The sequence below is a fragment of the Artemia sp. Qi Xiang Cuo genome, chromosome 6 (genome assembly GCF_049724085.1).
Source record: "Artemia sp. Qi Xiang Cuo chromosome 6, ASM4972408v1, whole genome shotgun sequence".
NCBI classification, from domain to species: Eukaryota; Metazoa; Arthropoda; class Branchiopoda; order Anostraca; family Artemiidae; genus Artemia; species Artemia sp. Qi Xiang Cuo.
The window spans coordinates 62,948,064-63,075,386 of record NC_142799.1 but is presented as its reverse complement, the minus strand read 5'-3'; the positions used below and the strand labels follow the sequence as shown (position 1 = coordinate 63,075,386).

The 127,323-nt window shown below is 35.1% G+C and overlaps 1 protein-coding gene across 1 annotated transcript; it reads right to left on the bottom strand.

Annotated features, from left to right (window-relative positions):
- Positions 1-24,656: 24,656 nt before the first annotated feature.
- LOC148951490 (uncharacterized) lies at positions 24,657-98,360 on the bottom strand. Its single transcript, XM_089091126.1, has 10 exons — positions 98,206-98,360; positions 71,119-71,390; positions 60,088-60,261; positions 47,620-47,802; positions 44,893-44,991; positions 40,233-40,381; positions 38,760-38,986; positions 36,363-36,812; positions 34,968-35,089; positions 24,657-24,938 (listed from the first exon to the last, which is right to left on the bottom strand). Exons 1-10 carry the CDS (start codon positions 98,342-98,344, stop codon positions 24,657-24,659), a joined length of 2,097 nt encoding a protein of 698 aa, XP_088947252.1. The 5' UTR covers positions 98,345-98,360.
- Positions 98,361-127,323: the final 28,963 nt, after the last annotated feature.

The window sequence follows — 127,323 nt, the reverse complement described above, 5'->3', positions numbered from 1 at the left end:
ACTGAATGCGCCGATGGGTCGGGGAGTGCTGTGGGGGCAAGGTTAGGGAAGCGCCGGGGGGATGCGCCACGGGTCAGAGAGTTGCCGGGGGATGCGCCCCGAGTCAGGGAAGTGCCACAGGGATGCGCCACGGGCCCGAGAAGCATCGGGGGAAGCGATGCGGGGCCCGAGAAGCTCCACAGGGATGCGCTGTGGCTCCGAAAAGCGCCGAAAAAAAAAAAAATTTTAGGGGGGGGGTTAGCACTTTTAATAGTGACAAAATAGAAATGAAAAGATAATTGTTTCTTACTTCAGTATCTAACCATTTCTCTTCGAAATTTAGCGATTTTAGCTATAACAATTTTCCTAAATTTAGGGGAGGGGGCGTGAATCCATGATTTTTGTTGGGGGGGGGGTTAGCACTTTTAATAGTGACAAAATAGAAATGAAATTTAATTTAAAAACTTTTTTTTTTTCAGATATAATAATGTTTTGTGTGATTGACACAGAATATATTGGTCTGAAATATTCCGCAACTGGAATTATATTCGAAGCAGATTTCTTACTCCTAGACAATCAACGACGTGAAATTCATTGCTATAAATGGAACATCAGATACAATATGTATAAGTACGAGAAAAACAGATGGAGTCCAACACTAAATTTTATAAATCGAAATGTCTTTTACGCTAAAACCATACGACCACATCATGAAAATGGCTATGAAATAAAACATGTACAAGAGGAAATTCGGGAAATATGCAGTTTTTTCGGTGTGCAAGCTGTTTATGTTAAGGGACACGTGCCAACTGATAAACTCTTACTAGAAAAATGTGATAAAAACATAGCATTATTCAATTTAGAAGACTTCAAATGTGAGAAATACCTGCATTCAGTCCATGACCCAGAAGATGAAGTTAGATATTTCGCTAAATGGATACCGGAAAAGATACCTGACATGGAAAATGCATCAGATATCCAAAGTCCTAAACTTGCTCCTCCTAATATCAAATTGATTAAGCTTATTTTTTTTTAAATATGTAATTATTTTTTTTCAAATGTTTTAAATATGTTTAAGCAATAAATATCTTAAGCCTCAACCGTTTTTATTATTTAGAATAGTCCATAACAATGAAAATTATACTTTAAGATTCAAACTGCCAGGGAACACACTTTCAAGTTCAGCGTGTTGGAGAACCCTAAATAGTCACCCCTAAAAAAGGTAAGTTAACACTAAAAGGTTAAAGAATTTTTCTGAAATTATCTTAAGCCTGAGACGTTTTTATTCTTTAGAATAGTCCGTCACCATGAAAATTATACTTTCAGATTAAACATGCCAGGGAACACACTTTCAAGTTCAGCATGTTGGAGAACCCTAAATAGTCACCCCTAAAAAGGTAAGTTAACTCTAAAAGGTTAAAGAATTTTTCTGAAATTATCTTAAGCCTGAGACGTTTTTATTCTTTAGAATAGTCCTTCGCCACGAAAATTAGACTTTCAAATTCAACATGCCAGGGAACACACTTTTAAGTTCAGCATGTTGTAGAACCCTAAATAGTAATCCATAAAAAGGTAAGTTAACACTGAAAGGTTAAAGAATTTTTCTGAAATTATCTTAAGCATGAGACGTTTTTATTGTTTAGAATAGTCCTTCGCCAAGAAAATTATAATTTCAGATTAAACATGCCAGGGAACACACGTTCAAGTTCAGCATGTTGGAGAACCCTAAATAGTCACCCCTAAAAAGGTAAGTTAACTCTAAAATGTTATAGAATTTTTCTGAAATTATCTTAAGCCTGAGGCTGTTTTTATTCTTTAGAATAGTCCATCGCCACGAAAATTAGACTTTCAGATTCAACATGCCAGGGAACACACTTTCAAGTTCAGCATGTTGGAGAACCATAAATAGTTATCCATAAAAAGGTAAGTTAACTCTAAAAGGTTAAAGAATTTTTCTGATATTATCTTAAGCCTGAGACGTGTTCATTCTTTATAATAGTCCATCGCCACGCAAATTATACTTTCAAATTAAACATGCCAGGGAACACACTTTTAAGTTCAACATGTTGGAGAACCCTAAATAGTCATCCGTAAAAAGGTAAGTTAACCCTAAAAGGTTAAAGAATTTTTCTGAAATTACACTTTCAGATCCAGTATGTCAGGGAACACACTTTCAGGTTCAGCATGTAGGAGAACCCTAAATGCTCATCCCTAAAAAGGTAAGTTAACCCTAAATGGTTAAAGAATTTCTCTATTTATGTAGAGTTTCAACTAGCTATGACTAAGTTTGCTAAAGACAAGCTATTTTCTTGTGAAAACACACAAAATCAGAAAAAATGTTCAATGTTCCTTTAGTAAATACGCAACTAGGCTAAAAATGAAGATATCTATTCAGAGTTTCAACTAACTATGGCTAAGTTTGGTAAAGAAAAGCTATTTTCTTGCGAAAACACACAAAATCTGAAAAAATGTTCAATGTTCCTTTAGTACCTACGCAATTAGTCTAAAAATGAAGATATTTAAGCAGAGTTTCAACTAGCTATGGCTAAGTTTGCTAAAGACAAGCTATTTTCTTGCGAAAACACACAAACTCAGAAAAAATGTTCAATGTTCCTCTAGTACCCTCACAATTAGACTAAAAATGAAGATAATTATGAAGAGTTTCAACTAGCTATGGCTAAGTTTGATAAAGACAATCTATTTTCTTGCGAAAACACACAAAATCAGAAAAAATGTTCAATGTTCCTTTAGTACAAACGCAACTAGACTAAAAATGAAGATATCTATTCAGAGTTTCAACTATCTATGGCTAAGTTTGGTAAAGACAAGCTATTTTTTTGCGAAAACACACAAAATAAGAAAAAATGTTCAATGTTCCTTTAGTACCCTCACAATTAGATTAAAAATGAAGATATTTATGCATAGTTTCAACTAGCTATGGCTAAGTTTGCTAAATACAAGCTATTTTCTTGCGAAAACAAACAAAATCAGAAAAAATGTTCAATGTTCCTTTAGTACCCTCACAATTAGACTAAAAATGAAGATATTTATGCAGAGTTTCAACTAGATATGGCTAAGTTTGCTAAAGACAAGCTATTTTCTTGCGAAAACACACAAAATCAGAAAAAATGTTCAATTTTCCTTTAGTACCCTCACAATTAGACTAAAAATGAAGATATTTATGCAGAGTTTCAACTAGCTATGGCTAAGTTTGATAAAGACAAGCTATTTTATTGCGAAAACACACAAAATCAGAAAAAAATGTTCAATATTCATTTATTACCCTCACAATTAGACTAAAAATGAAGATATTTATGCAGAGTTTCAAATAGCTATGGCCAAGATTGCTAACTAAAATCAATTTTCGGTTTAAAACACACAAAATCTGAAAAAATTATTTCTGGTAACATAGGACCTATGAAAGTAGTATAAAGAGTAATATATTTCTTAAGATTTATATACCGAGCTGTATAAGTTTACTCGTTACAAGCTCTATTAATGTATGAACAAGAAAACTAAGAAAAATGTTCAATTGTCCTTTATTACTTAATTACTAAGACTAAATATTAAATTTTTAATGAAGAGTTTAAAATATCTATGGATAAGTTTGATAAACACAAGCTATTTACTTGAGAAAACACAAAAAATAAGAAAAAATGTTCAAGGCTCCTTTAGTACCCTCGCACTTAGACTAAAAATGAAGTTATTTATATAGAGTTTCAACTAGCAATGGCTATGATTTCTACACACAAGGTATTTTCTAGCGAAAACACACAAACTCAGAAAAAATTTTCAATGGTCCTTTAGTACCCTCACTAAAATGCTAAAAATTAAGATATCTCTGAAGAGTTTCAAATATCTATGTATATGTTTGATAAAGACAAGATATATTCTTGCGAAAACAAACAAAAAAAGAAAAAAATGTTCAATGTTCCTTTAGTACCCTCACAATTAGACTAAAAATGAAGATATTTATGCAGAGTTTCAACTAGCTATGGCTAAATTTGATAAAGACAAGCTATTTTCTTGTGAAAGCACACAAAATCAGAAAAAATGTTAAATATTCCTTTAGTACCTACGCAATTAGACTAAAAATGAAGATATCTATGCAGAGTTTCAACTAGCTATGGCTATGTTTGCTAAAGACAAACTATTTTATTGAGAAAACCCACAAAATCAGAAAAATGTTCAATGTTCCTTTAGTACCTACGCAATTAGACTAAAAATGAAGATATTTATGCAGAGTTTCAACTATCTATGGCTAAGTTTTCTAAATACAAGCTATTTTATTGCGAAAACAAACAAAATCAGAAAAAATGTTAAATTTTCCTTTAGGACCAGCACAATTAGTCTAAAATTTAAGTAATTTATTCAGAGTTTATACTATCTATGGATATGTTTTATAAAGACAAGCTATTTTCTTGCGAAAACACACAAAATCAGAAAAAATGTTCAATGTTCCTTTAGTAACTACACAATTAGACTAAAAATGAAGATATCTATGCAGAGTTTCAACTATCTATGGCTAAGTTTGCTAAAGACAAGCTATTTTCTTGCGAAAACACACAAAATCAGAAAAAATGTTCAATGTTCCTTTAGTACCTCACAATTAGACTAAAAATGAAGATATTTATGCAGAGTTTCAACTAGCTATGGCTAAGTTTGCTAAAGACTAGCTATTTTCGTGCGAAAACATACAAAATCTGAAGAATGTTCAATGTTCCTTTAGTACCTACATATTAAGGCTGAAATGAAGATATTAATGCAGAGTTTCAACAATCTATGGCTAAGATTTCTAAATACAAGCTATTTTCTTGCAAAAACACACACAAACAGAAAAAAAATTTTCAATGTTCCTCTAGTACCTATGCAATTAGGCTGAAATGAAGATATTTATGCAGAGTTTCAACTAGCTATGGCTAAGTTTGATAAAGACAAGCTATTTTCTTGCAAAAACACACAAAATCAGAAAAAATATTGTTAGGTTAGGTTAAGTTAGATTAGGTTAGGTTAGCCTACGTACGCGCGCATATAGGTTAGGTTAGGTTAGGTTGGATTAAGTTAGGTTAGGGTAATTTAGGTTATGTTAGATTAAGTTATGTTAGGTTAAGTTAGGTTAGGATAGGTTAGATTACGTTAGGTTAGGCTAAGTTAGGTTAGGCTAGGTTAGCCTACGTACGCGCGCGTACGTAGGCTAACCTAGCCTAACCTAACTTAGCCTAACCTAACTTAATCTAACCTATCCTAACCTAACCTAACCTAACTTAATCTAACCTAACCTAACTTAACCTAACCTAACTTAATCCAACCTAACCTAACCTAACCTATATGCGCGCGTACGTAGGCTAACCTAACCTAATCTAATTTAACCTAACCTAACAATATTTTTTCTGATTTTGTTTATTTTCGCAAGAAAATAGCTTGTCTTTAGCAAACTTAGCCATAGCTAGTTGAAACACTGCATAAATATCTTCATTTCAGCCTAATTGCGTATGTAATAGAGTAACATTGATAATTTTTTTTCTGATTTTGTGTGTTTTCACAAGAAAATAGCTTTTCTTTAGCAAAATTAGCCATAGATAGTTGAAAATCTGCATAAATACCTTCATTTCAGCCTAATTGTGAAGTTACTACAGGAACATTGAACATTTTTTCTGATTTTGTGTGTTTTAGCACGAAAATAGCTTGTCTGTAGCAAACTTAACCATAGCTAGATGAAACTCTGCATAAATATCTTCATTTTTAGACTAATTGTGAGGTTCTAAAGGAAAATTGAACATTTTTTTCTGATTTTGTGTGTTTTCGCAAGAAAATAGCTTGTCTTTAGCAAACTTAGCCATAGATAGTTGAAACTCTGCATCGATATCTTCATTTTTAGTCTAATTGCGTAGGTACTAAAGGAACACTGATCATTTTTTATGAGTTTTTGGTTTTTCTCAAGAAAATAGCTTGTCTTTATAAAACATAGCGATAGATACTTGAAACTCTTTATAGAAAATTTCAATTTTAGCCTATTTAGGAGGGTACTAAAGGAAAATTGAAAATTTTTTTCTGAGTTTGTGTGTTTTTGAAAGTAAATAGTTTGTGTTAAGATAAAATAGACCAAGATAGTTGAAACTATATATATATATCTTAATTTTTATCCTAATTGCGTAGGTACTCAAGGAAAATTGAACATTTTTATGATTTTGTGGGTTTTCACAAGAAAATAGCTTGTCTTTATCAAACATAGCCATAGCTAGTTGAAACTCTGCATAGATATCTTCATTTTTAGTCTAATTGCGTAGGTACTAAGGGAACATTGAACATTTTTTCTGATTTTGTGTGTTTTCACAAGAAAATAGCTTGTCTTTAGCAAACATAGCCATAGCTAGTTGAAACTCTGCATAAATATCTTCATTTTTAGTCTAATTGTGAGGGTACTAAAGGAACATTGAACATTTTTTTCTGATTTTGTGTGTTTTCGCAAGAAAATAGCTTGTCTTTATCAAACATAGCCATAGATAGTTGAAACTCTGCATAGATATATTAAATTTTAGTCTATTTGTGAGGGTACTATTTTAACATTTATCATTTTTTCTGAGTTTGTGTGTTTTTTCAAGAAAAATTCTTGTCTTTATCAAACTTGGCTATTGATCGTTTAAACTATGCATAGAAAACTTCAATTCTAGCCTATTTGTGAGGGCACTAAAGGAAAATTGAAAATTTTTTTCTGAGGATGTTTGTTTTCGCAAGAAAATACCTTGTCTTTAGAAAACAAATCCATAGATATTTGAAACTCTGTATACATATATTAATTTTTATTCTAATTGCGTAGGTACTAAAGTAACATTGAACATTTTTCTGATTTTGTGGGTTTTCACAAGAAAATAGCTTGTCTTTAGCAAACATAGCCATAGCTAGTTGAAACTCTGCATAGATATCTTCATTTTTAGTCTAATTGCGTAGGTACTAAAGGAACATTGAAAATTTTTTTGATTTTGTGGGTTTTCACAAGAAAATAGCTTGTCTTTAGCAAGCATAGCCATAGCTAGTTGAAACTCTGCATAGATATCTTCATTTTTAGTCTAATTGTGAGGGTACTAAAGGAACATTGAACATTTTTTTCTGATTTTGTATGTTTTCACAAGAAAATAGCTTGTCTTTATCAAACTTAGCCATAGCTAGTTGAAACTCTGCATAAATATCTTCATTTTTAGTCTAATTGCGAGGGTACTAAAGGAACATTGAACATTTTTTCTGATTTTGTGTGTTTTCGCAAGAAAATAGCTTGTCTTTAGCAAACTTAGCCATAGCTAGTTGAAACTCTGCATAAATATCTTCATTTTTAGTCTAATTGTGAGGGTACTAAAGGAAAATTGAACATTTTTTTCTGATTTTGTGGATTTTCTCAAGAAAATAGCTTGTCTTTAGCAAACATAGCCATAGATAGTTGAAACTCTGCATAAATATCTTCATTTTTAGTCTAATTGTGAGGGTACTAAAGGAACATTGAACATTTTTTCTGATTTTGTGTGTTTTCGCAAGAAAATAGCTTGTCTTTAGCAAACTTAGCCATAGCTAGTTGAAACTCTGCATAGATATCTTCATTTTTAGTCTAATTGCGTAGGTACTAAAGGAACATTGAACATTTTTTCTGATTTTGTGTGTTTTCGCAAGAAAATAGCTTGTCTTTATCAAACTTAGCCATAGCTAGTTGAAACTCTGCATAAATATCTTCATTTTTAGTCTAATTGTGAGGGTACTAAAGTAAGTTTGAAAATTTTTTCTGATTGTTCGTATTTTTGCAATAACAGAGATTTTCTTCATCAACCTAAGCAACAGCTATTTAAAACGCTGCATAAATAACTTCATTTTTAGGCTATATAAGGGGGTACTAAAGGCCAATTAACCATTTTTTCTGATTTTGTGTGTTTTCGCAAGTAAATAGCTTGTCAGCTTAGCCATAGCTAGTTGAAACTCTGCATAATACTTCATTTTAGTCTAATTGCGTAGGTACTAAAGGAACATTGAACATTTTTTCTAGTGTGTTTTCACGAAAATAGCTTCTTTAGCAAACTTAGTCATAGCTAGTTGAAACTCTACATAAATAGAGAAATTCTTTAACCATTTAGGGTTAACTTACCTTTTTAGGGATGAGCATTTAGGGTTCTCTTACATGCTGAACCTGAAAGTGTGTTCCCTGACATACTGGATCTGAAAGTGTAATTTCAGAAAAATTCTTTAACCTTTTAGGGTTAACTTACCTTTTATGGATGACTATTTAGGGTTCTCCAACATGATGAACTTAAAAGTGTGTTCCCTGGCATGTTTAATTTTAAATTCTAATTTTCGTGGCGATGTAATATTCTAAATAATAAAAACGTCTCAGTCTTAAGATAATTTCAGAAAAATTCTTTAACCTTTTAGTGTTAACTTACCTTTTTATGGTTAACTATTTCGGGTTCTCCAACATGCTGAACTTGAAAGTGTGTTCCCTGGCATGTTGAATCTGAAAGTCTAATTTTCGTGGCGAAGGACTATTCTAAAGAATAAAAACGTCTCAGGCTTAAGATAATTTCAGAAAAATTCTATAACCTTTTACAGTTAACTTACTTTTTTTGGGTTTAATTTTTAGGTTTATCGACCTTGCTTAACTGTAATGTGTGTGCCCTGGATTTTTTAATCTTAAATTATAATTTTCGTGGATAAGTAATATTATAAAGAATAAAAACGTATCAGGCTTAACATAATTTCAGAAAAATTCTTTAACCTTTTAGAGTTAACTTACCTTTTTATGGATAACTATTTAGGGTTCTCCAACAAGCTTAACTTAAATATATGTTCCCTGGCTTTCTTAATCTGAAATTATAATTTTCGTGGCGAAGGAATATTCTAAAGAATAAAAACGTCTCAGGCTTAAGATAATTTCAGAAAAATTCTTTAACCTTTTAGTGTTAACTTACATATTTAGGGTTGACTATTTAGGGTTCTCCAACATGCTGAACTTGAAAGTGTGTTCCCTGGCATTTTTAATCTTAAATTATAATTTTCATGGCGAAGGACTATTCTAAATAATAAAAACGTCTCAGGCTTAAGATAATTTCAGAAAAATTCTTTAACCTTTTAGTGTTAACTTACCTTTTTAGGGTTGACTATTTAGGGTTCTCCAACATGCTGAACTTGAAAGTGTGTTCCCTGGCATGTTGAATCTTAAAGTATAATTTTCATGGTGATGGACTATTCTAAAGAATAAAAACGGTTGAGGCTTAAGATATTCATTGCTTAAACATATTTAAAACATTTGAAAAAAAATAATGATATATTAAAAAAAAAATAAGATTAATCCATTTTATATGAGGAGGAGCAAGTTTTGGACTTTGTATATCTGATGCATTTTTCCATGTCAGGTATCTTTTCCGGTATTCATTTAGCGAAATATCTAACTTCATCTTCTAGGTCATGGACTGAATGCAGGTATTTCTCACATTTGAAGTCTTCTAAATTGAATAATGCTATGTTTTTATCACATTTTTCTAGTAAGAGTTTATCAGTTGGCACGTTTCCCTTAACATAAACAGCTTGCACACCGAAAAAACTGCATATATCCTGAATTTCCTCTTGTACATGTTTTATTTCATAGCCATTTTCATTATGTGGTCGTATGGTTTTAGCGTAAAAGCCTTTTCGATTTATAAAATTTAGTGTTGGACTCCATCTGTTTTTCTCGTACTTATACATATTATATCTGATGTTCCATTTATAGCAATGAATTTCACGTCGTTGATTGTCTAGGAGTAAGAAAGCTGCTTCGAATATAATGCCAGTTGCGGAATATTTCAGACCAATATATTCTGTGTCAATCACACCAAACATTATTATATCTGAAAAAAAAAGTATTTAAATTAAATTTCATTTCTATTTTGTCACTATTAAAAGTGCTAACCCCCCCCCCCAACAAAAATCATGGATTCACGCCCCCTCCCCTAAATTTAGGAAAATTGTTATAGCTAAAATCGCTAAATTTCGAAGAGAAATGGTTAGATACTGAAGTAAGAAACAATTATCTTTTCATTTCTATTTTGTCACTATTAAAAGTGCTAACTCCCCCCCCTAAATTTTTTTTTTTTAGGCACTTTTAGGGGCCACAGTGCCTCCCTGTGGCGCGTTTCGGGCCCCACCTCGCATCCCGTGCTGCTTTTCGGGCCCGGGGCGCATCCCAGTGGCACTCCCCTGACCCGTGGCGCATCCCCCGGCACTTCCCTGACCCGTGGCGCATCCCCCGGCACTTCCCTAACCTTGCCCCCACAGCACTCCCCGGACCCATCGGCACATTCCGGGCTCCGCGGCTCCCAGCCGTTTACCTAATGCCCCAAAAACCGTATTGGTAGGCGGCATAAGTCGTTTCGCCTACTTCCCATACAGGTTGTCTATGACTCCAAATGAGTCTAGATTATTTTTAATCGCGTGTCTGTTCTGTTTCCAAGCGTATTCTCTGGGAAACAGTACAATTAAATTCGAGAACCGTTAATTCTTATTCAACAATGTTTCCACATCACTAAAATATTGGCAAGGCTTTGTAAGATTGAAAGTTATTTTAAAATATCCTTGCGCAAATTACGGGATTCATATGTGACAAATAGATAAATGTGAATAATCTCACTCAGTTCATTCTCTTGAAACTTTGTGGTAATCAATTGTGAAAAATAGGGGATTTTGAGTTTCAAATGGTGAGCATTAATTGAAATTACCCATGAAAAATATTCGCTTATGTGATAACGGCGAAGAAATAGCAACAGAGAAAATAGCAAAGATTAGAAAAAATAGCATTTTGAGTTTCAAAGGCAGTGATTATTAATAGAAATTACCTAAAAATATTCGCTTATGAGATATCGAAGCGATAGCAAAGATTAGAAAAGAGCGGTTTCTATGCAAAAAATTACATTTAGATATCTCCGAGGAAGGGGGGGAGCAGAGAAAAGAGTGGTTTCATTTTAAAAAATAACATTTAGATATCTCCGAGGGAGATAAATTTAAAACATTGGTTGAGGGTGAGGGGTTAATATCTCACAGAGATAAGTTTATATTGGGATTGAAAAGGACTGAAAAATGAATAAATAGAAAGGTAGGAAAAAACGCTTACATTTGAATATCCCGGCTGCACTTGGGCACCCGAAGGACCAGGTAGTGCATGCTAGAGGGTGGACGGGGCGACGTCGCTATGTTCTTGTGCGACTGGGCCGGCTATTTCACGATCATGCATAGCTTCGGCAGGGTTCACCATATTATAAGAAGCCGTCCACTCTCTCTTTAACTTAAACCCAGGCTGCATTGGGGCTGGCACTGAGTATGAGAAAATTAAAATAGCAGAAACAAATTTATTGTATGATTATGGTATAAAACTTATCAAGCATATCAAAAATGGGATTTATAGTAAAATGGTATATGAGAACACTTCCACCATGGTTTCCGTTGTTTAAAATCCGTTTCGTAGAATGACCTCTTATGATGTCTCTTGAAGGGCCGCTTTCTCTTCTCTTGGAGCATAATCATCATAATAATCCGAGTTATATCTTGCACTATACACATTTTTCTTTGGGTTTTCACTTCTGTCTTTTACGTTATAGAAAAAGCACTCTTTTACCAGTCTCTTCTTTTGATCTTCCTTTTCTATCATATCAATCCTTCTTTTATCTGAGCTTACTTGCAATCGGTCTAAATTTCTCTCCATGTCACATATAATTTTTCTTCTTGTTTCCTCCAGATTCTTCTCATCTGTCTCTGCCTCTATGCTGTCTAAACATTCAGTAGGTTCATGTGAATACTCAAAATCATGAAAATGTCCTTTACAAATAGAACAGTTGCAATAAAAGGATATTTCTAACTCAACTTGTTCACTCATGTTATTACTCTGCTAACTAAAAACTTAGTGAATTCTATTCACAGACTAATAGAACTATAGCAAAAATCCGTTCCATATATTCCCTCCGCCGCTAATATGTAAGCAAGCCCTCTGATTGGCTGAGAAGGAGGATGTAACCGACTCGCTGATTGGCTGAGAAGGAGGATGTATCCGACTCTCTGATTGGCTGAGAAGGAAACACGTGATCTAACTGTTTCCTATTCCAGGACACCTTGACATTCACCCCTAGCATGCACTTTTCCAAAAACAACAATAATAAATAAATCCCTCAGGCATAAAGATTAAAGAAGCCTTAATGTTTCTTAATTCCCTCTTCGTGAATCAACAATTTCCCCGCCGATTATGTAAATCAATTTCTCAGGTTAAGCTAACCAAACAACAATGAAGCCATGTTTGTTTCATAATTCTAACTGTTTCCTATTCCAGGACACCTTGACATTCACCCCTAGCATGCACTTGTCCAAAAACAACAATAATAAATAAATCCCTCAGGCCTAAAGATTAAAGAAGCCTTAATGTTTCTTAATTCCCTCTTCGTGAATCAACAATTTCCCCGCCGATTATGTAAATCAATTTCTCAGGTTAAGCTAACCAAACAACAATGAAGCCATGTTTGTTTCATAATTCCCCCATCGTGAATCAATAATTTCCCCTAGCGATTATGTAAATCACAGATTAAAGAAGCCTTAATGTTTCTTAATTCCCCCTTCGTGAATCAATAATTTCCACTAGCGATTATGTAAATAAATTTCATAGGTTAGGCTAACCGAACAAAAATGAAGCTATATTTGTTTCTTAATTCCCCCCTTCATGAATCAATCATTTCCCCTAGTGCTGATGTAACTCCCCGTAACTTCACTTCCCCTTCGAGTACGCAATCAAGTTCTCGGACATTCACTTCCCCCTCGAGTCCTAGATCAATAACATTGTCCCCGTTAGAATTCAATGCGCATGTGCAACCTTCGCCCCGGAGCTATTACAAATAGAAACATCAAATAAATCGACCTTGGAAAAAGAGGTCATTGACCCATTACGCAATCTTTCTCCCTAGGGAGGCCATGCCCTTATTTGGGGTGCAAAAAAAGTTGTAGGTGGCAGCAGGGGTGAGCAATGGGAGTCAATAAGGCCCTTCTACTATAACTATGTATTTGGATATAACATGACCCCCCCCCCCCACAGCCACAGGGGAAAGGTCTTTAACTTGTAGAATTTGCCCATTGTTGACGCATAGCATTTGTTATTGTCAACTATGCATACATTTCCGGGTGGAAGGACGAATTTTCAGCTGAGGGTTTTTGCACGAGGGAATTTTCCATGGGGAGGGAAGTTTTCAGGGGGTGAACTTGTCAGGGGAAATTTTAGACAGGGGAATTTGCCAGAATTCCAATACAAAGTTCTTTTTATATGCCTTGCTTTCTCTTTACCATCTCAATTTTACGTGTAGAGTTGTTAAGGGTAATTGTCCAGGGTAAATTTTCACATGAATTGAATTTTCTAGAGGATATTTCCGAGGGGAGTGGATTTCTCCATGGAAGTGGGGCCGGATAACCTAACATTATTTAAAGAACGATTTGAAATTAAATAAAAAAACAAGTTTTTTCAACTGAAAGTAAGGAGCAAAATTAAAACTTAAAACGAACAGAAATTATTACGTATACGAGGGGGTTTCCACCTCCTCATCACCTCGCTCTTTGCGCTAAAGTTTGAACTGCGTCCCAATTCTTTAAGAGCGACTCCTGAATCACAAGGGTCGTCTAATTAGAACAATAAGAAGCTTTTTTAAAAATGCTAAAAAAAAATTAGCGTAGAGAGCGAGGCGCTGAGGAGGGGGCAACCCTCTTCATATACTTAATGATTTCTGTTCGTTTTAGTATTGCTCCTTACTTTCAGTTGAAAAAACTCCTTTTTTTTTATCTTGAGAAGGCATGGGATTCTCAGAAATACTCTTGTTAATTTTGACTCGTATTAAGTTTGACTCGGTTATTTATGGTAATTTCTGTTCGTTTTGTGGATCATTTATTCATTGATGTTAATTTGTGGTAGTTTTACGCTTGGTAGGTTATTTGATTTAATATCTGTTCATTTTTGGTTTAATGAAGCTCTTTACTTTTCTTCGAAAAAGTTACTTTGGGGAAAAAGCTATTTAGAAGCAGAGTCAAATTTTGAGAGAAAAAATCTGTAGAAATTAAACTGGCAAAAATAAAGAAAAGCAAGCTTCAAAAGCAACTGTTTGGAAGAAATGTCGATTTATGATCAAACTAATTGTCATTTATGTTGTAGTAGTTACACTTGTGAACAAAACCAAAATCGCGCAGGGCTACAGCGCTGATAGCGTATCTCGTTCGTAATCTATTAAGTTGATTAAAAAAAATTACAACGAAAACGACAAGAAATAATATTCCTTGCGACGCACGGGAATGAACCAGGGAAACTTCAATTGGGAACCTTAGCTTCATCCACTACGCTGTCACAAGGTGATTTATTATTTGATGTTTCTAAGAAGTTGTTCACATTCTTTTGTAACAACATTTTTTGGGGAGGGGAGGGGGGATGATGAAGGGACTGCAAAGCAATGGCTTAATTTTCAATTGAGAATTTGATCATTAGATTTCGTGTTTTACATAGTTATACTTATCTTCTTAAAATGTTTCTTTCGTTCTTCAAAATGCACGCTATTTTGCGTAATGATTTTATTCTGCTTTGTTTATTCTACTCTAAATGCTTTGTTCCGGATGTTTTGTTCAAGGGGGGTTACACAAAAACCTCACAAAATGTATCAAAAACTTATTTATTTGCAGTTGTGTGGCTTTTTTTACGGGTATAATTTAACCATTGGGTGATCGGAGGGGGGGCTGAAAACCGGTAAATCCTTCAGTTTGGATACAGCCCTGAGTTGTTATTGTACAAAATATCCATTTTTTTATTTTGATTTCGCTTTGTAATCGCTTAAAATATACATTGCTTTCACATAAATTGCGAATGACATTCACGCTATAATTGGAGGGCAAGAGGGACCACTTCCCAGCTCAGATATCTAGTAATTTCTGTTCGATTTGAGTTTGAGTTGAATTTCAGCTTGATTTCTGGTACATTATAAGTTCATTATTGGTCTCATTTTTTATCAAGTCTAATTTCTGTTTCTTTTAAGTTTAACATCTGTCTCTTCTAAAGTATAATTGGGATACAACGGAGAGGACTTCCCATTTCATATATCTAGTAATTTCTGTTCGTCTTGAGTTTCAGTTGAATATCAGTTCTATTTTTGGTATATTTTAAGTTCATCATTGCTTTATATTTTTTATTAAATCTAATATATGTTCCTTTCAACTTTTAGTTCATTGTTCATTATTCATTATAATTTCTGGTAGTTTTCTTTTTATTTATTTTATTTATTTATTTATTGAAAAACCCGTCAAATCAACATACAACAAGACGGAGCACTTAAAAAAAAGAAGACACAAACTACAACAAACTGAACCAACAAAGAAAACGAATCACTGATTCACTGAATGAGCAGATGGGACCATTCGTGTAGATTCTGGCGTATTTTTCTATTATGCTTCGTTATTCGTCTAGCGACGGTGACGTCAGCGTCTGCGACTTTAAATTTTTTAATTACATTATAATTCCTACACCACGGAGGTAGACGAAGCAAATACTTCGCAAAACGAAAATACATATCTGATTATATTCTGGTCAGTTTTAATGAGAAGTTTCCAGAAGGGCGTGGCATATAAAATGTGAGGAAGAGTGATGGCGTTATAGAAGCTTGCTAGAAGCGGCCGGTTGAATTGGAGTTTGCACGATACAACTGAAGCGTAAGACGCTGAAATTCGTCGTTTAAGCTGTTCGAGGAGAAGTTTTCGTGTGTGACGGATAGACGAACCTATGGGTAAACCTAGATAAATGAGGTGATCCACTGGCTGGACAAAGCTAGAACCAAGGGCAATAGTAGGAACTCAAAAATCAGTTTTCCAATTGAATAGGACGATTTCCGATTTTGAAGAGTTGAGCTGAAGTCCAACTTTAAGATATTAGGCTTCAAGGATTTCAAAAATGTCAATTGTCCGCTGAAGGGTTCGGCTAAGATTCAGGATGTCGTCCACGTAACATACCAAAGACAAGTTAGTAGATGACAGAATCAGCGAAGATGGACATTGATCTTGTGCATCAAGGACACAATTATTGAAAAGGTCGGGAGAGGTGACTGCTCCTTGACGCGCTTCTTTCTTGACTGGAATTAGTTGGGTGCGCGGAATGGGGGTCAAATCCTTGTCAAGAGGTAGTTTCAGTCGGATCCGTAATCTAGAATACAGATTCCTGAGAGAACGAATGACTGCTAGATTCAACCCACGTTTGCCGGCCTTCAAAAACATCGCAGCATGGATTAGAGAGTCAAATGCACGTATAATGTCGTGTCCTGCCAAAGAACGGCACTCTCCAGAAGATTCGGCATCTATCAAGACATTAGCAACGACTGTTAAGGCATCAGCACATCCAGTTCCTCGCTTGAAGCCGAACTGATGCAGAGGAGTGTAGCATACTTTTCAAGTTCCTGTACAAACAGTAACTCGAAGAGCTTGCACAGTGACGTAGCTACAGTTATCGGACGGAATGCTTTACATTGAGTTTCAGATTTTCCCTTTTTAGAAATGGGAGTCAGATATCCGATACAGAAAGAGGCAGGAACAATCCCTTGCGCGAAAATCATCTGCATAAGCAGAGAGAGATGTGCCCCGAGAAGTTTACCTCCGTGTTTCAAGTGGATCGCGCTGACTTCGTCAATGCCCGATGAGCCTTTCCATTTGAGCCTACAGATGGCATCTTCAACATAGTGGGTTTTGACGATAAAATCTTCATCGGGATGAGAAGATAGATACTGATATAAGGCAGCCTCGTAATATTGTTCGATGGAGGGGTCAGGAGCTGAGAACTCCGATTCGTAATGGGCATACCACTCATCTTCAGGGATGTCGGCTGGGGATGGTGACGAAATTTTTTTGCAGAACAAGAGACAACTTGAAGATCATATTTCTATCTTGTTTGGCACGGGCAGTATAACGATTGACTAGATTTTTCCGATGCCTAGCCAGGGCCTTAGAAAGCTTTCGCTTCGTGAAAATCCGTAGGCTGTTCACAAGACCCATATTCGGACGTCCACACTCTTTCCATACTGAAAACCAAAATTTTGCTTGACTACATGAAATAACGAGATCGGGCTTTGACAACCCCCCGGGAATAAGTCTTTTTCGAATTCGTTGCAAAGGAACAGCTTTTTTTTCTGCGAAGCAGAGAGCATGGCAAATTTCTGCGCAATATATATCTAGACAAATCAAAACCTCTTTTTGAGGTAACTGGAGTGACTTCTGAAGGAGATGAAATGGGACGCTGATTTTATTCAGGACTGAATCTACCGACTCGATGAATAGGGCTTGATCAATTTTCGACCAGTTACGACGGTGTCGAGGTGCTGAAGGAGCAAGAGGTATGGTTTGGTGACCAGAAGATGGCATACCGACAGAGCAAGTTATGGAAAGATGATCGGACAACTGATAATCAAACACAACCTTTACTATATCCGCTCGCAAATCTGACGATACTACAACGTGGTCCAGGTTGGAAGTTCGCGAGGACGTTTGAACATACGTAAAATCGGACGATTTATCTAAAACACACAAGAAATCACTAAATAAGCCCTTAACTAGGGTTGTACGCGGTGAAGCTTGAGAATTCGGCTCGGACAGATTACAATTAAAGTCACCGGCTATAATACAAGGTAAACCTAAGTGCCGAATTTTGTCTATACATGAACCTGGTTTTTCACAAGATAGCGCAAATTTACGTTCAGACTGGCCATTATTGTAGTCTGAGGGAAGATACACACTAATACACACAGACCAATCCACTCTCACAGCTAGATAATAATCATTTGCTTCGAAAATACTAGAACGGAGAGCTGATTTCACAAACGTATTAAGTCCACCCGAGGGCCGGCCTCTATTGTTCAGCTGTCTAGCGGGTACACAATAAGTTTACATATCCTAAATCTCAAGCATGTTCACATCAAGTTTAGTAAAAAAAAATTTTCTTGGAGACAAATCACACTAAATTCAGAAAGAAGGCTCTTCAGAAATGGTAGTTTATTGATAAAAGAGCCGTTTATATTACACGATAAAATATTTAGTGATGAGGTTATTAGTTAGAGGGTTTAAGGTTTTAGGGCACTTCACACTATAGCAAGTATGACCCTGGTTTTTGCAACCAACGCAAAAGGCTGCCTTCTGACACGGGGTATCGGACGTAGATTTGTGATCGGTGGAGCCTCATTTAGAACTTAATGAACCATTCTTACAATATGCGGCTAGGTGACCGATTGCGTGGCAATTAAAGCAGTGCCTAGGCAAGAACACGAACTCTTCAACTTGGAGGCGTTTATATCCGATTTTCACTGAAACTTTGAGAAAGCTATCGTCTTCGTTTCGTGTCGGAAAGTAGACTGTAAATGTTCGAAACCTGCCACACTGAAGGGTTTTATTGCACTTGGGGATTAGTTGTTTAAGAGAATGTTCGTCTAGATCCTCCGGCAATCGCTTGATCGCAGCTAAAAAAGCAGGTTCCTTGTGGGAGATGTTGAGCAACGGGTTCGCACGTTTAGCTGCATCCACTATCTGGCTCGCGGTTTGTTTGGAACGAACCACGAGTTTCCACACGGTATTAGAGCGACTCTGCTCAAGAGATAGCTTCGTTCTTTACTTCTGGTAAGAAAAACTTGTTTTTATTTTATTTATTCTCTGTTCGCTTGTAATTCATTTTAAAAGAGAGAGATGAAGAAGTAAAATAAATGTCTTATGATTCTGTTCGAAGGCCCTAATTGAATGAGCAATTAATATTGAGCTTTCGCTGACGGTCCAAATGTAAAAAAAAAAATAATCGAAATCTGAATCTATGCAAAGACCAAGTTTCTGAAAGTGTTTTTTTTACTGCTTTTGCTTTTTTAGTAGTGGTAATAGCAGGAGCAGTAGTATCAGTAGTAGTATGCACATACTGCCTCTTCGCCAGTTGAACATCCCCTCATTGTGCCATGGAAGTTTCAGCTCGTTACGGCGAGCCGCTCCAAATATATTGCTTATACACCCCTTTTACAATCTGTATGCACATGGTACGTTTTGATTTAGTTCAACTTCCCCTCAATATTTCCTCAAATTCTCACTTCAATACCCTAAGCCTTAGTAGTGCTCACTATCGAAGGAGTAATTGTAGTTACAGTGGTGATATTAGTTTTAGTAGTTGGAGTAGTAGTAGCGGCAGCACTAGTAGCATCGTTCAAATATTACCTTTTTGGTCAATTGATGATCCCCCTTACCATTTCCTGAAAGTTCCAAGTTAATATACTTAGTCTTTCCTGAGTTATGGCCTTTTGACAAACCATATGCACATAACGTGTTTTGGTTTAATTCAACACTCTCCTCAATATTCTATGAAAGGTTCACTTGAATGCCCTTCGTCTTTTTGGACAGTAAAGGCCAAACATGCCGACCTTTCTCAATAGCAAATACTATACGTAAGCAAGGGGCGAATTGAATAATTTCGAACCCTTGCACCGAGGGCTGTGGGGGTGGATAGCCCAAAACATAGTTACTGGACTGTTCAACAATGCTAAAATCTCAAAATTTCAATTGGATGTGTTTGGGTAATTGATTGGCATAGGAGGAGTGGGAGTTGTTACCCTCTAACCAGTTTTGACTCTTAAAAAGCTGGCCCTCCTCAATACCCCACTCTTTACCTGAAAGTTCAACCTTTTGTTTCAATTCCTTAAGAACGATTCCTGAAACACAAGGGCCGTACAATTAAATCAGAACATTTTTAAAAGTCCTTAAAGAACTTAAGCGTGATTGTGAGCCAATATGCTATAATAAAAGGGAAGCTTCCAGTTTTACTTCAAAACTCTTAGAGGCCTTTTGTGAGGTGCTGTCTTCTCGTGATCTAGGGCAATACTGAAAACTATCGTCTATAGAATTGTTCCAATAAAGTGTACTCTTTACTCAAAATTTTAATTATTATATATTTATGTTTGTTATCAAACTCAGATAGCTTATTCTCAATGGAAAAATTTATGACAAATTCATCCACAGCATAAGCGGTTTTTCTATTTGACACTAGATCACTTAAAAAAAATGAATTAATCTATACGAGAGTCCTTACATTTCTGTGACAGAATCTTATGGATCATAAAACACATTTTTTTGACTCATCATATTTAAAAAGAGATTTTCCACTGGAGCTCGAAAACTTATTGGCAAAAGGGAAAAATCCGGTTTCATTTTAACTGTTTCCAGAAAATCTGCTTTCATTTTATCTGATTCTTGAGGGGGGAAACTGGATGATTTACTTATAGGTATATTTCGACAATATCCACTTTTACTTTTTTTTTGTTTTTTGTTTGCTCCTTTAAATTGTATAATCTTGAGATCGCTAATTGGAAAATGACGACTGCGATAAATAGTATTTTCAAGGGGAACACCGAGATAAGCGATTCGGTCAGACGAGCGGATCTTTGAATTTCCATGTATGACTTCACCAGAAATTGGGCCTTTCCAGTTAAAATGGCCAATGTCGGATTTTTCAGCGGTGAAATGAGGACCGGATTTTAAGTGTTCTGTTTGCACTTTTTGCAAGGTTTCAGAAATTGTGTCTAAAGTTCGGCTGAGGTAAAGAATGTCATGAGCGTATAGTCCGGGCGCCGAGTGAAGCTATCTTGCTTATTTCCGAAAGTACATGTTGTGTCATGTACAAATTTTCTGAGTGCATAGGTTTATAGAATCAATATCAGTGATTCTGATTTCCTCGTGTCCAGCTTTCCAGAGGGGCGGCATCATAGAAAAAAACATGCTAAGAAATATACGGTTTTTTCGAAGTTTTCAAAAGAATCGAAACATGGCCAATAACTTTGGGGCAAGGCAGCAATCCTACAGCAAGAAAAGTCGGGTATTTACACAAGAAATAAAAAAAAGATCTAAATTTAGACTTTTTTGATATTTTCCAAAGTAAAGCTTTGTTAAATACTTCTGACAGAAATTAATATTATGCCTATATTGATTCCAAATTGAATTCTAGTTCTAAAGATAAGTTTATCTCTTAGTTAGCTATTTCAATTGTACATGAATAGGAAAATTTTTAGGCTGGAATTAAAACTTAGTTTCAGTTTAGCTTTCAGCTCATTTGGGGTCTAGGCTAGTCAGGAACGCGGTATTTTTTCCACCTTTGAAAAGACAGAGGAGTATAGCCTAGGCTACTTTAATGTGAGGGTAGGCTAATTCAAACTGAATTGCTGCTAATTCAACCGAGACTACAATATTCATTCCTATTGAGCAAAATTCTGCTGTCTTTATGAAGATAGAAAAATACCTTGTTCCTTACTGGTTTAGGCCACAACTCCACGGCCTGTCCCTGAATCTCTTCTTTGGTGTAGCTGCAGATTAGCTGCCCATGATAACAATATCTTATTGTTACTAAAGCTTTATTCATAGAATCTAGAGTTAAAAATAAATAAAAAATATTTTTTACTAAAGCTTGATTTATGGAACCTAGAAGATGTACAGAATCCTGTTAATGACAATTTATTTTTTATTTTTGGGAGGAGTTTCTGCAAGTAATGGTTGTAATATTTGGATTCAGTATTGATTCTGAATCAAATGGGTATTTTTGTTCCTTAGTTATCTTGTTATGTTAGTATATTCTGAATTAACCAATAAATTGGTAAAGTTTTTCAAAAAGTATGGCAGTCCTGAGCTGGTCCTTCATGGAAGTTATCCAGTTACTGATTCAGGAAAGAAAAGAAATTTCATGAATTAGGTGTTTTTTTTTTTAAATAAAATATTGACAATTAAAAAACATAAGCAAGCATTAGCAAGGCTGACAAACTAGAGCAATTTTAGGTATTGTTTTTATTGCTTTATAGAGGACTATGTATGGTATATTATTGACAGGCATCTAATTACAGACAGTACAACTTCATTTTTTTATAACTCTAAAGGACCAGTGGCAGTATTTCTGCCTTTTGTGCAACCTCTTTACTGACTGGCTAAAAGGCCCTGAGGATAATGAAAGCTCCAATTTTACTATCTTTTGAAACTAAAACTTCTACCTTTCTTCTAGCCTATTTGCTGGGATTGCTTTCCAATTCAGAGGAAGGGTAGCTTTAACAATGCCATATCAACAAATTACTATATTGTAAGTTTTCTAAGAGAAGCATAATCACATCCAAGGGGATACCATATAAACATACAATGACAAGAATGTCACTTTTTTACTTTTCTCAAAGCTTCCATCAATCATTTGCTAAAATTTCCCATTAGAATTTAGTAAGGTTTTCCTTAAATTCTTTAAAGTTTAAATGATTAGCAAAACCTGGATCCTTTTGGTCAATTTTGACACCTTTTAGTCTCTTAAAAGGTATGGCAGTCCTGTTCTGGTCCTGCAAGAAAGTCATTTAGTTACTGATTCAAGAGGGAAAAGAGTTTCATGCGTTTGGTGACTTAGTTTAAAAAAAAAAAAAATCAAAAATTGAAAGAAAACAACCAATTATTAGCCCAGTCAACATGAAAAGTTGACAAACCATAACAATTTTTGGTACTGTTTTTATTGCTTCACAGAGTGCTGCGTCTGTGTATGGCATATTATTGAAAGGCATCTGATTACCGGCAGTAGGCATACAACTTCAATTTTGTAACTCTAAAGGGTCAGTGGCAGCATTTCTGCCTTTTCTGCAGCTATTTTGCTGAGTGGCTAAAAGGCCTTAAGGATAATCAAAACTCCAAATTTACTATCTATTGAAAGTAAAGCTTCTAGCTTTGTTCTAGCCTGTTTGCTAGGATTGCTTCCCTATTCAGAGGAATGGTAGCTTTAACATGTTATTATTCTAATCCACTATTTCAAAGAGTTGGCCTCTTTTAGCACAGTTGAAGGGCCAGAATTTTATCTGTACATGGCAGAAAAGCTGATACCAGTACATCTTATCATGAGAAACATGGAGTCAGTATTAGTAAATTCTATAGGATTGATCTACTACATTAGTAGTTCTGATACAGTGAGCTTTTTTCTATTTGAAAGGGAATAAAACATGAGTTGGTGCTGCAGAAAAATCTGTAATGACAGAGCTCATGGTAAATATTTATTCCATTGTTGAATGTAACATCTCAAATCTGCCAAAATACGAGGAGGACATTACCAAAATATGTCAAAAAATGGTGCTTGGATGTGTGGTAGAAAAACCAGTGAATCCCTGACATTGAACAATCTGCAAGTGCATTTCTTCCACCAAAAGAAAGACGTGAAGTGTTTGCCTCCAATGGAAAACTCCTTTAAATATCACATAAAATGTGCCCCTCTACAGTAGTCTGTCATTGTACAAGGCAATATTTTAAAGCTATTTGTGCATAATTCACCGGATTTTGGCTAAGCCTTTAGTGAGTCTGATGGAGTGGTTGTTCCTGTAATTACCACTTTGCTACAATAGGAGGCAAACTTACGATTTTTAGCTACTTTATGGTGGAAAATTTTGAAATCAGTCTCTAAAAATGTATTTTCTTACATTTGCCTCTTAGTAACAAATTTTAGCCAGCAAATAATCTTAAAAAGTAACATTATGCCATGAAGTAGCTAAGTTTTTTTAGTTTAGCCTCAGTCATTACCCTGAGAGGGTACAAAGGTCATAGGTATAAAGGTAAACTTCACAAATAATTTTTGTTTAATTTTAATTACACATATAAAAAGTTGAGCTCAAAGTAAGCTCAGAGATCCAGGACCCTGGTAGATTTGTGATCAGTATCTTTAGTGAGTCATGAAATATTATCATCATCTCACCTATTGTTATGCTTTGTTGGGTGGCATTTTTTTTTGTCTGCTAAAGTCAGTGATTAGATGAGTTCTATTTGCATCCAGTTATTTCTATTCTGGCATGCTTTGGCACTCTGATTGCCATATTGGCTTAGAAAAAATTAATCAAACATTAGCTTTGCTAATTTTTCATCAGTTAAAGCATAAAGTTAAGAATTTACTCCTATTACATCACCAAAAAGTTAAACATTTGAAATTTGAGGGTCATGCCAGTGCTGGCGGTCGCAGGTCCTGACAGATTCGTGATAAGCAGGGTCAAAATGACCAGAATCCGTTCGCCAATAAATTGTACTTTTTACAACATGGGGGGGGGGTCAAGATTTTTGCACTTAGCATCTGGACTAGTAAGTGACTAAGGAGATATTGAGGTCAGAAAGAACGCAAGACATCTAACACTGGTCTTGAACTTCGAGGACATGATTATTGAAATAACAAAGTGAGGAAATGCCACCTTGCCTGAGTTCTTCCTTAACTGGTACAATTCTATTCAGTGGTCTTGCCATTTCATCTTTCTTAGGAGGCATTTTCTACATGTCACGTGTACAAACCAAGTTCAATGTGAGTGCATCAGCCTGATTATACAACGCACCAAACTTGTGAATGTAACTCTCAAAAAGTGTATAATATATTCTTTGACAATGAGGCTATAAACTGTGACAATGCACACTGTAAGTCTGAAATCACTGATCTAGATTATATTTTATCCATTTAAGCATTGCTCCTGGCAAATTCGCTACAGATCTAGTGTCAAATTTGTATTTTACTCCCTGTGTGTCAACATAATAACATAATACTATTGTTAGAATTCACATTAAACTAGGCTAGCTTTGTATTCATATCAGTTGCCACAGCACAACGGTGATGGTACCCTTCTAAGAAATTAAGGATTGAACTTCAAGCAAAGCTGTGGCAATGAGAAGACAAAACCTGTGGCAATGATCGCAAGCTGTGGCAATGATAAGTGATTAAGAAATTCCTCAGCATCTTCCCTCGTTTTCATACTTTTCAAACAGTTCTGAACCGCAGTGGTTACTTTCCTTCGTATAGAAGGAAGTCTGAAAGTTCCCACTGGAGAAAAATCGTATTCAAGCAAATTAGTTTTTCCTGATTTGACATTTGTAGACAAAGATTCTGTGAAATGAATTTCTGTACGTGTTTTGTTCTTAATTGACACGAATTGAAAATCAACGGATATATCCAAACTATATTTAGTTATCCGTTCGTTCTGAAGTGTTTCAACGTATTTTTGAACTGTTTCAATGTTTTGTGTATTAAATCGATGTGCCACAAATTTAAATGACAACCACAGTCACTGACCACCACGGTCACCATTACCCCGGTAACTCTGGTCAAAGTTGTTTCCAACAGAATTTAAAATTGTACACATTTACTGCTAACTAAAAATCTTGTCACTTTGGTAGTTTTAACAATTTTGTTATTAAAGCATTGTATTACTATCATATTTTGTTTTATTTCATTAGCATTCACCAAACTTCACTTCTCGAGTGTGTTTTATATAATAGACAAGAACCGATAACATTTTTGGATGTAGTATACTCAAAGTCTAAATAAGCAAATATAGTGGAATTATAGGGGAAATAAAGGAAACTATATTAAAACATTAAGACTTTGAAATTGTTTGGGAGGACATGGAGCCAAAAGGCCTAGCGCACATACTTATTGTCCAAATTGTATTCAAGAATTCATCTCCCTAAACCATATGCGCAGACACTACAGTTAATCTTTCACGTAAAACAAGCACGACTGAAATTAAATCTCAATTAATCTGAAATTAAATTAATCTGAAATTAGTTTCTGATTGTTGAACCCACTTAATAAAGTTGCAGTTCAGTTAATTCTCAATTTATTTTTCCTATCGCCCTAAAATTGACAAATACATGTTAAACATGTATGAATTTAATAAGATAATTCGTTATATCGCAAATATAACGACGATTTTTGGATTTTGGCTTTGCAGATAAAAAACTGTTTGTATTGTTTATGAAAGTTTTGGCACTAGATTGTATACTTCTAAGTAAGTTAAAATCAGATTCTAAAACCAACCATTCTAACTTTGGCGGGAAATCACACATTTTTGCCAGGAAGTTAATTGAATTAAAACAACAGAAAGGCAGCATCTATAAGCATATGTCAATACGCAATAAGGCCTTCCCATCATCATATAAAGTTGCATATAGAGTTGCCAAGTGTAAAAGGTCCCGTACCATCACAGAGAAATTCAATCTCCCAGCTACTTTAGTTTTAGTGAACATTTTTGTCTAATAATACCCTCAATCGAAGGAATCAGTAAATTGGGGGAGGATCTAAATGTGCAAGTAACAGAAATATTAAAAGGAAATGAATTTGGATTGCAATTCGATGAGGCCATAGACAACAATAAGGATACACACTTGATTTTTTAGGTACGACTATTCAGTTTTAATCCAATTATTCACAGAGATGTACTAATCTTAATTCGATAATCTTAAGACTAATCTTAAGATAAGGCCCAATCTTAATTGGCGTAACAGCGGTTATAAGGTTTCTATGTCTTAGGAAGAGGCCCCACCCTCAAGGCCACATCCAAGGGGGGGGTTATTATTTACGCATGTTCCCAAGAATTATAACATTGCACGTAGCATGAACTTACAGGGTTAATCTTTAGTAACTTCAAGCTTATTTTTTGCATCCCCCCCAATACTTTTTTTTATCCTCGTATGTTTCTCGTTTTTATAAAGAACATATAATAATAATAATAATTTATTTTTACCCTCTTTACAAACATTAAAACTGCTAAAAGTAGTAAATAAAGGAAAAAAAGAAACAACAAAACAAAAAATAAAAGATAAGCAATAAGCAACACCAAAAATAAAACAGCAACTAGGGAACTAAAATTTGAAAAAAACCTGCTGAGTACCTTCTTAAACACGAATACCTACTTAAAGGCTATAAATTAATTAAAGTTTGAATGCCATTAATAAGAGTCAAAGTGACTGGATTGAAGTAAGCCTCAGATGTTCAAAAATACATCTTTTTGGTATTTATTAGGTATTATTACCTATATAACGTTATGGCATCGTGCGAAATTTGTGCTAAAAACCATGGCTCACTCTTTACAGGATTTTAGAGTTATGCCAAGAAAACATTAATGCACGAAGTTCAGCAATCAGGTTGGATTTTGTTCCAATTTCTTAAGAACGAGCAAATAATTATAATATAAAACTCTAGCATACTAGGGGGAGGCCGCTTCTCGAGGAGGCAACCACCAAACGACGAACAATTTTAAAGGGGGTTTAAAAATAAAACTTCTAATTCCTTGCCAATGGCAATAGTGTTTGAGCAACAGTTCTTAAGGAACTGAGACAGAATATTGAACTACAGCGTTAGAAGTTGTACTTAGAACGGAGCAGCCTGCTTTGTATATCGTAAAGCTACTGGTCATTTTATGTTTTAAGTGTTAAAGATAACCTAATTGTTACATTTTCAAATTATAACAGACACGATTTACGAAGATCGAGGTAATTATATCAAAAAGAAGTTACGAGTATTTTTTGCAATGACTTCATAATTTCATTCAAAATAAGTTCTGACGTCATTAAAAACTATCCTTATTTCGAGCTTAATGTTCCTATTTTTCTTAATACAAAAAAGGAAAAAGAAACCCATAACCAAGATGATAAGGAATTATAGGTTATGAAGTAGGGTAAGATTATAAGAGTTTATAAGGATTGTGTGTGTGTGTGTGTGGGGGGGGGGGGGGTTGACATACCAAAAAACAGATTTAATGGCCTTTTCAAATGTGCTGACTAAATTTTTTTTTTATAAATTTTGACTGGACGTGTTTGGCGAATTAATGGGCGAGAGAGGGTGGCTGGTTGCCGTCCAATCACTTTTGACTCTTAAAAAGGGCACTAGAGCTTTCAATATATAATCCAATCAATTTCAATTTTCTAGAAATTGCTTATACGCCCTTTTGACAACCTGTATGCACATACTAATTTCTGATGTAATTCAATTCCCCCCCCCCCAGTATTTCCTCAAATTTTCTCTGTAATATAATCAGCCTTGGTAGTAATCGCTACTGAAGCGGTAATTGTAGTAGTAGTAGCGGCGTGCAAATATTGTCTTTTGTTCAATTGATCTTACTCTCTAAGCATTCCTTGAAAGTTCCAACTTAATACGCTTATCAATATCGGAGATATGCCCTTCCGACAATCTGCATGCACACAGGGTCTTTTGATTTAATTCAAATTTCCCTCCAATATTTTCTCAAATTTTCACCTTCATGCCCTTAGTCTTAACAGCATTATTATAATAGTAGTAGCGGTAGTAGCACGAATAGTAGTAGCAATAGCAGTATGTGCATTTTTCCTTTAGGCCAGTTGAACATCCCCTCATTATACCTTGGAAGTTTCAGCTCGTTACGGTAAACCATTTCAAAGATATTACTGATACGCCCCTATGACAATGCACATGGTACGTTTTGATTTAGTTCAAATTTCCCTTCAACTTTTCCTCAAATTTTCACTTCTATATCCTCAGCCTTGGTAGTACTCCAGTGCACAAAAGCAGTAATTGTACTAGTAGCAGTAGCAGCATCGCGCAGATATTGCCTTTTTGGTGAATTGATCATCCCCCTTACCGTTTTCTGAAAATTAATACACTCAGTCATTCTCGAGTTGCGCCCTTTTGACAACCCATATGTATATAACGTGTTTTTATTTAGTTCATCAATACCCTCAATATTCTCTGAAAGGTTCACCAGAATACTCTTCATCTTTTTGGACACTTAAGGTCAAACAAGCCGACCTTCCTCAATAGAAAATACTATTTGTAAACAAGGGGCGAATTGCATAGCTTATGGCCCTTGCCCCGAGCGCCATGGGGGGGGGATAGCCCAAAACACATAGTTACTGAACTTCTCAACTCAGATTATCTCAATATTTCGATTGGTTGTGTTTGGGGAATTGATTGGCGTGAGAGGGAGGGTGGTTGCCCTCCATTTACTTTTGACTCTTAAAAAGGGAACTAATGAAATTTCAATTTCCAATCAAACGAGCCCCCCAGCAAAGTCCATTCGACCGACCCCTTAGTTAGAAGATGGCTGTGTATTTTCGTTGGCAATATTTTCAGCGATGAAGTATGCCACCAGGCATGTGCGCTATTTTGTGACATTTATTTATGTAAGTGCAGTAAATAAAAGTATTCTACTCTATCCTCCATACAAACCTTCCAATATTCTGATTTGTTAACCCCTGGGGCATAGTTATTTGACTTTCGATTTTGAACAAAATGGCTATCTCAAAATTTTATTCGGATGCATTTGAGGAAAAACAGGCGGGAGGAGAGCTGGCTACCATCTGATTGCTTTTTACTCTTAAAATGGTCACTAGAACTTTCAGTATCCAATCGAATGAGCCCCCTCCAAAGTTTACGACTACAATTTCCATAAAAACTTTATATATTAAAAATGGGCAACTAGCACAACTTATAGGCCTCGTCCTGAGGGCGGGGGGGGGGGGGTGAATTATCAAACCTTGAATCATAGTTATTTGACCTTCAGACTGTTTTGAACAAAATGGCAATTTTAAAATTTTGATCGGAAGCATTTTAGGAAAAAGTGCGACGAGGGGAGGGGCTGTTTACCCCATGATCACTTTTGACTCAAAAAAGGGAACTAGACCTTTCGATTTCAATTCGAATGAGCATCCTCCGAAGTTTATATGACCACCCCTTCCATCAAAACCTTATATATTAACAATGAGCAACATACATAACTTACAGCCCTTGCCATGGGGACAGTGGGGGGGGGGTAGGGTTTTCCAACTCAGGAGACATAGCTATTTGGCTTTTGGACTATCATGAACCAAATGGCTATCTCAAAATTTTGATCAGATGCATTTGTGAAAAATAGGGCATGGGGGGGGGGGGGCTATTTGCACTCTGATCGCTTTTGAAAATTAAAAAGGACACTAGAACTTTTTATTTCAAATCGAGGGAACTTCCTCCGCAGTCTATACGACCACCCATTCCATAACAACCTTATATGCCCCCGGGGTATAACTTACAGCGCTGGGCTTAAGGGGATTGTGTTAAACCTAGAGACATTGTTATATGATCTTTGGACTATTTTGAACAAAATGGCTATCTTCAAATTTTGGTCGAACTTATTTGGGGGAAAGAAGGCGTGGGGGGGAGGTAGCTACCATCCAATCTCTTTTAACTCTTAGAAGGTAACTAGAAATTTTAGTTTCCAATCCAATGAGCCTCCTCTAAAGCTTATCCGACCACCCCTTCCGTAAAAACTTTATACCCCCGGGGCATAGCTTACAACCCTTGCCCTTAGACTCTTGAGGGTTGTGTCAAACCTGAAGACCTTGCTAGATGATCTTTAGATTATTTTGAACAAAATCGCTATATCCAAATTTCGATAGGATGAATTTATCAGCATTGCTGATACGCTTGTATCAGCAATCTGTATGCATATATTATGTTTTGATTTAGTTCAAATTTCTCCTCAACGTTTCCTCAGTTGTTCGTTTCAATAACCTCAGCCTTTTTGGTACTCGCTACAGAAGCAGTAGTTTCAGTGGTTGTAGTAGTAGTAGTAGTGCTAACAGTAGTGGTAGTGATGGTTGTTGTAGTAGTAGTAGTAGCAGCGTGCAAATATTGCCTTTTTGGTCAATTAATCATCTCCCTTATCATTTCCCGAAAGATCCAAATTAATATACTCAGTCATTCCTGAGTTGCGCCCTTTTGACAGCCCGTATGCACACACCGCGTTTTGATTTAGTTCAACACTTCCCCGAACATTCTCTAAAAGGCTCACCTGACTGCCCTTAGTCTGTTTGGAAAATAAAGGTCAATCATGCCCACCTTTCTCAATGACGTATACTATATTTAAATGATGGACACGTTGCCTAACTTACAGCCCTTGCCCTGAGGGATGTAGGGGGGATGACATCCCCAAAGACATAATTAATGGACCTTTCAACTATACTGAAAAAATAACTGTATCAAATTTTTTCCAAAATTTCTCAATTTTTTTGGGAAATAATTGGCGTGGGGGACCGGTTGCCCTCCAATCACTTTTGACTCTTGAAAACGGCACTATAACTTTCAATTCGAATAAAAACCTTACGTACCCCCGACATTTTTATATGTTCCTTGGACTATTTTGCACAAAATGGCTATCACAATTTCGATCAGATGCGAACGGGGAAAAGAGGGCGCATGAGAGAAGGGGGGTTTTTGCCCTCCTATGATTTATGACTCTTAAAAGGGAACTAGAACTTTCAATTTCCAATCAAATGAGCCTCTTCTAAAGTTTACACGACCATGCACTTGGGGCATAATTTACGTCCCTAGTCCCCAGTTTCTGGGGGCCTGTGTCAAGTCCGAAGGCCTTGTTATATGATTTTGGACTATTTTGAACAAAACGGCTATCTCAAATTTCTATCGGATGCATGTCGAGAAAAGAGGACGTGGGGGGGGGGGGCTAGTTACACTCCGATCACTTTGATCCTTTTATTCAAAACAGTCCAAATATCATATAACAAGGCTTTTGAAAGTTGATACAAACCACCAGAGCTGAGGACGAGGGTTTTAAGTTTTGCCGTTGGGGCATTAAAGGTTCTTATGGAAGGGATAGTTGTATAAACTTTAGAGGTGACTCATTTGGTTTAAATTTGGAAGTTACAGTTCGCTTTTAAGAGTCAACAATGATGGAGGTCAAGTGGGGCACTAGAACTTCAGATTTCTAGTCGAATCAACCCCCTCCGAGGTTTATACGGCCACCACTTCCATAGAAACTTTACAAGTTAATAATGAACAACTAGTATTGCCCATTAACTTATAGCCCTTGCCCTGAAGGCTCTGGGCAAGGGGTGGGCATCACTAAAGACATAATTACTGACCTTTTCAAGTATCAAAAAGCCTATCTCAAAATTTTGATTGGATGTGTTTGGAAAAATGATGGGCCTGGGGGGGGGGGGCTGGGTGCCCTCCAATCACTTTTGCCTCTTAAAGAAAGAACTTCCAATTTTTAGTCCAATGAGCTCCTTTCGAAGTTTCTAGGACAACTCCTTCTATACAAAGTGCCTTAGTGAGAAAAAATATAATAAATTGTGCCCAGAATCGGAAAAACTGACAGCGTTTCTATTTTTAAATCTAACAAAGTGTCAATGTTTTTATCTGCCATCGGAAAAAAATTCATTCATTTTTGGCAATTGAACTGATGGCCAATAACGTTTTTGGATGCGTCCAATGGCAAATTCCAAAGCTAAACTGTTGTTGTCCAAAGCGTAAGTCTAAAGCTGTACTTCAGGACTTTATCTCCTTGTCCTTAGACTAACTTGACTTGCTTACAAAGCGATTTTGCTTTGGAATTCAAAGGCCTAAATCGAAGGGGTCAGGGATTGAAAAATAAACTAAAACACCTTGTTAGGCCTAGCTCCCTCAAGCTCAGACCCAGGTCCGCAGCTATGCAAAAACGCAACTATTGTTCAATCTTCCACTGAGAAGTCCAATGGCTTAGAGACGAAAAGGAAAGGATTGGGCAAAATCTCGGAGCCAGCCTGTACCCTTGAACAATGATGATCAAGTCAGTAATCTTGTTCACATGATCTGACATTTTAAATTTTTACTTCTCAAACGGCCAATTCCTTCAAAACCGACGAGCAACTAGAGCTTTTGTCTAGAACAAAATAGCCAATCGCTTCGAAAAAACCTGTTTTTTTTTTATCGCCGAATAGTTGATTTTCGACGAATAATCGGTTCATCTAAACGCAATATAAGGGTTGAAAATTTCCAAATTTAACATTAAAAGGTGTTTTTTTCTTTCTTCAATGGTATGTGATTAAGACGGCTCTCGAACACAAAGGGGGATGAGATCCAGTTATACACTACCCTAATATGACCCTGCGATTGTATGGTCTAACTAATAGTTTAAAATTTTGACTAATAGTTTAAAAAAACACTTTGAGAAGAAGGTACTCTCGCAGTGATTTTCCATAACACACATGTAATACGTTAAATCAGTTCCATTTACGTTGTCGCAAGTGTTTAAGTCGAGAAAAGCTGGAAAGTTCACACAAAAAGTGTGAACTTTTCATGGTAGTTGCATGGTAGTGCATGGTAGTTCACACTACCATGCACTACCATAGCACTACCATTAATTAGCAAACTCGATACAATTTTTTAATGCTGTGATTTTTCGCTTTGTACCCCTATAAGAATACTTTCTAATCAGTAAATTTTTCAATGAAACTCTTGGAAATTTTCTATGAAATTTTTCATATTTTGTCAATAAACCCTTAAAGACCTTCTCCCTCTCTTCTCTGAATTGAATTTAAATTATATATTCTGAATTGAATTTGACCTGAATTGAATTTCAATTATTATATATTCTTCTCCGGATTTAAATTATATTTTTATGGTTATGGTATGAATTTTGAGTAGCCAAATGGGTATTAAAAAATAGTAGTTTATTGGTGGGTTTTTTTAAAGGAGGATTATAATGGAGTGTCCAAAGATATTGTAAGGGCACAACATTCTACTCCTCTTAGGTTTGATAAGGGTTTTAAAGAAGGATTAGGAGGATGGAGAATAATGTACAGTCGATTGAGAACAAGGTTTCAAGATAAATATTTGTGTATGCCTTATTAAAGTAACTTCACGGTAGAAGGGGTGCCCTATGGCAGAAGGGCACCCTGCAAAACCAGGAATGGTATTTTTGTGATTTGGTAATTTATAGTAGTATATCTTGTTTTCATCAATTATCCTTGGCTACCCAAAATACAAAATAAATAAAAATAAAATAAAAGATGTTTTTAAATTAGTGTAGGTGACATTAAAGGTTGAAATTTTAATTGAAAAGGATTATTATGTCACCGAGAGGAGAGGAGGTTGAAATTTCTTTAGGTAACCACATATTTATGCTTATGACAGTAATATAGAATCAAACGTTTAGCAAAAATGTGCAGTAATGTGCAGTAAAGGACTTCCATATGCGGAAATTTTAATTGAAAAGGATTATTATGTCACCAAGAGGAGACGAGGTTGAAATTTCTTTAGGTAACCACATATTTATGCTTATGACAGTAATATAGAATCAAACGTTTAGCAAAAATGTGCAGTAATGTGCAGTAAAGGACTTCCATATGCGGAAATTTTAATTGAAAAGGATTATTATGTCACCAAGAGGAGACGAGGTTGAAATTTCTTTAGGTAACCACATATTTATGCTTATGACAGTAATATAGAATCAAACGTTTAGCAAAAATGTGCAGTAATGTGCAGTAAAGGACTTCCATATGCGGAAATTTTAATTGAAAAGGATTATTATGTCACCAAGAGGAGACGAGGTGGTATTTAATAATAAAAAAAACAACTTGTCTCTCTCTCTCTGAGCCTTGGACTTTGGCTTGTGAATCCACAAGTGAAAACGCCTTGTAAGTGAGTCAAGTCAGTCTAAGAAACCAGCAGATGAAGTCCTCAAGAACAGCTTTAGCCTTGGCTTTGTAATTTGGTATTGGCGCAAGAGCCTGAGTGAATATATATGAAAACGCTTTATAAGCTAGTCTGTCACTCGCAAGGTGGGGGGGGAGGGTTTTAGACGAATGCTAAAACCTCACTAATGACCATCAGTTCAGTGGCAGAAATCAATGAAGTTTTGTCTAATGATTGATAAAACAATGACACTTTGTCAGATGACAAATAAAACCGACGTCGTTTTTTTGGATGATAATAAAAAGAAATGACCATTTTAAAAATAAATTATTATTATTAATGACAAAAGTAAACAAAGGCAATTTTTCCAATGACAAGAAAAAACAGTGACAGAACATCTGATGACAAGAAAAACAATGACAGTTTGTTTGATGGAAGAAAAAACAGGATGACACCAAGACCTATGAAGGTCTTGGTAATGACAACAAAATCTATGGCAAAAAAATGACGACCAAGTTATTTTATGGCAAAGTGTTGTAGGGCCTTTATCAACAGGTGTAACTATCCTGCGGCTTGAGCATAGTTAGAAATCTGTCTTTAGCAGAGAAAATGTTTTAGTAGTGAATGGCCAACCAAATCGACACAATTAGATTTAATTGATCTATGGTTTCATTACGAGAAAAAAAATAATAAAAAAAATAGAAAAAATAAAAGGTATATAACAGAAGAGGGTTTAACTTACTTTGGTTATTCCCGAGTATCTTGTGTTGTAATTGACTATAGGAAGACTCGGCTTTACAAGTGAGTGGTAGAAAACTTTCAATTCTTCGTCAACTACAGCAACACGTGCAAGCCCATTAACATCTAAAATAATGAAAATAATAAGTCCCACAAAAATTAACATTAGAAATCACAAAACGCAAGATTATACACCAAACTATGCAGAGAATTTTTTTTCAGTCCTGAATACTTAATCATGTTTTTATAGACAGATTCGACTGTCTATTCTAAATAGGACTTTAAAACCCTCGATCCTTAAGCGCAGAAGAAGAAGCAAAAATAGTGAGGTTTTTCAACCAGGTGATTAATGCATTAAAATAAAAACTAACAACAAACCTCCTTTCTAAAACGTTTGCGGGGCTTGTTTCAGTGAATTGACCTCATATTAGCTATCACCCAACCATAAATACAAGACTATAGTCATAAACCATGGTGAGAATGTTTTTTTTACAAATTCTCAAATTAAAACCTATCAATGACCCTTCTCTTGAAAATGGCTTTCAATGATTGTTTTAGCGAATTAAACATAGTATTGGAAACCAAAAATCCCAAATACAAGGCTATAATCAGAACTAATGCATGGAAAAAAATGTAAATAGTTTTTTTAGAGACAAATTTGACTGTCTATTTTAAAATTGGCTTACAAATTCTCCATCCTTAAGCACACACAAAAACGCAAAAAAATTGAGTTATTTTTTCAATCAGATGGTTGGTCCAATAGAACTAGCAATAAAAAGTCTTTCTAATTTTTTTCAACCACAAAATAGAAGATTTTAATCAAAACCATTTTAAATAACACAAATTTTGGGGCCCTCCAACTAAATATTTAAAATACTAATGAAATATTTTATATTAAATTTTAATTTTTACATTAATAAATATTATTCAATATCTGTATATTAAACATTTATTTTTTGCTCCTTTAAAATATTAAAATATTCTAAATATTTTTTAGCCCTATATTCTAAATATTTTTTAGCCCTTTAACATATTCTATTTTAAAATATTTTTCACACCATTCTGACTGTTCTCTAAGATCAATAAAAAAAACTAATTATTTTTAAATACACAAGACGAAGAAACAAAAAAAAAAAACTAGAATATTTTTACACCATTCTGACTGTTCTCTAAGATCAATAAAAAAAACTAATTATTTTTAAGTACACAAGACGAAAAAAAAAAAAAAAAAAAAAAAAAAAAAAAAAAAAAAAAAAAACTGCCTTTATTCCGGATATTCGTTAGGGATGTTGGCCAAGTTGACTTGTGTATGGTCCAATGGTATTTCATTTTTTTATGAATTTATTCTATTTAACGATTAATGTAGAATTCTGAAGTAAAATGTAATAAATAAACTTACTTCCAACACATGTGACCCATTCACAATCCACACTGTACATAGGAGAATTGGGTGTTACGGGAGCATACAAGTCCTTAGTCATTTTATATTCAGCATATTTTTGAATCCCTGGCAACGGGTAACGCTCACCAACCAAAAGTTCTGCACTTAATAGTAGTTTTAATCGGCTAAATTTATCTTTCACTGGGGGTCTCTCAGGGACTTTTTCATGGGATATAGGGAATGAAGCCAAACTTTCTGCATCTATTCCATTTGTCACTTCTTCGGTTTGAACTATTCTTTCCTCAACCTTCACTGCACATTCAGTACCATCTACTTTTATATTCAGTTCTTCTTTTTCAGAGATAGCACTCACTGACATTATTTTTTCGTTATTTGGTTCTTCTTTTGAATCAGGTAATACTTGATAAATTACACCTTTCTTCAATGCATTGGTAAACGACTTGTGACCTACAATTAAAACATAGAAACATGACAGCCTATACCCGGAAAGATTTTTTCTACCAGAAAAGATAAATTCTGTTTCTCCTAATAAAAAAAGACAGAGAGAGGGCATTTCGGGTCTTACCAAAGTAATATGCTAACTCGAGGACGTAATTATATGTACATGTCACCAGCTTTTGGCTTATGGCTAGCCTAAATCTAAAACTTCAGCGAATCTAAAATTGAGCTGGTGGTAAAAAAATTTCACTCTGTGGGTAGTGCAATTTTAAAAGCGACCACATTCACCAATGTAATATGATAATATCAAAGCACAATTATTTTTAGTTATTAAAATGTTCCCAAATAAGTTACTTCAATAAACCCTGTGCATGTAAGTACATACACATTGTACAATAATATATCACATCATAGTAAAATTCATCCCAGCTTTCTTAGCCAAGTGGTTAGCCACTCAACTTAATATCCAATGTCCTTAATGTTGGGGTTCGAATGCTGGTGTGGCAGATAATGAGGTTTGGAGGAGGATCAGAGGCATGACCCTATAAGCTCAGCCAGGGTCGATCCAGCTTTAAATGGATATCTGAAGCAATCTGAGAAAGGTAAACAAGATGAGTGTGCGCATGCATAGGATGACTGGCTCTTAAACCCCCATAAACACTTACTGAACACTTCATGCCTTAAGTGCCATGAAAGGGAGTTCAGCACCGCTGGTTAAAACTATGAAAACAAGTGCCGTTTCTTTTTTTAAGTAAAGAGTAAACAGCTGCTAGTGACCAACGAAAAATATTATAGTAGGAATTTTTTGAGGAATCATTAAACATATACAAAGACCTACCGTAAAACTTACTCAAATATATAAAAAAGCAGCCTAGTAAAAATTTGACTAAATTCTTTGACTGCTTTATTTTTTTTTTTTTTCACTTGGATGCATTAGTTAAAAAATTATTTAAAACAATTAGTAGAAAAAAAGTACAGAATGAAAGATTGTCAGGTGGCCTGTTTTTCAGAGCAATTGGCAAGGGTTCCTAAGGTTCCTCTGTTGCTGTACGTTGCTTCGAGGGAGTATACCTGCTGCACAGATGCAAGCTCGCCAGCTTCACAGTGGCAGTCTAACTGCTCCTTTATTGCAATAATGTTTCATTTATTTCTTATCTATTTAAGTACTAAATCTTTGACAAAAATAAACTTGACAGATAAAAGGATAATATCAAAGCTTCTAAAAGGCTAAAATATCGGCAACGGTCGTAGTATAAGTACAAAATTAACCATTACCTTTTTTGTTAGCGCAACCGCAGTACCGCACTAAGCCCGTACACAAGACATTTTTTCGGGAAATACCACATATTTTTGGAGGAGGATGTATATTTGGCAAAATCCTCTAAAACGGTGTGTTTTACACTGGAAACATGGGCGCATCTTTAAAATTAATGCTTATGGACTAATTAAAGAACAAATTAAAACACAAAATAAAACCATCCTAGAAATATTTATATAAAGCTTAGAAGACAAAATAAAGTACATGCTAAGCATTAGTGCGGTCAAAAGAACTAGTGAAAACTAATTTTTCATATATTGTGAGAAAACCGCTTTCTAGTTGACATTCCACTTTTTAAACTGTGTGTTTTATGGAAGGGGGTTGCATTATTTGCAATGAAATATTAGAATCTTATGATCCATACCGAAAAGTATGAGGTACTGATGAAGAGGGAAACTCAAACTAGTCTCCGAGAGAAAAAAAAATACATAAAAACAACTCCATCTAACTCCAGTTAAAATAATAATTTTATAAAGTTTTTTAATTTATCAAGTTCTTTTTGATTTTTTTTTTTTTTATTGAGCCAAAACCAGGGAGGGGCTAAAAGCTCCCCTCCTTTATAATACTTGAGCCACACTAGTTATTTTTAGGCCAAAGATTATTTTTTTCTACCAAGACTTTGAAAATATATTACTTACGATTTTTTATCCTTTCCATATGGCCTTTCGTCAACGAAACATAGCTCAGGTCTTCTGCAAGCGACAAATCATCAGATGCGGGAGTAGCCATCTCAACACCGTGTGTAAAAATATCCTTTGAAGATTTGAAACACTCTAAATTATTTTCATAATCCTCCACGGTTAGTCCTTCAAAAACCAAACACACAACATGGCTAAGGTGGTTCCATTTTTGCAGCGTACACCACCTAAGGAATTTTTTTGTTAATGCACTGAATCAAAAATCCCAGTATATGAACATATACTAAGGTGGTTCCTTAATTTGATGCAAGGATGATCTCATAGGATTTTTTTTTTTTTTAATTGTTGCAGTGATTTAATATTGCAGAAGATATGGATGTAAATTTGTTTTTTTTTTATTCTGAAAAATCTAAATTTATAATAATTTAAATAAACTAACTAAATTATATTACAAACTAACTAATTATTTGCAAGTTTGTAAACTAAATTAAGAACTTATAAACTAAATTATTTATAAACTTGGTAAAATAATTATTAAATTTAATTTAAAAGGAAGTATTTTCTAAGATATTTTTTTTTTTTTGGGGGGGGGGGTAAAAATAAGGTCCCAAATTGGACGAGCCGTGCATTCACAAACCCCCCCCCCACCCCCTTCCCCCGCGGTAAAGATCGAATTCTGTGTTGTACAATAGAAGATTGTCCAACAATTCTTGCGAGTCATGTTCAGCTAAAGAGCCTGAACCTCGTCTAAACCGTAAAAAAATTCAAAGATTTAATCCGTGAGCAACTTTTATTCTGAAAACAAGTTCTCATGATATTTTCGTAACTGCTTGTCATTCTGCCTGGAATACTTCACCTCAGTACCTCAGAGTTTTTTATTGTTTAACAAAAATAGAGTTGTGAGAAAAAGTCAAACTTTAGCGTAAAGAGCGAGGCGTTGAGGAGGGGACAGCCCCTTTCATACACGGAATAATTTCTGTTCGTTTTAAGTTTTAATGTCGCTCCTTACTTTCAGTTTAAAAAACTTGTTATATTTTATTTAATTTCTGATCGTTTTTTAGTTAATGCAGCTTTTATTTTGCCTTACCGTCATTGAATAAGTAAACAAAATTTGCATAAAAATTTTACTTTTCTTTTGCTAAATGGCTGTCTCTAAATTTGGTTCTGACGTAATTTACAAATTAACTTACGTAACGAACTTCTATATTCGTATATTTTCTTCTGGCAAAAAATACAAAGTTGCAGATTTTTGCAGATATGAGCTTGAAACCTATGTAATAGGGTTTTCTGATACACTGAATCTGACGGTGCGATTTTCATTAAGATTCAGCGTATCTGAAAACCCTACTGTAGATATTTCAAGCTCCTATTTTTCTGAAACGACTTCTCTGTTTTAAACCCATCGTCAAGTACGTAAATACTTAATCGTGGTAATACTTGGCCTACATTTCGAGTTAACATTATATACTTTACCGATATGGCTGATAAGTTGCTTTATCACCAGCAGCAGCATATAGAAGAAGAGTCTGGACATCTGTGGCTATTATTGGCTGTCTTGATGAAGATGGATTTCCAAGACTAGCAGCGGTTCCAAGGCTACTAAATTTGAACAGAGGAATTGTCTGCAATAAAGATAAAAATAAACTGCAGATAAAGGTTATAAAGCTAAGTTATGACACAGCGTGGTAAATCTTGTCAAGGTAAAATGGCCCACATCTTTATTTACGTCTCAGTCAGCACGTCTGATTGAAAGCAACATTTCCTAGAGTTCTTTTAGAAAATTCGTCCAAAAAAACACCAAAACGAATATGAATAGTGCATTTTTTCGGTTTACAAATAGAAACCTCCTGCTTAACTAAAACATAAATTTACCCATCCGCCAAAGAAGCGAATTTAAAATCTTAATCCGAAGCAGAAGCGAATAAATTGTTCACCCACATGAAGTTATTTTTTCTTGGGCGACCTGAAATCTGACTTTCAATGCAATATTTGACTGCTATCAGAAACTAGTTACAGTGAGTTTAATTTCAAGCTACGTTACAAACACTGCTTTCTAAGAAATGAGCAACAGCCATATATACGTTCCAGCCGGCAAGACAGCCGGTGAAAGTAAGATTCCTAAAGTCTTTTTGGTAAATTTGTCAAAAAAAAGACCACTGAATATTTTTCTAAAAAGGGATATGAATAGTGCATTTTTTTCAAGCTACGTTACAAAGACTGCTTTCTAGGAAATGAGCAACGGCTCTATATACATTCCAGCCAGTAAGAAAGCCGGTTAAAGTAAGATTTCCTATAGTTTTTTTGGTAAATTTGTCAAAAAAAGACCATTGAATATTTTTACGTACTACATATTAAGCTAATCCATGTCGCTGCATAATAATTCGCCCCAGCCATATTTTTTACCCCATATTAAAGAACCTAGCCAATTTTTGAAATATCTTTTTTTTTCTTTACTTATTTTTCATTATTTTTTTATTCGTTATTATTTTTTTTAATTATTTTTTTTTGGAAACATAATGTACTATATATTAAGCTAGCCCATGTCACTGGATAATAATTCACCCCAGCAATATTTGTGACCCAATATTAAAGACCCCTGCCATATTTTGATCTTTTTTTTTTAAATATACTGTACTACATATTAAACTAGTCCATGTCGCTGCATAATAATTCACCCCAGCTGTATTTTTGACCCCATATTAAAGACCCCAGCCACATTTTTGAACTTTTTTATTTTAAACATAATGTACTACATATTAAACTAGTCCATGTAACTGCATAATAATTCGCCCTGGTTCGAGCCAATTAGGCATGTAATTTATATACAATTTTTTTGATAAAACTAACATTATTTAAGTTCATAAGATCAAAATCGATAAAAATTAACGGAATGAACCATGAAAATAAGAAGTAAAAAAGGAAGTTCTTTCCTTAGCATGGTTCGTTGCAAATGCTTCTAAATTCACATCTTTTCCTTTTAAAAATCTTATTTTCCAATTACTTCTGTTAGATATAGAAACCACTCATTTACAAAAAAAAAAAAAAAAAAAAATCACCGAACCTATTTCTGTTAAAAAAATGGTGATTTTAGGAATTTATGTTCCTGTATTAGTTGAAAGCCTAATTCAGAACTTTACTTTCTAATAAGTTTGAACAGTATTCCTCGAACATTATAATTCTAGAGAAGGTTTCTTTTGTCCATCTACCTTGTATAGTGGCAGTTTTTATTATTTTTTAAGGCTGACTTTTAATAATAATGGTGTTTTCTCGAACATTTAAAATGAGCATTAATCCAGAAAGAATTCCCAGTTTGAAAGCTGGTGTAAATATTGGTGGTATTGAATACTATATAAAACTAAAGCAGTACTTCCATCAGCAGAAGATCTAAGAAACGAAAAACAAAATTTGCCTCCTTTTCTTAGGGGGGGAATTTAGTGTAGAATGAGATTACATATCTATTAGATGGAGATGGGAGTAAAATAATTCGTTAAAAAGTTACGCTCACTATAGAGAGATTACAGGACACTATAAAAAGAATATAGATTTCAATGGGTCCCAGGTTAGAAGCCAGCTCCCCCTCCTCCTCCCTGAATACATGCATCCTATTAGGATGGTGTAGCAAATTTGCCTTGCAATGCTACCATCCTACTAAACTTACACCCCCCTAACCACCTCCATGCTACTAAAGGAAGACGTAGGATGGTAATTCCCTGGAAGCCAAAAGCAGCTTATAGTCATGAGAATTTGGAAAACCTTACTTAGCTGAATAAGCCCAACCGTACTTCTTCCCATGGATCCTACTTTCCAAAGTTAGATCCCCCAACTTTGAATTTATAATCTATTTCTCTATATTTTTCCTTTCTATGTTTAATAAAATAGAAGAGTTTTTCTAAACATTGGTGCTGCTTATGTGTTTAGGAAATCTGGTCTGCAGCAGACAAATCTGCTTTTTGCTGCTATATAAAACCTACTTCAATCTAGATTGGATTATTTGAGAGTTTCAGTTTTTATGGGGCACAAGTTGACCTTTATCGCAGATCTAATCTATTATCCTTAATCGACTAATTAGGTTTCCTGAAATAGCTAACCCGTCAAGTATAGAAGCCTTATGGGTGAAAAACTACCCAAAGAAATTTCACCTATGATTTTTTACACCATTAATTCTCTACCCCAGACCAGATTTAAAGGGTAGTTGGCCAGATTAAAGGGAAGTATCTACAACTTTAAGCTGAAGAACTTCTCTGTCTCGACCAGATCACAACCATTACAATTTATGGAAATTTAAATGAGTTAGGTCAGAAATAGATCAGTGCTACCCTAACCCTTAAAGTAGTAAATGTTTTGTCCAGAGGGCGAAAAAGAATCGATTAAAATTCATGGATTGCAGTAAGATTTATGCATCCCCCTAAATTCCCCCCCCCCTGAGCTTAAGTGACCATAACTACATAGTCCTCTATCCTAGTTAATGTACCCCTCAACGAACAGTTAAATATGATTTAAATTTTAAATATTTATTATTATTTTGATAATGTATTTTATATAATAACATATACTTAATAGTATTTTATATGACATACAATATAATAAAAATGTAGATAATAATTTTATATAGCATTTCATAATAATATTTTACATAATAATATACTTAGTCGTAATAATATCTTTATTAAACAGTTATTAATTAAAAAAAATTTTTCCACAAAATAAGTTTTTCAAAAGAAAAGTAAAGAACTCCATTAAACAAAAAATTAGCAAAAATAAAATCAAATATCAAATAATCTACCAAGCATGAAACTACCACAAATCAGCATCGATAAATAAATGAAACCCAAATCGAACAGAAATTACAATAAATAACCGAGTCAAACTCAAAACGAGCAGAAATTAACATAAGTTGGGGCAAAACCCCTATGCCTTCCCAAGGCCAGAACAAAATTTGCGCTTTACAGAAAAATATAAATGTTTTTACTTTTATAACTTTAATAAATCAAATAATATTAACATTTTGATTACTAAATATCAGTATATGTATATTAAACTGACAATGCACAGTAGACCAGTAGACTCCTTGGCTCTGAGCCAAAGAAATTACGCAAAACGGCACAAAAACGGTAGACAATGACTTTTCTTATGCATTCAAAATAATTAAATTGCAAGCGTTTCGCTAAAATTCGCTTCTCAACTAGAGATTTAGCATTCCGAATATGTTCAACCCTTCCTTGATTAGGCCTATCCCGCTTGGCATGTCAGTAGACTTTTAATTCAAAAGAACATAACTTCAACAAGAGAAAGACACCCAATATCTTTCGTGCAGAATTTTATTTTGTCACTGTAGCCGTTGATTTTATGGCTTGGCCTTGGATTTCTGGGACTTGAGCCACTCTATAACCGCCGCCAAAATCTTATAATCAAATCTGGACAATATGTTCTAAGAAACTCAAACAAAGGTGTATCATCCCCTTGAACATACTCACCAGAAGACAGAACAAGTTGTAACCATTTTACTGCTGCACAATGCGGTATCAGCGTTTTTTTTTGTTCCCGTTCTCACGGGTCTGTTTAACAGTATCGAGTAATTATACTTTGCCTTTGTGCAATTTTTTATTTACCTTGTAAATAGCTCAGTTTCAGCACTTCTTAGTGCTACGTCGAGTGTGTCAATTAATATGTCAATTTTATATCTTGTTGTCTTGGCCATGAGATAGTACTTGTTACTTTCTTTCATGGTTGCCATTTTTAGTAACTCCTTCCAATGTTTAATTTTTTTTTTACATGTTCACATTATTTTAAAGCCATTGTAGCGAAAACAGACTCTATTCCATATACTTCAGTCGATAATTCATTGGGGGAGGGGGGAGGTGGAGGGATGTTTCTCCCTCCTCCTCTAGATTTAAAAAATGTAATTTTTTTGTATTTTCGATGTGAAATAGGCTTTTGTATGCGATGAGAACATAAATCCGAAACCAACAATTTGTCTATTAAGAAGTTCTGGTCATCAAAATTATAACTGTAACAAGAATAACAATAAAAAGAAAAGTCCAACAAAGCGCTTGTGACGATTAGCCTACATAAAGTATAAATTCGTATATGCAAAAAATTAACCAAACAAAATGTCATTGCCAAATTTTCTTACCGTAAGAATCTTTTTCCTAGCATGTAATTTCTTTTTTAACTCTTCAAATTCTTCCAAAGAAAGACGCTCCTTTTTAGGTGGTGGACCCTCTTCTACTTCCTATAAATATAAAAATAGATAATATTGTTTTTATCAACTGTTTTATCAACCTAACGGTTTTTATCATCTTGTACCACTCTTCTTGTCAATTGTCCAAGATATTTTGTTTTGGAATGTCTCTACGACCCAAACAAACCGAAGGCCCTTGTGAGGACCAAAGGCCTGTGCTTCCAACCGTACAAATAGAGTAGCAAAGCCAGATCTCATTTACAAGAACCAATGGCCCATATATATATATATATATATATATATATATATATATATATATATATATATATATATATATATATATATATATATATATATATATATATATATATATATATATATATATATATATATATATATATATATATATATATATATATACATATATACATACATATATATATATCGATTATTGAACGAAATCTAGTTAATGTAGATATTCACCGGTGAATGTTCGAAATTCCTTTTCCTCTGCTTCGATTCAATTAGCTTTGCGAGTCAGCTTTTTCAGTCTTATGCAACCTATGATGGTAAAAGTTAAAGTTAGATTATGTTAGTTTAGATTAGATAAGTTAGATTAGATTATGATTAAAAACCTAACTTAAGCTAACCTAACCTCGTCTAACCAAACCTAATCTAACCAAACCTCCTATCATCAAACCTGTCATTAAATTGAAAAAATTGACTGACAACGCTGACTAAATCCAAGGAGAAAAAAAGGTATTTCGGACATTCACCGGTGAATGTCGACATTAACCAATTTGTGGACATTCACCGTAGCATATACATATATACATGTATATATATATATATATATATATATATATATATATATATATATATATATATATATATATATATATATATGTATATATATATATTTATCCACTACTTCATACCACCACACACAGAGCAAGACTGGAGGGCCTATCCCTCAGATTTGACCTAACCAGTAACTTTATATATACTCAAGAACCGCCTTAATCTTAAAAGCCGTGCATCAAGACATCTTCTCTCATAGGGGATATCCCAATAATAACATAGGAGAAGTAACCCTCATAAAACAAAAGATAGTATCGAAAGTTCCAAAACCTGAAAGCTAGGCTAGGATACAAATATTCGCATTCCTCTGAGAATGCACAACTGAACTAACTACGTAAAGACAAAAACATCTTCGCATATCTACAAGAGATGTCCAATTGGGGACGCCGGTGGCCTTGCGCGAAATTACCCCGCCAACCCAATGAAAAAGTATCCACCTTTCTCACCCTGCAGCGTCATACGGTCAAAATTCGTTGTCTAGCCAACCAGATGACTCATCTTTAAATGTGGATTTTCAGACACAAGCTAATTAGTAAATCTTCAAAGACCAAAAGAATTCTTAGATGAAGAAGGAAAAATGAGGTTAAAGGAAGCTGGAAAAAAGGAGATTTAGCTAATATTTAGATGCAGGGGTCAAACAATGAACTCAGAGAGGAAGTAACAATAAGTGACAGGGACCAGTTGCAATGGGCCAGGGGCTCAACAGCATTTTAATACACTTGACTTGACTTATTGACTTAAGACTCCTGCTGAAGCTTATCCGAGAAAAAAAAATTGCGTTTTCCAAAATCTGTAAAAACATGATCTTGCGTATTTGTCATTCAACAAAGAATTTGGTGTAAAAAATTTACATTAAGTAAATGCAATAAAAACTTGAAATTTTGCTAAACCGATAATTCATTTTGACTTTTCATAGAGAGATAGTTAGAAGTTATGAACTTTCACTTAGAAATACACACTTGCTCGACTAATACGACTTGAAGATCTTCTTTTTATTAAACATTTAAAATATGTACAAATAAATACTACAAAAAGTAATCTTCGTCCCCAAAAATTTGTGGGGTCTTGCCCTTCAGATTGGATGTCTAGGAATGTCCCTGCATTCAGGCAAACTAAATTAGTCAAGATCCAGCAATAGAGCTGTAATGATCAGTTCTTCAACCCCTTTCAGGAGAGAGGGGAGGGGGGGATGGACTGGCCAGTTAGAGCTTGAGGTTCTAAAATATTTTTTGTCCAACAAATGTATGACATTTCGTTTGATCATGACTGGTCTTCCCTTCATCCACCCAGTCCATCTAGCTTTTAATGGCCAACAGATTTTTATAGCCTAAATAAATTTTGAAATTCCTAAAGAAATTCCTTAAGGATTGTTCTGGGTACCCGGCTGACTGACCGTATTTCAAACAATAAGCTATACGAAAAATGTGGTTCAATACCGCTCTCTAGGGTTATAATGAAAGAAAGGTTGAGGTGGCTAGGGCACGTTGTGCAAATGAAAAATGACAGATTGCCGAAGATTGTTCTTTTCGGCCAACCGCCTAGGGCTAAACGAAAAGCAGGTCCTCCTCGTCTGGGGTGGGAGGACGTCATAAAGAAAGATTTAAAGGAAATAGGAACTTCGTGGGCGGGTGTAAAAAGGGAGGCTTTGAATAGATTGGATGGAGGAGGAGCGTGCGTAGCTGTGTTGGCCTCAGACGGCTTGGTGCTGAGGTGAGTTGTTAGTAATAGTAGTAGCAGTAGAATGTCAGTGTCAGTAAACTCCAGTCGTGAACTGGCCTTTATTAAAGCTTTCATCAGTAAAAATAACATCCTCTATACCATTGATATTTCATGTTTATTACTTCCTTCAGCTGTATCTTCACTACTGGTTGTGATGTAACCAAGCAGACTTTCCACTTTTTTCCTCTTTCTTTCCAATCGTTCAGCCTTTTTGGTAGGTACTGTAATTTCTGCTAGAATATTATCATTCTCAGGTTCCGACTCCAATGGAAGCATTGTTGCCTGAAAAGATACAAAGGGTTAAAATAACAAATTAATTAATGCAGAAAATTCTTGTGTGGTATAACGCTGAGCCTGTTTACATATCAGTGTATTTTAAAAGCCAGGGGCCATATACACAAAATGTGTACTGAAAAACAAGTAAGCCACTAGCAAAACAAATTACAAACGCAAAAAAAAAAAAAAAAAAAACAAACAAAAAAGCGAAAAATACATAACGTAGAAAGAAAAGGATTAAAGTATTATAGAAAACAAATGCCTAGATAGGGTTTAATCTGATGTTAGGAAGCGCAGGTATGGGAGTAAAAACAAGAAAAAATTACTTTAAACAAAATGCGTTCCATATTTGACATCGATGTACTGGCCTTACTTTTCTATTGGAGAATATTCAGCCAAATAATCAGATCGAAAATGTATCAAACTAAATCGAATTACTATTGACAAGTTTCTTTTTGAAGAATGTCAGGGGGGAGCAACTCAATCCTGTTTGAACATTTTCCCCGAAATAAGAAATATTTTCCCTGAAATGGTCCCTGAAAGGACCATTTTCTACTCCCGTAGAAAATGGCCCAATCCTCTTCCTCCTCTTAACAGAAGAGACAAGAATGAGGGGTGAGGGGCTCAAAGCCCTAACCCCAGGGGCGTATGCAGCTTCTTGTCTAGGGGGGGCAGCTGATTCTGTGATGAAGGGCGGGGGGAAGCTGAAGTTATATTGTCAGGTCACAAAACCTTACATTGCCAGCAAGTTCTAACATACCTATGAAATCTTTATTAACAACTAATCACCAAAAATCATCAATGAGCTTCAGCATTAATCTTCTTGGATTAGAGCTAAATCTTTCCAAAACATTATGGATTGTTTGACTTTTATTCGGTCATTTCGGCTTTTTCAACCATCGACGTTTTATCAACTGCTTTTTTAGCCATATACCTTTTTTCAACTGCTTTTCCAACCTTCTGCTTTTTCAACCATATCAGAGACAACGCTGTAGCGTTGCCTATAGTAAAGACCATACGGGTCCAATGTTTTATTATTTATTATTATTTATTTTTTTTCCCAGGGGCACTTCATATGGAAGGGGTCGTCGTAAAAACTTCAAAGGGGGCTCATTCGATTGGAAATCGGGAGTTTTAGTGCCCGTTTTAATAGTCAAAATGATTGGAGGGCAACTAGTCCCCCCACGCCCATCATTCCCCCAAATATATCCAATCCAAAATGTGAGATAGCCATTTTGTTCAGAATAGTTAATTTCCAGATAGAAAATGCATTTTTGATGAGGTTATTTCTCCACATCCCACTGAGTAAGGCTTTGAAGTTATGCCCTGGGGGCATATAAGGTTTTTTATAGAAGGCGTTGTCGTAGAAACTTCAAAACAGGCTCAATCGATTGGAAATTTAAAGGACAAATCAGTATCAATAAATAAATGAAACCCAAAACGAACAAAAATTAAAATAAATATTAGAGTCAAACTCAAAACGAGCATAAATTAATATGAGTAGGGTTCAAAACCCCTATGCTTTCTATAAAGTCAGAGTATAATTTGTACTTTACTGAAAACAAATTCAAATGAGTTTACTGAAAAAAAATGTGCATTGTCAATTTGATATACCTATGCTGATATTTATTCCCTAAAATCCTAATTAATTTTTGATTTCTTAAAGTTACAAAAGTGAAAACATTTCAAAGAATTGTTTTCAGTAAAGCGCCAATGACGCAGTAGGTTTTAGGCTTCTGCAGTGAGGCAATACCCAAACTCTTGTTTGTAGTTATTTTTATTCGATTCAAACTTGATTTGCATATTCTTTTTAAGTTTCACTCGTTTTAAGATTTATTTATTCATTTACATTAATATATATATTGTATGTTTGTTCGCATTGATGGTTTATTTACTTTCTGTTCATTTTAAGTTTCATTTACACTTCAATAGCAAAATATTTTTTTCGTTTTAAGCTTGATTTCCATATTCAATTTAAGGAATACTTGCTTTAAGATCTATTTATTCATTTATATAATTACTTGTTTTATGTTTTTTGCTATGATTGTTTATTTAATTTCTTTTTGTTTTGGGTTTCATTTATTCTTTAATAGTAATTCCTGGTCGTTGTGAGTTTGAATTCTAAAAGGTATTTGTATCTCCTGAGCTTAAGTTTAAAATGGCCTTTACTTTTCTTTGAAAAACTTATTTTTCGGAAAGTTTTTTTTTAATTAATCTAGTGTAAACTTGAAGTGCCTATATTCATAAGGCACCATAAATTTAGTGCCTTATTCCTAGAAAATTAAATTTAACATAAAACTTCTAATAAAAACTAGATTTAGCCAGATTATAAAGTTTCAATGTTGTAAAATTGCCAAGCAGCCCCTGCGAATACTGAATTTCTAGACCCTTTACAATAAGTTGCACCTGACTTTCTAAATCTGTAGGTAAAACACGAGGACCAAGAGCATCATTCCATAAATTAGGCATTCCCACTCTTTAAGGTAATTTCCTTTTTATAAAAAGGAATTTCCTTTTTCCTTTTTATAAGGAAAAAGAAAAAACTACTATAATGAAACAAGTAGTTCATTTCCTTTTTATAATTTCAATGCAAAGAATTGCCCGATGGACATGCAAAGTTACAGCTGCTAAATCATAAAAAGGAAATGAAAGTGGCTTCACCAGTTGGGGTTATGAGCCATCCATTTATAATCAACCTAAAATAATAACTTGCATTTATTTATCGAGGAGGATTTTTAATCGAGATACTCGCATCTGATTTTTTTAATTGAGGTACTTTTTAATTGTACTTTTTCGAGGTGCTTTTTATACAATTTAATTGAGGTCCTCGCATCTGAAAGCTCTCTCAAACTAATCACTAAGATTATTGAATCAGTCCGGCAGGTGGTCTCTCAATACTTAATATGCTTTATCTGTCCATTATTTATGTTGTATAATAAAAAAGGTAAGAGCAAAGCCCCGATTATATTAACTTAAGAATTAGCTTATAATTCATTCCAGGCTTTAGAGTCGGAGTTTCAGAAATCTAATTAAATGAAGTTCTAAAACACGGCTGGAGTCGATGTTTTAGTAAATTTTTGCTCTGTGGAGTCGGAGGTGATTCCCCAGAGACTAATGATCTAGTGCCCCGCTAGGAGCGGGGAAAAAACAAGAATAAAGAGGCCACATAATCATTTCCCAAGCAAAAGAGGGCGATTTTCTTTGTTGTTCAAGACAGCGGGCTACAAGTTTCATATATGGGGTTTTCGGTGATGGTGATTTCAATACTTTGCTTTTTATTTCGATCCGACTTGGTTTTAAAATAATTAGTCTTGTGTTACTATTAGCCGTGGTTCTTTCTTTACAAGGTTGCAGCTACCGCTGCAGCCACAATGATTATTTACTCTGCATAGCATAGCATATATTAAAAACGTAACCTAACCTAGGTACCTCCCCCCCTAAATGTTTGTCTGACTTGTAAAACATGACAAAAATGAATATAAACACATTTTAATGTGTTTTTAAAGGTTTTTTTTGTATCCCCTCCCGCCGAAAAAAAATACTTTTGGGATGACCAAGAGTTTTTAAACTATTATTTATTATCTCTGCATATATAGCTCTAATTAGTCCATTTTGGTTTAGCTTAATTAACTTCAACCAAAATCTAAGCATCAAAATACACCTAAAGAAAACAGGCCAATTTCAACATTCGAATTCACAAGCGAGTTGTCTGATTTAGTCCCAAAGCTCTTTTACAATACTGAAGCTGGAGGGACTCCAACTTCTGAGCCGCTTCTCCAGCCCAAATCTTTTGCTCCATAGCCTATTCAATCACGTTAAAAATTTTGTATTAAATATTGTTTTATGTAAAATTAGCGTTTTCAAATCCCATAGCCATCAAGTTCTAAAAAATGCAGACACAGCTTACCACTATTAATTGCCCAATTAAAAAGACTCTTAAAACCTCCATTACCCTATAAAACAAATTCCAAATATTTCATTCTAGTACTTACTTCCAGTTTCTTATTATTAAACTTTAATTTGTAATTTCCTTCCCCACTTAATTTCCTTTTTTTAAAGTGATAACTTCATCTTTTTAACATTCTCCAAATATTCTACTAATAGAGCGAGTTATATATATTTATAAGTAGTAGGTTAAATATGTCAGTGAGTTATATATTTCTGTATATAACTTATATAGTCAGTGAGTTATATATATTTATAAGTAGTAGTTTAAATATGTCAGTGAGTTATATATTTCTGTATATAACTTATATAGTCAGTGAGCTATATATTTATAAGTAGTAGGTTAAATATGTCAGTGAGTTATATATTTCTGTATATAACTTATATATTCAGTGAGTTATACATATTTATAAGTAGTAGGTTAAATATGTCAGTAAGTTCTATATTTCTGTATATAACTTATATATTCAGTGAGTTATATATATTTATAAGTAGTAGATTAAATATGTCATTGAGTTATATATTTCTGTATATAACTTATATAGTCAGTGAGTTAGATATATTTATAAGTAGTAGGTTAAATATGTCAGTGAGTTATATATTTCTGTATATAACTTATATAGTCAGTGAGTTATATATATTTATAAGTAGTAGGTTAAATATGTCAGTGAGTTATATATTTCTGTATATAACTTATATAGTCAGTGAGTTATATATTTCTGTATATAACTTATATATTCAGTGAGTTATATATATTTATAAGTAGTAGATTAAATACGTCAGTAAGTTCTATATTTCTATATATAAATTATATATTCAGTGAGTTATATATATATTTATAAGTAGTAGGTTAAATATGTCAGTGAGTTCTATATTTCTGTATATAACTTATATATTCAGTGAGTTATATATATTTATAAGTAGTAGGTTAAATATGTCAGTGAGTTCTATATTTCTGTATATAACTTATATATTCAGTGAGTTATATATATTTATTAGTAGTAGGTTAAATATGTCAGTGAGTTAAATATATTTATAAGTAGTAGGTTAAATATGTCAGTGAGTTCTATATTTCTGTATATAACTTATATAGTCAGTGAGTTATATATATTTATAAGTAGTAGGTTAAATATGTCAGTGAGTTCTATATTTCTGTATATAGCTTATATATTCAGTGAGTTATATATATTTATAAGTAGTAGGTTAAATATGTCAGTGAGTTATATATTTCTGTATATAACTTATATAGTCAGTGAGTTATATATATTTATAAGTAGTAGGTTAAATATGTCAGCAAGTTATATATTTCTGTATATAACTTATATAGTCAGTGAGTTATATATATTTATAAGTAGTTTGCGTGTTTGGGTACCTCCATAGGAGGCACGGACCAAGGGGGGACCTTGTCCCTGGGGCTCCATAATAGAATCTGGGACACTCTCGCCCGGGGTCATAAATACAGGCGGAGGAGGAAGAAGGCCCCTCAAATGTACATTCAAAAGGACCCACTGGTTTGTCCACAAGTCCCACGAGTTGCAACCCTTCTCCCAGTAATGGGTTAAATTGCATGGTGATGCAGAACACCATCGCGGGAGGATCCTCTATAGGAGGACAACTTTGGCAGGGCGTAAGATCCAGATCTATGGAAAACGACCTCTGCAAAGGGCTGCCTAGACCCTTTAGGGGTCCATGAAAGACTGGGGACCTTGCGGTTAACTCTATATCCATTTGAGGAGTGGCACCCCTCGAGGAAATTGTAGCCTAGTAAACGACGCAGCATTCGCATGGGATTCTGACTAATGGACAATTCTTCTGGGCTTGGTATGTTTTGATGGGTGTCTTTGGGATGAAAAATCTCTTCCTAGCTAATTTATCTATTATGGGCTGCCTCCCCGTAGTAGACGAATATTTGTAGGCATGGATATAGAATGAGTCGGAGGTAATAGGCTTGAGATTGTCTGTACAGGATTTTGACTCTTATTGATAGAAGAGCATCGCCAAATTCTTAAAACCATGTTGTGACCAAGATGGGCCAAGGATTGCACAAAGTCTCCATTCATAGAGGTCCCAGTGACTTCTTGCTGTCCGGTTCTCAGTCAGCGTAAGCACTTTGGTGTAGACGTCAAAAGATATGTGATCCCCGTGCTGCACTGGTATCCGGGATCATTGCTTTTCCTGAGACCAAAATAATTTCAATGATTTAAAGAACATAAAAATTGGAACTTGGAATGTTACGACATTAAAAAATGACCATCGTATCGGCACTTTGACTGACAAAGTCACACGATTCGAACTGGACTTATTAAAAGTTTCGGAGAATCATATCCCAGGGATAGGAAGCCTGAAATTAGGTGACACAGAATTTGTTTACTCAGGCAGGAAGGACAGGGTGCATAGACACGGAGTAGGGCTTATGATGAATAAGGAAGCTGCTAAGTCTTGTTTAGGCTGGGAAGGTATTATTAATAGAATACTAATTGTTCATTTTATGACTAGAAAGTTCAGGGTATCAGTTATAGTAGTATACGCCCCTGTAGAACCGACTGACGGAGATACTAGGGACTCAGATGAATTTTACTTACAGTTACAGGAGACAATAGACAAGGTCCCAGGTAGAAATATGATGTTATTACTGGGAGATTTTAAAGCCCAGGTTGGTAGAAATAGGGATAGATGGTATCCCAGCCTTGGTAAATTTGGTGTAGGAAAAGAAAACAGTAATGGATACAGACTTTTGCAATTTTGTAGGTATAACAATCTAGTTATAACCAATACGGTGTTTGGTCAAAAAATGGCCCATAAGTTAACATAGTATTCACGTGATGGTAAGACAACAAACTTTATTAATTATGTTTTAGTAAACTGAAGACTGGCAGGATCAATACAAGATGCTAGGGTATATAGGAGTGGTGTTATTGATGTTAAAAGTAAAGATCACCATCTAGTAGTGTCAAGGGTTAATTTAAAACTGAAATATCGGAAGGGTAACTACCTCCCGGGAAGTTATGATGTTAGTAGACTTCAGGATCAGAATTTGAGAGAAACTTTCCAGGAACAGTTGAATACTAAATTTTAGAGTTTAAAATTTGATAATGTGGAAGATGGTTGGAATAATTTTTGAAAAATAATTTGTGAAGTTGCTGAAGGTGTCCTAGGGGAGAAAGCCAGGGCTGCAGCTAAGAATACTAGTGCAAAAGCTTTATGTTTACTATAGAGGAGAAGGGGCTTGTACAACAATTATCTGAGTGATAGATCGTATGAAAACAAAAGAAATGTAAAGAAAGTGGAGAAAGCATTAAAAATTGAACTAAGGAGGTGTGAAGTCGTGGCCAACGATAAAATTGCTGAGGATCTGGGAGACGTAACTAGATAGCACAATAGTAAAATTTTGTACTGGTATGTTAACAAATTGGGAGGGAGTAGTCAATCCAGACTTGGTGCAGTTAAAGATATGAGTGGGGTTGCAATAAACGATAATGAAAAAACTAAAGAGAGATGGGCTGAACATTTTGAGAAGTTGCTTAACCGAGATAGAGTTGCAGGCCAAAATATAGATGAAAATGATAAAGTTCGTGATACTTTGGAATGTGAACGAAGATTTGTTTTGTGAGGAGGAATTAGCAACAGTACTAAAAGGATCAAAGAATAATAAGGCTTCAGGGGCTGATAGGGTGGTAAATGAGTTTTTTAAATATGGTGGCTCTAAGGTCAGAAATAAGTTATTGAAGATTATGAATATGATTTTTGAAAAAGGGGAAGTACCTAGGGATTTTAGGAAAACTTTAATTAAGACAATTTATTGGATAAGTTATAAAGGATAGTGTGGTAATTACCGAGGCATTAGTCTTGTCTCTGTAGGTAGTAAATTACTTAGTAATATGATACTTTTTAGACTGAGAGATACCGTAGACAAAGTTTTAAGAGAACAGCAGTGCGGTTTTAGAAAAGGTAGAGGATGTGTCGACCAAATTTTCACTCTTAGGCTAATAATTGGAAGTTTACAAACACCTTTGGTCCTCAGTTTTATAGATTACGAGCAAGCGTTCGATTCTGTTGATAGAAGAGCTTTAGTAAAGGTCTTATCCTTGTATGGTATACCAGACAAATACATTAAAGTGATTAGTGCTACGTACGGGAATAACACTACTGCAGCTAGGGTAAGAAATGAGGTTAACAGCTGGTTTCGTATTATATCAGGAGCTAAGCAGGGCTGTATTCTATCTCCCTTTATACGGATCATTTTGATGGACTTTGTGTTAAGGAGCACAGAAAAGGCAGTGGGAGACCACGGAATCAAATGGGGAGGAAAAAGTCTCCTGGACTTAGATTATGCTGATGGCTTAATCATCCTAGAAATAGGTGTGTAAGAAATGAACTGTCTGACGTTTTATAGCTACCGTGTACTAAGAATAGGTTTTAAGATGAAGGTTAGAATAATAAAAGTACTAAAGATAAGAATAAAGGGAAAAGAAAAGGTTACGTTTGACGATGAATAGATTGATCAGGTGGGCAGCTTCTTTTATCTTGGTAGTATTATTAGTAAAGATGGTGGGAGCAGTTAAGATGTTAAGAGTAGAATAGCCAAGGCTTAGAGTGTATTTTCACAGTTAAAAAAAAGTTTGGAAGAATAGGAAGATAAGTCTGCAAACCAAGATTAGAATATTAGAAGCTACAGTAATGACAATGGTCAAATATGCCTCTGAAGCATGGACGCTCCGAAAAGTGGATGAAGATGTGCTAGATGTTTTCCAGAGAAATTGCCTAAGGATTGTTCTTGGTACCCGGCTGACTGACCGTATTTCAAACAATAGGCTATACGAAAAATGTGGTTCAATACCGCTCTCTAGGGCTATAACGAAAGAAAGGTTGAGGTGGCTAAGGCACGTTGTGGCGGATGAAGGATGACAGATTGTGAAAGGTCGTTCTTTTTGGCTAACCATCTAGGGCTAAACGGAAAGCAGGTCGTCCCCGTCTGGGGTGGGAGGACGTCATAAAGAAAGATTTAAAGGAAATGGGAGCTTCGTGGGCGGGTGTAAAATGGGAGGCTTTGAATAGATTGGGGTGGAGGAGGTTCGTGCGTAGCTGTGTTGGCCTCAGGCGGCTTGGTGCTGCGGTGAGTTGTTAGTAGTAGTAGTAGTAGTCTACTAATAGATTCAACAGTGTTTGCATATCTTACGGTACAACCAATATCATATCCACCACAAATAACAATAGAGATAATTTTTAGGTCGCTAGACTTAATGTCGAGCCCCATCTTTTTCTTAAAAAATCAACAACCTCACTTATAAAAATATTAAACAATTTAGGAGATAGAGTGCTGCCCATTCTCACTCCAAGCTTAATAACAAAGAGTCAAAAACATTATTATCAACTTGTAGCCTACAATTCCTCTCTCGTAAATATACATGCACAATTTTTTTATAACTCCTAATTGAAAATTTTAGAAGTATTCAAAAGATAACATGCTTAGAATGTTGATAGTTCTTATGCTCGAACTGAATTTTTTAAAAATTTCATAATTGTACACTTTACAACATAGTTACCACAAACAACTCGAAGTGCCAAAATAATAATTTCTTCCTACTAAATTTGGGCTATTATAACAGACGCTTTTTATACTTATCCTGGCTAAATATCAAATACGCAGAGGTAGGCCAGTGGCTTCGTTCAGGGGGGGGGAGGGGGCAGTTGCCTCCCTCAATAATTGTAAAAAAAAACTACAATTTATTGAGTAGCTTTAAAACTGTTTAAAAGCTCGTTTTAAGTGTCAAATTTGCTCTCTTTACTTTGAGCAGGTAATTTTCATTAATTAATCCATGTTCGTTTTGAACATAAAGAAAACAAGAAAGATAGAGGTCCATTACACTTCATGGTATGTTTTATATTGATGTTTTTCAAAATATACTGCCTTTGAAACCTTATCATCAAGTAAAAATGTAACCCTAGTTAAAGGCAAAATTGAAAATGTTCTATGCTTCTTGTTTTGCCCCATTTACTCAGGTCAATTTATTCCCTGATGTTTAAAGTGCTTTTACTACCTAAAATCTATCAGTTCAAGATTAAGTTTTCATGTTTTAAAAGCTCCAAAAGTGGAAATGAATACACGCTCTACATCTGCAAATAAGAAAGAAATGGAATCATTGAAGAATAAGAAAGTTGATATACAGTGGATATAATTATCTGAATGAAAAAGAAATCATTGAAAAAGAAAATAAGTCTTAGTGCTTTTCATAATGATATTCGTACTATTTATATGATGTACTATTATAATTATTATTATAATGTATTTATAATTATTACTATTTATAATACGTACTACAAAGAATGTCTTATAATACGTTATAATACGTACTATTTATAATGATATGACTAGATTGGTCAAATCGGTTATAGTTTGGTCATAGAATTTGGTAGAGGGGATCCACTCCAGGAATCATTTAATTGTTTGAATTATTTTTCCAGTATTTAATTGAAACTCCAATTCTCTTATTTGTCATTGAAATACCTAATAAGCGCTGATGACGTCCTATTCCTTAAGTTTCGGATTCACATACTGACCCATATAAGTAGAACTGCCTCTATGTATAATAACATGCTCACTTCTTGCTATTTTCACTTTTCTAAATATTTCTTTTAACCAGCTCAAAAAAAAATTGACATAAATGTGCTAAGAATTATGACTGAAATTAGTTGCATTTCACACAACGCCAGCACTACTTTTGAGACAATTATCTCTGCATCAGTATGCTGTATGAAATGTCTGCTGAGAATAAAATAAAGTGAATTTAAACAAAATATGGATATTTTTCTCACAATTTTGAAATTTTGTGTGCAAGTTTAAGCGGCACTAACCCATTCTCTTTTTCCATTGTTATCAGTTTTATCATGAAGCACTGGAAGACCAAGCTTTGCTTGTGGAAGGGAGACATAAAAACGATATTTAGCTGAACCCCCCTCCGCAAATGTATATCCCCGTACCCTGATTTACACAAGAAAAACTTTTGTGTAATTTGTATGATAGTTGTTGCTTCTAACCAAGGTACAAGAAGCGAGGTTATTTTCAAACTCTTGGAAAAGGTTTTCCCCTCTAACTAGCGTCTCTAGTAATTTTTATCTAATTTAAGGTTTCTGCCACAATGATACCAAGATTTTCTCATATTTTATCGATATTCTTTGTCAAACAGTGCCCAAGAGATAAGTTAATAATTCTAACTTTGTTTTTCGAATACTTTCAAATTTGAAATATGGTTGCTATTTAAATATGGTGAATATGTCAAAATACAATGTTACACAATCTGTGGTAACACTTTGACTTATCCCGTATCTTTGCTTAGACAGCGCTATTACACTGCCTATTTTTTTGTTTTGTCCTGCTGATATCAATGCTATTTATTAATATAAATCGGCGAACCCACAAAACAATGAATTTAATAAAAATCAAATAATATTTCAATAAATCACGTATGTTAAAAGTTTAGTACAACAAATTAAATCTTACAGTCAAAATCCATTCAAAATTACGAGCAAATTAATAGTGCGACACCCGGAGCTATTAGAATAGACCTTGGTTCAATTATGAGATTGAGCATCCTGTGCTAGGGGTGGAGGAATTGGAGGGAGGATATGTACTGCAGCATTAGTGATGAAGTGTATATGATATTCACCTTCGCCCACCCAAAAGCTTGTTTACGCTATACTACTGTCGTCTGCAGTAGCTGATTGCTGAAAATTTTAGTATAATCCAAGCACCAGCACTTATATTTATGATTGTTAAATATGTGCTTATTCTTTATAATACCTTGATGTTCAAGCCAAGGGACAGAAATTTTCCTATATAGGGGTTTTGGACAAGGCGGTTCTAATTGTGTACTTTTTGTTTTGATGTGACTCTTTTTTTTAGGAGCTATGGGTTTTTATATTTCTTAACATTGGACGTGATCGTCTCTTACTAGGTTGCTAGCTACTACTGCAACCCGGATATTGCGTAATGTTTTAAATTCACCAAGTTGTGTTTGTTAAATAGTTACTTTTATTCACTACGGTACTGCTTGAATAGTACCTACTTCAATAGCACTCCCTCTTGCCCCCCCCCCAATAAAAATACTGTAGCTACGTCCGTGGGGTAGGCTAATATGTTTAAAGTTCAGGAGTTATTTGCATTGTTTTATCAAATAAATTTCTTTTATTAGTTTGTTTATAGATTCAGTTCGGGATATTAGCTAGACTTCCATTGTGTTGGATTCAACTGACTCTAGAAAATAGCACTAGCTTAATGTAGGTTTCAGTATACTCTCGTCGTAAATTGACCTTTATTAATATTTTAATCGGCAAAAAAGCAGTATCTACCGTTGGTATTTCTCGTTTATTAGCTCCTTCAACTGTACTTTTACTTTTGGTTGTCATGGAATCATGCAGAGTTTCCACTTTTTTTCTTTTGTTTTCTAATCCTTCAGCTGTTTTGATAGAAGTTTTAATTTCTACTGGAGCATTTTTAGTTTCGAGTTCTAGCTCTAATGTTGCCTGAAAATATAAAAACAAAGGGTTAAGAAAACAAATCAATTAATGGTGCATGAATTCTGAAAATATACAAATCAAGATAATAAATACTAAAAATATAAAACAAACGGTTAAAATAATAGATTAATTAATGGAATCAAAAATACTTTTTTGATTTAGATAGTAGACTAAGCAAAAGAAAATATGCCTTATCCTTATTTGTAAGCAGAAGAAAGAGATATGTAGACTCCTACCAATTCTCCGCAAAAAATTTCAGCCTGAAAATGCTGTTTATCGGGTTCTACATCCCCGAAAAAAAAGCGTCGTATAATTCTCTTCAAGGTCCAGACTTGTGTAAACCAATTGTTCACTAATTCAACTTCAGAAATAATGTAATCCAAAATTGCAAATCTATGTTAAGGAGTTTTTTCATGCTATACATAAGAAGTATTTATAATGATTCTTAGTATGTTGTATGCAGCTATTGCTATGGTAAAAGTAGTGAAGGTAATTTTGCGTAAATGTACAAAAAGAATCAAGGTTGTACTATATTGTACTATGAAACTTAAACTTACAAAGATTACATAGAATTATTTTTCGTGTTTTATTTTCCAATTTGACCCCCCCCCCCCTTCCAAAACCTCATTAGTGTAATTTTGATCGTATTGACTTTTGAATCGCGTCTGATGTACACAATACAAACCGTTTCTAACAATAATATTTTTTGTATTCCTTTAATAGAATTCTTGCGTGAGAATCTTCTTAAGAGGGGAGTCCCATAGTCATTTGACGTAATTTATATGACAAAGATTCTTCTAGTTGTTCAAACGACTTCTCATTTTCAACCATTGTGAGTTAAATTTACTTTAAATATTTTTCTCTGGAGTTGCTTGACGAGATTAATTTTTTTTCACTTATTACACATAGTCGACAGCCTATGGCTTTTTCTTAGTTGAAATAGTAAAAGACGAACCACAGGAATCAGGCAGCGAAGTTAGTCAAAATTGGTACCATATCCCGGAGAAGCAACTTTTCAAAAGATGTCTGTGTTACATTATCTGGAGTGTGTTGCATCATCATGCAGATGATGATTTATTTTAATATTTCAGCAGCTATGGGTTAGAGATTTTCCATCGATATAAAAATATTTTTTAATTTCAAAAGGCACCAGATGTGGCAATTTCCTTTAAAATGAGCCATTAAATAGCTCTATATGATGCTCCAGTGCCCAACTATCTTGGGAGAAATAAAGGGGAAAAAAATATGCTGTCGATGCGAAATATCATGATAATGAACAATTTTCTTGTTTTTCAAGTCAGCAGGTTTTCCTTGCCGTACAAGCTAAGGGACTGTAAGGTTTTTCTTTACAGGGGCACAGGACAAAGCGGTTCCAGTGATATACTCTGTAGTTCGTTCTGAAAACATTTTTAGAAGTTATAGGTTTTGTATTCTTTAGTATGGGACGTGATCGTCTCTTCCTAGGATGCCGCTACCGCAGCAACCATGATACTCTGCGAAAACTGTGTTTGCGTGGTATGGTTTCATAAGCGGGTACACTTTGAAAGTAAACAGGTATTTGTCATATCCGGGAAACTTCGGGAAACTGGTATTTCTCGCCTTTTTGTTGGATTCCATCCAAATTTTATAAAAGATGGACTACCATCTTCTAGCATGAATGGAGTATCGTTTTCCTGAAGGAAGACACCTATCAACACACTAATTTCTATTTTCTTCTCAAAGAGTGCTTCTCCATCCAAGTTTTTTGAAATGGAATCCAATTCGTTTTCACTTTTTATTCAAACTACAGCAATATCACCATCTAGAAATTTAATAATCTTTAAAAACCCATAAGGCTGTATTAAGCTGCGTAAATCTTCGCAAGTAACTCTTTGTTCCATCTTTTCTATAGCAACAGCAAATGGAGGCAGATTTGGATTCTTTTGAAAATCCCGTGCTGAAAAAAAGGATAGGTCTTCTACAACGAGTGGACAGTAAACAAAATAAATGGCATATAATATTGCCAAAGAGCAAAACAGAATCACAGACCGTCTCTGTTTTGCTCTATTGGTAATATCATCATTTTCGTGTAAGGGTAGGTCTTCTACAACGAGTGGACAGTAATCAACATAATGGCATATAATATTGCCAACAGAACAAAACAGAGAATCACAGACCGTCTCTGTTTTGCTCTGTTGGCAATATTATTTTCGTACTTTACGAATACGGGCACGTTGCTGGGGTCTGTCCTCTCTATGACAATTTGAATGACATCTCCAAATTCGCAAAATTGTTCATATATTGGACTGTTACAGGAGGGCATTTTCTCCAAATTCGCAAAATTGTTCATATATCGGACTGTTTCAGGAGGGCATTTTTCATCATTATCAGTGAATTTTAGAGGCAAGATATTGCTGACGCCTTCATTCGTGTCTGATTTATAGCGATCGTATTTCTTGACTGTTATTAGATTGCAACTGAGATGTTCAACTGAAACTTTTGTAGAAGACATTATGTTGTCGTGTATACTCACTTCGCTGAAACGAACATATGGAAAGATTATATTTAAGATTTTAACATTTTATGAGGTGTTTTTATTGTAGACTATATTGTTTTTAATACTTTTCTATTTTATATATTTTATTTTAGTTCTGAGATAATTAACAAAATACTTCAAGACATAATTAAAGACGACATTTGTACCTAGGTAAAATTGTGACATTGTTCGCTGCATGTTTTTCGGAAATCAATTAAAAAAAAAGCTTTCCGAAAAATAAGTTTCTCAAAGAAAAGCAAAGGCAATTAACTTAAAATTAAACTTAAGATCAGCACAAAGAAAAATCTATAAATAATTCAACTTCAAAACGAACAGAAACTACTATTAAAGAATAAATGAAACCCAAAACAAACAGAAATTAAACAAACAATAATAGCAAATAAACATACAACACCTACTATCATAAATGAATGAATTGATCTTAAAACGAGTAAAGCTTAAATTGAATTAAAGCCTAAAACGAATTATATTACAAATATTTTCTACTGTACTGATTACATCGTAGAAACTAAAGAAAAAAGAAATAGTTCTATCCAAGACAGTTCCAGACACATATAGTATCCACTATAAAAAAGAGTTTGGCTACTGACCCCTACCCGGACCCTGGGGGGCTGTGTCAACCCCAAAGGCATTATTATATGACGCATGAACTATTTTAAACAAAATGGCTATCTTACAATTTCGATCGGATGCATTTGAGGAAAAAGGGCATGGGAGGGGGGGGGGGCAAGTTGCCCTCCGAACACTTTTGACTCTAAAAAAGGAACTAGAACTTTCAACTTCTAATCAAATGAGCCCCCTTCAAAGTTTATACGACCACCTCTTCCACAACAGCCCTGTATGCCCCGGGCCATAGCTTAAAAACACTTGCCTCCGGGCTCTGGGGGGTCGTGTCGACCCCGATATTTTGTTATCTAATCCTTGAACTATTTTTAACAAAACAGCTATCTCAAAATTTTGATCAGATGAATTTGTGGAAGAGGGCATATGAGGGGGGGGGTAGTTGCCCTCCGATCACTTTTCACTCTTAGGAAGGGTAGAAGTAGCATATCGTAGAGCTTAAAAACACTTAACTAATTTTCAATCAAATGAGCCCCCTCCTATGTTTTTACGACCACTCCTTCCACAAAAACCATATATGCCCACAGGGCATAACTTACACCACTTGCCCAAGGGAACAGTCCCTTTCGTATACGGAATAATTTCTGTTCGTTTTAAGTTTTAATGTCGCTCCTGACTTTCAGTAAAAAAAAAACTTGTTTTTTAAATTTAATTTCTGAACGTTTTTCAACTCACGGAGGTTCGAATTTTTGCTCACCGTACATGAAAAATTAAAACAAAATTTTCAAATGAATTTTGGTAGATTTATTCCGTATATGAAGGGTTGCACCCTCCTCAATACCTTGCTCTTTACGCTAAAGCTAATAGCAATTTAAAAAAAAGCTTCCTATTCTAATTAAGCGGCCCCCGTATTACAGTAGAAGCTCTTAAAAAATTGGAACAAATAGTCAAACTTTAGCGTAAAGAGCAAGGTATTGAGGAGAGGCCAACTCTTCATATACGAAATAATTTCTGTTCATTTTTCAAATAATACCGGTGAATCTGGCTCCTCCTCTATGAAATATACCCCTCCCCTTTACGGAAAACTCCGTGGAAATTTCATCCAACGTAAATTGCACACCCCACCCGTCAAATCCCCTCCAGACAGTTCCATCTTCGCCGAGAATCTCCCCTCCCTTTGAGATTGCTAGCGGGCGATTCAACCAGAAAAATTCTCCTTAGTATTCTTTGATTTGAATAAGACTTTACTCTCTAATCGGTTTCTCGATCACTCCAAAAATGTCCCCTTCCATGGAAGTTACTTCCCAGAAACCAAAACACGAGGAAAAAAGCCCCTGGATAATTCCCCCGGAACATCTCCACGTGAAAAATATAGCAAAGAGAATGTAAAACAATTAAAAACAATTTCGTATAGTAATTCTGTCAAATCCCCCCCGTGTAACATTTTCCCTTGAATATTAACCCCCCAGGAATTTAAATAAATCTTATAACAAATTTTTTATATCCAGAAAATATAAAATGAAATTATTATTTATAAGGGTCCTAAAAGGGCTTAGAATTGAATTTCCGAGAAAAACAATTATTATATTCAGAAAGAACATAAAAAATAGCATCTAGCAGTATGTTCAATTTATTTGTAGGTCAATAATATGAACAACGAAATATTTATTCATTTTTACAGATAGGAGTTTGAAACTTCTACAATAGGATTCTCTGGTACACTGAATCTGATGGTGTGATTTTCAATAAGATTACTTTAATTTTATGGCGTGTTTCTTCCCTATTTCAAAAACCTGACAAATTTTCTCAATCAGCCTAATAAGCTGATTCTTTTGATGTATTCATTAATATTAAATTTCCGTTTTTTAGAGTTTCGGTTACTATTGAGCCGAGTCACTCCTTAGTTACAGTTCGTTTCCCCGAAATGTTTGATATCATAAAACAGATTGACTTGAACTTCAATCCTTCTTCTCCAGAGGACAGACCTATAGTCATGTTTAATTATATATACATAGTAATACTTAACGAGACATATTAATTCACAGATATTTACAAACGGGAAAAGTCTTTGGCTTTTTCTTAGTTGGAATAGTAAGAGACGAATGCTAGAGAATTAGGCAGCTAACTAAGTCAAATATGACAAAATACCCCAGAAAAGAAACTTTTCAAAAGATGTATGCATTATCTGAACTCTTAGCCGTGGTTTATTCTTTACTTAGTTCCAGAACGCAATTAAAACCTACGACTATGACGTCATTTATCATTTTGCATATGAAAATGCAGTTTTTGTAAAAAATTATTTATTTATTTTAAATATTTTTTAAATTACAAAAGGCACTAGATGTGGTGATCTTCTTTCAATGGCGCCATTAAACTGCTCTCTCTGATGTTCCAGTACGAAGCTAGCTTGGGAGGAGGAAAAAAAAGATGCTGTCGATGCGAAATATCGTAGTTGCAGTCACTTTCCTTGTTTTTCAAGTCAGGGATTTTCCTTGTTATTCAAGCCAAGGGACTGTAAGTTTCCTTTATATGGATTTCGGGCAAGGCACCATTTTTAGGATTTACGGGCTGTTTTATTTCTTAGTATGGAACGTGATCGTTACTTATAATGCTAATTTTAAAAAAATATACGAATATATTTCCTTTCGTGATTCATGCTCCTTCATAAATTGTAAAGTGTAACAGAAAAAAAGATCCAACTCGTTTATCTACGTTGTTGTTGTTGATGGTACTTTCAACCGGATTTGATCTTACTATTTCTTAAGATTTCTTTGGAAGAAAAGTTCGTTGAAGAAGACTTTTGGGCCCCATGTAAGTTGTTCTGATAACTAATTAAAAAACTGAACTAGTGCCTTCAATGTTGATTGTTACATAATATTAGTAATAATGTATTTCAACCCTCTTTATAAAACAATGCATGGACTTAGAGTAGCAAAAAAACTAAACAATAAAAGCACTACTGAAAAATTCACTAGAAAGATAGCAACTCAACTGCACAAGCACGCTTAAACTACGCTGTTAAGCGGAAAGTCAACAATACCTTCGCGACGCTTAAGGCATCTGTCTACAAGCTGGTCCATTTTGAATAAATATCAAAAATACCATGTCTACTGGAAATAGATCACAAGCTGAGATACCAAGTGTTTCGTAGCCTTAGAAGTTGAACCGAACTGAAGACATGAGTAATTTATAGAAAACGACGCGAAAATAGTTGCCGGGCCAACGTTGAGAGCTAAGGGAGGTTGCTAAGGCGAACCAGAGACAGAAGACTTAAGTTTTTGAGGAGGCGACATAGAGGTCGATTTCATTGAGACCAGAGTAAACTACATCACTGCATTTTGGAGAGCTTGGCACTCGTTCGGTATTTTAAGAATGTCGTCTGTGTAGCAGAAGTGGGTAGCTTCAACATAAGGCTCAATCAAATACGGATGAATATTATTAACGGAAGAAATTATTGAAAAGAGTTGGGCTAAGCACAGAGCCATATTTCAAAACCTTTCCGGACAGCGACGATGTTGCTCAGCTGAATAGCCAGCCGCACCCGTATGGACGCTCTTCCATAACAGCTCCGTAAATGACCATAAAGAAAAGGATTTATTCTGTTTCTCGGCAGAAAAAGGAGAGCCTAAGAATGTATTATGGATTCGAACACTTTTGAAATGTTGATCGCATAAACGTAGACTTTCTTTTTCATTATTCGACGGCGGAATAAAATGGCCAAAAAAAGGTGTATGTGCCTTTCGTACGACCAAGCCTTCGCGGAACACGAACTGGATGTCTCCATGGTTGCATTTTGTGCTGATTTCTTCGAAGACCAATTTGGCAATACCAATCAATCAGCATACTAAGCAATCACCTCATCAATCTAATCAATCAGGTATATAATACTAAGCACTCAAGTATTACTGAGGATCATTTCTTATATCACGTGTTACAGTTTAACTTGTTAATTTTCCCAGTAGCAGAGAGCTTTTCAGAATCCATGTTGGGCCGAATTAACTAAAAAAATAATACCCAAGCACCGACGCTCACAGTCAGCCCAGATCCAAAACCAAAATTTATGACTTGGCATCTTGCAATTCATCATCCTCTTTCAAACCATGTTTCTCAGTCCCTATTTTGACCCTCACTTACCTTGGTAGTATTGTTGGTGGAGATGGTGGGAGCAGTGAAGATGTTAAAAGTAGAATAGCACAGGCTCAGGGTGTTTTTTCACAGTTAAAAAAAAGTTGAAGAATAGGAAGATAAGTCGGCAAACCAAGATTAGAATATTAGAAGCTACAGTGATGACAGTAGTCAAATATGGTTTTGAAGCATGGGCGCTTCGAAAAGCAGATGAAGATTTGCTAGATGTTTTCCAGAGAAATTGCTTAAGGATTGTTCTGGGCACCCAGCTGATTGACCGTATTTCAAACAATAGGCTGTACGAAAAATATGGTTTAATACCGCTCTCTAGGGCTATAACGGAAGAAAGGTTGAGATGGCTAGGGCAGGTTGTGCGGATCAAGGATGACATATTGCTGAAGATTGTTCTTTTCGGCCAACCGTCTAGGGCTAAACGAAAAGCAGGTCGTCCTCGTCTGGGTTGGGAGGACGTCATAAAGAAAGATTTAAAGGAAATGGAACTTCTGGGAGGGTGTAAAAAGAGAGGCTTTGAATAGATTGGGATGGAGGAGGAGCGTGCGTAGCTGTGTTGGCCTCAGGCGATTTGGTGCTGCGGTGAGTTGTTAGTAGTAGTAGTAGTAGCATTTTGACCCTTGCGAAGGCATAAATACAGAAGAATCGACTTTAAGAGAACGCATTAACTCAGCTAAAAGTAAATAAACTCTGCGAGTTTCCTTTTCAGTGAAGTGAACAGCAGTTAGAAAGGGATTTTAATTTTCATCAACAAAAAATTAAGCGTACGCTAGAAGGATGATATTTTTATGCGTTCCATGTAGTGTTGGGCGATAATCAATATCGATATTGATATATCGATGTTTTTGAACAAATATCGATATCGAATATTTAAACGTAAATATCGATATCGAAAACGATATTTGAAAATGTTTGACTATTTTTGGATTTTTCTTCTATCCACAGGTAAACGTCCTGTAGAAAAGATCCATCATAGAAAAATATTTTGTATTTAACGAAGATGTATTTAATCCATCGACTCATGCATGCTGATACACCGCATACACACCTGTATCCATAAGTTGGCATAGCCTGTTCTCAAACTCAAAATATGTTTAGTCAGGAGGACTTTCAAATGTCGCTGAGGACCTCCAACAGGGCTTGGCTGTATAAATTGCCTTCTAGGCTTATAGGCCGTACTCATATAACAGAGATTTAACTTTTTATGCTGATTCGAAATATATAAGATTCGTTCAGTTTAATGTTCCCATCAAAAGATACAAGTCTGAGAAAATTTGCGTGACTTTCGAGAAAGGGGAGAAACACCCAAAAAACTCAAGGAATTTTAATGAAAAGCGCACCCTCAGATTCAGCATATCATGGAACCCAACTGTAAAGATTTCAACCTCCCATCTGCAAAATGTAAGACTTGGTATTTTTGTCAGAAAAAAAAAAATACGGATGCATTTTTATTAATTCCTTTTTTATTTAAGTTTCGCCAGAGTGCTCGTATCAAACCAATGGCACAAGAATATTGGGAAAGGGCTCGTTCAAACTTAAATAAAAGTTCTAGTACCATTCTAAATCGACCCAAAATATTGGAAGGCAACTACCCCCCCTCCCAAGCCCTTTTATCCCTGAGGTCACCCTATCCAAATTTTGAGATAATCATTCTGTTCACCATAGTTGAAAGATCAAATAACTGTGCCTCCGGAGATAACAAGATCCCCCACAACCTGGGAAAAGGGCTTTGAGTTATGAAGTGATTTTTTCGTGAAAGGAAGGAATTTCCCATGGGATAAATTTTCCATAGGGAAGTTTTCAGTGGGAGAAATCCTTCGTGGCGGAATTTTCCGCAGGAGATATTCTCCATGGGGAAATTTTACACGGCAGAAGATTTCTATGATACTCACTTATGTAATCGAAGTTTGTTTTTATTGCTTGATTTTATATTATTCAAAGTTTAAAAAAAATTGTACAAAATACACTTTCATTACAATTTTTGGTACTTATCTGTTAGCCAGTACACACTCGAGAATTTGATCTACAGGTACGGGGTTGAAACAACTGCGATGCTTGAGAGATAGATAGGATATATACGATTAGGGCTGTATATTTTCATATTAGGGGGGGGGGGTAAGTATAGCGGGGCTGCATACAATATGTAAGCTAACCTACTCAAAATACCAACTAAATACTTATTAAAACATAGCTATAATCCAGTTTTCCACTGAGTCGAATCTAATTGTCTCCGTATACAAAAAGCAATAAACTGGTTTTTACCTGATTTCAGAGACCCAAATTCCCGAGTGTGTACTGGCTAACAGATAAGTACCCAATCTTTTTATTTAACTTTGGCAAAGCCAAGAGTTAATCTGAATTAAAACTGGTCAAAGATATCGAAATCGATATATCGATTATCGAATATGGAAGGTAAAAAATATCGATATATTGGAATATTGTTTAATCAAATTATCGCCCAACACTTGTCCCATGATACTTTTGGGAACCAATGAGGTTTTGTTTTATTTTGTGATGGAGGAATATTTATGGTGAATTGGAGGTCTATATGGTCACCAAAAAGGATGCCATCTGAGATGACAATAGTGGTAGATTTAAGATCTGGATAATCAGACAAGACAGAGTCACGGTTGGAAGTCAAGCTAGAGTTATGAACATAGGAGAAAGACAAAGATTTGGGTAGAAATGACACACAAGGCGGAAGAGATAACAGAAACATTAGTATAATTGGCAGTGATGAATCGTAAAAATTCGGTTTGAAGTCATCACGAATGACAGCCCACCTATTGCTTCTTTGAGTTGTATCCACATTCTTTGATAGTAACACGCACGCTTATGTGGACTTTTTGTCAAAAGTCTGGTTACGATAATTAGTCAACGTATAAACACACACCAATACAAGACATTATATCTAAACGGAAATTAAAGTGTTACTTGAATATAGAAAATTTGATTTTTTTTTGTAGCAGGTAAATAAATTCCTATTTTGGATAATTTTATATTATGTTTCAACTAAAAGAAATATCTTTAAAGATTGATACAAAGCAAACTTTGACAGTTTATATTGTTTTTAAATTTAGCAGTTTAGCCCACACTAAACCAAATAATTCTTATAAAAAAGTATAAACTTTGATAGAAAATATGGAGCACAACCAGAGGCATGACTAAGACTTTCAGCACCCAGGGACAATTTTGGTCTTTCACCATCCCCCCATCCCCCCTCAAATCGTAGTATTGACAAAAAACGCAGTTTGGCACCCTTTCAGATGCTGAGCGATCGTATAGCCGCCCCCTTGCCCTCCCCTAGCTACACCACAGAGTACAAATTCAACTTTTATTGGCTTTTTAAATATTAAAAATGTTTGCAGTACCCACAAACCTCATGTGGCTACACTCACTGTTGCCAGGACTGTGGATGCGTATCTCCATTCTTGTTTTTATTTGAATATGCCTTTTTTTTTACAGAAATATAGTCGTAAGGGTCTCCATAATTTTTTTTTCTTGGAGGGGGGAGAGATTTGGATCTTGAATAATAAATACATCTATGCATCCACGATTCTAGGTGCAATATTTCCATATTAAATCAGTTAGACAAGGAACACAAAATGTTGAGAATACATTAAGCTTACCTTAGACCCCAAAACCTCAGGAGACACAGATCCATTTAGCCTAAAATCATTTACTAGAGACACAGGAACTGGCAGATTGGACTGTCCAGTTGGTTTTGTTGTAAGAGCTGGCTGGTTGAACTGTCTTTTTGGTCGATATCCAGGAAATGCAAACAATAGAGCCTTTGTTCCTCTAGGATACTTTTCGGGATTAATTTTTCCCTGAGACACCAAATACTTGACAAATTCTTGACAGGCATCAGCCTCAGCCTCCTTTTTGCTACTACCGTTTCCTAAAATGTCACATACAAGAAGATAAACACTAAATAATTTTGCTAGGATAGAAATAAAGTAATTTTTGTAGATTACAATAGGTTTGTTTCTAAATTTGCAGGTACATTTTCTTGTTCATAGAAACTAGCCAAAAAAGCCTGTTGGCCAGAAAACATAGCAAAAGAAAAACAAATAGCATATACTGCTTTATGAGGATGGGAGAAAGACTAGTAAGCCCCTCCCCCTCCCCCAAATTAAAAATCCCCACCTTTTCCAAAGAAAGAAACACTTTTCATAGAAGTTCATAGTTGATGCCCGTGATGTGAGACAAAACATGGCAGATTTACCGTACTATGTATAACAATTGTCATTTTTTATGAAACCCAGAAGCCTAAACTTTATGATTTAACTTCTTAAAAAAAAAAAAAAAAAAAAAAAAAAAAAAAAAAAAAAAAAAAACCAGCAATTCATACCTTCTTGTGAAATCAAGGGAAAATTGTTACCTATACAATATAAAATTTAAAATCGCCTAGCCCCTTCCTCCCACACACAAAAAAACAATTGTCCCCTCTATTTAGCTACAAAGCCTTTCAGAAAACATACATTAAAAAGCTAGGGTAGGCTATACTATTTTGAAGGAACTGGAACAAATAGTTCGCCCTTTCCCAACCCCAAGTTCAAAGCCTCCCTTAGCGCACATAAAAACAAAGAAGAAACACTGGTTCTGGAATTTCCAACTGGATCCACAAGCTGTAGGATGAAGCATATTTTCCAGACTATGCATAAACATTGTCATCTTTAATGCAATCTATTGATAGCATACAATTTCTATAGTAACATTTAATCCCTTGCCTTTAGCCAAAAAAACATAAAAGCTCTCTTGTGAGCATCCGAAACCCAACTGATTGGTCTGCTTTGTATTTAAAGAGGAAACTACCCACTTTACAGCAGCACATCACAGTTTTCAGACTAGCTATTGGCTGGTTGAATTTCACCAATACTTTGTTTTATATAAAGTAAGATGTCTAGTCAAAATTTATTGGAAAACTTCCATCAGAACTTAACTTTATAAAGCCATTCTGCAATAAAGCAGACGCAGACGAGAGCTTTGAAGGGTCCATAGATACTTTTTATCTTGGCACCAAAAATTCAATTGCCATCTATATATGAATTATTTAAATTTCTAAAGTTTTAATTAACTATTGGCATAAAGAAATATGTATTCAATAAAAGAATAAGAGAACAATTTTTATGCTAAAAATGACCTGCTCCAATCCAAAGAATTCATAAATACGCAAAATCTTGGATATTTTCTGATGAACATGCAGTTTTAAAGAGGCTTTTGTCAACAAACGGTCTGTGTTTCATTGTGGTTGTAGCAGTAGCTGCAACAGAACATACCTTAGCTAATATAAGCAAAAACTAAACAGCATGTTTTCCAAAACATTATGCATATTATTAATCCGAGACATGCATTAGTGGGAAAATAAAAATCCTCTCCGAGTTTGTCAATAAGAAATTTGGTGCCAATGTATTTAACCAGGTAGGAAGGAAGGGGTACATAGGCAGGGATGGGGCTCATGATGAACAAGGAAGCTTCTAACTCTTGCTTAGGTTACCGTAAATTACCTCCAATCGCATCGTCCAGCGAGTAAGGTATTATTGTAGGTGCTGGTTAGTGACGATCACTGTATATGTAATTAGCAGCAAGTTTACCCCATATGATTTCTGGCTCTTCATTCTCGGTGCGAACAAAAAGCTCCTCCCACTTCTTCATGCTTTAGCGGGTTATTGTGTATGCGTCAATCAATGAGAAATGGTTCGAAATTGTATTATTCGTAATTGTGAAAGCAGAAAAAACTTGGTGAGTCGGCCAAGTGGTTTGCAACTGTCCATCTCAAAGGTATGGCTTAATTTATATACAAATTATGACTTATTATATTATTTATATACAGTGGAATTACCTGATTGGCCTACGTAAGATTTCTAAAAAAGGGGGCGGTGGGTTGATGAAATTTTTGAAAATGAAGAATTTTTATTCTTCTAATAACTGGTAGAATAGATGTAATGGTTTCAGGGGCGGATGCAGGATATTTTAGGGGGAGGGGGCACAAAATAGGTTGATCCGATAAACTTATGTTAGGAGCAAGTTTAATTAATGCAAACTTGCGTTAATTAGGTAAATTACACTACTTTAGACTACGTTAGGGGGGCACCCCCTCGCCCCCCCTCTGAATCTAATACTTGATGGTTTATCTTTTTTTTTCACGTAGTGATAGGCCTACTAATTTTCTAAGATTTTAGATCCTACTTGACTTGGAAAATGCTAATTACATGTTTTGGCGGAGAGCCGAGATAAGAGCTAGTTTCGTTTTAAAGAATTGTTTTCGTATAAAATGGGCAGACGTGTCCTGAACTTTAAAGAATAAACACCTCTGTTTGAAAATCTTAGCACTTTGTGAATTTAGATAGCGATAATGATTCCTGATTGAGACCAGTTTAAATATTTGATTATCTCTTTTTTTAACAAAGGGGCAAAATTTTTAAAACTTGTGCTTGACTATCTCCTAAATGAGTTCCTCGGTACTACAGACAATAAAAATCAAACCAATATCAATAAACATATGTGAAAAGTGGAACTGACTATATTTAATTTAGCTGCAAGTCTACATTCATGCCCACCGCGTAATTTCCCTTTCAGAAAAAATTGATAAAAAAAACTTTTAAAACTGAAATATCAATGCAAAGCGCCAAACATCATAATCAAATGTCATCGCGTTATGGCATTGTTCAAATAGAACTTATTTGTAACTTGATTATCGTTGTAAATTCATTCTTTGTCTTTCTTTCCATTCTTAAACAAATGTAATATTTATCTTCTGCATTATTACAGCCCACTATATATATACATTTATATAAATTTATATGCAGTGTTACAGCCATAGCAATTATTCTCCTTTCCTTTTTTATTCTTTAATAATAATTTCTGGTCGTTTTGAGTTTGAGTTATTGCAGGCTTCTATTTCTACTGATCTTAAGTTCAATATGGCCTTTATAAACATCTCCTCTCATTTGATCTGCTAGTAGCGGTCCAATTACCCTGGAACACGTATTTTGGCAGAAACTTTCTCAAAATACCTTTAAAACCAACTCGAGACTTCGAAACCTACATGTAATTCCTATAAACATCTGAACTATAATTTTATATATATATATATATATATATATATATATATATATATATATATATATATATATATAAACGGCGCATACAAACAGCTCCTCTCCTTTGATCTGCCATCAGCAGTCCAATTACCCTGGAACACATATTTTGGCAGAATCTTTCTCAAAATGCCTTTGAAACCAACTTGAGACTTCGAAACCTACTTTTAATTCCTAAAAACATCTAATAATAACATTGCACTACTAATTACCGATTTTCATATATGGATTAGAATAAATTAATTTAAAATTAGTTTCTTCAAAATTTAGTGTTTCCAACGTTGAAGCCAAGTTTCGCGTTCAAGAGAAATCTGACTTGTCTACCCGTGAAAAGATCTAATGTCGCTTATGTTTCAACGTTCTCTGGAGCACTCGCGCCTCGGTCCGGGTTTTTATAATGGGTGAGACAGGGAAAGATCATACTGCCTATTATATATACAGTGTTGAAGATGCTGAGCCAATGCATCGGCTGCATCCCATTCTCGAAGCCATGGCTTGGACGACCAATTTTTGTCCACAGCTCCCTTGAAGGCCTCCACAATAGGGGCTGAGACTGCATCTTCGCTTAGGGAAGAACCTCACGATTCTATTCGTGAAAAAGTTGTTCTGTAGTCTGGTGTTGGCTTGTTTGCAGAACAGCTTCATGGTGTGTCCTCTAGTTCTTGTTGATTGGTCAGGTTCAGGCATATTTTGTTGCAAAGACTGAATGTTCAGCATTTTGTACTCTATGATGACATCCCCACGCTTCCCTCGATAGGAGAGGGCAGGGATCTGTAACTTCACCAGGCAGGATGGGTAGTCCAGGCTTTTACAACCCTATATTTATTTAGTTGCACGACTTTGGATACTCTTTAGTTTTTTCTTGTCGTAGTTACTTAATGGGGTTGCCACACATACACCAAATTTCAGTTTTGGTTGAACAAGTCCTTTATATAGGCTAGCTTTGAAACCAGCTTTGGTGACCTACCGCAGAACGTTGGGAAGGTAATAATAATAGAATTTTAGTTGCTTACTTTACAACAAAAAGTGCAAGGTATAAGACATTCTGGTATATGCCCCTATAAACCAACTAACAAAGACAATAGTGAATCATATAAATTTTACTACAGCTACGGGAACAAGTAGACAAGATCCCAAATTGAAACATGGTGTTTTTACCAGGGAATTTTAATACCAAAAGTGGTACAAAGAGGTTGAGATAGATGATACATATTTCATAAATTTTCAGGACTCAATATTTAAGTTTTTAACAGTCTTCCATAAACCCCAGATCAGCCGTCTCACCAAAGCACGAATATACTCTGCTTCGGTTGCCAGCATTATGCTCTATTCTGCTGAGACTTGGTCGCTGACTCAGACACAGACGCTGAAGGTAGATGCCATCCAGACGAAACACCTCCGAAAAATCGAACGCTCCCGATGGCCCGACAGGGTACGAAATTCAGAAATCCTCAGGTCCTTCAAACTCCCACCCCTGTCCGAGCAGCTTGAGTCTCGCTCGCTGCGTTGGTATGGTCATCTGCTCCGTCTGCCTGCTCAAACACCCGCCCGGCTCATCTTCGATTTCGACCCAGCTGCAAACGGCTGGAGGCGTCCTAGGGGAAGACCACACACCAGATGGGCGGACGTCATCCGTGATCGGCTCGCCTCCAGAAACATCAACCCGGCTGAAGTGACAACCCTCTCCCTGAACCGACCACTCTGGAGAAGACTGACGGCGCTGACGACTGGTTCCCTCTACGCTGGCGACGCTGCCGAGCAAGAGCTTTAAGTAAGTAAGTAAGTAAATATTTAAGCTAATTATAGAAAGAAAAAAAAAAAAAAAAAAAATATAAATAAATAAATAAGAACTACTCACATTATAAACTAACTTCCAGTACTGACGTTATAGCATTATATATAGCGTTATAACGTTATATGTTCTTTTTTTTTTTTTTGTGTTTTAGTTGTCGTGTATTTTATTTTTTTAATTGTCGTGTTATTTATATTTACAAACAAACTAAACATAATTATTAAAAACAGTTTTTTAGAGGAAGTAAAAAACAAAGTTGAAACAAACGCAAAGTATTGCTTCCAAGTTTATATATCATATATCTACAAAACTCATTCAAACAAAGTGAATTGTGGAATGGTATTTTTCTATATTTGTAGAATGCTGAAAAACTCATGCTTTACTGAAAGCACAAAACTAACACAAGGAAGCAAGATGTCATCTTGGGAGCAGAAAAGTGCTTTAATAGCCTACAAAAAATAAAAGACTAATTTAAAAGGCCTCTGATAGTCTTTCTACATAAACTACAATCAAAATACAACTTAAATTTTTTAACGAGCTCAAGAAAGCTTAGTTTTCAGAATTTTTGCAAATACAGAAAAATACCTGAAATCAGTTTATTGGGAGTTACTTTTGTAGACATATGTTAATAAACCATGATCTAAAAAATGCTGTCTCAAGTTTCAAACGCTCAAGTTTTACCTTAATCTTTGGTTTTTAGTCTGTTTCTTGGTTTAGCTTTTAAAAAATAATTCCGATAGTCAATTTTTGGGTTTCCAGATTAGTTTGCTAGAAAAAAAAATGAACATACAACTAGAAAGGCCTCTTAACACTGATTCCAAAAATGCTAAAAGCTACTCTCATTAATACACTCCAGCCCCCTCCTAATAGAACCAAATATAACCCTAGGCTAAAAGATTTTCTGATTTTGTTGGGATGCATGGATTTGTGTGCTTATTTCTAATTAACAGTTGGTTTAAAATGCCAAATAAGGCCAATTTAGAAAATTAAAATCATCGAAGTTTTGTTGACAGTCTAAGTCTATATCTGTTCCTTATAGACGGAGGAGGCTTGGGTGCATTTGTAAGGGTATGGTTTGCTATTTCCCTATGCTAATCTCTATTGATCTCTAATCTGTGTTATGTTTTGCAATAGCTTTAATAATAGCTGTAAGTAATGGCTGTAATAGCTTTAATAATAATAACAATTGAGAGATACCTGCAGCTAGTTTAAGTCTTCAATTTTTGTATTTTTGAACCATTGTTACGCTCCTAGGTAACATTCTAGTGGTTCTACAGAATGAAACATCTTAATAAAATAAGAGTAGTATCATTTGATTCCTAACTTTATCTTCTTTCCAACTATCATACTTGTATTTCTAACGATGCATCCAGTAGTATTTAGCATCAAAGAAAAACAACAGATGATTTTTTGATTGGGTGGAATTTGTCAAGATCTTCCAAAACAAGGCAATACACAGTACTATTGCATAGGTTGCCCTCGGCAATGGTATGGCTGCCTATAGTAAAGAACCATAAGGTTTTGATGTATTATGGTTTGTTTTTACCAGAGGCAATTCATATGGAAGGAGTGGTGGTATAAACTTCAGATGAGGTTCATTCGATTGGAAATCGACAGCTCTAATGCCCTTTTCAAGTCAAAAGTGACTGGAGGGTAACCAGTCCCTTGCCTTTTAAGATGCTCACTTATCTCACCACTGATAGAATTTTGAAAGAGCGATGTTGCTCAAAACAGTCAACAGGTCTAGTAATTATGCCTCTGATGATACAATGCCTCCCCCCCCCCCCAGAGCCCCAAGAGCAAGACTTGTAAATTATGCAATTTGCCCCATTTTACATGCAGGATTTATCATTAGGAAAGGATTATCAAAATATTATCAAAAAGGCGTATCTGCAATATCTCAAGAATGGCTGAAGGTATTACCTTAAATTATCTTAAATTGCAGCTTGGAGCAATCTTAGGATTTCTCCTTGTGAAGCTCCAGAGTTAATGAATTGTGTTGATTTCAAAGTTCTTTAGCGACCAGGTACAGTTGGATGATCAATAGCTTCCCAGTTGATTTGCCAACAGATTCAGCAGTAACTGATTCTTCTGAGAGCTTATTCCAACTGTTGACAATTCTTGAGGAAAAGAACTGAGTGCTTACTCTGGATAAGGTAGACTGCTTAACAAGTTTCAGTTGATGACCTTCTAGTTCTTGAATAAGGGACAACAGTAGAACATAATGCTGGGAGAGTATTAGCCCTGATTAGCTTACAGGCTAGAATGGCATCACCTCTATTTCCTCTGTATACAAGTGTTGGGAGTTTCAGCTTTGCTAGTCTTGCAGGGTATGAAAGCTCCCGCAGGCTGGATATAACTTTGGTGGCACGTCTCTGCACATCTTACAAAACTTTTATGTCTCTTTTAAAATAAAGGGAGACTAAAGACATCCCAACTTCAGCCTTGGGACGCGCAAGTCTAGACCCCGGCGCCGCGCCGGCGGATCGAAAGAACGCCGCTGACGAGAGGCCCGGACGCCACCGAAGTGTCGTAACGCCGGCGGCGCGCCACAAGCGCACCGTCGCCGGCAGAGGCGGCGGCTTTCGTTCGATTTCAAAGTAATTTTGCGACAATTCTTTATAGCGTTAACCGCAAAGTCGGAGCTTTTCCTTCTCGTGTGGTTTAGTATTTCGATTTTCCTGATTAGAAATCAAGCACTATCCCCGAATTTTTGGGTATTTCCCCGAAAAAAAATTGGTTCCCCGAATCCCCGAAAATCACGCAATCACGGTGCCACCCCTGGCGATTAATCACCAGTGACTTTCCCTGCCAAATATTACTTTGTATACCATAATTCTTCATTACTCTCTTGTTCATTAATTTTCGTCTCTTTTGTTACTTTGCATAAAAACCAGACAGATGCAATATGCAATTGCAAATATTACAATATACACTGTTCTTAATATGTTGACAAAAAAAGTATCGTCTTTATGAAATGAGTTTAAATCATTTCGAATGCAGTTTCCCAATCGGTATTTCTTACGTCATTCGTAGTCAAGAATTTTATTTTCAAGTTGAATAGAATTATAAAACGCATTCACTACTATCAGCCTTCAGTTGGATTTTGAAATTGACAGCCGACAGATTGTTTCTACAGCTGAATTGTGAATTTACCGATTTTTTTTTGTTGCTGTTTTCAAGTAAGATTTTTTTAATATTTGATGCTCACTTGTTGAACGCCTGATAGAAATTATAATCTTCTTTATGATGCATTTTTACTCCCCCCCCAAAAAAAAACCTTCTATTGAGACAAAATTTAGCTATAGACTAAGCTATGTACAAGGTTAGGGAATTAAAGATCGACCCGGAAGTTACCCTAAAAATATGATTCATAAATAAATTGTAAATTATTGCTTATAGGGGGGGGGGACAGGGGGCTATCATTTTCAAATGATAATACCTCATTTTTTTTAAAGCAGGGATGTCAAAAAGATAACTATTTTTTGCATTTAAAGTGGAGACAGAAGACAATGATATCCAACTCCCTGGGAAACCATTGAAATATTTTGATAGACCCAGGGCCCCCCATTAGGACTTGTTCATTGTCTTGGGTATTTTGCGATTTCTCATAGGCTACTGGCCTAATTTGGCTTTTATGTGTGCTCCCTTTGAATTATATTATTTGTACCTTATTGAATGCCACAGTAAATTAATGGCTCCGTTTGCCAATACTTTCAGGTATATATTAATAATTTTTAACCTAGTTTGTTGTCATTTTACCTCTATACTCCATCACTCAATTTTTTTTCAATGAACACTAAGCTGTCCCATGTAATTTCGCATTTTTCTTAGAAAATTTTAATGACCCAATTAATTACTAAGTAAACTTATTTCATAATAAAAGTTGACACGGTATCCTATCAAGGTGATATCCAGAGGGGGTAGGGAGGTATTACATTTAAATGGAAATGGCTCGAAATTTCTTTATTGAAAGCAGGGATCCCAAAAAGTTAATTTTTTTTTTAATTTGAAGCAGAGACGGCATCCTATCAAGGTGGTATCCAGAGGGGGGGGGGGGTAGTGAGCTATCATATTTAAATGATAATACATCGATTTTTTTTAAAGCAGGGGTGCCTAATTATTTTTTTTTATTTATTTAAAGCAGAGACGGTATCCTATCAAGATGGTATCCAGAGGGGGGGATAGGGAGTTATTATATTTAAGTGATAGTACCTAGATTATTTTTTTTCGTTGAAAGCAGGGATGCCAAAAAGTTGAAAAGTTGGCAACAATTAACAAGATTTTCGTGATCTTTACTTGATACAGCACGTGCATGGTTTTATCGTCCAAAGGGAAAGGGAGATGTGCGTCCAATCCGTTTTTTTCATATTGATGAAACGCGTTTAATTTGAAAACATTAATTCATAAGTAACAGGTATATTCACACTAAAACGAGTTGGTGTGACGAAAGCGATATCGACATCCCCACCTAACGTTGCGCTCGAGTGACAATGGCGCCCTTGGTGCAGTGCCCAAGTCAAACAGTTCGTGGTAACGAACTGTAAGTAAGGAGCGACCCGGCTCAATGGTAACCGAAACTCTAAAAAACGGATATATTTTAATTTTGATTTCAAAAATATAAGTTTCATCAAGTTTAATCTTACCCATCAAAAGTTAAGCGCCTGAGAAAATTTGGCTGATTTTCAAAAAAAGGGAGAAAGACCCCTAAAAGCTATAGAACCTTAATGAAAATCATACCATCATATTCAGCGTATCAGAGAACCCTACTGTAGAGGTCTCAAGCTCCTATTTACAAAAATGTGGAATTTTCCATTTTTTGCCAGAAGAAAGATCACAGATGCGTGTTTATTTTTTTTTTTTCAGGGGTGATCGTATCGACCCAGTGATCCTGAATATCGTAGGGGGGATCATTAGAACGGAAATTAAAAGTTCTTGTGCCCTTTTTAAGTGACCAAAAAAAAACGGAGGGCAACTAGGCCCCCTCCCAAGCTCATTTTCTCTCAAAGTCACCCAATTAAAATTTTAAGATAGCCATTTTGTTCAGCATAGTGGAAAATTTAATAAATATGTTTTTTAGGATGACTTAATCCCTCACAGTTCCCAGGGGAAGGGCTGCAATTTATGAACTTTGCCCATTGCTTACATATTGTATTGGTTATTGGGAGGTCTGCAGACATTTACAGGAAAAATTTTTTTCTGGAGGGGGGGGGCTGGAGGAGGGGGTTACTCGGGAGAATCTTTCCGTGGAGGATGTTTCTTTGGGGTAAGGGACATTTCTATGAAAGGGGCACCGGATTTCCCAGCATTATTTAAAAAACGATCAGAAATTAAATAAAAAAAACAAGTTTTTTCAACTGAAAGTAAGGAGCAACATTAAAACTTAAAACGAACAGAAATTATTACGTATATGAGGGGGTTCTTCCCCAAGTCAATACCTCGCTCTTTACGCTAGAGTTTTTTTTGTGATTTCAAAAGAGCTATCTATTCTATTTAAACGGCCTTTGTGATTCAGGGGTTTGTGAATTAAATTTTTTTTTAACTTTTAACGTAAAGAGCGTGGTATTGACTAAAGGTAGAACTCTCTCATATACGTAATAAAAAAAACAATAAAAAAAAAAGCGATACGGCTCAATGGTGATCGAAACTTTTAAAAACGGAATTTTGATGTCAATAAATGTATCAAGAGAATGGGCTTATAATGCTGATTCTAAATATATAAATTTTATTAAGTTTAGTATTACTCATCAAAGGCTACGAGCCTGAGAAAATTTACTTGATTTTTTAAAGAGGGGGGAAACCTCCCCTACAAGTGAAAGAATTTTAATGAGAATCACACCGTCAGATTCAGCGTATCAAAAAACCCAATTACATAGGTTTCAAGCTCATATCTGCAAAAATCTGCAACTTTGTATTTTTTGCCAGAAGAAAAATATACGAATATAGAAGTTCGTTACGTAAGTTAATTTGTAAATTACGTCAGAACCAAACTTAGAGACAGCCATTTAGCAAAAGAAAAGTAAAATTTTTATGCAAATTTTGTTTACTTATTCAATGACGGTGAGCCAAAATCAAAGCTGCATTAACTAAAAAACGATCAGAAATTAAATATAAAAACAAACAAGTTTTTTAAACTGAAAGTAAGGAGCGAAATTAAAACTTAAAGCGAACAGAAATTATTCCGTATATGAAAGGGGCTGTCCCCTCTTCAACGCCTCGCTCTTTACACTAAAGTTTGACTCTGTTTCAGAACTTTATTTTTGAAAACAATAAAAAACTTTAGCGTAAAGAGCGAGGCGTTGAGGAGGGGACAGCCCCTTTCATAAACGGAATAATTTCTGTTCGTTTTAAGTTTTAACGTCGTTCCTTACTTTCAGTTAAAAAAACTTTTTTTTTTTAATTTAATTACATTAAAAGGCCAGGTCATAATAAAAGTTTTCAATTTGGGAGGTTCAAGGAGGAGCCTTTGACAGTTTTGTGACATCAGGGTACTATATGTTGCAACGTTCTTACGTATCTACAGTGGTTTTAGAAAATTCGATCACCCCACAAATGATTACCAAAAATATGCAAAATATGACAAATGTAACATTTTGAATATTATAACACTTTTTTCAAAGCTTTGAAGAAAAGCAAAAAAGGCTAAATACCCCTAACTACGCTTGAAAGTTATTTTAAAAAGAAACTCTGGAGATTTCCATGGAAATGACCAGGGCAGAAGCTTTGAGCCTGGGTGGGGATCAAAGAGCAATCTTTGAGTATTTTGATCACAGGTGACTTATTGTTGCGACTTTCTTAAATTTGTTAATTTTTGTGAGCATTTGGAAATCAAAGCTTAAACTCAATGACTGATACTAAGTCTCCTAACATTTTGCTTGGATTAAAAGTGACGGAACTAGGATGAAAATCTCAACATCTTCCTGGAGCTACTTCAGTCTGCTTATTATTTTATTTAATTACATTTAAAACGGATGAGCTTTTCATTTTTTACCTAAGAAAATAACTGGCACTTCATTTTTCTTCATACTGAATAAACCATTAAGTTTTTTTTGTTTCATTATAATCGAAGTGTTCTCATGTGAAGTGTTAATCTTATATTTTTCAATTTGATAATTTTACTCCTTTTAGATGCAGTTTATAATTGACTAATATCAGGCGTTTATGTGTTTATTATTTGAAATTAATCCCCAAAAGAAAAAGTTACTAGTATCCAAAAGAGCAGCCAAAAGCCATAAAAAAGCAGAAGTTCAGACGTGATCCAAATGATATATATTCTGTAAAGGATCCAAAAAAAAACTTTAGAATGTATTTGCTTAAAGTTTTTATTAGAGACCAGTTTTTAACGCAAGAAGTCTCCTTTAGTCTCCAACCGAGCCCAAAAAAAAAAACAATCAATATCAACGTCACCCCATCCAACTGTTTTAAGGGTGCAGGGGCAGATACAGGCAAAGAGCACTATGAAACAACCGAGCTTCTGATTTCAAAGTTACTTTAACAGTTTTTACCCATGCAAATAACACCTTTTGTGATACGGTATTTGAAATTTTGTATGCAGTAATGCTCAATAACAAAAACTACTAATTTTGATAATTATTTATGTTAAGAATACATAGCAAATAGATACTTCAACTACTCGTATTATGCAAGGGTTCCGAAACTCTACATCCATTTCGTTTCTACCAGATTTCTATTTCTCTTGATGAATAACAAAGAAGAACAGTTTCCAGCCAATGACTTGTGAATTTTTGAACTCATGAACAGAATCTGTTGTAAATTTAAGCTGTGATTTGAGAAAGACTGATGAAAACATTAATGTTTGCGGTCAACATTGATCGCGCCGGCGGCGCGGCGTGGCGCGCTGTTTTTGGCCCCGCCGCCGCCGGTCTTCCCTCATCGGCGCGGCGCCGGGGTCTACACAAGTCACTTATAAAGAAGACTGATGACTTTAGGGGAACAAGTGGAAAGAGTATACTTAATCAGCCCCATTGTTGAACTAGCACCAGCAGCAGACTTCTTACCACAAGTGCTGAATTTTAGTTCATTGTCAATAGTGACTCCCATATCTTGTTCATTATTTACAGAGAGTTGGTGGCCTGAGAGAAAATAAGAGCAACAAGGATTCATTTTTCCAAAGTGAATGGCATGGCACTTGGCAACATTGAATTCAAGAAGCCAAGCCTCAGCCCACTGACCAAGCAGGCTAAGATTATTTTGCAGAAGGGCATGATCTTCACAGGACAAGACAGGTTCAGGAAGATTCAGGTCGTCAGCATAGAGTGTTAATTGACTGCTGATAGTGGAAGGAGCATAATTGATGAAGAAATTAAACAGTGTAGGACCCAAAACTCTTCCCCAAGGAACTCCATTCAAAACATGCTTAGAGGAAGAAAGAATAGCCTACAGTTACAAGGGTAATCAAATAACTTGAAATTGCAAATACAGAAAATCAGGGATCCACAGCAGGGATTTTTCTTAAAAAGGATCCTAAAAAGATCCTTCAAAATAAAGCAGTGAGAATACTTGGAAACTTTTTACATCGTCCATTGAAACGTAGAGATGCATCGGAAACTGAAACATTATTTTTTTTTTTCTTGAATTTATTAGATTTGAAACATAAAAGAGAACTTAATATTTCAATATGGCATTTTAAAATACAAGATCCTAGTAGTTATTTTTATGAAAAATCTGTTGATTCTGCCCCCTCCTTTGGCTCTTAGGTGTTCTGGAACATTTCGAATTCCCTTTGTTAATTGTGAAAGATCTAGATTTTCAATTAGATACCAAATACCATTTATTTCAAATAAATACAGGTTGAAAGATGGAATTCAAATTGAGTCATTTCGGCAAATATCAGTTCTAGGGAAGAAAATATTAAAATTATATGACCTGTGATGGTGGAATAGAATTTTTTATTATTACTATTTTTTGCTTATATTCGTTACTCATGTTGGGATAGCCTTCCATGCCCACTTGTCCAGCGTTTGTTTTCTTTATGTTTTGTTCTGTTTTTTTTTTCTTTAACCAGGTTTTTTTTCTTTCTCTCTTTTCGTTATGTCAAGAATTTTTTTTTTTTTGTTATTGTTGTTTTTTTGTGTGTTTTTATTATTAATAATACCCAATTTCACGAGCTCTGCTCTCTGTTGGGGGTATATGTTTTTTGTTATGTTGAATTACTCAAATAAAACAGTTGAACAGTTAAACGTCGTCTAGAAACATTTTCATTTTACTATGTTGAATTACCTGTGGCAAATCATTTATAAATATACAAAACAGAACTGGTCCTAAGCAACTAGCCTACTGTGAGGGATTCCACTCAAAACACTACACTGGTTAGATACTTTCTGTGATCTATGTGTTAGGTAATCTGTAATCCAAGCCAAAGTTCTCAAACAAATCCCTTACTTTTGGCATTTTTTCAACAGTAGAGGTATTGATACCTCTATTTGTATTATTTTGTTATTTAAAATTATTTATATAAGTCCACGTTCATGTTGATCAACAAACCCATGTGTTATTGTGAAATTTGAATTGCTTCCTCAAAATTGTGAACCGAAGACATTTTTCCAAACTTAGCCAATTAAATAAAATTAAATACATTTTTGCAGATAGGAGCTTGAAACCTCTACAGTAGGTTTCTCTGGTATGCTGAATCTGATGGTGTGATTTTCATTAAGGTTCTATAGCTTTTAGGGTGTGTTCCCCCTTTTTTAGAAAATCAGGCAAACTTTCTCAGGCACGTAACTACTTGATGAAACTTATATATTTTGAAATCAGCATTAAAATCTTATTCTTTTGATGTATCTATTGCTTTCACAATTAAGTTTTTTTTAGAGTTTCAGTTACTATTGAGCCGGGTTGCTCCTTACTTACAGTTTGCTACCACAAACTGTTTGAAAACCTTATATGCCCCAGGGCATAACTTACAATCCTTGCCCTAAGGTTTGCAAGGGGGTTGTCATCCTCAATGACATAATTTCCAGACCTTTCAACTACGTTGAACATATTGGCTACCTCAAAATTTTGATTGGTGTATTTGAGGAAATGGTGGGCGCGAGAAGGGGGTTATTTGCCTTCCAATCACTTTCGACTATTAAAAAGGGCACTAGCCATTTCAATTTCAGTCAAACGATTCTTTTTTGAAGTTTCTACAACAACGTTTTCTATAAAAAAAAAAAAAAATTATATGCCCCCAGGACATAACCTACAACCCTTGCCCCAAGGGCTGTGGGTGGAGGGTCATCCTCAAAAACATAATTTCTAGACTTTTTAACTACGTCGAACAAAATGGCTATCTCAAAATTTGATTGGATGTGTTTGGGAAAATGGTGGGTGTGAGAGGGGGATTAGTTGCCCTCAAATCCCTTTCAAATATTAAAAAGGGCACTAGCCCTTGAATATCCAATCGAATGAGCCCTTTCTCAATTTCTACAATAAAGCTTTCAATAAAAACCTTATATGCCCCCAGGCCATAACTTACAACCCTTATCCTGAGGGATGTGGGGGGAGTGTCATCCGCAAAGATATAATTTCCAGACCTTTCAACTACTTTGAACAAAATAGCTATCTCAAAATTTTGATTTAATGTGTTTGGATAAATGGTGGGCGTGGAAGGGGTGTTTGATGCCTTCCAATCACTTTCAACTATTAAAATGGGCACTAGCCATTTCAATTTCCAATCAAATGAGCTCATTTTTGAAGTTTCTACAACAACACTTTCTATAAAAAGCTTATATGCCCCCAGGGCATTACTTGCAACCCTTGCCCAAAGAGCTGTGGGGGGTTGTCATCCTCAGACCTAATTTCCAGAACTTTCAACTACATTGAACAAAATGGCTATCTCAAAATTTGGATTGGATGTGTTTGGGGAAAAGGTGGGTGTGAGAGCGAAGTTAGTTGGCATCCAATCACTTTTGACTATTAAAAAGGGCACTAGCCCTTTCAATTTCCAATCAAATGAGCCCTTTTTGAAGTTTCTACGACAACGCATTCTATAAAAACCTTATATGCCCCCAGGGCATAACTTAAAACCCTTGCCCTGAGGGCTATGGGGGAGTGTCCTCCTCAAAAATATAATTTCTATCTGGAAATCAACTATGCTGAACAAAAGAGCAATCTCAAAATTTAAATTGGATGTGTTTGGGGAAATGGTGGGTGTGGAAGGGGTGTTAGTTGCCTTCCAATCACTTTCGACTATTAAAAAGGACACTAGCTACTCCAATTTCCAATCGCATGAGCCCTTTTCGAAGCTTTTTACAACAACTCCTTTGATACCAAGTGCCCTGGTCTAAAAAAAAAAAAAAATAATAATAATACATTGTGCCAACATCGTTCTTTACTTAGGCAGCACGATTGCGCTAACTATGATAACAAACCTTGTATATAAACAATGGGTAACCTATATAACTTGAAGAAAGAAAAGATTAAACCATTGGATGTAAAATATTTACTTCAAGTTTACAATCTTGTTGTGAGTATTGGTAGTTTACAATCTACAATCTTGTAGTTTAGTATCTTGTTGTGGTAAAATATTTACTTCAAGTTTACAATCTTGTTGTGAGTATTGGTGATTCATAAGAACTTATTAAGTCTTTTTCCTTTTTAATAGTTTTAGAAGTGTATTCTAAAAACTGAAGTGAATTGGAGAAATTTTTAATTTGTCAGGTTGCTGTTCAGCATATGGCCTACTAAGTTAGGTTAGCCTATAACATAATAGACACAATCTGGCAACTGAAACTTAGCAGGTGTTGCTCAAGGCTTGGACCTTTTTCTAAATGAAGAAGCAGACATTTTTGGTAAAATCAATCAGTGACTTAATAATCATAGCCTACAAGAATAACTTCAAAATTTAAACCCAATCTTAGTGGAGCTTAGAGCTAGGTGAACAGCTGGTGAATTTGAATTAAAAAAAACCTGAACTAATAGCCTAAGTAAAGAGTTCTTTGATGGTGAAAGTTATTGGTGAGAATATTTAAGGTATTTTTGAGAATTTTGGTGGTAATTGGACGTTAAATTGTACATTTTAGTTGAGTTTTAAAAAGACTATTAAAGTGGTGTGGAGATAAATCAGAATCTAGAGGAATAGAGCCAGGGGCTCCACCTCCCTTGCTGAATGATGCATACATGATGCAAGCTGCACAGGGTATCCATATGGTCAATCAATATGGACAAGTTTTTGTACCAATTCAGGCACCAAGCAGCCCCCCAGTAAACTTACATCATCCAAATCTGTGTATACCTAGTTCATCACCTTATGTGCCAATGATTGCTACTCAAAACCGATATACCCCTTTATATGACCCAGAATTTCCATCTTTACCTTGTGATTAGGATGTGGATTTAGAGAACTGCATAAGCCCTTATGAAGCAGAAGGTATTGCCAGTAGCTCAAAAAAGACAGCAGTGAAAAGAAAAGCATCTGAACCAGTCAGTGCACAACCGAAGTTTGAGAAAGCTGACCAGATGAACCAAAGAATCGAGTCAATGACATACTCATGTGCTGATGTCAGCAAGAAGATGCCCCAAAAGGAGAAGTTCATAGTAAATTGGGAGTTCGAAGTCCCAGAAGAAGATCTCTACAGATTTGGAATGGTAGCGGAGCTTAATAAAGTAGATACATCCAAGAAACTTCCAGAAGACTTCAGCCTTGCAAAATGCCTGAAAGAAATACTGAAAGGTGATCGATTTGAATCTGAAACTTTCAACCAAAGAAAGAAGATGCTCATATTTGTCAAAACAGAAGAAGCATATGAAAAAATGAAGAGTATAAAGGTGATTGGAAGATTAAATGTGGACATTCAGAAAAGAGGCAGTACTGTGAGAGGAATAATCAAAGGTATCCCCTTGGAACTGTAAGAACACAAGGTAATTGAAAGTATTGACAGTCAAATTTCAGTCATAAGTGCAAAAAGACAAAAGCGGTTCAATCGTGAAACAAGGAAGCTAGAGGACAGCCTGGCAATTTTATTAACTTTTAAAAGTAATTTCCTGCCCCCTGCAGTTTGGATGTGTGGAAGGAAAAGAATTGTGCAAGAATATAATAGACCAATTATACAGTGCCACAGATGTCAAAGATATGGACATGTCAAGAAGAATTGCATGGCCAAAGAAGATCTATGTCTAAGATGTGCTGGTAAACATCAGTCAGCTGTTTGCCCATTAAAAAACTTAGAACAACAGAAGAAAGCAGATTATTTCAGGTGTGTAAATTGCAAAGGAAACCATCCTTCTACCTCACCATTATGTTGTGTTAAAAGAAGGAATTTGGAAGTGTTAAAAGTGGCAGAGAAACACCAGAGGAGCTGCGGGAGAACAAAAACTGTATACAGATCATATGCTGAAGTTGTCAATAAGAATGTTTACAAAGAACATTCAGTGAGAGCGCACAATGTGCCCCAACTTGAAGTTAAACAAGCTATAAACAATGCTGCAAACAAAATTGTTATTGGACTTTTGATATCACCAGAATTATTGGATATGGCAAACTTACCGTTAAAAGAGAGGCTAGATAAATTATGTAAGTTTATCGAAAACCTAGGAATTGCAGAGCTGGATTGTAGTTTGGTAATTCAACAGCGTAAAAACAAATGACTTTGAGACAAAGGCTGAAAATTATTTCATGGAATGCTTGATCTATGGTTAAAGTGAACAAAGATCTTCTGCTGGACTATTGTACCAGTGTTGATTCCGATATTTTCTGTATTGAAGAAACTTTCTTAAATCCATATATGAATCCTATGTTTTAGAATTACAAGTGTAATGTTTGTATATTGATCACTACCCAATAATCACAGAGCTGTATTCCCACAATGCTACAAGAATTCAAAACGAAACAGATAGGAAGCTGAATCTGAAGAAAGCAAATTCGGATTTATTTAAAGAAAAATTGAAAGACATAGACATTAGAAGTAAAGTGAATTGTCAGGAAGACTTTGAAGCTAAAATTGAGACATTCCAAAATGAACTGAGAGAAGTTGCAGAGCAGGTCATGCCTAAGACAGGAGGAAGACAAAAAGGACGTAAATTTAGTCTATGGTGGAATGAAGACTGTACTGTGGCAAAAAGAGAGTTAGTCAAAGCAAGAAAAATTCATAATCAATTCACAAATTTTGAAAACTACATGTTGTGTCAAAGAAGATATGCCATATTTAGAAAGAAAATCATTGAAGCAAAAAAAACATCTTTTGAAGAATTTTTAGAAAATTTTTTAGAAAGCCTGCAAAACGAGTTTATCGTGTGGTGAAAAATTTAATTAATGGGAAGAAAGAAAACATTGAGAACAGTCCTTTGATTGTAGATGGCGTGATAGTTACTGAAGATCAAGAGAAGGCAGAAAGAGCAGCAGAATACGTGGAGTCTGTGATAGGCAATCAAGATGAATTAAGTAACCAGGAAGCAAGAATAATTGCCAAAGTAAAGAGACTAAGTGAGAAAGGTAATGAAGAAGGATACAACAAATAATTTATATTTTGTGAATTGAAAAGAGTGCTTGGAAAACTGCCACAAACAGCACCAGGAAACGATGGAATTTATCCTCAATATGTCAAACAGTTGGATGAGAGATGGATAAGTGTATTATTAGACATCATGAATATTATTTGGGACAAAGGATGTTTCCCGAAAATATGGAAAGATGGAATAGTCACTATGATCCCAAAACAAGGAAAAGATTCAACCACATTGGAAAACTACAGAATGATAACTCTTCTTCCAGTATTAGGTAAAGTCTATGAGAAATAAGTGAAATTCAGACTAAATTGGGCGTTAGAGAAAGCACAGATATTAAAGGATATTCAGTGCGGCTTTCGAAAACAAAGATCTACCACAGAAGTTTTGACAATGTTTATAAATGACGCAGTATTTGCTTTGGAAAATTAGAAGTTTTTAATAGCAGTATTCCTTGATGTGAAAATGGCATTTGACAACATGGTTCACAGCCATGTATTGGAAGGGGTGCTAGAAGCAAAGATTAAGGGACGTTTACTTGGTTTTTCACATGATTTTCTAATGATAAGAGAAGTATATGTGAAGATAGCAAAAGCGACATCAACAAGGAGAATATTGAGGCATAGAGGGGTTCCTCAAGGCTCGACCTTGGGGCCTGATTATTATAATATTAGTGAGTTTGACATCCCGTTGGACAATGGCGGTAAAAGAGCTGGTATATTTGCTGATAATAATGGTCTATGGGCTATCACCAATAGCATAGAAGAAGGACAAAAGACTATTCAAGAAACACTTAACTTGTTGGAAATATGGGCAGGAGAAAACTGTGTTAAATTTTCCACTCAGAAAACCAAAGCAATGCTGATAACCAGGAAAAGGAATTTTTCACTATCTAAGTTAATGCTGAACCACGTGCAAAAAGAATTTGTAAATGAATTAAAGTGGCTTGGTGTTACTTTTGATAAAAACCTGGATTTTGATAGACACTGGATTTTTCCATCATCTGAGGAACTGCTGTTTGGCCTCATACCATGCAGGGGCGTAAATTGCTATGGACCTGATTTTGCCCCCCTCCAGATTTTTTTAGATTATACCCTTATTTATCCTTCATCTGAATAAAAAATACAAAATCTTATACAAAATGACAAATAGGCCTATGTTTTGGACGAAACTAAGAATCTGCATATGAAAATAAAATCCACTAAATCAAATAAACTTCTTAAATTTCTTGAATTCCACTCCCGTTTTCCTAGAGCCTATCCCTTCCGAAATGCTGCTGAAACAATTTTGTTACATTAAATTTGTAATACCAAATACTATTTGTATTTAATACTATCTATTAAAATTTGTTATACCGATTTTGTTATGCCAAATACTACATACTTGAAACGATTTTGTTAGTTTTATTACTTCTACTTTTTGCATAGTCTTTTATACTTTTATAAATGAAATGAAGTTGAAGAAAAACAAAGAAACAAGAATATACGTGTCAAATACACCAGATTCCGCTCACAAGTATTCCCCAAGTATTTAGACAGGTGTTGAATTGGGTTCCGACTTGCATCAAAAACAGGTAACTTTTTTGTTGTGTCAAATTTGTAGGTGAAAATGCTCTAATTTCGGAAAATTGGAGTTTTGTACCCTTTCCAGACAAAACTTCAAACTTCGCATCAAACAGTTAGATTCAAAGATGTTTTTCTTACATACTGAAACCCTTTCCAAACCGAAAGTCTTTAAATTAAGACTTCTAGAGTAGAAAAACTGGTTTTTACAAAAACTGTCAAATCATTGGTTCAACACCCAATATTGGTGTTAAATGCGGCTCCAACTTGCGTCAAAAACAGGTAACTTTTTTGTTGTGTAGAACTTTTTGCTGAAAATGCTCTAATTTTGGAAAATTGGAGTTTAGTACTCTTTCCAGGAAAAACTTTAAACTTCTCATCAATCAGTTAAATTTAAAGATGTTTTCCCTACATACTAAAACTCTTTCCAAACCAAAAGTCTTTAAATTAAGACTTCTAGAGTAGAAAAACTGGTTTTTTATCAAAACTGTTGAATCATAAGTACCTTTACCCTAGTTGGGAAGAATGAAAAATTCACAAGTTTAATTAAATTTTGACAAGTCTTATCTTAAATCTGCCTGTAATTTTTCAGCATAGAGTATTTTCTTACAAAATCTGCTGACAAATTTCTCTAAACCATGCAAACTACCAAGTAACATTGTCACCAGGCTACCCTGCTTTTTGCTCACCTGGGAGGCGGACTACTTGCCCAATAACTACTTTAGCCTGCTGATATTATTTTGCTTGACTTTTCTAAAACTTTTGACGAATTTTGTCACAAGTGACTTGCAATTAAATTATATACAGTCAAGTTTGAAGAGGAATCCCTGCTCTGGATCCTTGATTTTCTATATCTGCAATCTCAAGTTATTTGATTAATCTTGTAACCATAGGCTATTCTTTCTTCCTCTATTTTATGCTCACAAACTTGAAGCTCCTGAGATGAAATTTTTTAGTAGCACATTTTGAATAACCAAAAACCATAAATTCAGTCTTCTTCAAATTTGGTACTAAATAATTAGAAACAAACCATTGATTAACTGAACTAACAGTCTTAAACTAATTTTGTGTCAATGTAGATGAATCCTTTGCTTTAACAAAAACAGCTGTGTCATCTGCAAATAAAATTCCAAAACCAATATTTCCCTGCAAACATCGTGGAAGATCAGTGATATACATCAAAAATAAAAGTGGACCTAATACTGAGCCTTGTGAGACACCAATATTTTCAAGATCATTTAAACTAGACAAATGTCCATCAGCATCTACCACAATTTTACATCCATAAAGGTATGATCTTATTATTTCTAGTTCTTTCCCTCTCATACCAGAATTTTCTATTTTATCAAAAAGAATTTCATGGAAAATGCTTTTTTAACATCATAAAAAACAGTAGATACATGATAATTATTATCTAAGCAGTCATTTATTTCTAATACAAGAGCTACAACTGCTTGTTCTGTCAAATGGGCTGCCCTAAATCCAAACTGATATTTGGTAAAAAAAAAAAAATGTTTTATCTATATAATTAGTAATCCTTCCTTTTCAAATTTATTCCAATACTTTAGACAATGGCGACAAAATTGCAATAGGATGATAATTATTTATATCAGATTTATCTCCTGTTTATGTAATGGTATTACATGTGCAATTTTCCATCTCTTAGAAAATGTACCTGAGCAAATACATAAATTTAATATACAAATTGATGGTTCAAAAATTACACCTGCAATATTTTTTAGCAAATTAGTTGAAAGTTCATCATATCCCAATGAATTACCATTTATTTTAATTCTTAATGACCTTTTGAAATTCTGCAAAAGTAACTGGGGCCAGAAACATGCTCATATCTTCAGTGGGTGGAAAATATTGTTTATGGGACCTTGGGGAAGAAAGGCCAGTTTCACCTGAAACAACAGATGATCAAATACTAGCAAAATATTCACTAAACTTCCTAGCAACAGCTTGTGGTCCTCTAAATTCTTTACCATTAATATCAAATAACACTTCAGGGTGTAACAACTTTTATTTCTTCCAATTTTATCTTTAATCAAACTATAATCAATCAAACTTTTTCTAAGGAAATCTGAATTTCAAAAAGATTTTTCATAATGGAGTCTTTCACTTGCTCTAAGGATCCTTACCAGCATATTCTAATAATTTTTAAAACACATTATATTTATTTCCATGGGATATTTTATTCTAATTTTATATAGGCCTATGATTATATGATTATATATGATATATGATTTTTCTCATTAATAAATCTCAAAAGTGATTCATTTATCCAAGTTTTTTGGGGTGTAAGTTGCTTTCCTCACAGACTCTTTTATGGGCAAAAAACATCAAGCTTTTCATTTATAATATAATAAAATTTATCTAATAATTGGTTTTGATCCTTTTTGACTCCAATCAACATCACCAAGCCCTTCTTCTAACCTTAACACGTTTTTATGAGAAAAATCTCTATGCTTGGTTTGATTTTTCTTATTATGTGGAAAATTTTTAAGAAAATCAGACATAATTATACACTGGTCCAATGAATCATCAGGAATAATAAATGTATTAACAGCACTTATAAGGCGAAAAAATATTATCAATGAGTGGAAACAATGTCTCAGCTATTCTAGAGGGCACAGAATATATGGGGTTTAGTCCATAAGATAGTGGGCCCTCAAAAAAACTGCAAAATATTTCTGTCTATTCTATTATGATCTCCAGATAAGAGTTTCATTAAATCAATATTAAAATCACCCATAACTAAACAAGGAGTATTGAGACTAGCTAATTTATCCAACATACATTCAAGATGATTTTTAAATTCTATCTGGCTGGATGACAGAGTACAGTAAATAACTGCAATTAAAAACTTCCAATTATTTGAAAAAGAGCATTCAACCACACAAGATTCAAAAATCACTTCAACATTCAGTGGCAAAAAATCAAGCCTTATATGTGCTGGTATGCAATTTTTAATCAAAACACCTAGACCCCCTTGTTTTTATCTTTTCTGACCAATGTAAAAAAAATTGGCAATCTTTTACATGTATATTTTCAATTGAAAAATCATCTAAAAACGTTTCACATAGGCCTAATATATCTGTATCTGAATCCAACAAAAAAGTTTCAATCACATCCTGTGCAGTCCTCCAACCCCAGCAATTCCAAAATGACATCCTACTTGTATACCAGCTCATTCATAAATATAAATTGATTTTTGGGATATCCAAATTACTAAAAGTATCTTCATCATCATCAGTTACAATTGTTTGAAAGATTGACTGAAATGAAATAGAATTCTGCTCAAATTCTTTTAACCTTGAAGATGGAATTTCCCAATTATAATAGAATATCTTCCCTTTACAAGGGCATATCTTCCCTAGATGATGTGGCTTTTCTACAGGATGATTTAAATGCATTGGTTAATTGGTGTAATTTAAATTCAATTAGTATTAATCAAGGAAAATGTCATGTGGTGAATTATCTAATGATTGCTGTAGCATTCCAGTATTCTATTGGTGAAGTTCTAATATATTCTGTTGATTCCATTAGGGACCTTGGTATTGTTTTTAATAATCAATTGAGGTTTGATAAATAAGCATTAGCTGTATCATGTAAAGCTGATTATGGTTTTCTTTGTATCAAAAGAAGGTTTAACCTGCAAAGCTTTACTAGGCTGCGTAAGACAATGACATGATCAATTTTGAATACTGCACATCTGTGTGGTATCCAACAAGAAAACCTGATTCAGTTTAGTGAAGAAGTACAAAAACTAGCATCAAAATTTGTTCCTTATTTGAAATGCTTGTCTTAGGAGCATAGACCAAGATGTTTGAGCCTACCATCTTTGCAATTCAAAAGGGATAGATTGGACTTAGTAAATGCATTTTGAATTATTAAAGGTGCTGATAATTTGTCTTTTAGTGATTTTTATCAGTTTAGCCATCATTTACCCATATGGAAAAAATTCATTCAAATTGTATCAGAAAAGGGTTTTAAGAAATATTGGACAGGGTTCTTTTCTAAATCAGTCCACTAGATCATGGAACATGTTACCTGATCATGCTGTTTCAAAAAATAATGTAATAGCTTTGGTTAGAACCTCTTTTATGAAGGGCAGTATATAGAACCATAGTATTTATGGGATTTGTTTAACTCAGTGCCCCAATAAGAGTTTAATGAATTTGTCTTTTTGTGTATTCTGGTGTATTTTTTTTTTTTAATATGTTCAGCCTAAAGAGTTTATTAGTTAATTGTGGTACCAATCAATACCCCGGGGCATGAGTGCCCATATGGGGGGGGGCTCCAGCCCCCCCCCCCTAGCTGAATGATGCTACCTTATATTTTTGTTTTGAGATTTCTATTATACAACATTAGAAGTTTCAATTAGACCAGGTAAGTGCCCCCCCCTTGCCTGAAATTCAGCTTATGGGCATCCTTGCCCAGGGGTTCAGTCCTTGTATATTGTCTTTTGTGTATTGGTGCTTGTGTTTTGTTTGCTTTTAATTTGTAACAAGACAAGCCTATGGCTTACTGCATTTTGTTTAAAATAAATAAATAATTAATATAATAATAAACAAAAAATATAGATAAATAATAATAATTTGAAATAGCTAATAGTCTAATTAAAGTTATATATAAATAAATAGAAAACACCACTGCTATTATTTAATCTATGCTATGAGAGAATGTTATGGATGACAGTTTGTTTTAAACAAAATTGTCCTGAATCCTTAAACCTGACTGCTATTTTTACATGAATTTTTATAGTCCTATCCAATTTCATGCAACATCACAAAGAATGAAGGAAAGATGTTAAATAAAACAGTTTTGCCCCCAACCCAAGGCTGTATCCAGGGGGGTTTACCCGGTTTGAGACCCCCCCACCAAAAAAAAAAAAAAATTTGACTGAGTCAAAAATTAGTAAAACCTAGGTAAAAATCAGTAAAATTAGTCAAAAACTTAGTCAAAAATTAGTAAACCCACCCTGAAAGTCAAAAATTAGTAACCCCCCCCCCAAAAAAAAAAATCCTAGATCCGCCCTTGCCCCAACCCCCTAAATGTTCAAATATATAGCCCAAATTAAAGGCTATATTTCCAATGCCTTCTGCCACCCATCACTTGTGTTTCTAGTTCTTGTTTTGTCACAGTTGATACAGTTTATAGGTAAACAGGTTAATACAAGAAAGATGCATTGGGAGAAGATTTGAAATATATAATTTTGGCTATGGACTATATTGGTGTATTAGGGGAGTTGAGGCTAAAATATAGCAGGAATGCATGACAAATGTATTAGCTAGAATTATGCTGCACAATATGAAGTAAGAAATGGTTTTTTAACATTTTTCCTTCTCTAGGCATATAACCTAGCAAAATTAGTACTGTAACTTACATTTGAAAAAAGTGGATAACAAATTAATGATAGTGACCTGTGCTAGCCTATGTCTTAACTAGAACTTCTCTAGGTCCTATACATTATCAAGCAAGAGTTGTTTTATCTTTACCATATTTTCTTCTGAGGGGGGCAACCTCTAGATTAATACCATAAATATGATGAAGGGCTATTGTATTTAGTAGACTATCTAGTAGCTTAGATGCAGTTAAAATGGAAGATGAAATTGACAATAGGCTAGAACCATAAGATGCCAAACTCTGATAATCAATAGGCCAATGCTTAATGAACAGCTACCTCCTGTGTTGTAGAAGCGGGTGGATATTTCTGTAACTAGAGAAGAAAAAGCTGGCTTGGTCATTGTAAATTCAATAAAGGCTAAGCTAGGCCTATAGCCTAGCTAGGATAGCCTATATTTTACAAACCTGTGGCAACATATGGAAAATCAGATACCCTGAGTTCACAAAGAACCCTTTTGGGTTCGGTGGGTTTAAATTGTATTTCTGGTTTTTCCCATTTCTGCTTCTGACACTGCTTCATGAGAAATACCTTAACTTCTCCCATCTTTAAGAATATTGTGTTTTCCTCTATTTCTTCTTAAGCCTTACGTTCTTTTTTTGCCAGCGTTCTATTTTCATGTTTCAACGCAAAATTAAAATTTCAGATCATCTTCCTATTTATTTTTTTAGATTAAAAAAAAAATGAGAAGATGATCCGACAACTGGTCATCAAACACAATCTTTAGTGCATCAATTGGTGAATCCGACGATACTGCAACGCGGTTCAAGTTGAAAGTTCGCAAGGACGTATGAACATATGTAAAATCAGACATTTTATCCAAAACACTCAAGAAGTCGCTCAATTTAACCTTTATTAGTGTTATATTGGCAACTGGCTCAGACTTGAAATGCTAGGTTGTGTTATACCACTTTCTAAAGTAAAGAGCCGTAAGTAGACCCCACCACTGCGCCGGTTTTCTTTCTGAAGGTGAATAGCTGATTTTGGGGAAAACAATGGCGTGCCACGGTGGTTTTGTTACACTCGGTTTTGAACCCTTAACTATGAAAAAAAAATGACCAATGGAAGCCACATTCCATGTAAAAGTAAGGGGATTCTGCTTTCTATTTCCATTCTAGCAGGCAGGGGTGTCAGAAATTATGGGGACAAGCGCCCTAAACTTTTGTAGATTCGGTAAAATCTGGACCAAAAGTCAAACATTATACCGAATCAACGAAAAAACGGAGTAGTTAAAGCGGAATCTCAGATAACCCAAAATTTCAGTCCGATTTTGATGTCAACTGTAAAATCCGGTAAAAGATATCCAAAGTTCAGGTGTGAGAATTATCAATTCTGTCAAGGAAGTCAAGTAGTGATATTTCTAGCTATTAATTATGGTTAATAAGTTTTTTCTAGTGGGGGTGGGTGTTGGGCTTACCTGATTAATGAACTATTTTAAAAACCATCGCATAAAAACCTTCGTTACCCCCAGGGCATAACATACAGTACTTGCCCTGGGGCTCGGGGCACTGTGTTAACCCTGGAGTATTTGTTATCTTATCTTTGAAATTATTCTAACAAATCTCAAAAATGCGATCGGATGGATTTGGGGTGAAGAGGGAGGGGAGGTGCTAGTTATTATTCGGTTCCTTTTGACTGTTAAAAAGGGAACTAGAACTTTCAATTTTCAATCAAATGAGCCACTTCCGAAGTTTATATGACCACCCCTCGCCAAGGCCGTACCCAGGATTTTTTTGGAGGAGGTTTAACTGAAAGATTTTTTCGGGGAGGAGGGGGGGGTTACACAAAAAACCTCAAAAAACGCATACAAAATTTGATTATATCCATTTTTGTTCTGTTTTTACGAGTCAAACAAACATTTCGAGAGGGGTTCAAACCCTCCTCCCCCCTCTGGGTACGGCCTTGCCCCTCACATAAAAACCTTGTATGCCCCCGTGGCAAAACTTAAAACACTTGGCCCGGGCTCTGGGGAGTTGCGGCTACCCCGGAGTTTTTGTTATCTGACGTTTCAACTATTTTTAACAAAACAGCTATCTCAAAATTTTTATCGGACGGGTTTGAGGAAAAAGGGCATGAGGGGGCTATATGCACTCCGATCTCTTTTGACTCTTAAAAAGTAAACTAGAACTTCCAATTTTCAATAAAATAACAACAGCCCCCTCTGAAGTTTATACCAGCACTCTTTTCATAAGGACTGTATATGCCCCAAGGACATAACTTACAATGCCTGCATGCCCCCAGGCAATATGGCGGTTTTGTCGACACCGGGGTTTTGTTATATGATCTTTGAACAATTTTTAGCAAAATGACTATCCTAAAATTTTTATCGGATGCATTTTGTCAGAAAAAAGGGCGTGGGGGGCTAGTTGCGGTCCGATCACTTTTGAATCTTAAAAAGGGCACTTGAACTTCCCATTTCGAACCGAATGAGCCCGCTCCGAAAATTATATGACCACTCCTTCTATACGAAATGCCTCTGGGAAGAATATAATAATAATAAAACATTGGAGCCAGATGGCCTTTACTATAGGCATCGCTACGGCGTTGCCTCTGATTCCATTGATTCAACCCTTTGTTTTGGATCGTTTACGTTTTTTTTAGTTACACCGGGATAGGTATTTTCCCACTGATCACACGTCTTGACTGAAAGAAAGGAGCCTTCTCCCTGAATAGCTAATACAATAGTGCTTAATATGGCTTTTAACTATGTTTTGCAACGAAATTATACAAGGGGGTCGGGTGGCTTGGGTTAATTGCCCTCCATCACTTTTGACTCTTAAAAGCGAAGTAGAGCTTTACATTTCCAATCAAATTATCCTCCTCTAAAGTTTACACGCTGCATTACTTCATTTTAAATTTCAGTACGTTTTATCTTTCAATTATATTTTGGCATTAATTTTTCGTCTTGTTTAGCTTCTAACCAAACTAATAAAAACCAAATTAAGCAATGTTAGGACGCCTTTATGAGAGAAATAATACGAAACCAAACGTTTTTATTTGGCCCAAACATACTTAACCTGTTTATTTTTTACTGTAAGATAACTAGTTTCCTGATTTAAGTTGCTTTAAATTTACATTTTCAATAATAAAATGTCGTTTGAGATTTGAATTCACATTTTTTCTCAAAAGTGAAACCTAACAACTAGCAATATTAATAAAATCGAATATATTTTAAGCAATGCTACGACGGCTTTAAGAGAGAAATGATACAAGCCAACACTTTTTAGCTGGTCCAAAAGTGCTTAACTGGTTTATTTTCAACCGTGAGATATCTATTTTAACAGGTCCAAATGTGCTTAACTGGTTGATTTTAAGTTTGAGATAACTAGTTTCCTGATTTAAGTTACTTGGTATGCACTTTTTAACTACAGGATGACGTTTGAAATATGAAGGTACGTTTAAAAAAAATTGAAACCTAAGCTACTAACGAAATTAATAAAATCGAATATTGAAATATGTTCAATTATATTGTTATAAGCAATGTTTTGACCCCCCCCCTCCCCTCTTTGAGAGAAACGATACAAACCTAAATGTTTTTAACTGGTCTAGATGTTCTTAGCTGTTTTATTTTTAACTGCGAGATAACTGTTTCAACTGTTCCAAATGTGTTTAACTTGGTTTATTTTGAAGTGTGAGATACTAATTTCCTGGATTAAATTACTTGAAATATAGTTTTTAACTCTAGAATGCCGTTTCAGATATGAAGGTACATTTTTTTCTCAAAACTGAAACCTAAACTTCTAACGAAATTAATGAAATCGAATATATTCTAGGCGATGTTACGACAGCCCTATGAGAGAAACAATACAAGGCCAAACATTTTTAACTGGTCCAAATGTGTTTAGCTTGTTTATTTTCTGCTGTGAGATAACTAGTTTCCTCATTTAGGTTACTTGAAATATACTTTTTAATAGTTGCACAACAACAAAAAACGTTATTGAGCAAATAAGAATAATTAGTTTTGTGCTTTTAAAATAGATAAAAAATTTCAGGAGTGCTATACAACTGTTGGAAAAATTGAATGCAAAACCTTACCCAACAAACTGAAAGCAAAGTTACTTGATGTGCACTTTTTAACTACAGGATTTCGTTTAAGATATGAAGGTACATTTTTAAAAAAACCTTTTTCTGCTTTGAGGTTGTCTTGATCTATAAGAATTCCTCTAATTTTGCAAGTTTTGTTTTCGAGCTTGTTTTCTTGAGTTTCCCACCTGATTAATACTGTTCTGTGAATTCTTAGCAAACAATTTTGTTAGCTAACGATTTTGTTTTCAGCCGTTCTACCAGAATTTGCTTGTTCAAAATTGGCCGGCAGAAAACACGGCTAATGTAAGCTTTCATACTGTGGGGTAAATTTCACAAACTGTGTTACCAGGTTGGGTTATTTTCCGCCAATTGTGCTATTAAATTTTCGGTTCACGGGACAAGTGGCTGAAAACCCGGGCAACAGGTTCTTGGGCAACGATGCTTCAACTTTCGCGACTTTAGGCTTGAAATTTCCTGAAAAAAAAATCTTGTTTGTTAAATAAATCTGCCTGGTCTTTTACCTTCTTTGGAGTCTTGGGCCATAATGTTATAGCTTTTCTTGGACTGTGGTTGCCCCCTTCTTATTTATGAACCTTGAATGCTAGATGCCGAATCAAACTCAAACATTATGCAAAATTCAAATAATAGTTAATGCAAGTGACTTCGATAAATATGTCTTCAATCCCACTGTTTTTAAGGACTTGGTAAGACCTACTGGCCTGTCTTCTAACATTTATTTTGGTCCTTGAATTAGATTTAAGGCAAAGGTCAGAAATAAGGACTTTTACAGTGAAGAGTGCGGAAGAACAACCGATTGGAATCAGCCCCTACAGTAAGAAATAAAATTGTTTATATGTTACTTTTACTTTGAGATTTTTTTAGGTGGAGGACTGTAAATCTGGGTTTTAGGTCATGGTAATTTCAAAGGTCTGCTTTCAAGTTCAACCTGACGTAATTTTTCAGGGGTTCCAGGCTGTTATTTCAAAACAGCAGATTTTTTTTCGCGCTCCAAATTTACTCTGAAGTTTAACTTAAGTAATAGTTATAATTCCTGATTTCCCGATTCAATATCCAATAAGAATTTTTTCACTGCCGAGTTTTCTGAACCCACATTTATTAATTTTCGGTTACTGTGGGCCGAGACTTTCACTTTACTAGGTCCCAGCTACCGCTGCATTCGTCATAGGAACTTAGTGGTTCATTATGTTTCTAACTTCTAAGCAGTCTATAAGAAAACTACTAGTCTATTGTGATGGTGATTGACTTGACCTATCTTTGCTCATCCACAAATAGTTTTATTTTTAGTTTGTTGTCCAAGCTTTCCTGGTAGACGCTTTGTTACTCTAAGGAAAAATATTTGAAAAACTAATCTAATTACCGGTGATATTTTGTTTCTTACTGTTTTTTCTTCTTTACTTCAGAGTGCCATTGCAGCATAATGGCTTTTAGTTATAGCATTTAGGATCACACTAAGACGGTGTACTCTTCTGACTGACGAAATATGCAATATGACAGGCCAAAGACAACTAATTCTCTTGACTGTCTTGCTGAAGATACTGACATTGGGGCTTGTGAAAGCAAGAATGTCGTAACTGACATCCCTAGTCAAAATTGAGTTGCGAACCCTACAAGAGTTATTTTTTAAGAGCTTTCTAATGGTGTAGTCCTTTTTTGTACAATGCCTTCAATCTGAGTAAATAAAAATTTAAACTTTCTCGTAAATGCATGTTTTTCACTTTTGTAAAAGAGGAAATTGATGTAACTGACCGTATAGTTAACCTCCGGTCAGTTGCGACATTAAATTAACAAAGTTTGTTCGTCAAATGAACAAAGTGCTGGATTTTCAGCAGGGTTCCAAAATCTATAAATACCCTAATTTTCCATTTTCCAAAGTTAAGCAACTTCAATATAAACAGGGCTACTCATGTTTACAAGCTGTCGTTTTCTGACGAATTAGTCTCTGAAATAAACATTGCCATTTAGAGTAAACTTAAGGCACCCCTAGTCAAAATTGAGTTACGAACCCTACAAGAGTTATTTTTTTTACGAGCTTTCTAAGGGTGTAGTCCATTTTTGCACAATGCCTTCAAGCTGAGTAAATAAAAATTTCAACTTTATCGCAAGTGCATGTTTTTCACTTTTGTAAAAACGGAAATTGACATAACTGACCGTATAGTTAACCCCCGGTCAGTTACGACATCAAATGAAAAAGTTTGTTCATCAAATGAAAAAAGTGCTGGATTTTTAGCAAGCCTCCAAAATCTATAAATACGCTAATGTTCCATTTTCCAAAGTTAAACAACTTCAATATAAACAGGGCTACTCAGGGTTACAAACTGTCGTTTTCTGACGAATTAGTCTCTGAAATAAACATTGCTATTTAGAGTAAACTAAAGGCAAGGAAAGACACTTATTTCACAAAAGTGGTTGAATTACTTGTTGTCCCAAAGCTATTGGATTTCAGACCTGTTATTTCTACTGAAAAAAAAACAAAGATGTGCAATCAGTCTACAGGTTTATATCGCCTCTAAATGTGGAGTACTACAAATGTGTTTTTACAAGCTTGAATCAAGACAACAACCACCCACCCAGTGCAGTACAGAGAGCATACCCAAAAGAAGAAGCTGCAACCCCCCTTCAACCATATAAACATTTCAGAAAGTGGAAAGACAGTGAATAAAGACCGAATACGTTACCTTGCTTTTTTTCTTACCAAGCAGTCGAAATTTCTGAAGTTGTACTATAGATTCGGTGGTAATAGGCTTGAGATTTTCTGTGCAGGATTTCAATTCTTGTTGATAGAAGAGCATCGCCATGTGTTGAACACCATGTTGTGACCAAGATGGGCCCAGGGTTGCACAAGGCCTGGATTCATGGAGGTCCCAGGGACTTCTTGCTGTCCGGTTCAAAGACGGCTTAAGCACTTCGGCGTAGACTTGAGAATATATGTGATCCCCGTCCTGCACTGGTATCTGGGATCATTGCTATTCCTAAGGCAAAAATTATTTCAATGATTTAAAGAACATGAAAATTGAAACTTGGAATGTTAAGACGTTAAAAAATGACTATCGTATCGAGATTTTGACTGAAGAATTTAGACGATTCGAACTGGATCTATTAGGAGTTTCAGAAACTCATATCCCAGGGTAGGAAACATGAAATTAGGTGATATAGAATTTGTTTACTCAGGCAGGAAGGATGGGGTACATAGACAGGGAGTAAGGATCATGATGAATAAGGAAGCTGCTGAGTCTTGTTTTGTAAAGTTGCCCCTACTTAATCAGGGCTAAAATTTGGTAGCGTGTTATAACTGAGGCTTGGGTAAGATCGGTACTCAGAATCCAGTAACAACTGATATTTATTATTAAAGGAAATAAAATGAAAATATTCTAACTCTAATTATTTTGAATACTTCTAAGCCTCTTCTTTGTCTGTTGGCTAATATTCTATGGGTCTGCTTGTTCAATCCACAAATGTGTACCGAAAAAAGAAATTAAGTTAATTGTAGGCTATCGAATGCTTCTAATTGAAATAGCTACACTTGAATAATCAGATAGACTTGGATACTAGTGTAATTAAAATTATTTGCATCAAATTATTGTTCCTAGGAATAACCTTTTTATCAGGTCTCACTGGTTGTATAAATTAAACCAAGTTTCAGGTTTATATCCTGAAAAGGAAGTTAGTGTTCTTTGGAACTTTGATAAACTACAACTTTCTAGAGAAAATTGGATCCTTGGACGGACGAGATTTAAAATCTTAATCTAGCAATTTAATTCCTCTTTCTTCCTGAGCCCTTCTGTAAAACATCAGAACTACTTTTATATAATATTAGCACGGGTTGAGAAATGCAATGGTGGCTAAAAAGAGGAATAGGTCCCTCTTTTGTATAACGTCCGAGTATTCGCTAGGGGAGTAATATTGTATTGTTCTCTAGTTCCAATCTTCTCATATGTATATATAAGTTTTTAATAAACGCTATGTAAGTTCCAAAGGGTCAATAAGCTGGAAGGAGGAGGCAAAAGGCTCTTTAATTTATTCTTTAAGGTCGAGATGTTTATATTGTGCTTAAACCTTAGGTTATTCCCACGTTCCAGTTTCTAAGACGAATTAATTTTATTTCTCTTTCAATCCTTAGAAAATGTTGTATTTCGCCTAGGGCCCCCAAGTCTTTCCAATCAAATATACCCCAAATCACCAAATTATAATAAAATATCGTGCTTTGACTTCAGCACTATTTTTTATGTCTCCTATATACGTATTAAATTTATTACTTAGCCTGGTTTATCCAGGTGACAGAAATCTTTCAGAAGTTTACTTCTTGTCTCAATTTTATCTTCAAAGTGGAATTCTGACAGATAGTGGTAGCTTATCTTAATAATAAAGAAAACACTTACTCGTTGTTAGTTCCAAAAAAGACTACCCCATTTGGGTCCCAGAATCATTATTTTAAGTTTTGTCATATTTTGTCATTCTTGTCTCCCATTGGCCAGAGACCAGTTTTAACACAATCCATCTTTTTTGTACCGAGGCCAACAATAATTCCTTGTTCAAAAAAGTCGGTTTCCGCTTTTACTATATTCAAAAAACCCTGTTTTGTTGTATATTTTATCATGTTATATTGTCACGTAATATTTAGTCGTTGAACTCTGATTTTGAAACAGACTGGTTTATTTGCATTTTATGGACCTTGTTGAATCAAGGGTACTATTATTAAAGTCTGATTTCACAATTTTAGGTCTGTTTTCCTTACACAAAGATCAAAATAATGCTTCGTTATTTTTACCATTACCCAAAAGTCATAATAAAGCTTTGATATTTTTACAATTTAGTCAGATTATGATGGCTTTCTCACAACCTCCCACACTTAAATTCTTAGTACAGTTATTTTTTCCTTAAGGGAAACAAAAACTTTGCTAAGAATCAATTTAATTCGATTTCTTCTTGTTCCACAGTTACATGAAAGCCTTGAGACTTTTGTTTCCTATAGTCTACGCATAGTTTTCTTAATTTTTTAGATATTATTACTATGGAAACTAGTCCTAAGTAAATGTCCAATAATTAGCCATTTTCTTTCCTCTGTCTTCTCGTAAGGAAATATGCATTTTCCTAAGTTCATCTATGCCAATCTGCTTCTTGGAGTTGTTCTGGAAATATATATATATATATATTGAATCTTCAAATTCATTTTCCCAGTCATTCTTTATCCCAGCTAGGGTGTTGTTTATTTTTACGCTAATTATAGATATATTTGAAGGTGCCATTTCCTTTGTAATGTGTCCCCTATACATCCCGAAAATCTTTAATATTTCTGCAGTTAGAGAACATTCTTCTGGCAGTTCCACTATCGAGCTACCCTTTATATACTTAAATTTACCGTTTTTCTCTGTTTTGCATTCGAAATGTATTCTTATTTCTTCTTTGAAAGGAGATGTGATGATATACTTTGCCCTTCCAATTCTTTGAATTAAGATTTTATTTTCTTTTACAATTTTGGTTGCACACACTTTGTTAATTAATGCACTATTTTCCATGTAGTTTGCTAAACTGCAGGAATTCATTTGTGGGCTTCTAATAAGAAATTCGTGGTTGCTTAATAGTGGCACACCCTTTAAGTTACATTCCTTTTCTAGATTGTAATCTTCTAAGAAATATCTAGTTTGATCTTTACTCAGCCCAAAAAATTTAAACTCGTTTTCAATTTGAAAGAAATACGAAGTGTTTGACACTGGGAATGGAATGCTGAACATTTCGTACATTCTAAACTCATCTTGTTTATTTTGTATAGAAAAATCACAAATAACTAACAATTTCAATTGTTGTTTCGCCATATTGCAGCTAGTCGATTTATAAAGTTCCAATAAGCCACAGCGTCTATAATTAACCGATATTCTATAGCCTATTGGTAGTGAATTTTCTATTTCAAAAATTGTTCTAAGCATGTCTGCCGGATTCGTAACAGTAAATGGGAAACTTTTATTTTCTACTTGAAGAATAGAAAGGATTACTGTTTCTATTTTCTTTACTAACTTTTTTATTTGGATTGAACTTTTTGTCACTTCCTTGTTTATCTGTAATTTTAGAAAATTTATCTCCTTAATCTCTCTGTATATATATTCGAAAATTCGCTTGGAAGTCCTTCCCAAAATTTCTAAACTTTTGTTTCTTCCCATTTTTGATTCCCTGTCGAGGTCACTCACTAATGATATAGATCGGTCCGAAATATGTATTAACCTTTCTTTTTTTGCTGTCAAATAATCTATTCAAGAAGAATTCTTTCTACATCTCCTTCCGCTTCTAGTCCAGCTACCCACCCTATTGTTTGCCCCAAAATTGGTAATATACTCCGTTTGTTTTGTTTTGTGTTATCCGTCATTAATGATTCTAGTATATGCATATGCAGCATTTGCACGCTGGGATACACCCTTTTTCGTATCCCTATGGATGGAAACCTTTTTGCTTCCTGAAGAGGTGGACGCCACCCCTTTTTGCATCCTTAAGAGGTGGACGCAACCCCACATCCTTAAGAGGTAGCCTCTCAACCTCCCTATGAAGTACATGACTCCCTGTCATGACATATCCGTGACTCGTCACACTAGGTCTACTCCTAACGGTTAACTTATCTCTACAAAACTACGGAATCTGGGATCAAACCTAACCTGCGGAATCAAAAACTCAAATAAACCTACGGAATCAAAACCTAACTTGTGCCTTCCGGTGGTTCCCTAACCATCGCTCGGAGGCCGCAGTATTTTCGGGAAAAATTGCCCAAAAATGTTTGTTGGGGTTGGTTTATGGGTGCTGGAGCTAAACAATATTTTGCTTTGTGTCCTGTTTCACCACAGCGGATACAGGTTTTTCACATTCCTATTGTATATGTGGACCCTCGCAAGTCCAGCATTTTATGCGAGCGTTTTTCTTTCACTAAATTTATTCCTGGAATAATTACCCCTAGTTGGTCTTGAATTATCTTTTATTGTAGTAATGTCTAAGCTCGTTGCGAATCTTTGTATTTCTCCGCGTGTATAACAAATAGCTTAATTAATCATAGCAATGTCATTTTTTTCTAAGCTCCTTTGTATTTGTTTAAGGGTCGTAATCCACAAATGGATTTCATTTGGATATGTCAGTAACGAGATGGGAGGTTCTTGCTCCACAAATAGGTTTTGAAGCCCAATTGTGACTGTGGCATCTCTTTATTGCCCTTCTAGAGCGTTTATTCTAGACTGTGCTTGTAGTAGTGTAATTTCTAACTGTTTGATTTTGTTTTCATTTAAACTCATGATGGTTATATCCTTATAAAATCTTAATGTGGGAAATGTTTTGAACCTTTAAATTGTTTTAAACTACAAAATCAGTTGGTTTATAAATTGCGTAAGAATTAGCTCAATATCTTGAATTAAATTAACCCTTAAAGCTAATAGTATGACAACACTTTTGAAGATGATTAAACTATGACACTAGTATTAAAAAAGATTTAAACAAGTTTCAGACGATACAGACACTGGAACTTTTAACAAAGAGAAAGAAAAAGAGAGGAAAGAAAGAATCTTAGGAAGGTAAAAGGCTTTCTGAACTTCTCTTTAAGGTCAAGCTATTTAGAAATATTCTTTAATGAACACTTTTTCAAACTTTTCTGTCTCAGATACACACCTTCTTGGGTGGAACAGAGGACTAAATTTTATAAAATTTTATAATTTTATTAATCCTCCCCCCTTAAACAAAAGTTGCACCGAACTTGAGTACCGCTGCCACCAGTTCTAAAGTTGCCCCTACTTAATCAGGTCTAAAATTTGGTAGAGTGTTATAGCTGAGGCTTGGGTGAGATCGGTACTCAGAATCCAGAGACAACTGATATTTATTATGAAAGGAAATGACAGGAAAATATTCTAACTTTAATTATTTTGAATACTTCTAAACTTCTTCTAGGTGTGTTGCCTAATATTCGATGGGTCTGCTTGTTCAATCCACAAATGTTTACCGAAAAAAGGATTAAGTTAATTCTAGGCTATCAAATGTTTTTAGTTGAAAAAGCCAAACTCGAATAATCAGACAGACTTGGGTACGAGTGTAATTAAATTTCTTTGCATCAAACTATTGTTCCTAGGAATAACGTTTTTATCAGATCTCACAGGTTGTATAAATTAAACCAAGTTTCAGGTTTATATCCTGAAAAGGAAGTTAGTGTTCTTTGGAACTTTGATAAACTACAGCTTTCTAGAGAAAATTGGATCCTTGGACGGAAGAGATTTAAAATCTTAATCTAGCAATTTAATTCCTCTTTCTTCCTGAGCCCTTCCGTAAAACATCAGAACTACTTTTATATAATTTTAGAACGGGTTGAGAAATGCAAAGGTGGCCAAAAAGAGGAAAAGGTCTCTCTTTCGTATAACGTCAAAGAATTTGCTAGGGGAGGAATATTGTATTGACCTCTAGTTCCAATTTTCTTATATGTATATATAAGTTTTAATAAACGCTATTTAGCTCCAAAGGGTCACTAAGCTGGAAGAAGGAGGCAAAAGGATCTTTGATTTATTCTTTAAGGTCAAGGAGTTTATATTGTACTTAAACCTTAGGTTATTCCCACGTTCCAGTTTCTAAGACGAACTAATTTTAATTCTATTTCAATCCTTAGAAATTGCTGTATTTTACCTAGGGTCCCCAAGTCTTTCTTATCAAACATATCCCAAATTACTAAATTATAATCAAATATCGTGCTTTAATTTCAGCATTATTTTTTATTCTTGACTCCTATATACGTATTAAATTTATTACTTAGACTGGTTTATCCAGGTGACAGAAATCTTATAGAAGTTTACTTCTTATCTCAATTTTATCTTCAAAGGGGAACTCAGACAGACAGTGGTAGCCTATCTTAATTAAAAAGAAAATACTCACTCGTTGTTAGTTCCGAAAAAGACAACCCCATTTGGGTCCCAGAATCATTATTTTAAGCTTTGTCTTATTTCTTCATTCTTGTTTCCCATTGGCCAGAGACCAGTCTTAACACAACCCCTCTTTTTTGTACCAGGGCCAATAATAATTATTTCTTAAAAAATGTCAGTTTCCACTTTCACTATATTCAAAAAACCCTGCTTTGCTGTATATCTTATCATGTGATATTGTCACGTAATAAATTAGTCGTTGAACTCTGATTTTGAAACGGACTGGTTTATTTGAATTTTATGGACCTTGTTGAATCAAGGGTACTATTATTAAAGTCTGATTTCACAATTTTAGGTCTGTTTTCCTTACACAAAGATCAAAATAATGCTTCGTTATTTTTATCATTACCCAAAAGTCATAATAAAGCTTTGCTATTTTTACAATTTAGTCAGGTTATGATGGCTTTCTCACAGTTTAGGCTGGGAAGGTATTAATAATAGAATACTAATTGTTCATTTTATGACTAAAAAGTTCAGGGTATTAGTTATTGTAGTATACACCCCTGTAGAACCGACTGGCGGAGATACTAGTGACTCAGATGAATTTTACTTACAGTTACAGGAGCAAATAGACAGGGTCCCAGGTAGAAATAAGATGTTTTTACTGGGAGATTTTAACGCCCAGGTTGGTAGAAAAAGGGATATATGGTATCCTAGCCTAGGTAAATTCGGTGTAGGAAAAGAAAACAGTAATGGATATAGACTTTTGCAATTTTGTAGGTATAACAATATATTCACAACCAATACGGTCTTTGGTCATAAAATTGCCCATAAGTTGTCATGGTATTCACGTGATGGTACGACAGCAAACCTTAATGGTTATGTTATAGTAAACCGAAGTCTGGCAGGATCAACACAAGATACTAGGGTATATAGGAGTACCATTATTGATGTTAAAAGTAAAGATCGCCATCTAGTAGTGTCAAGGGTTCATTTAAAGCTGAAATATCGGAAGGGTAACTACCTCCCGAAAAGTTATGAGGTTGGTAGACTCCAGGATGAGAATTTGAGAGAAACCTTCCAGGAACAGTTGAATACTAAAGTTGAGAGTTTAAAATTTGATAGTGTGGAAGATGGTTGGAATAATTTTAGAAAAATAATTTGTGAAGTTGCTGAAGGTGTCTTAGGTAAGAAATCTAGAACTGCAGCTAAGAATATTAGTGAAAAAGCTTTATGTTTAATAGAAAGGAGAAAGGACTTGTACAAGAATTATCTGAGTGATAGATCATATGAAAACAAAAGGAATGTAAAGAAAGTGGAGAAAGCATTAAAATATGAACTAAGGAAGTGTGAAGGGGAGGCCATGGGTAAAATTGCTGAGGATCTGGAAGATGCAGCTAGATGGAATAATAATAAAATATTGTACTGGAATGTTAACAAATTGAGAGAGAGTAGTCAATCCCGACTTGACCCAGTTAAAGATAGGAATGGGGCCACAATTAGCGATAAGGAAGAAACTAAAGAGTGATAGGCCGAACATTTTGAGAATTTGCTTAACCGAGATATAGTTGCAGGAAAAGATATAGACGAAAATGAAAAAGTTTTTAATACCTTGGATGTAAAGGAAGATTTTTTGTAAGGAGGAATTAATGACTGTACTAAAAGGATTAAAAAAAATAAGGCTCCAGCTGCTGATAGGGTGGTAAATGAGTTTCTTAAATATGGTGGCTCTGAGGTTCGAAATAAGTTACTGAAGATTATGAATATGATTTTTGAAAAAAGGGGAAGTACCTACCGATTTTAAGAAAACCTTAATTTATCCACTTTATAAAAAAGGTGATAAGAGTGAGTTTGGTAATTGTCGAGGCATTAGTCTGGTCTCTGTAGGTAGTAAATTACTTAGTTATATGATACTTTTTAGACAAATTCTTGGACTTGCAAACATCAAACCAGACATGCAAACACATAGAATCAGGCACACACACACAGAGAAAGATAGACACTTTAGACATTCAAACCAACAAATACAAATACTTGGACTTGCAAACACCAACCCAGACATGCAAACAAATAGAATCAGCCACACAAACAGAGAAAGATAGACACTCTAGACATTCAAACCAACAAAGACAAATTATTGGACTTTCAACCCCTAACTCGGACATGCAAACAAATAGAATCAGACACACAAACAGAGAAAGACAGACACTTCAGACATTCAAACCAACAACGACAAATACTAGGACTTGCGAACACCAACCCAGACATGCAAACAAATAGAATCAGACACACCCACAGAGAAAGACAGACACTTTAGACATTCAAACCAACAAAGACAAATTCTTGGACTTGCAAACACAAACCCATACATGCAAACAAATAGAATCAGCCACATAAACAGAGAAAGAGAGACACTTTAGATATTCAAACCAACAAAGACAAATTCTTGGACTTGCAAACACAAACCCAGACATTCAAACAAATAGACTCAGACACACAAACAGAGAAAGACAGAAAATTTATGCATTCAAACCAACAAAGACAACTTCTTGGACTTGGCAACACCAAACCATACATGCAAACAAATAGAATCAGACACACAAACAGAGAAAGACAGAAACTTTTGACATTCAAACCAACAAAGACAAATTCTTGGACTTGCAAACACCAGCCCAGACATTGCAAAAAAATAGAATCAGATACACAAACAGAGAAAGACAGACACTTTAGACATTCAAACCAGCAACGACAAATACTTGAACTTGCAAACACCAACCCAGACATGCAAAAAATAAAATAAAACACACAAACAGAGAAAGACAGACACTTTAGACATTCAAACCAACAAAGACAAATTCTTGGACTTGCAAACACCAACCGAAACATCCAAACAAATAGATTCAGACACACAAACAGAGAAAGACAGACAATTTAGACATTCAAAACAACAAAGACAAATACTTGGACTTGCAAAAAAACCAACCCAGACATGCAAACAAATAGAATCAGACACACAAAACAGAGAAAGACAGACACTTTAGACATCCAAACAAACAAAGACAAAAACTTGGACTTGAAAACACCAACCCAGACATGCAAACAAATAGAATCAAACACACAAACAGAGAAAGACAGATACTTTAGACATTCAAACCAACAAAGACAAATACTTGGACTTACAAACACCAACCCAGACATGTAAACAAATAGAATCAGACACACAAACAGAGAAAGACAGCCACTTTAGACATTCAAACCAACAAAGATAAATTCTTGGACATGCAAACACCAACCCAGACATGCAAGCAAATAGAATCAGACATACAAACAAAGAAAGACTGACACTTTAGACATTCAAACCAACAAAGACAAATACTTGGACTTGCAAACACCATCCCAGACATGCAAACTAATTGAATCAGACACAAAAACAGAGAAAGACAGACACTTTAGACATTCAAACCAACAAAGACAAATTCTTGGACTTGCGAACACCAACCCAGATATGCAAGCAAATAGAATCAGACATACAAACAGAGAAACACTGACACTTTAGACATTCAAACCAACAAAGACAAATACTTGAACTTGCAAACACCAACCCAGACATGCAAACAAATATAATCAGACACACACACAGAGAAAGACAGACACTTTAAACATTCAAACCAACAAAGACAAATACTTGGACTTGCAAACACCAACCCAGACATGCAAACAAATAGAATCAGCCACACCAACAGAGAAAGACAGACACTTTAGACATTCAAACCAACAAAGACAAATTCTTGGACTTGCACACACCAGCCCAGACATGCAAACAAATAGAATCAGACACACAAACAGAGAAAGACAGACTCTTTAGACATTCAAACCAACAAAGACAAATACTTGGACTTGCAAACACCAACCCAGACATGCAAACAAATAGAATCAGACACACACACAGAAAAAGAAAGACACTTTAGACATTCAAACCAACAAAGACAAATTCTTTGACTTGCAAACACAAACGCATACATGCAAACAAATTGAATCAGCCACATAAACAGAGAAAGAGAGACCCTTTAGACATTCAAACCAACAAAGACAAATTCTTGGACTTGCAAACACCAACCCAGACATGAAAACAAATAGAATCAGACACTCAAACAGGGAAATACAGACACTTTAGACATTCAAACCAACAAAGACAAATACTTGGACATGTAAACATCAACTCAGACATGCAAGCATATAGAATCAGACACTCAAACATAGAAGGACAGACACTATAGACATTCAAACCAACAAAGCCAAATTCTTGATCTTGCAAACACCAACCCAGACGTGCAAACAAATAGAATCAGATACACAAACAGAGAAAGACAGCCACTTTAGACATTCAAACCAACAACGACAAATACTTGGACTTGCAAACACCAACCCAGACATTCAAAAAAATAGAATCAGACACACAAACAGAGAAAGACAGACGCTTTAGACATTCAAATCAACAAAGACAAATTCTTGGACTTGCAAACACCAACCCAGACATGCAGACAAATAGAATCAGACACACAAACAGAGAAAGACAGAAGCTTTAGACATTCAAACCAGCAACGACAAATACTTGGACTTGCAAACACCAACCCAGACATGCAAACAAATAGAATCAGACACACAAACAGAGAAAGAAATACACTTTAAACATTCAAATCAGCAAAGACAACTTCTTGGACTTCCAAATAACAACACATATACACAAAACTACAGACTTCAAAACACAAAACGATAAATACGTTCAGTATAGACTTATAAATAAACAAAGACAAATACTTGGACATTCAAACATCTAAACAGAGATGCAAAAAAATAGAATCTGAAACACAAACAGGGAAAGACATAGACTTCAGGCATTTAAAAAAACAAAGACAAATACTTTGACATGCAAATACCAACCCAGACATGCAAACAAATAGAATCAGACACACAAACATATAAAGACAGACACTTTAGACATTCAAACCAACAACGACAAATACTTGGACTTGCAAAAACCAACCCAGACATGCAAAAAATAGAATCAGACACACAAGCAGAGAAAGACAGACACTTTGGACATATAAACCAACAAAGACACATACTTGGACTTGCAAACACCAACCCCGACATGCAAAAAACTAGAATCAGACACACAAACAGAGAAAGACAGACACTTTAGACATCCAAACCAACAAAGACAAATACTTGGACTTACAAACACCAATCCAGATATGCAAACAAATAGAATCAAACACACAAACAGAGAAAGACAGACACTGTAGGCATTCAAACCAACAAAGACAAATACTTGTACTTACAAAAACAAACCCTGAAATGCCAACAAATAGAATCAAACACACAAACAGAGAAAGACCGACACTTTAGACATTCAATCCAACAATGACAAATACTTGGACAAGCAAACACCAACCCAGATATACAAACTAATAGAATCAGACACACAAACAGAGAAAGACCGACACTTTAGACATTCAAACCAACAAAGACAAATACTTGGACTTGCAAACACCAATCCAGACATGCAAACAAATAGAATCACACACACAAACAGAGAAAGACAGACACTTTAGACATTCAAACCAACAAAGACAAATGCTTGGACTTGCAAACACCAACCCAGACATGTAGACAAATAGAATCAAACACCCAAACAAAGAAAGACAGACACTTTAGACATTCAAACCAACATAGACAAATTCTTGGACTTGCAAACACCAACCCAGACATTCAAAAAAATAGATTCAAACACACAAACAGAGAAGGACAGACACTTTAGACATTCAAACCAACAAAGACAAATTCTTGGACATACAAACACGAACCCCTACATGCAAACAAATAGGATCAGACATACAAACAGAGAAAGACTGACACTTTAGACATTCAAACAAACAAAGACAAATACTTGGACTTGCAAAAACCAACCCAGACATGCAAACAAATTGAATCAGACACACAAACAGAGAAAGCAAGACACTTTAGACATTCAAACCAACAAAGAAAAATTCTTGATCTAGCAAACACCAACCCAGACATGCAAACAAATAGAATCAGACACACAAACAGAGAAAGACAGACACTTTAGACATTCAAACCAACAAAGACAAATTCTTGGACTTGCAAACACCAACCCATACATGTAAACAAATAGAATCAGACATACAAACAGAGAAAGACAGACACTTAAGACATTCAAACCAACAAAGACAAATACTTGGACTTGCAAACACCAACCCAGACATGCAAACAAATAGAATCAGACACACAAACAGAGAAAGACAGACACTTTAGACATTCAATACGACATGCAAACAAATAGAATCAAACATACAAACAGAGAAAGACAGACACTTTAGACATTCAAACAAACAAGGACAAATTCTTGGACTTACAACACCAACCCAGACACGCAAACAAATAGAATCAGACACACAAACAGAGAAAGACAGACACTTTAGACATTCAAGCCAACAAAGACATATACTTGGACTTGCACAAAAAACAACCCAGACATGCAAACAAATAGAATCAGACACACAAAACAGAGAAAGACAGACACTTTAGACATTCAAACCAACAAAGACAAAAACTTGGACTTGAAAACACCAACCCAGACATACAAACAAATAGAATTAAACACACAAACAGAGAAAGACAGACACTTTAGAAATTCAAACCAACAAAGACAAATAGTTGGACTTACTAACACCAACCCAGACATGTAAACAAATAGAATCAGACACACAAACAGAGAAAGACAGCCAGTTTGGACGTTCAAACCAACAAAGACAAATACTTGGACTTGCAAACACCAACCCAGACATGCAAACAAATAGAATCAGACACACAAACAGAGAAAGACAGACACTTTAGACATTCAAACCAACAAAGACAAATACTTGGACTTGCAAACACCAACCCAGACATGCAAACAAATAGAATCAGCCAAACCAACAGAGAAAGACAGACACTTTAGACATTCAAACCAACAAAGACAAATTCTTGGACTTGCAAACACCAACCCAGACATGCATACAAATAGAATCAGACACACAAACAGAGAAAGACAGAATCTTTAGACATTCAAACCAACAAAGAAAAATACTTGGACTTGCAAACACCAACCCAGACATGCAAACAAATAGAATCAGACACACACACAGAAAAAGAAAGACACTTTATACATTCAAACCAACAAAGACAAATTCTTTGACTTGCAAACACAAACCCATACATGCAAACAAATAGAATCAGCCACATAAACAGAGAAAGAGAGACCCTTTAGACATTCAAACCAACAAAGAAAAATACTTGGACTTGCAAACACAAACACACACATCAAAAAAAAGATAATAATACACAAAAACATAGAACGAAAGACACTTTATGAATTCAAACCAACAACCACAAATACTTGGACCTTCAAACCCAAACTCAGACAAGCAAACAAATAGAATCAGACACACAAACAGAGAATGACAGACACTTTAGACATTCAAACCAACAAAGACAAATTATTGGACTTGCAAACACCAACCCAGACATGCAAACAAATAGAATCAGACACATAAACAGAGACAGACAGAAACTATAGACATTCAAAACAACAAATACAAATACTTGGGCTTGCAGACACCAACCCTGACATTCAAATATAAAGAATTAGCCACATAAACAGAGAGAGAAAGACACTTTAGTCATTCCAAACAACAAAGACAAATTCTTGGACTTGCAAACACCAACCCAGACATGAAAACAAATAGAATCAGACACACAAACAGAGAAAGACAGAAACTTTAGACATTCAAACCAGCAACGACAAATACTTGGACTTGCAAACACCAACCCAGACATGCAAACAAATAGAATCAGACACACAAACAGAGAAAGACAGACACTTTAGACATTCAAACCAACAAAGACAAATTCTTCGACTGGCAAACACCAACCCATACATTCAAACAAATAGAATCATAAACATAAACAGAGAAATCCATACACTTTATACAATCAAACCAAGAAATACAAATACTTGTACTTGAAAACACCAACCCATATATGCAAAAAAGAAAAATCAGAGACAAAAACAGAGAAAGACAGACAGTTTAGATATTAAAACAAACATAAACAAATACTTGGACTTGCAAACACCAACCCAGAAATACAAACAAATTGAATCAGACACACAAACAGAGAAAGACAGACACTTTAGACATTCAAACCAACAACGACAAATACTTGGACTTGCAAACACCAACTCAGACATGCAAAAAATTAGAATCAGACACAAAAACAGAGAAACACAGACACTTTGGCCATTCGAACCAACAAAGACAAATACTTGGACTTGTAAACACAAACTCAGGTAAGCAAAAAAATAGAATCAAACACACAAACAGAGAAAGACAGACACTATAGACATTCAAACCAACAAAGACAAATTCTTGGACTTGCAAACACCAATCTAGACATGCAAACAAATAGAATCAAACGCCCAAAGAGAGAAAGACAGAAAATGTAGACACTCAAACCAACAAAGACAAATACTTGGACTTGCAAAAACCAACCTAGATATGCCAAAAAATAGAATCAGACACACAAACAGAGAAAGACCGACACTTTAGACATTCAAACCAACAAGGACAAATACTTGGACATGCAAACACCAACCCAGATATACAAACGAATAGAATCAGACACACAAACAGAGAAAGACCGACACTTTAGACATTCAAAACAACAAAGACAAATACTTGGACTTGCAAACACCAACCCAGACATTAAAACAAATAGAATCAAATACACAAACAGAGAAAGACAGACACTTTAGACATTCAAACCAACAAAGACAAATACTTGGACTTGCAAACACCAACCCAGACATGTAGACAAATAGAATCAAACACACAAACAGAGAAAGACAGACACTTTAGACATTCAAACCAACATAGACAAATTCTTGGACTTGCAAACACCAACCCAGACATGCAAAAAAATAGATTCAAACACACAAACAGAGAAGGACAGACACTTTAGACATTCAAACCAACAAAGACAAATTCTTGGACATGCAAACACGAACCCCTACACGCAAACAAATAGGATCAGACATACAAACAGAGAAAGACTGACACTTTAGACATTCAAACAAACAAAGACAAATACTTGGACTTGCAAAAACCAACCCAGACATTCAAACAAATTGAATCAGACATACAAACAGAGAAAGCCAGACACTTTAGACATTCAAACCAACAAAGAAAAATTCTTGATCTAGCAAACACCAACCCAGACATGCAAACAAATAGAATCAGACACACAAACAGAGAAAGACAGACACTTTAGACATTCAAACCAACAAAGACAAATTCTTGGACTTGCAAACACCAACCCAGACATGTAAACAAATAGAATCAGACATACAAATAGAGAAAGACAGACACTTAAGACATTCAAACCAACAAAGACAAATACTTGGACTTGCAAACACCAACACAGACATGCAAACAAATAGAATCAGACACACAAAAAGAGAAAGACATACACTATAGACATTCAAACCAACAAAGACAAATACTTGGACTTGAAAAAACACCAATCCAGACATGCAAACAAATAGAATCAAACATACAAACAGAGAAAGACAGACACTTTAGACATTCAAACCAACAAAGACAAATTCTTGGACATACATATCAACCCAGACATGCAAACAAATAGAATCAGACACACAAACAGAGAAAGACAGACACTTTAGACATTCAAACAAACAAAGAAAAATACTTTGACTTTCACAAAAAACAACCCAGACATTAAAACAAATAGAATCAGACACACAAAACAGAGAAAGACAGACACTTTAGACATTCAAAAAACAAAGACAAAAACTTATACTTGAAAACACCAACCCAGACATACAAACAAATAGAATCAAACACACAAACAGAGAAAGACAGACACTTTAGACATTCAAACCAACAAAGACAAATACTTTGACTTACTAACACGAACCCATACTTGTAAACAAATAGAATCAGACACACAAACAGAGAAAGACAGCCACTTTGGACGTTCAAACCAACAAAGACAAATACTTGGACTTGCAAACACCAACCCAGACATGCAAACCAATAGAATCAGACACACAAACAGAGAAAGACAGACACTTTAGACATCCAAACCAACAAAGACAAATACTTGGACTTGCAAACACCAACCCAGATATGCAAACAAAACGAATCAAACGCACAAACAGAGAAAGACAGACACTTTAGGCACTCAAACCAACAAAGACAAATTCTTGGACTTGCAAACACCAACCCAGATATGCAAACAAATAGAATCAGACACACAAACAGAGAAAGACCGACACTTTAGACATTCAAACCAAAGGGGACAAATACTTGGACATGCAAACACAAACCCAGACATGCAAACGAATAGAATCAGACCCACAAACAGAGAAAGACAGACACTTTTGACATTCAAACCAACAAAGACAAATACTTGGACTTGCAAACACCAACCCAGACATACAAATAATTAGAATCAAACACACAAACATAGAAAGACTGACACTTTAGACATTCTAACAAACAAAGACATATTCTTGGACTTTCAAACATCAACCCAGACATTTAAACAAATAGAATCAAACACCCAAACAGAGAAAGACAGACACTTTAGACATTCAAACCAACAAAGACAAATTCTTGGACTTGCAAACACCAGCCCAGAAATTAAAACAAATAGAATCCAACACACAAACAGAGAAAGACAGACACTGTAGACATTCAAACCAACAAAGACAAATTCTTGGACTTGCAAACACCAACCCCGACACGCAAACAAATTGAATCAGAAACACAAACAGAGAAAGACTGACACTTTAGACATTCAAACCAACAAAGAAAAATTCTTGAACTAGCAAACACCAACCCAGACATGCAAACAAATAGAATCAGACACACAAACAGAGAAAGACAGACACTTTAGACATTCAAACAAACAAAGACAAATTCTTGAACTTGCAAACACCAACCCAGACATGTAAACAAATAGAATCAGACCTACAGATAGAGAAAGACAGACACTTAGTCATTCAAACCAACAAAGACAAATACTTGGACTTGCAAACACCAACCCAGACATGCAAACAAATAGAATCAGACACACAAACAGAGAAAGACAGACACTTTAGACTTTCAAACCAACAAAGACAAATACTTGGACTTGCAAAAACACCAATCCAGACATGCAAACAAATAGAATCAAACATACAAACAGAGAAAGACAGACACTTTAGACATTCAAACCAACAAAGACAAATTCTTGGACATACATATCAACCCAGACATGCAAACAAATAGAATCATACACACAAACAGAGAAAGACAGACACTTTAGACATTCAAACCAACAAAGACAAATAATTGGACTTTCAAAAACAACAACCCAGACAAGCAAACAAATAGAAACACACACACAAAAAAGAGAAAGACAGACACTTTAGACATTCAAAAAACAAAGACAAAAACTTGGACTTGAAAACACCAGCCCAGACATACAAACAAATAGAATTATACACACAAACAGAGAAAGACGTATACTTTAGAAATTCAAACCAACAAAGACAAATACTTTGACTTACTAACACCAACCCAGACATATAAACAAATAGAATCAGACACACAAACAGAGAAAGACAGCCACTTTAGACGTTCAAACCAACAAAGACAAATACTTTGACTTGCAAACACCAACCCAGACATGCAAACCAATAGAATCTGCCACACAAACAGAGAAAGACAGACACTTTAGACATCCAAACCAACAAAGACAAATACTTGGACTTGCAAACACCAATCCAGATATGCAAACAAATAGAATCAAACACACAAACAGAGAAAGACAGACACTTTAGGCATTCAAACCAACAAAGACAAATTCTTGGACTTGCAAACACCAAACAAGAAATGCAAACAAATAGTATCAGACACACAAACAGAGAAAGACCGACACTTTAGACATTCAAACCAACAAGGACAAATACTTGGACAAGCAAACACCAACCCAGAAATACAAACGAATAGAATCAGACACACAAACAGAGAAAGACAGACACTTTAGACATTCAAACCAAAAAAGACAAATACTTGGACTTGCAAACACCAACCCAGACATGCAAACAAATAGAATCAAACACACAAACAGAGAAAGACAGACACTTTAGACATTCAAACCAAAAAAGACAAATTCTTGGACTTGCAAACACCAACCCAGACATTTAGACAAATGGAATCAGACACACAAACAGATAAAGACAGACACTTTAGACATTCAAACCAACATAGACCAATTCTTGGACTTGCAAACACCAACCCAGACATTAAAAAAAATAGAATCAAACACACAAACAGAGAAAGACAGACACTTTAGACAGTCAAATCAACAAGGACAATTTCTTGGACATGCAAACACCAACCCCGACACGAAAACAAATAGGATCAGACAAACAAACAGAGAAAGACAGACACTTTAGACATTCAAACCAACAAAGACAAATTCTTGGACTTGCGAAAACCAACCCAGACATGCAAACAAATTGAATCAGACACACAAACAGAGAAAGACAAGACACTTTAGACATTCAAACCAACAAAGACAAATTCTTGGACTAGCAAACACCAACCCAGACATGCAAACAAATATAATCAGACACACAAACAGAGAAAGACAGACACTTTAGACATTCAAACCAACAAAGACAAATTCTTGAACTTGCAAACACCAACCCAGACAGGTAAACAAATAGAATCAGACATACAGACAGAGAAAGACAGACACTTTAGACATTCAAACCAACAAAGACAAATACTTGGACTTGCAAACACCAAACCAGAAATGCAAACAAATAGAATCAGACACACAAACAGAGAAAGACATACACTTTAGACTTTCAAACCAACAAAGACAAATACTTGGACTTGCAAAAACACCAATCCAGACATGCAAACAAATAGAATCAAACAAACAAACAGAGAAAGACAGACACTTTAGACATTCAAACCAACAAAGACAAATTCTTGGACATACAAACACCAACCCAGACATGCAAACAAATAGAATCAGACACACAAACAGAGAAAGACAGACACTTTAGACGTACAAACCAACAAGGACAAATACTTGGACATGCAAACACCAACCCAGATATTCAAACGAATAGAATCAGACACACAAACAGAGAAAGACAGACACTTTAGACATTCAAACCAACAAAGACAAATGCTTGGACTTGCAAACACCAACCCAGACATGCAAACAAATAGAATCATACACACAAACAGAGAAAGACAGACACTTTAGACATTCAAACCAACAAAGACAAATACTTGGACTTGCAAACACCAACCCAGACATGTAGACAAATGGAATCAGACACCCAAACAGAGAAAGACAGACACTTTAGACATTCAAACCAACATAGACAAATTCTTGGACTTGCAAACACCAACCCAGACATGCAAACAAATAGAATCAAACACACAAACAGAGAAAGACAGACACTTTAGACATTCAAACCAACATAGACAAATTCTTGGACATGCAAACACCAATCCAAACATGCAAACAAATAGAATCAAACACACAAACAGAGAAAGACAGGCACTTTAGACATTCAAACCAACAAAAACAAATTCTTGGACTTGCACACACCAACCCGGACATACAAACAAATAGAATCAGAAATACAAACAGAGAAAGACAGACACTTTAGACATTCAGACCAACAAATACAAATACTTGGACTTGCAAACACCAATCCAGACATGCAAAAAAATAGAATCAAACACACAAACAGAGAAAGACAGACACTTTAGACATTCAAACCAACAAAGACAAATTCTTGGACTTGCAAACACCAACCCAGACATGCAAAAAATAGAATCAGACACCCAAACAGAGAAGGACAGACACTTTAGACATTCAAACCAACAAAGACAAAATTCTTGGACTTGCAAACACCAACCCAGACATGCAAACAAAAAGAATCAGACACACAAACAGAGAGACATGCACTTTAGACATACAAACCAACAAAGACAAATTCTTGGACTTGCAAATATCAACCCAGACATGCAAACAAATTGATTAAAAAAAGTATTAAAAAAATGTGGGGGCCCAGGGGGACCCGGGGACACTTGGTGGGGCCGGGGGGTCTTTGGGGGCTCGGGAGGTCTTGGGGGACTCGGGGGGCCTTGGGGGGCTCGGGAGGCCTTTTGGGGCCCGAGGGGCTTTTGGGGCCCGGGGGCTTTTGGGGCCCGGGGGCCCTTTGGGGTTGGGGTATGAGGGCCCTTTGGGGTTGGGGTAGGGGACCTCACAACACTGTTAAAATGGAACTTGTGTATTATAACGACCACAGAGTTTCGCCCCAATCATCTTCTAAATCATCTTCTTAAATCATCTTCTAAAATGTCTCAAACTGTTTCGCCCAAATAATCCCCTAAAAGTAATTTCTGCGTGTTCCTTTTGTTTTGGCATCCCTGCCCTGTCACATTTGAAATTCCTGGGAAACCCTTTTCCGTGTTAATCTCTTCATCTCATAGATGTTCCTAGCCACACTATTATGGTTTCAATAGAATATTAATTTATCCCTCAGACCTAAAGATCAAAGAAGCCATATTTAAAAATAGAATATTAATTTATCTCTGCCACTAAAGATCAGAGAAGCCGTATTTAAAAATATAATTTCTATCTTTTTAGAATCCCGTATAATTTCTAGGAAACAAGTGATTTCATTTCTAATTCCCCTTTCGTAGATCAATAATTCCCCTCGATTATACACATCAATTTCTCAGATATTCTGTCCCCTTCTTTTATGTAATCAATTTCTCGGAAATCCACTTCCCCCTCGAGTCTTAGATCAATATATCTCTCCCCACCGTTAATGCGTATGTGGAAACTTCGCCCCGGAATCAATACACCTAGACGAACAACAACAAATCAATTGACCTTGACCCCATTAGACTCGATCGATAATCCTTGAATAAATTATGTCCCGTCGGCGTTAGACTCAATTGTAGATGGCAGCACGGTGTTCGTTCCGGAGTCATTGTGCCCTTCCTACTTTCACAGTCCTCTTCGTCGTGCTTTTGTTTCACAACACTTATGTTTAGATTATCTAATATGCCGGTTGTATTTTTTTTCTCGTTTTACCCAGCGAAGTCGAGCAATAACAATTCAATTAATAATTTTAATAAGTTTGCCTTAATAAGGGCTAAATTCTGGGCTATAATAGCGTTCACTATTTTGTGCTAGTAATTGTGCCGGTTTGGGCTATCTGTTCTGCTGAAAACCCTGGCAACTATGTTTAAGAACTTACTTGAAATCAGGATTACCATAGGAAGTTCCAAAGAACTATTTTAATACCTTTTAATTAAAGGAGTACTTTTTGAACACTTTCTGCGAAAGTAGTACTTTTTAGATACTTTTTGTTAAAAGATGTATTTTTCAGTACTTTTTGTCAAAAGTAGTGCCTTTTTAAAATTTAATGTTCAAAAAATGAACTTTTTCATTAGCTATCTGTTTTCCCTTAAAGAGGGAACGATTTCCAGTTTTTTTTTTTTTTACAAGCCTTCGTGTACCGAGAAGTAGGACATAATATGCTAATATTTTCTTTCATCGATTGCTCTCTTGTTATGCTAACAAATAGACGTTATATTATATTACAGGCGACATACAGATAGTTTTTGAGTCTTTGTTCAGTCATAAATTAGATAGACATCTAGAAAAAAGAATTGTACAGATAGCTAGACATAGGTAAATATTTTTTTGAAAAGCATAGGTGGTAAAGTTAATAAAAAGTTTTGAGAAACATTGCAGAGTTTAGAAGTTTAGAAGAAACATTATAATATAGACTATCTATTATTAAAATACTAGGGGTTGGGGTTTCTGCACCCATTCTCTTCCTGAAATCTTAGAGAAAAAGACGCTATTAAATCAAAGATCCTGAAACCAGTAGTTAAGGGCTAGGCACACGTAGCTGATTTCGGGAACCGAAATAGCAGCATCAGTGTGGACAAAAGATAGCGATAAGAAAAATTTGTCGAAAGAAAAATTTATTGCGCAAAATTTTCAAAACAAAAAATCATGGACACAAATAGTCAACTGGAGTTTATTAATAGTTGCTTGATTGATATCAGCTTAGTTCTCAGTTTAGTTCTCAGCTAAGTAGTGGGGTCTTTCACCACAGATACCTTTGGCTAACTATTTATTTGTATCCCTATTTTTTTGTGATGATCATGATGAAAATCGGCGCTGATTTTGTAAATCGGAGCTGAAAACTAGAAAATTTTTCAACCTCAAATCTACGCCGATTTCTTTTAAAATCGGCGCTGATTAGGAAATCAGTTCCAGAAATCAGCTACGTGCGCCCAACCCTTAATATAGAATACCTCTGTTTGTTTTGTTGATGAATGTTTTACAAAATATTTTGAACATTATTTAATCAGATATGTTTGATAAAATTATTAATGTCCTATATTCAGGAAATGTTTTTCTAGATAT

Excerpts from the sequence above, each read along its gene's own strand:
- LOC148951490 (XM_089091126.1), bottom strand. The coding sequence starts at position 98,344 with ATGGGAGAAGTTAAGGTATTTCTCATGAAGCAGTGTCAGAAGCAGAAA. Across the intron at positions 71,391-98,205 it reads TTTTCCATATGTTGCCACAG|GAAACGGTAGTAGCAAAAAG; the intron begins GTTTGTAAAATA and ends GTGACATTTTAG. Across the intron at positions 24,939-34,967 it reads GATACTCGGGAATAACCAAA|AACAAAACACGTACAGAAAT; the intron begins GTAAGTTAAACC and ends GTGTCAATTAAG.